At 32.3% G+C, this 126,216-nt stretch overlaps 5 protein-coding genes across 5 annotated transcripts; 2 read left to right on the top strand and 3 right to left on the bottom strand.

The window, feature by feature from the left end:
• The first annotated feature begins 17,341 nt into the window (after positions 1 to 17,341).
• LOC126774539 (BAI1-associated protein 3) lies at positions 17,342 to 95,346 on the top strand. The gene is made up of 24 exons (XM_050496103.1): positions 17,342 to 17,495; positions 29,263 to 29,467; positions 38,326 to 38,518; positions 44,111 to 44,330; positions 49,405 to 49,630; positions 53,251 to 53,429; positions 56,931 to 57,094; positions 64,907 to 65,145; positions 65,653 to 65,874; positions 66,234 to 66,317; positions 66,846 to 67,010; positions 68,202 to 68,253; positions 70,730 to 70,826; positions 72,087 to 72,225; positions 74,648 to 74,730; positions 76,097 to 76,160; positions 82,214 to 82,374; positions 89,034 to 89,124; positions 90,780 to 90,942; positions 91,592 to 91,817; positions 92,033 to 92,198; positions 93,120 to 93,279; positions 93,568 to 93,802; positions 95,252 to 95,346. Exons 1-24 carry the CDS (start codon positions 17,342 to 17,344, stop codon positions 95,344 to 95,346), a joined length of 3,783 nt encoding a protein of 1,260 aa, XP_050352060.1.
• LOC126774572 (pupal cuticle protein G1A-like) lies at positions 17,869 to 18,631 on the top strand. The gene has a single exon (XM_050496145.1). The coding sequence runs from the start codon at positions 17,875 to 17,877 to the stop codon at positions 18,604 to 18,606; it is 732 nt and encodes a 243-aa protein (XP_050352102.1). The 5' UTR covers positions 17,869 to 17,874; the 3' UTR covers positions 18,607 to 18,631.
• On the bottom strand, positions 27,560 to 28,375 carry LOC126774568 (pupal cuticle protein G1A-like). Its single transcript, XM_050496142.1, has one exon. It carries the CDS (start codon positions 28,351 to 28,353, stop codon positions 27,580 to 27,582), a length of 774 nt encoding a protein of 257 aa, XP_050352099.1. The 5' UTR covers positions 28,354 to 28,375; the 3' UTR covers positions 27,560 to 27,579.
• A 10,845-nt stretch (positions 95,347 to 106,191) lies between the features above and the next one.
• On the bottom strand, positions 106,192 to 107,074 carry LOC126774571 (ommochrome-binding protein-like). The gene has a single exon (XM_050496144.1). It carries the CDS (start codon positions 107,062 to 107,064, stop codon positions 106,315 to 106,317), a length of 750 nt encoding a protein of 249 aa, XP_050352101.1. The 5' UTR covers positions 107,065 to 107,074; the 3' UTR covers positions 106,192 to 106,314.
• An 11,972-nt stretch (positions 107,075 to 119,046) lies between these two features.
• LOC126774525 (lipase 3-like) lies at positions 119,047 to 121,513 on the bottom strand. Its single transcript, XM_050496089.1, has 5 exons — positions 121,367 to 121,513; positions 120,833 to 121,034; positions 120,132 to 120,502; positions 119,892 to 120,050; positions 119,047 to 119,427 (listed from the first exon to the last, which is right to left on the bottom strand). Exons 1-5 carry the CDS (start codon positions 121,511 to 121,513, stop codon positions 119,047 to 119,049), a joined length of 1,260 nt encoding a protein of 419 aa, XP_050352046.1.
• Between the last annotated feature and the right edge of the window lie 4,703 nt (positions 121,514 to 126,216).

The raw sequence follows: 126,216 nt of genomic DNA, 5'->3' as shown, positions 1-126,216 counted from the left end.
ATGCTAAACGCACTAAAATGTACCCAATTATTTAATTCAGTTTAAAATTTATGACATATTGTATATTATATTGAGTGAAATTTATATACCGTTATTGTACAGTAACAGTACAGTAACAGTAACAGCCTGTTAATGTCCCACTGCTGGGCTAAGGCCTCCTCTCCCTTTTGAGGAGAAGGTTTGGAGCTTATTCCACCACGCTGCTCCAATGCGGGTTGGTGGAATACACATGTGGCAGAATTTCAGTGAAATTAGACACATACAGGTTTCCTCACGATGTTTTCCTTCACCGTAAAGCACGAGATGAATTATAATCACAAATTAAGCACATGGAAATTTATTGTTATATATTGTATATTATATATCTATTTAATTTTAACTAAGTATAACACATTTTACTGATTTTTATATATAGAATTGGTTATTATTGCAATAAGGTCAAAATTTAACATGTCCTAAGTCTGATTACAAATTCAGTATTCCGGTCCTCTATGTAAAATACAATCAACAGCTTTAATACTGAAATTTCAAACAATTCTTTGGCCGAAGCTCTCCTCGTTAAATTAGAAACGGACGGAATTGTCTCTTGATGTTTGAACTATTTCTCACAGTCGTGTCACTTCATTTTCGGAAATAGTTGAATACTTGATGCATTATTTGCAACTCCTTTTTCGTTAATAACGAGATCGATTTTTTTTCTACCACATTAAAGTTATTAAAAAAATTAAAAATCGTAGTTTTTGAATCGCAGTTAATAAGATTACATTAAATATAAAGCCATAGTGGCTTGGATTGTAGATTTAATCAAAAAGAAAAGTAGCTACTCTTTTTCGCTTATCAAATGACGTATATTAATTTTGTATTTAATTTAATTTATGTATACTGTATATACAAATTGTTTATTTATTTGTATTCTCATTTTCTTGTTTACAGTATAATTATTGATATTGTTTCTTCTATCTATATAACATACTACAGAAAACTTTATTTCATAAATGGAAACAATATTCTTTATCTCCAGTACGCATGAGCAATAATATAAAAACCTTTACTTTTGAAACCGTAATGTTTATGCCTACACAAAAGCGTTTCGTGTCAACAATCAATAACAATAATGAATGGTTTTGATAAATCATAGAATACGTGAGTTGAATTTTGTGATTTTTCTCATGTGTCGTTTATATGTGTGTAGCGATTCGTTTTAAACAATATAGCTCACCATGAAATCTACATTAATATTGAAGACGATGATAAGGATGGAAACGGTTATTGTTATTTTAGAAGCCGCGTGATGGTAGAGTATGTGTGATTTATATAATATAAAGCAATAGAATCACGAAGTAATGTGTAAAATAATGGGAAATCTATACTAAAATAACCATCCACATTGTTCAATTTTAGATTTCTAAAGGGGTCAGTTTTTATTTTTCCAGTGTTCGTCTAGTTGTTGAAATTCGACCATAATCATTCTTGCAAAGAAATGTGCAACCGGTCTATATAAACCGGGCCTGGTATGGACATATTTCGATCCACCGTATATTTTTTTTCATGCTAAAAGTTCGGATTTCAGTCATATAAAATACTGAAATGTTTCCTACATTTCCTTTCCGTGAAAAATCTCATCCCCTGTCGCATGTCACCCATAATTCAAACATACATTTATTTCTTAAATAAGTCGCTGCGACGGTACTGAGGCGAGAGGACTACGGAAGAAACCTTGACAGCGTATTTATTATCATATTAAAGTAAAAATAACTGTATTATACTTAATGAAATTATTCAGAATAATTTTTAAAATACGCGCCCGTGCAATTACGAAAAATAATTAAATACAATACTACCGGATGTTGTATATAGAAAAAACATAGAAACGAGATCACGCGCCGAGAACCTGGTTTTGCTGACTTTAGATGCGCTTGAGCTTTTTCCAATAGTGCTGGATTTACCGTCCCATTGTATGATTATAGTGAGGAAAAAGATAGTGCACTTACGCTTGCAGACACACTGAATTATGTCTTGCGAAGATTTTCTTGGCTAGTCTTTCTTGAGAATAAATGCAAAGGCCGAAATTGGTCATTATATTGGGATCAAAATGCGCCGTCACCTCTGAAAGGGTTTCCATTATTCCATTATGCAGTCTATATCTTTCGAGAGCAGAAATTCGACGACTATTCTCGAGTGTCTTCTTCGTTTGCTTTACTCGAATAGAGGAAAGTAGATACTTGCAACGCACGGATAATTGTAATAAAACAATGACAACGAGTGTATTAAATATTGATTTTATCTACATTGTGGGTAGCTCTTTTGTTAAGCTTCCCAAGTTTCCTTAATGCTTAATACCATTTATAGAATAATGTATTTCTTTACATTTAGCTTTCCAGTGATTTTATCACATATTTTATCGGATGAATTGCAGTTAGCACTTTTCCTTTAAAATTATAATGTGTTTTTAAAAACGCCATAATGCCATATATTCAATGCCCCATCGGCATTTTTTACATTGGGACTATAACAGCATATATAAAATTAAAGGCTTAAAGTTCGCTTAATCGATAAATTCCATTGAAGTCTTGCGGTTTTTATATTAAATACATGAAGGCTGAACTTTATTCTAAAATACGTATATCAAATGATGTATCAATTTATATTATATACTTATATAAGTTAATATGCTAGTCTTATATATATTTTTAAAGTTTACATCAATATGATTTATAAACCAAACGATATCTAAAAATAAAGTAAGTAAAAGTTTAATTAAAGAATATTAAGAAATTATTGAAAACTAGTTTCCGGCCGCGGCTTCGCCCGCGTGTGAGATAGGCAGGGGATTGTGTACCCTATATTCTATTTGTATCCCTGACAATGTGTATGCAAAGATGAACACTTGAGTAGTTAAGACGTGAAAACGTATTAAATGAGTAACATTAGTAAGAATTAATAATTGATAATTTTAGCCCTCTGAATTAGAATTCGGACGAGTAAGTATTATCTGTTTTTTTTTCTAAATAAAGCGAAACTTTATATGTTTTTTAAATAAATAAAATATTTTTGTAATCTTTATCAAGCATAAAATTGTAATTTATAATACTTAATTCGTTAAGTAGAAGGGTTTTCATTTTGAGGTTAAAATTAATAGTAACTTCTTTATCTTGGGCGCAAAAGTGTGCAAACTTTGCTAATCATTATAATGGCTACTCATTATGATTTGAAATATTATTAAGAACTTTGAGCGAAAGTTATATTTCAAGAATATTTCAAGTATGTATAGAATATCTGTCCGAGTTATAAATAATTAAAAAATAAATAAACTTAAGTAGTATTGTAGGCAAATTATTATTAATATGTAATGATTATATAATCATTTAAAATACATATGCCGATAGATATTATAAATTGTTATAATATCCGTGTTCTTAATTAAATAAGTTAACAAACTCGGGCACTAGATCTCTAGAAGTTGGACAAATTGAACAAGCAAATGCGCTGCTTGAGAGTTATACATAATATTGGGAACGTAAATGAGTTTCCTTATGTTTCACAAAGTCACAATTTTGTACTATATAATATACAAATCATTATATGTGTATAGATCATCAACAAAAATACGTATGTTTTTGTAACTTTTGAAAAATTCGACCGATTTTGATGAAATAAAGACTAGGTCAGTACTTTAAAATACCTCTTTTAATAATTAAGTTATTTCAGTTTGTAATTTTTAGGTGTTACAAAGATTATCCTGGACAAACAGACATACAGACATACAAAAAATATAAAAATGCTTAAACCGTTAAGACCGCTACAAACAATGGGATCTAAAATATATCTCTATAAATACTGGCTCAACACCCTACAAACCAAATCACATCAATACTTTATTATTTTATTTATTTTGGATCAATAATATATAATCTATTTAATATTAAAACATTTGGCGGTGAAATAAATAATAGGTGGGAACAACTTAGTCTACACAGAGCATTACCACTGGTATTTTTCGCTGATGTATTTTATATCTTTGTACCCAACTAAATACAAATATATGATTAAAACATACGATACAGGTCTCCTAGTATCTCCATGTTAGGAGATCTGTATCTTAGGTTTTTATCCGTCGTTAATCTTATTTGTCAAATCGATAACACAATAATGCAGCTAATTATTGTACTTACGTACTTACCATTTCTCTTTGACCTTTGTGTAATGGTGAGACGGCATATTTGTGATTAGAGCTTATAATTTATTTATCTGTGTATACATATTAGAAAACTTCCCTGTTCTATAATATATATCTGAACGTAAAGGTTATGAACTTTAGAAATAGCAAAATTCAATTCAATTTGAAATCTTTATGCACACAACTCAGTGTCATTAACTCGTCATCGATTCAATATTTCTTTTAAAAAAAGAACATCAATATCATCATACTTGAAATATTAATATAATAATATGGTTACAGTTGTAAATATCTTTATTCTATATATTGACCTACTAAATTTATGATGCAATCGGGTGCTGAAATGTACTGACAATTATAATCGATCGGTTATAGCATATACAGTGGTTCGTAATTAAAAGCGAGTCGGGATCACCTGTCGCGTACATGATCAACAGGAAGATATCCGGGCGAGGTTCGAAGGAGCACGCAGCCTGCGGGGAAGGCAGTCGCCGCCCAACCGCCCAAGCGTCGGCTGTCTCGCGCCCTGCGTCACGCGTTGTTCCATAACAGCACTGATAACTCATAGTTCCATAACAGCACTGATAACTCATTGCTACATTGGTTCTCAACTAATAAATACGTATTTGTTAAAACAAATGAAGTGAATAACTATATTAAAGTATTCTGAGACTCGTCAGATCTTTCTGCTGTTAGCGTCTTGCTCGCGGCGAGGTAAGTTTTGAAAATATATTTAAATGTATTCCAGAATGGCAATAGATTGGAATTTTCTCGCAGTATACTTATGAAATTGATTTTATAATAATATTTATTTTATAATTTTAAATGTTGTTATTTAAAGAACGAATTATTTTATATCGTGTTTGATAGACGTGTTTTGTAAGGTTTGTATTTATTTTGATAAGCTCGTGATGTGCTTGTATCTTAATTGTCAACTCTTTTGTGATACTTTATACATTCGTTATGTTATTTGTTAATATATATAGGATGATTGTATCCCTTTATTGCGTAATAATTATAAAAATCTTTAAATTAGCACATTTTTAGGCTCTTTGTTAGTGTGCTAGATAATTAATTGTTAATAAAAACAATCTATAAAATTTCGATAAAAGGTTAAAACAGATAACCAGAAACAGAGGTATATAACCTATTTTATATAAACGTTAAGATCAGGGTTAAAATAAAAGATCTACGTAGAAACTATTTTAATAAGAACCTAGTGGTTCTTATCGATTACCCTTGATATGTTTTCAGTTTTTACTAAAGAAAGTATAAATGAAAATAAATACCTTAACTACAAAAGCAATTCTATTTTTATTTATCAACAACGTCAACAGCCGTCGCGTCTATCAGTTACGTTTAAGTCAGTTAAATTTACTACGAGGTCTTAATTGTCCAATCTGTATAATCCATCTGCGAAAGCCGTGAAAATTAAATATTTGAGTCTTCATTACGTCGTACGACTGAATTTCTTTAACTAGAATTTTGGTAAAAAACTTTTAAGATATAAGACATTGTTTTATATGCTACTTAAACGTGAAAGAAATAAAAATCAAAAGGCTATTTTATATATTCATTAAATTTAATAAATAAAATTTACTTAATCGAAGGTCACATTCAATTTAACTTTTTTATGTATATTTTAAAAATACAAATTAAAAATGTAATAAAATACAAAAATAGAACTTTTAATTTTAAGATAAGGCAAATATTCAAGCTATATGTTAAATAAATTTAGATTGTGGTACCCTTCATTGTTAAGATTTCTTGGTGCATGGTACGACAAGGTATCATCGTCATCTACAAAGATGTAATCTCCAATGTATGTGCGTAGCGTCATAAAAACAGAAGAAAATGATACGTTTGAAATAACAATCTATTCTTATTAGAATGTTTATAGACGTTGTTATGTTATGTTTGGCGACGAATGGTGCATTCTTATTATCTTTATTTATGTACTTCTGAATTATTAAAAGTAATAAAGTAGAAAAAATGAAGCTCAGAAAATTGATACGAAAGTAACATTAAAGTAATCAGCGGTTATTTATTTATTAAGTAATATTAACCTAAATTTTATTAGATCGGAACGTCTTTGTAATTTACACTTTATTAATTGGGTTAAGTTTTTAGTGTTTTTAAGAATATTCATGTCATCACTAATAAAAATAAATCATGATCAGTACACATTTACATAAATACACACAAACAAATTATTAAATTTAAAAAAAAAAACTAATGATAAAATGAACATTACGAATGAAACAAATAAATAACTTCCATCAACTTAATTGCTACTAATTAAAATAGTAAATTTTTTTTAACATGATATTGCTATGTTAATTTTAGCGATACAAATACAAAAGTTAATAATTATATTACCTTCTCCTAGCTCATTAGTCCCTACTTACACTATATATCTTTAATATTTACGTCATGCGGCGACAGACTGACAATTACGGGTATACTTTGATCAATTAGGCGTGCGGGGTCAAACACTTACAAAGGCAACAAACATGAAACAAAATTACCAGTTGTTTGTTTGTGTGAAGTAATCTACCGATTTATCAGCATCGTTAGTCTTATGGCTTGTAAGTCTGCCGATCCCTTGGCCCTAAGTTCAAATACTGGATCCACCCAGTGAAAAGTTTTTGGATTTTTCTGCTGAGACATTCATCAGTAGGTGCCTCGGAAAGCACGTTAATCCTATGATACTGCACGTCAACACGCGGTCTTGACAGATTTGCCGTCTCATCGGATTCTGCACTTTACTATGTAATTAAAAGAAAGTGGACATATGTTCGCACACACGTGTTCACTATGCTATGTGTACTCTTTGCAATTGGGTGGTCGCAATTGAGAATGGTTGCCGTGGCGAAATTAGTCAGAAGGACATTAATTAGTTTTTTTTTTAATTCTAATTCTCACAAATTTATTAGATAAAGCCGAAGCTATGCTAAAATAATAGGCATTATCTGAAAATCTTTCAGAGCGATTCCGTTTATTATTAGTGCGAGATCTGCGTAAGGTTTTAATTTCCTACGCTAATTTGAATTAAATACTGTTTATATATTTTTACTAACTAAATCTTCACCACCGTGGAATTCAGTTTGTCATGAAGATCCTTCAAAATCTGGGTTTTTAATGTACATAATTTATTTTTATGGTCTATTTTAATTGAAGGTATAAAATATATAAATGATTACTTAACAGCGGTAGTCCAAAATAAAGAAGAGGGATGTTGTTGTTTTGGTAACTGATATATAGCCATAATAACTTAAAAACAGTCAGTTATTTAAAAATTATTAATAATTATTGTCATACACTTCATTTTTTTTATTTGTAAAGATCATCCTAAAACAGTGGATCATAAAAATACGTATGTTAAATTGTTGTAATTTTTGATAGACTTTATTGGATTGATTTTATTGATATATTATTAATTAACTATTCCTTGGAACTATTCCTTGGAATACTTATTATAATAATTCAGCTATTTGCATTTGTAATTTTTTGGGATTTTGAAGAACATTTAAAAGCAACTTAAAAAACTTTAACTTAAAAAAGCAGCACTTATATATAATAAGGCAGACATCTCAATTTTATTTATTTGTATAGATTTATGTAGAAAGAAAGTAAAGAAAATAAAAATTGTTTAAATTTACTATATATATAGTAGTAGCATGTAAAGTATAGTATATTAATAATATAATATAATATAATATAACGTCGTAAAAAAATAATATAATATAACGTCGTGTATTTTTAAACTTAAGGTAACAAACTTAAACGAAGCTGAATGTGATGAATTGGTGTTGGAGAAAAACTTTTGAAAATTTTTCTTTATTGGTCTTGATTGTTGAAGAAAACTTTGTACAAGTTGAGATCAGTGTCTTTAAATTGTTTGTGGGCGTGTTTTCGAATGTATGTGTCTCTTTTTAATAACAATATAGCGTTTGAGACAAATTCATTACGAAATGTTTTTATTTTATTAGTGTACATCCGTTTTTTTATGTGTACTTCTTAACATTGCCATTGCAGGCATGGAATAAAACTTTGTAAGCAGCTTAAAGCAAACTATTCTCACAGCGACATCAGAAATAGTGGCGTGCTCGCTTTCGGACCTGATGCGATTAGTTGTTGGCACCACCCTTGTTACGAAGTTGACTCCGTTTGAAATCTCAACTGAATATTATTTTTTATAATATTATTTTTAAATTATTTGTTACTGTTATTAATATCAACAGTGCTGTCTGCTATTTGTCTATAGCATATATATAGGTTATGTGTTTATTTGCTGTAATTTTTTTTTTATTATTGTTTTAGAAATGCTAATATTACCTTAATTGTATTTTACAGCTACAGTAGAAAATATCATTTCTGAACAAGAAACCTCTTGATAGCATAATCAATCTTCATAAAATATGCACATATCCGTCGTTTTATAATTAAGTATTTAAATATAAGTCCACCTGGAAAACTTTAAAAACGCCTGCAATAAATTCAAAACATAGTTTTAAAATTGACAAAGTTATAAAACTTATATTCTCTAAGGATTATATTTCAGTGGAATTTATTTGAAATAAAACAAAGTCGTCACGTCTGATAAACTCAAAAACTACCAAATGGACCGTATGAAAATACGGTTTTCACCAATGAACCGAGTGATTCCTGAAGAAAATTAAGGTTTTATGTAAATTGACAGAAAAAAGGCGATAATTGTTGAAGATGTCGGAAGAAGTCATGCCAACTGGAAGTTTTACTGGCGTGTGTAACGTATACCAAAAGAGTTATAATATATATAGTATATTATGATATAAACATTTTATGTAGTCCTTATTATTTCAGTGCGAAGCCGAAACGGGTAGCTAGTACGTTGCATAATTCATATTGTTCGTACTATACGAATGGTACAGTTGACGGAAGGTTTTAGTTAAGACTCTCTTGTGATCCTTGCGAGCAGCAGGTTTAAGAAGATATTATCAATATAATGAAACAAATCGCTGACCGTATGTTTCTTAGCAACCAACCTATTTGTGCAAACGTTTATTAAAACCATTGAAAATGCATTAAAGATAATTATCTAGAATGCGAAAAATAATTCCGTCCTTGAAATTTTGCTAGGTTATAGCCTAGCTAGCCTATTAAAATTCGCCACTATTATTTACTCTATGAAAAAAAATGTGAAAAATCCAAAAGTATATACAATTTTATGATTAACTATTTAACTTTTAATAGTTATATCTATCTGATATTTTTGTACTGTAATATGTTATATTTAAAGCAATCTCCTAATAGTAAAAAATAAGAAAACATCTTATTTCTCTCTGTTGACAATAGAGGCGCTTCCGCTGCATATAATCAAAACATAAAAAAGGTTATCAGTTGATCATCAGTTTTGAGCTTTATTCATGTATTCATGAACGTGATGGTTTACAATTGTGAAACTATAAAGGCTTTTAGTTTTTCGTTATTTTTTTGGTTATTTATTTTTATTTTATTCATAAACATAGACTACTAATAACTAATATTAGGGTTTTTTTTTCGGTTGTGACCGAAATCAGTCAGGAAGGAATCTATAGTATAATGGTATACTATGGTATTACTACTACTTTATGGTAGAATTAAATCTCATTCTGCTTTTATTATTTCCACCGCGGTTGAATCGTAATTGTTTTTCTGAGGATAGCAAAGCACTACGTCTCCGTTTTGGATTCCAGCTGTGCATTGCTTGTGACACATATAGCATTTTATAGTTGCATAGAACTTATCAAAGAATAACTTTTATAAAAGTGATAACTAATTAATAATTGGGTAAATTAATAACAATGAAAAATTTAAGATTTTTTTTAAACCAGAGAATGTAGTTTTAAAGACGATTTTCTTTCACACTTCGGATTATCGTAAAATTAATTAATAATGGGAGTCATATTTATAATTATATATTATTTATCGAACATGAAGAGTAGTTAGTGATTCTTAAAAAATGTTAAATATTTTGCAAGAAATTGTTTAATTATAATTTTCGTTAATTGTTTATATTATTAATATTAAATCATCATAACAAAGTTAATAACTATAATTGTCGTTGCGTCTATTAATGATTTTGCAATTTCTAATCGATAAAGATTGAGACCGATAGGAAAGATATTATAATCAGCGCTAATAGAATGGGATGATGAAATATCAAATGTAATAATAATTTGAATACACCAATTACCTTGTACAGTGTTTTTAAATATAATGAAAGATTCCAAATTATGCTATGGTATTAAAGTAAAATATTACATTCTCATGTATATAAAATACTATAAAATCCTTAATGTATGAAAAAGAAAAAATCCGTTCAAAATAGTAAAAGGTGGTAACGAACCTATTTACGTTTTAATGAATTTATAAAGCCAGTGTTGAGAGAAGAGCTTTAATTGAACGGAAAAGCGAAATGGTGTTCTCTGTTACGTATTTTATGTTTTATAAAATAAGTTAATAAATAATTATATTTATTAAAAGTAGAAATGCAAAACTACTGATAAGTGAATGTCACATGTAACGTAGCTATTTACAAAATTAAATCCTTTATTAGGAATTGTAAATACTTATATTAGTAACAGCTTGTGAATATCCCACTGCTGGTCTAAGGCCTCTCCTTTTTTGAGGAGAAGGTTTGGAGTTTATTCCACCATGCTGCTCCAATGCGGATTGGTAGAATACATGTGGCAGAATTCCAGGGTAATTAGACACATGCAGGTTTCCTCACGATGTTTTCCTTCACCGGGTTTGAACCCACGATCATCGGTTGAGATTCATGCGTTCTTACCACTGGGTCATCTCGGCCCAGCTAATATCAGATATACAAAGTGTTTAATGTTACATTTGGTTCGTAAAGCCAGTGCAGCCGCTGAAGCTAGTCGCAGGGCCTGGGTTGAAACATTAGGTCCATGGTCGTCAGATACTGGAAAAAAATTAAAAAGATCTCTCTAAGAAACTGGTCCACACTTCTGGTGACAACAGAGCTGGCGCTTATTTAGCAGAAAGGCTGAGTGTAGCGCTGCAAAGAGGGATAGTGCAAGGGTATTTTAATGTCACAGGACAATCTATTACAGGGCGTGATTATTAATTTGTAATATTTTGTTTTTATTTTAGTTTTAGTTTTTGAATATATAAATAAAAGTTATTGTAAATTGATTATAAATAATTAAATTATAATAATAAAAATGATACATTATTTCTGTATTGTAAATGTGTTATTTGCCCGATATATATATAATCTATACATCTATACAAATCAATAAAATTAAATTGAACTTATTTATTTATTTTTGTTTATTTATTAAGCTTTTATTGCACACAATTTACAAACATTATATAAAAGAATAGGTAGTACATATCTCTATAAAAGGGCAAATATTTTTATTTTTTAGCCAGGAATATTAATTAGGCGTAGTGTGCGATCAACTTATAATTAAAATTTATTAAATACTTAGAAACTTAATAAAAATATGAAACATACTCTCATATATATATATATATATATACATACATATAGAGTTATACATAGATAATACATAGAAACATATACATACTTATATAAGAAATAAATGACCATATAATATGGCTATTTAAGATTTACCAAAACCAAACAACCATTTTTTTTATTAAAAAGTACTGTTGCTACCTAATTAAAATTTATTAAGTAATTAAGTATTTTTATAGAAAAAATAGGCATTATATATATTGAAATGGTAGTTTTAAAAGGATTTTTATCAAACTGAATTCCACATTGGAGACGCAATTTTTGCTAGTAAGAAATAAAAATACGAGTCTTTGCTTTTTACTAAAATAACTTGTGTGGCAGCTACTTAACAACAGCCTTGCATTGAACACCTACCACCAGTAAGAATCTACGTAAATGCTCTTTCGTTTAAGATATAAATTAATTGTTTTATTTTTCTTTTATCTATAGGCCTTTCACAGAAATGTATTTGAAAGAATATACATATGAGGATAATTTTTAAATGATTAATTTTATTCATTCCTTTTTTACCAAACCATATAATACTAAAGAAATTAGGACCAATATCAATTCACAATAACCTTTTATGTCGCTTTATATTTTTTAATGATTTCACCAAGGCTTTTTTGTATCTGTGCAATTTTTCAAGTTTTTATTTTTTTGTTTTGTTACGCGATACGTTACGATTTGTTTGTTAATGGCTTTAATGGCGAATATCAAATTTAATATATTATATATACGCCTATTAATTATATAATTACATCAACTGTCATTCTTATTCTTGCATAGTAAAATTAATATAATATTATAATTATTTTGTCTCTTTCTATTTATAATTTAAAGTTATATGTTTGTTACACAATAAAGTGTGTTCTTGCTGCTTGATAATAATAATTCATCTTATAACAATACTTTATGACATCATTTCATGTCTGAGTAATAATATCAATGAACGTCACAATAAGGTCACCTTCTGGTATTTTAATAAGGTGTGTTCGTAGCGTTAGTTTGGGGTGTGGGTACATCAACAAAGCCTAGTTAATCAAACTACGTCCGACGGCGTCTGCCTTTCAATACGGTATAAGGATGAGGAACAGGATCAAATGAGAACATAGCCTTAATTAATTCGCTTCTAGTTTCTGTTGGAAATTAGACACCATTGCTTATTAAGGTAATAGTATTGTGGATTACTTACAATTATTTCATAGTTATTTATATACTTATAATAAAAATGTAACTAATCGCTGTCTGTATATGGAAGATATCCGAGTAAAACTATCAACGCAATAGAACCCAAAACAATGATAGTTAGTTTTTTTTTGTTTGTTGGTTTGTCTGTGCGTTTGTGCGCGCTAAGCTTAGAAACGTTTTGACGGATTTGGGTGTGATTTTCACTAATGTATTGTGGCTAGTTTCACTTAAAATTTAGTGTTTGTTTTATTACAATCATTATATCATACATTAAAATAAAGACTTAAAAGGTTTTTAGTATTGCTGAATCGTATATACTATTATTAATTTTTTATCTATTTCAATATATATTAACTTATACATTAGTCCATTTTGTTCTACTGCGAAATAGACGACTTTTTATTTCAACTCTAATAAAGGAACATCCTTTATTAGATTTGCGTCTTCCTAGGCGACGTAGATACGTAATAAAATTTTAATATGGCGGGTAATTTAACCGTGAAAATAAATAATCAAAGCCTTTGACAAAGGTAGAGTTGCATAAATATATACATTTTTGTTGCGGGGACTACGTTTATAAATAGAGTTACATGAAAAACGACTTATCTAATAAGTTACGTCGTCAACTTATGGGGTAATCCATCATGATGTTCGTCCTTCTCGGAATTTCTTTCGAAGCTTCCTTGCTTCGAAACGATTTTAAGTACCTGTCCTATCTATCACCAATAAATTATTTTGGGAAGGAAAATATTTTTTGATGTAACTGTTAATATTTGCTTATGTTCATTGCTATTTTATTTATATAATATCATTTTATAATAAATAAATATCACGATTTTGCTTCAAAACCAAAATTCAAATTTACATTGTTTTCGAAGGCTCTTAATCTCGACTGACTTATATTTATCTATACATATAATAAAATTGTAATAGGCTGATGTCTGTACATTAAAGATATTGAAAAAATAAAATTATGGGACTCAGAAGTCAAAAAAGTTTTTAGAAGGTTTGTACCCCCATCTGCCCGTATGCTTGTACCCGCATCACGCAAAAGCTATTGCACGGAATTGAATGCGGTTTTACCGATGTCTTGCCTTTAATTTAATATTACCCGGAGCTTACGTTATTTAATGAACTTAATGTTCAATTAATGGATCGTAACTATAAGTCTAGTAGCATGGAAAGATAAGTTAGTCATTATGTATAGTTTCTTATTAAAAAAAAATTGTATTTGGCGCTGTTTATGTTTTAAAGGTTGGTTTCAAATGATCTCAACCGATTACAATAGTCGCATATTACAATAATAAGAAAACAAAATAATATTTAGCTTTGTTTCACGAATAGAATAGAAAGACACATAAAGTTAACCAGAAATTACAAATGAGATCAGGGCGACCCTGATACTAGGTCCATAGCCTCCTAGTATCAGGGTCCTATTACAAAATATAATTATTTATCTATAATAATATCATAAAGTGGTAAAATTTGATTGCTACGAAAACTATGGATGCTGCTTAAAATGATGTATTTCATGTTTATAGTACTCATTATTACCTACTAAAAAGTCCACGAATGTATAGCACATTATAATTAAATCACTATAACTATTTTTTGTTCAAATTAGTAGAATAATATTCGTATCATGATATTAATCGAAAGAATATTCGTATCATAATATTAATCCTAATGCAATTAAATAGCTTTGTAATAAAGGTTGACAATATACTGTAAATTTTTAAGTTAGGACTGGTTTAAAAACGCAAAAGTAAGAAAAATACCGCGGTGTTCAATGGAAAATTGTTTGTTCCCGTTTGAAGGGCGAATGAGTGTAACTATATGACAATATCTATGAGTGGTGGTGAACTATTGTAATAAAAATATAAAGTAACAGGTCCCCTTTTTCAAGAGGTCTGTCTCATCATGTAGGAGGAATGTACCATGAGCCACCACTCACACATAGAAGCCAAAAACAGAACCAAATAATAAAAAAACGCATGAAAAAATACGCAGGACGTGTGAAAAAAATCCTTATTTTACCCGTAAGAAGTCGGGACAAGCTAATATTTATAGTGCTAATGCATATAGGTGGGGGTGACCATTTACCAATATTATAAAGAAAACAAATAACGGACCACCTTTTTCAAAACTTCTGTCTCATAATGTGGGACGAATGTACGATGAGCTCTCTCCACTCATACACAAAATCCGTAGACATAACCTAAGATAACAATAATAAATAAGCGCATGAAAAAATTCTCAGGGTGGTGCTTTATGCATGTATGTATAATGACAATCAATAAGTCGCAAGGCCAAATGATGTACGTTTGTGGCTTAGATTTGGGCACACCGTGTTTATCACGCGGACAAGCATACGTGGCATGTTCTCGGGTAGGCAAACCATCGAGCTTATTCGTGTTAGCTAAACACGGATTGACAAAAAATATCATATACTCAATTGCTTCTTTTCTTCGAAATTAATTAACTGCTTCATGATAAAAATATATTACTTTTTTCACTTTACATTTAACTTTTAATCAAACAATGAATATATCATTGAATATCATGAATATTCGATTACATTAATGAAATACATTGAATTGAGAAAATGAATGGTTGGTGGTTTTTTTGTTTTTGTCGGCGGTTATCGAATACAGCGCTCCTTTCCTTTTTCTGTCATAGATCCCAACCCCACACACTACCATACATTCGTTACTTTTTATTTAAAAACCAAAATATTCAGTAGATATAATTTATATGACAGCTACAACGTTTGCCGGGTCAGCTAGTAAACTCATAATTTATGAAAACTAAATGTCAATCATTTGATTTTCATTTAACCTTTAAAAATATATACTTTTTTGTGCGCGCTATTCCTATGTTAATTTACGGATTGGTCTTCTATCTGAGAAAATATTTTGCAGCAAAAACACTTACGACTTCCTGGTAATATTAAAACAGGTGTTTTGATGTATCGATTCAGTCGCAAGATAAAGCGAAACATTGAGTTTGACTTAGTATTATTACTCGTCATTCGTCTTACTTGATAAAATATGAATAATTGATTAATTGAAGGATTGTTTAAAAAATTTATTTTGCATAATTACAGTATTGTTTGTCCTGTTACTTATTTTTTAATGTATGTATGTATCATAAGTAAGATAAATAAATTCCTTTGTAATATTTTTTTTTATACACAATAAACTCGAAACTTGATAATAAAATATTATAAAACATCATAAAAAGCAACAAAAAGGTTTTTATGTATAGAATTTGACATTCGATACTTTTAAAATAAAAGCTTCTCGACCTAAAAGAGAACATATTTAGAAAAAAATATGTTTAATGATTCGGTTAATGGGTTAGATATCGATAGAATAAGGTTTTTATAGAATTTCCAATAATAGTGATAGAACATATTTTATAAACAACAACAATTAACAATTTGTAGGTAGACATAAAGTGTCGCGAATTTTTCTTCATAAAAGTTTATGTCTATGATGCATGTAGGAAATAATTTCTCACGATATTTTCTTTCGCCGCCGAGCACGAGATTAATTATAAACACCAATTAAGCACATGAAAATTAAGTGGTGGTTGCACTGGCTTGAATCCGCAATCTTCGGTTGTTGGCTACTATATATTTAATTATTTATTAAAATAAGACATGTTGATTACATTGTCTATTGTATCAATATGGGTATTGTTGTATGAATATCCAAACACGCTTCGCTGGAGACAATACCGCTTAATTATCTTAAAATAGAAATGTATAATCCTAACTAATATTATAAATGCGAAAGTGAATTTGTTTGTTTGTTACGCATTCACGTATTTACTACTCAACCGATCATCATTAAATTAAGCATACACGTTGATACGGGTACAAAATAGGACATAAGTTATGTAACTCGTGGGGAGTCCTCACCTCCCAAATGCTGACGCGAGTTAAATTTATTCCTAAAATATATTTAAATTAATTTTTCATCGATTAGTACACCAAAATCGACCGGTAGCAAAAACGCTGTGTAAAAACTAGCATTATTCCTATGATAAGCATTATATTAATGTTAAGAACAATAAAATTAAAAAAAAAATGTATAGAGGAATATTTTTAAAATCTAGTAAATTAAATAATAATTTAAATGATAAGTGATTGTTAAATTATAGCTTACTAAAAAGGTAGGTTGACACGTAAATATAATTTTATGAAAGAATTTACGAAATATGTATAGCATAAATAAAAAAAAATATTTTTTTTTATAAATTTTGTGATGTTAATGTTTTTTTTTCTCTTGTTTCAGATCTAATCGTTGAGGATAGTGAAATACAAATGCGCCATGCTCATTACATCGGCTTAAGAATGTTTTAAGTACTGAATAAATTCACTACTATGTGCGCCATATAACTTATTTGCAAGTGATAATTAGTAGTGGCAAATGCGTTCAGTGTTGTAAACAACAAAGATGAGTTTCCTATCATCAATAGGGCAGTATGTGGCTGATATAGCAGACAACGTGGCCGGGCTCGCTTTGTCCCCGCGACGCGCACCACCGTTTCGTCATCGTTCTGCTGAAGAGTCACAACAAAAGCCACAGACTTCAGCGGCTACAATGAGAGGTAATTCAAGATCAAACACGAGAAATAATAACTTAAGCAAATATGATTTCTAAAAAAGTTTTACCATAATAATGTCAAATCAAAAAAATTAACGAAGTATATAACATGTTTTTTTAACGTATTTAAGGCTCCTATTTGAGTGTTTAATTATTAAAAGCAGTTCGTTAAGTGCACTTATTGATAAGGGCTATTTTTATTTATGATGTTAATTGATAAGACAAAAATAGGATAAAAATTTCCCTATGGCCTTGTCAGTTTAAATATCAGTGACATTTCAGCACCGGTTTTATTACACTAGGTAACATTTATTATTCGGTATAAATACGACACTAACTTTAATTTGTCATCAGTTGTATCTCATCCACCAACAAGTAACAAGATGTTCAAGTTGACAGTTTTGTGTGCTTTCCTTGCCGCGGCGTCGGCCACGCCTGGAGCTTTTATTGCACCATTGACCTATTCCTCCAATGTATTGGCACCGGCGCCGGCCGTTATATCAAGCCACCCCAGCAACTTAGTCTACTCATCGCCCTACTACCCATCGGCACCCTTGGCTTACTCTGCACCATGGAGCTACTCTCATCTCATCAAGAAACGATCTGCTCCATTGGCTGTAAGCAGCTACATCGCGCCATCTCCGTACTTCGCCTCTACACCTTTATCCACCACTTACACCTCTCCCTTTGCAACGTCTTACGCTGTTAATACTCCTCTGACTACTACTTACACTGCGGCTGGCCCTCTGGCATCGTCTTATATTTCTCCCTACTATGCTACTACTGCCCACCTGATCAAAAAGAGGTCCGCTCTGTTTAACGTGCCTTCTCCTTACGTGGCTTCTTATGCTCCTTATACTGCAGTGACTCCATTTGTGCCTACAACCTACGCAGCTGCTGGTCCCTACGTGTCAACTCCTCTGATCTCGTCCACTCCCTTTGCCTACAATGCTCACTTAATCAAGAAACGTTCCGCTGGTCTCGCTGTAGCAGCCTACTCCGCTCCTGCTGCTTTCTCTCATCAGTCAAGATTTGACTACCGATCCAATTCTCCTGCCATCACTTATTCTTCTTACTCACCCTTCGCTTACTCCAGCCCAATTACTGTGTATTAAAAGGACTAATATTAAATTTTAACTGGGAAATACGTCAATAAATTTCAATAAAGCTCTGTCCAGAAATAAAAACATTACAAATATTGTTGCAATATAAATTTGTGAAAAAAAACTCTTTTTTATTTTATGATAATTTTATTACTTGCAAAAGTTACATTTATGAATTCAATTGTTGTGATTATTATATTATATAACAATTCTCGTGAATAGACTAATATACGTATAAATGTTAAGACCCTTACAATATAAAAAAATAAGTGAAGTCCACTCAAGTTTCATGGGGATCGATCAAACGGTCGAATTCTATTAATTTCAAACAGATACATTAACATTCAGTTTTATTTATGTTAAAAAATGTGCGTTCAGTTGCAAATCAAAACAAAAAAAAACCAATGTGTCAACAAATTTATAATATGCATATAATTGTTGTACATATCAGATGTACATAATAGAGGAAAGGTAAAACATAACGAAATTATAAATAACTGAGTTTAATTACGGAACTAAAAATGTGTCATTTTTACCTTTCGGAATATAACTTTACGAATAGTTAGAAAAATCATACATAAACTGTCAATTTTATTTTGGTACACGCACTGTGGAACAATATCATTTACTTCAATTCAAATCAGTCACAAAAGCATGTACACTATATTCCACTAACACAGAAGGAGTAAAGATAAACCAACCTCAGATTTATTTATTCAATTTGATTTGCTATGATAATGTGCAGGAGATCTATATCCTATATATTATACGCTAAAAACAGTTCTTCATAAATTATATTTATTTATAATAAAGTCCTTCCAACCGATTTCGGCCACGGCGGCTCTCAATCTCATTAGTCAGCTGCAAGCCAGCTCGGGACATATTATAATGCAAAAGTGTGTGTGCAAACACACATGTACTCTTTATTCCTTTATTCTCATAACACGAAGGCAAACCAACACGATTGGAAAGAGTTCAGGCGCAGGACGTGCTTACCGAGGCACAGGAGTGTACAAGCTTCCAACTTCTAGACTCCGGGCTGGTATTGAGAATCTTCGACAGAAAAACTCACTACACTTTTTATCGGCCCGAACTGCGGTTCGACCCTGGAATCTCGGGATCTGTGGCCTTATATTTACAAGACCACAAGATCATAGAGGCAGATAATTTTTAATTTGTTAGTGTTTAGTTATATATGTTATGAATACATCAAATACATCACTATACCATTTGACTACTTATAACCACTTTAAATTACTTTGATTTTACTTTGAAAGCTCCGATAACAACTTCGGCGACATTAAAACCGCTATTTTTACACAAATTCATAAATAGATTATTTAAGACCTTGATTAACGACGTCAAGTCAATTCGAGATCAAAGTTGTTCATTTATTTTTACTTCTAAAGTAAATATTATGATTAATAAAAAAAATGTTACTCGACAAGAAAAGTGAATAATACATAACGTGAAATTAATTTTATATTTCTTTATTTTCAGTATGTTTTTGTTTAAAATCAAAACTTTATTTAAACATTCTTGTTTGACTATCTGATATAATTACCAATTAATTAACTAATATACCCAAACGGAAGGAAGCGCATGAATGTTAATTAATTATATCATTCATCTATAAATTTTAAAAGATAAGCTGCTCCCACTTGCCTCTGTTTGTTTTTCCGCTTAGTTCTTCTACACCATGCAACGGATTTTGATAGGGTTTCAAATCAATTTTGATATTATTTATATTTCTCATTTATGGTATACATATATAAACAAATAAATAAACGTTATAAGATAAATGTATCTACTTAATATTTTCTTGCTAATCGCATTTCTCATTTTCTTTGTTAGTAAATAGCATCCATGCGTAGCATAGCATGCTAGGTTCACTAGCATATGAACGATTTTAATATAAATTACAGATAATACAAAATGTCGACAAATCTAACTGATTTACACATTACATTTAATTTTATCATCTTTTGCAAAAGCTCGCTGGACCGGAGTAGTAATAATTCCATGTCAATGAATTCAATGAAAAAATCAAGATGTGATTATACTTTATCGAATTGGCTCTATTAATAGTAGTAACAGCCTGTAAATGTCCCACTGCTGGGCTAAGGCCTCCTCTCCCTTTTGAGGAGAAGGTTTGGAGCTTATTCCACCACGCTGCTCCAATGCGGGTTGGTGGAATACACATGTGGCAGAATTTCGATGAAATTAGACACATGCAGGTTTCCTCACGATGTTTTCCTTCATCGAAAAGCACGAGATGAATTATAAACAGAAATTAAGCACATGAAAGTTCAGAGGTGCTTGCCCGGGTTTGAACCCACGTTCATCGGTTAAGATTCACGCGTTCTTACCACTGGGCCATCTCGACTTTTAATAACCATCTATTAATAACTAGGTTATATTTTTAACAAATCACTTTTTGTACAACAGTAACCGATCAGTTTTGAGTTACGACTAACGAGCTGTTAAAGTTGTTCATATACTTCACATACATTGCGACTTCGAAATGTCTGGAACGTTTTATTTTGGGATGCATATTAATTACGCCTTGTAGAGAATTCTATTATTCGTAAGCAAAATATATCGTTTATATAATATTATAACCGGACATAAAAAAAAAAAACAAAATATACATACATACATGCATACAGGCACATTTTTACAAGATTTATTATCGGATACATTCGAAATGTGTAAAACCATAAGTACAATGTACAACTTTTTAAAAATTATAATAAGTAGGCAGACTCGTAAATAGGCCAGACGATGGCAAGTGGTCACTACCGTGTAAGAAACGTTTTCATTCCTTACATAGCCAATTCGCGACCAACCTTGGGTTCCTTGTATCTGTAGTTAGTTAGCTCACTCATCCTGCGTACCGGAACACAACAATATTAAGTATTGTTGTTAGGCGGTAGAATATCTGATTAGTGGGTAATACCTACCCAGACAGACTTGCACAAAACCCCACCACCAAGTAGGAAAAAATAAATAAAATATATGTTTAATCATGTTTTATAACATACAATTAAAAATGAAATTGCTATTGCATGTGCGTGTTTGGCGCATAGGGCATGACGGCATAGGAGTTGGTCTTACCCCCAAGGAGCACCGATAAGGGTTTCACAAAAAAAAAATCCCCATTATTACTAAACAATTTAGATTAAAATACAAAATTATTTTTCTTAAAAATATATATTGCTCCTTAAAAATCTGCATTATTTTCATCCAAACAATTCCTCAGAACTTAACACGTGATATATGCGATATATCATATAGAATTTAATAACCATTCTCTATAAATGTCCTATTTAAAGCTAAAAAACATATTTATAATATTGTAAAGCTATATTTGTTATATAAGTATTATAAAGATCGACTGCCTCATCGGTCTAGTGGCTTGATGTAAGGCCCCCGGACCCGGAGGTCCTGCGTTCAATTACCAGGTTGGGCCAATAAAAAAAGTTATTGGGTTTTTCTGTCAAAAAATTCCTATTTAAGATAATTCGTAACGAGATCGACTGTACTTACTTACTTGAAAAGATATACTATCGTATTCCAAGGCGCAATGTTCGTAGTTTTCTGGGCACTTTTGATGTCAGAATATCAAAAACGAAATTAGGATGTAATGCACCAATGCCTAGATCATCACGGTTGTACAATGGTTTTTGTCAAGATCTAGATATTTTTAATGACTCTGCCATGATTTATCGTAAACGGGCGCTAGAATTGTTGAGAGATGCAAATAAATAATAAATAAATAAATAAATAATAAATAATGTTATCTTAATTTTATTTTGTATTAATTAGTATATTTTTAGTAATTTTTTTGTAACGTAAACTTTGCATGAATTTAATGAATTATTTAATTTTAATTTGTACCTATATCAATTTCAAACTATTTGTGTTATTAATTTTAATTTTATTAAGTGCATGTTTATTTTTTTATGATCTTTAATTTGTACCAATTTGGACTTTTTTTTTTTTTTAATCTTTCTACTCATGTTGCTATAATTATGTGTTAATGTATTTTTAAAACAAATATTGTAATTGTTGTGGCTACTTTAAAAAGCTTCACATGTTAGCTATTTTCACTAAATTGTTTTACATTTGTCATTAAAACATGTAGTAGCTACTAGTGGTCCTTAAAATAAATAAATAAAAAAATTCTCAGTATCAGCCTGGAGTCCGGAGTCCTGCGCCTGAACTCTTTCCGGTCGCGTCGGACTGCCGTCACACACTTGTGCACTATATGTTCTGCGTAGTTAGCTAATCACTTTTACAAGGCCGCCGTGGTTAAAATCGGTCTGGAGGACATTATTATTATTATAAATATTAAAGCTAAATACACATTTTTTAAATAATTAAATAAATGTATATTTATTTGCGTATTGACTAAATTTTTTGAAATTTATAGAAAAAAATTTTTTTTACCATGACATTTTCTTATATTTTCGCGGATATATAACGATTATTTATGTGTACTCTAAAGTAGTTTACAAAATATAAAATGTAATTGAATCAAAATTTATAATTGTAACAAAAAAGTCATGTACGTATCGCATATAGAATACACATTAATGTTCTTATTGTACTAACTTTTGATGAAGTTGTTAGGCGTTAATATTAACGTGACCTTGTGTTGGTTAAATATCAGCTTCCTTTATAGCCTTTCTATACCGGTTCGCAAAATAAAGTCACCCTTATCTCTTGATTGTTTTCTATAAATACGATAGTCGGTTTGTTCAGTTATCAGTTCGCCTTTATTCAAGCATCCGAATAATACAGATCAATATGTTCAAGTTAGCAGTGTTGTGCGCTTTCCTAGCTGCGGCTACGGCCAAGCCTAGTGCCATTATTTCACCCTTGGGATATTCAGCTAATATAGTGGCACCAGCAGCGACTGTCATCTCAAGCCATCCCAGCAATCTGTTCTACTCGTCGCCCTACTACTCATCGGCACCCTTGGCTTATACCGCGCCGTGGAGCTACTCTCATCTAATCAAGAAGCGATCTGCACCTTTCGCTCTGAACAGCTACATCACGCCCTCAGCGTACATTGCGTCTGCTCCTCTTGCCACCACATACGCCGCCGCTCCTTTGACCACTACTTATGCCGCGGCCGCTCCTTTGACTACCACTTACACCGCAGCTGCTCCACTGGCAACTACGTACACCACCGCTGGATATCTTGCGACAACCTACTCATCACCCTTCTACGGTACCGCCGCCCATCTGATCAAGAAGAGGTCCGCTCCTTTCTTCGTGCCCTCTACATACGTGGCGTCGACTCCTTATGCCGCTGCGACTCCTTACTTCACTTCACCTTACGCAGCTGCTGGCCCATACGTGTCAGCCCCTCTGATCTCTTCCGCTCCTCTTGCCTACAACACCCATTTCATTAAGAAGCGCTCTGCTGTTTTAGCTCCATACGTTGCTCCCACCTCCTACTCACACACATCTAGATTGGACTTCCAGGCTGCCTCCCCTGCCATTACTTACACATCTTATGCCGCACCTGCCCCTCTGAGCTACTCTCACCCACTTACTCTCCCCCTGCTCTAATCTTAAAGAAACTTCGATATAAAGAGTCTACAAAATGCACTTAATTGAAAAATAAAAAAAAATTCGTAATTTTTTTTTATATTTTTCTTTGTTACTTGTGCTACAAATTCCCTAATACATGTCTAGTACAACTTTTTAGTCGTTATTAATTAAAATATATGTGATTTAATTCGTTAATTTATTAAGTCAATATCAGCTTAATCTTAAACGTAACCGACAAGAATAGTAATCTGAAATAAGTTTTTAAAAAAATATGGCTATTTTTAGGTACATATAAAAATAGTAAATCCGCTTAGTAAAAATATATAAATTTACAGTAATTTAACTATTCATGTAATATACTTCACTGAATAAAATAATTGCGACATTTCACAATAAAATTATATAACGGCGGTTCCTTTTTGCGTGGCTTTCAGCTAATATGACAGCTGGCAGCAGTAAACCTTATCGCTGATGAAAAGCGACAAGATTTAGTAGCGCGGTAGAATTTATCATAAAGCAGCTTAATTTTAGCCGCGTCTTTTGTGCAGTAGTAGCGGCATATAAAAAATACATTTGAATATGTCAGTCACATGCTGCAAGACATCAGTTCTATAAGAAGCTTGAGAAAATGTCACTAGAGATAAATTAAAATTATTAACAACAAAAAAAAATTATATGCAGAATAAATTAATTGAAAATATGTCTGGTATGAATTGAGTGCGTTTTTATGTTACCTATATACAATTTAATTAAATTTTTTGCTTGTATTTTAAACTAACACCTCAGACGTGTTTTACGTGCTTTTGGTGAATTTTATTACTATTTTTATTGAGTTTATATTATATATCCAGGTAGTATCAACTTTAAATCTTTGCTAAGTGACTTTCAATTAAACCTAGGTCATTTTACTTACTGGTCCATTTGTCAGTTTGTATTTTTCATAAAAAAACAGATACACCCCACAATACGTAAGGTTAATTTCCAAAAATGAAATAGCTTTATTTTGTTAAAAAATATATTAATAAGTAAACTTACATTATTTTACATTGTCAAGTTTTATGTTTGTTATGAACTAGTGTACATATAGAACTAGTACCGTTTTAAACTAAACGTAATTAAATGGTTCTATAAAATGTGTTAAAATGATTGCTCAGATATTAAATTGTAAGCCATATATGGAGGTCTGTGTACTGTTTCGATTTATTAAAAGAAAAAAAATTGTGGTTGATAAAACAATCATAAAACTTTCTACATTTTTATTATATATCATATTAGCTTATCATGCCAGCTTTGCACGGAATATAGTGTTGTTATTGTAAGGATAGTGCAAGCCCTGAACGCATTGTCACAATGAGTGAACAAATAAATAAAAGCAGTGCGAAGCAGATAAAAGCACCAGCAGCAACAGCAGGCCACTGGACAAGCAGCCTCTCCTCCATAAAACAGCAGATCCTCCAACAGCTCCAGATCAGCAGAAATCTCCTAAAACCTCGGTTGAGTCCACCGAACAATATTATACTTTGTAATGCAACATACAAAGTATATATAAAATTAAAGAAAAATAAAAACTCCCTCAGGAGTGTTTAAATATGTAGAAATAAGACAATATATGACTTATATTGCACAGTGGCACGGTTTTGATACACTTTGTATCAAAACCGTATGTAACCGTATGTGTATATTGTATTAAATCTCTTTAGATTTGGTAACCCAAACCTCTCAAATACGTTTTACAAAGTAGATGACGTAGGTAACCCTCCGTTAATATAATTTTCTATATAATAAAACGGAATATATTTAATCGTTTAAAACTGACAGGCGTCGGTAAGCGACCGGCGCTTGCTCAACGATCCAAAGGACCCGAACATCGTAGTGCTGCCATCTCTCAAACCGCACAGACAATAAATGTCGAAACAATGAATGCCGATTCGATAACCGTAATTTATTTTATAAACCGGTTAGATCAGGTAAAATAAATACAATATTTTAATAAAAATTAAAATATTGGAAAATTAAAATGTTTAGGGTTACAATATATATATATATCAATACAAAATGCAATATGATAAAACATTAAAATAAAATTCCCATATTTTTCTTTTGTTTTCGTCCCGAAAGTATGACCGGAGAAAGAGAAATGGAGACCACTTATTAATTCATGTATGATTATTACACAAAGACATAAATATCAATCGATTTCTTGTATAAATCATCTATGTTTAATGATAATAATGTAAGCTACAGTCATACTAAAATATAATATTAAAAAATTAAAAGTAATGACAGATAAACGAATAAAAAAAATTACCAAAGCATTTTTCTCAAAATGTAATTGATATTTAATGAATACAAGTTACACTTAAAAAAATTATAGATAGGTAGGTATATCAAGATAGGTAGATAAGTGTAGCATAGGTATCTAGTTAAATACTAAACTTTAGTTAACACAACACCAAATTTAAATGGTTCAGCACTAATAAACTAAAATAAAATAGTATAAAGCTGTTTTATTAAAAAGGTTATAGATTATAAGTTAGTAGTAGGTATCTAAAACTTTTGTGAAACAAAAAAGGAAAGTATGAAAATAAAACCACTCAGTCAAATTTTTCTCACGGATCAAGTGGTCTCTAGGCGATCCGGGCCCATAGGCAGTTGCCTGTTTATATAGTTGTATCAATCAAAATTTAATCTCTCAGTAATGATGTAAGGTATAATAATGTTTTATTTTTAAAGGTTTATATTGTTGTTATAAATTTTTTAACAATACAGTAAGTAAAACCATGTGTATATGCTTTTCTTTTTTAATTTTTCATAATAACATGAAATTTGCGTATGATAAAAAGTAGCAGGTTTAGTAGTTTATATTTATATTTTCGAATATATTTTAACGATGTTTTACCCAAGGCTTCAAATAATCTCAAGACGTAGTTCTAAAACAAAAATTATATAGTCATATAAAAAAGAGTGTTTGTAGCATTGTATCAATACTATTATAAATTATAATTATAATTATTATATTAACTATTATAATTATAAATGCGAAAGTAACTCTGTCTGTCTGTTACGCTTTCACGGCTAAATCACTGAATTGGTTTTGAAAGTTTGGTAAAAAGTAAGTTTGAAACCCAATGAAGGACACAGGCTTCTTTTATCATACCTTACACCTGTTAAACACCCTTCACCGCGCTTCAAATGCGGGCAAAGCCATGAGCGTAAACTGGTAATTTATAAAATATATATCATAAAGAAACCGTTAAGAAGATTATTATGTGGTTAATAATTAGATATTATACGTGGTCTTAGTAAAGTGTTATTTATAAACATGAAATTCATAGAGAACAGAATAAAAAAAACGAACTCGAATTGTACAATTTTATTATTCAACCATGTAAATCATTTTACATGTTCACACGTCTTTATTTAGTACAAGTGAGGGTAAGCGATTGGCCTAGCGTAAGCCAGGGGAGTAGCTCCAGCGTACGAAGAATAAGTAATGGCAGGGGAGGCAGCCTGGAAGTCCAATCTAGATGTGTGTGAGTAGGAGGTGGGAGCAACGTATGGAGCTAAAACAGCAGAGCGCTTCTTAATGAAATGGGTGTTGTAGGCAAGAGGAGCGGAAGAGATCAGAGGGGCTGATACGTATGGGCCAGCAGCTGCGTAAGGTGAAGTGAAGTAAGGAGTCGCAGCGGCATAAGGAGTCGACGCCACGTATGTAGAGGGCACGAAGAAAGGAGCGGACCTCTTCTTGATCAGATGGGCGGCGGTACCGTAGAAGGGTGATGAGTAGGTTGTCGCAAGATGTCCAGCGGTGGTGTAAGTAGTTGCCAGTGGAGCAGCTGCGGTGTAAGTGGTAGTCAAAGGAGCGGCCGCGGCATATGTAGTGGTCAAAGGAGCGGCGGCGTATGTGGTGGCAAGAGGAGCAGACGCAATGTACGCTGAGGGCGTGATGTAGCTGTTCAGAGCGAAAGGTGCAGATCGCTTCTTGATGAGATGAGAGTAGCTCCACGGCGCGGTATAAGCCAAGGGTGCCGATGAGTAGTAGGGCGACGAGTAGAACAGATTGCTGGGATGGCTTGAGACGACAGTCGCTGCTGGTGCCACTATATTAGCTGAATATCCCAAGGGTGAAATAATGGCACTAGGCTCGGCCGTAGCCGCAGCTAAGAAAGCGCACAACACTGCTAACTTGAACATATTGATCTGTATTATTCGGATGCTTGAATAAAGGCGAACTGATAACTGAACAAACCGACTATCGTATTTATAGAAAACAATCAAGAGCTAAGGGCGACTTAATCTCGAACTGAAACCGGTATAGAAAGGCCGTTGAGGAATCAGGAAACTGATATTTAATCTCTACAAGGTCGACAAACGCCCGCGCTAAGCATCCAATAATACGAGTGTCGAAAGATAATTAAGAGATAGTTGTTAACAAAGATAAATTCTGTAGCTAATGGTATATTCATATGATATTCTTAGAAATAGAATACTAGAATGAATTCCAAAAATATTAATTTAAAATTGGATTGTTTATTGTTTTTAATAACTAATTATTCAAAAAAGGTTATCTACTGAGACTTTTCTGTTTTTCACGGAATAATTCATCGAGAAAAACAGGCAAGGAACAGGCGAGTCAAGGCAAATTAGTAACAGGTGATATTTACATTAGGAGCCTTACATTAAGAATTATGTAAGTGTTTATAATATTGTACTACAATGTTTGGATTTGACGAATGTGTATGGCCTGTAAGACATATTATACTGGTGGTAGGGCTTTTTTCAAGCTCGTCTGGGTAGGTACCACCCACTCATCAGATATTCTACCACAAAACAGCAGTACTTAGTATTGTTGTGTTCCGGTTTGAAGAGTGAGTGAGCCAGTGTAATTACAGGCACAAGGGACATAACATCTTAGTTCCTTAGGTTGGTGTGGCATTGGTGATGTAAGCGATGGTTAACATTTCTTACAATGCCAATGTCTAAGGGCGTTGGTGACCATTTACCATCAGGTAGCCCATATGCTCTTCTGCCTACCGACACTTTAAAAATATATATATATTGATGTGATTTTCTTGTATTATTATCGATTTTTGTTTACTGTAGGATTTCCACGAGTATTACCTACTGAGGGTGCGGCTGCGCTAAGTTCGCGTCGACGTACGCTGGATTGTCTAGCACCGTCTACGGCGCCGCGTCGAGGTGGGTCGTTACGGGTACCGAGACAACCGCAGCCTCCGGAAAAGCCAACCATGGCTTTCTGCAAAAGGCGTTTATCTTGGCCGGAAGTCGACAACTCGGTTAATTCGGGGTAAGTTTTGTTGTATGTAATATAATTTTATTTAATGGCTTTAAAGAATATGGTACTGGCACTGCAAGAAGGGTAGACCACTGCTACACTCTTATTGCGCCGCCTATCAAGTGACGGTATCTAAGATTCCTCGTGTCTATAATAACACTGGCTCATTACGAATATTTATATCACTAGAAATCGAGACGTATTCCCCTTTCTTCAAATATAAAATAAATACATTTTAGAATTATGTTTTTATGATTATAATTTGTTTACAAAGTATCAACAGTTTTACTCTTAAAAAGCTAATTAATAAAAATCCATATGTTCAGCTAACATTTTTGAAAACCTCTATAAACATGTAGATTTAGACTATTACTAGGAGTTTTTGCCATATATAACGCAATAAGTTTGTCTACTTGTTTAGCGTGAGTTTGCTGATTTAGAAATATTTTTAGTGGCAATATCTACAGTGCGATACATTAAAATTCTTGTTAGATAATATACAAAATTGTAAATATCATAAAATCCAGGAGGAATAAAATTAACAGTAAAGCTTCCTAAGAAAGGATGAACGTCCAAATAAACATAGGCAATCTTTAAAAAAGGTAACGGTTATATTTATAGTTATTGCTTGCAATGTACTTTAATTGTTACTTTTTATTGTGAGAAATCAAATAAGTATATATGTAGCAATTAAGGTAAGGAACGGCACGAACGCTTTATCCTGTTATATATTTGTTTTTATTATGAAAAATATTATAGCAAGTTTTCGTATATATTTTTTGAGATTTAGCTATTCAAACTTATACGAATAAAACTACAGCAATATAAAAATTATGAAAATACACGTCGTCCTCGCACAAAAACTCCTGAAGCCTTCTACCCACGACGCTAACGTTGACTCAGGCGATATTGCCTCTCTTTGAATGGCGAGGTCTTTGAGTTAGCACGCGAGCTCGTCAACCACCAGAATGTGCACCAATCTGGTAGATTTTTTAAATTTAAATAGCTGAATTTTACGGACAGAACGTATGAAGGTTTGAAAGCTACCAACAAAATGTTGCTTACCTATTAAATCTATACTAATATTGTAAAGAGGTAAAGTTTGTGAGGTTGTAGGGGGTAATCTCTGGATCTACTTAACCGCTTTTGAAAATTCATTTACCAATAGGAAGTTACTTCATTTGTGAGTGTCATAGTGTATTAACCCGAAAAATGAAGACTTTTTCGTCGTAGTGGGATTTCCAAAGTAATTCTGAGAAAAAACGGTCGAACGAAAACGTTTCTTACGAACACGGCCTTAACGATGAGAGATATATTGAGTTCTCGAGAAAAGTTGTAGAGCTTAATAATGCCTACAAAAAAGTCAGCGACAGCATATGTGTAATTTTTTTATTTAAGTCACAAAAAGTAGTTTTTTATATATATTTATATATATAATAAAATAATTAAAATCGTTAAGGTCATGTTTAGTTGTCACATTACAATTATGAATTCTTATAAAAATAAGTAAACCTATCGTCTCAAGTGATTAAAACAAAAATAATGGTTTCAATACCAGCAATAAAGCCAATGTTTAATTTCGGTAATGGCAGTTGATGAACAAAGCCTCGCAATACGGAGCAGGCGGTCTCCCGTTTTTAGATGAATCAATTTGTCAGCAGGGATTCATTAGACATGTATTATATTGATTAGTATTTAATTAAAGATCTTACAATTGGTAATTAGAGTACTGACACTACATCAATACAATCTCGATTATTTTGTAGAACGGTAAAACAAAAAAAGTACTAAACCTTAAAGTGCGTTTAATTAGTATTCGTTTATTATAAATAGATTATATTACATATTAATATAAAGTACATAAATAAATATCGTTAAAAACTCTCATATTGTAATAAAAACAATATAAGATAAAACAATGTTGCTGTCACGTAACGACTAGTAGATGTGACACATCGAAACAAGTGTTAGATTTTTGATTATAATTTGAGAAAACACATACATAAATATAAAAAATAATAATTACATAATTTATTTAAAAATATAAATATATATTTCTTAATATTGTAAGATGCAACGAACATAAACATATAATTATATAAAATATACGCCACGAACACACAATGTATGTGTACCATACACATCGGCGGAGATGGCCATGATAGCACAGGACGATGACCTCACGTTTACCGTCACGGCATACGAGTCGGTTTCATCGTCACTGCGAGTCAAAAATATTACACATCAAAAACAAAACAAAAATAATTTTTAGCGTTTAATTAAATCAAGATGAATTTTGCTATCATTTTCTACAAGTAAAATATTTTAAATTTCACAAGAGCCTTCGCTGTTTCCAATACAAGTTACTATTTGCTATACAGGTATTATGTCTCCCGTGCACTTCATAATTGCTTCATATCCCTAACGGGAGCAATTAAGGAGGCTGCTACGAACCCATATCCTACTCATGAGAAACTCAATTATTCTACCTTAATACAGTTTATTTATTTATTCAGGTAGCCAGTAATGCAATATGTTAGCCGTTTCTGAACATTATAGAGTCATAACCTTGTTTTAGTTTAACAACATTACATACCTCGAAGGGTAATTGAATGATACCGTGATATGATTTGCGCATCCATAAAGTTTACAAAATTGTATGCAATTTTGGAGAAAAACCATAATCAAATAACACCACGACCATTAAAATAATGTTAAAATAAAAAAAGCAAAAGAATGTGGATTACAAGCAAATCGTTATATTATAATTAGACACTTAAAATATATTGAGAAATTTTATTAATTTAGTAGCTCATTTATTCGGTTTCACCCTTTAAACGACACTGCTTTGTCTCCATGTAACATTTCTTAATAAATGACCAATCTAACGCAAAAAGTCTAGAACCCGTGATTCGCTCGTCCAAACGAAAAAAATATCTTATCTATTCTTTATCTATATCATGTAAGTATAGATTTGACAATAGGATAGTCGTTTGTAGGTATTTAATAAATGTATATAAAACAAAAGCAATGTGTAGAAATGGGAAGAGGGTGAGGAAATAAGTGCAACAGGTCGTTCCATGACCTACTCAGTACGCATATGTTTTACATAACAATGATATTATTGATGCGTCCGGGTGTCTTGCGTTATCTATTTAATATGTAAACTATTGTCAAGATATTTCAAATATAATATAATCTGTGCTACCTCTACCTGGGTTCAATTTAAATAAAATATACTAGAATTTAAATTAGTTAAGGTATTGAAAAAAGTTAAGAAAGCATATTTATGTTAAATCTTATGATATACATTTCTTACTTTGGATTATTTTTAACGCCTTTTTTTCTTTTAAAATTACTTAAAATAACGCGTTTAATTTCTTTAGCCTTTTTCTTTTTAGCTTTTGGCCGCTCAAACTAAGTTATATCGAACAGCCAATATAGATAAATTTAGATTTAAATGATAAAAATTTTTTTTCTAGACAAACTTGTAATTATAAAAAATGTTTTTAAATCCCACTCATAGTTTGTCGTGTACGGATATTAAAACTCTCCAACCTTATAATATTGGTATTGATTTATAGTCTGAAATCATAATATCAGCGCTTGATTAGTACTGTACTGAAAACCGTTGAAATACGAAAGTTTTTTAAATTATAAGATATATTAGAAATTATACCTTTGTGTAATTGTGGGTTAAATCTTAGAACTGAACTTTAAGCTAGTATCACAGAACCAATTCATGTGAAATTTTGCATAAACTTCAAAACAATGTTTTTATATTATGCATATATTATTCCTAATATAATAATATTAAACTTTATTGTAAACCACAACGTTATAAATTTTACAATATCATTGAAAACACTCTTTAAGGTATCGCTAAGTAGCGATCTCTTCCAGACAACCTTTTGGAAACCGTTTCAAACAAAGATAATATAATTTCAAAGTAAAATATAATAATAGCCTTAAAATTACTTAATTTTGACACAAACTTCAGACTTAATTGTAAATAAAGATAAGACAACGTTTCGTTCTCCTTTTTAGTGTTCCGTAATCAACAAGGAACCCTTATAGTTTCACTATGTCCATCCGTCCGTCTGTTCACAGCTTATCTCAAAGACTTTTAGTACTAGAAAACAATTATTTGGCATGGATGCATATATTAGTCACGCCGACAAAGTGGTACAATTAAATCTTCAAAAAAAAATTGTTTAACTTATCCTGCTCTACACGTAAAGTGGAGATAGTCTACTCCATAGCGTATATAATATCGTTGAATAGGTCTTTTAAAAATGTTGCGGATTTGTAGAAACAATTTCACAAGGGTTATTTTCGTTAGAGTCAAGTGTCGTGGCAGGGGACCAGCAGAATATGTAAAAAAAAGGAGTATATATATATATATATATATATATATATATCGATGTTATAACGATACAGTAACAGCTAAGTAGAAGCAGCATAAAGCCTTCTTAGTCCTTACACTGCGCGTGGCCCAACAAGCACTTGGCTTTGAACTTTTGAACTAGCAGAATATTAAGTTTCTGCCCTCAGCTATGCGTTTTAGCTTGATTGTCAATTGCCTAAAATTCGCTTCAAAATCTGAAATCTAAGTTGTAATGTAAAAAGAAATTTTTGTATCTGTAATTGTGTAAACTCGCACACTTTTAGTTAAAATGGCTAATGAAAAACGTTACAGAACTTATAAACTGAACTATTCTAATTTTTTTGTTAAATATTTAATTTATCAATCAGTTTCGACGACGCCGCTATGTCTGAAATCGCTCAGGAAGAAATGAAAACTTATTAAGATTCATTTATATTATTGTATCATATAAATCTACTTAATCTGATTTGGGTGTAATATATGTAATTGCATGAAAATATGAAATCGATATTCGTGAACTTATTATGTCTGAAGCGTTTCGTAAAGTAAAAAGTAAAAGTAAAGCTTGTGATACTAAACTAAGTACTTAATAGACCGATAATTGATACTTGTGTAGTATGTTTCTTTCACGTACATTTGAATATGTAAAAAAAAATTTGAAATTAAAAAATATGGATATTGATACGGATTAATGTCATATTTGAAATACAAACGACATCCAAAAACCAGATAAATACCAGGAAAAGTAAATCTATATATATCCGCTCGCTAGGGACAACAAAAAGCTTTTTCTGGCAACTGATGAGAAAATTTAATCAACGTGGATAGGTAAAAAAAATATATGTTTTTTTTTTTCAATTTAATTATTTTATACTTACACCTATATATAATTATATTGTTAAAAATAATACTATATATTTATATATACTGTATTATTTTTCTTTTCCTGTGTTTCCAACTCATACTAAATGAATAACATAGATGGAGCGTGTTGGTGTAGATCAAACAACTGAAGCTAAATTAACTTGTTGGTGTGCGGTAGTGAGTGTAGTAGCAGCATATATATAATGTTGTCTGTGTGAGTAGAGTTACCAATATATAATAAATACTCCCGTCATAAAGTATGCTACAAAAAAAAAACGAATTGAAATAAACCTTAAATATTAAGGCTTTTATTTTAAAAGAGATTATACAAATTTTGATAAAATCTTATTCATATTAATTAGAATCCTTATTTTTTTATAGATTTCTATTAATACTATTGTTTCGCGTATACCTACGTCTCGAACTGTAGCTTCTAAATAGCATGATCCAAATCAATTATGCGATGAATTGCTGTTTACGCACCTGATCCTATTGAACACCTATGTTTACTAGGAGCATTATAAATCTACAATAGTACTATTATACCAATATACTCATCAAAACCTTAGCATGATAATTGAAACTGAAAAGGTACACGGGCACCTGACTTACACCCAATCTAAAATTACTTTACTCATGTGTAATTATACGAGGCCTGAGGTTGCCAAGCAAACTTAAGTTTAATAAAATAAAGGTATTTTTAAAGGCTTGACAAGTTTATATTTTTTGGAATATTATTATAACTTTATATTTGATATACAAGTCAGTATGTTATGTGTTACTCTTTATTTGGGAAATCTTTTATATTATGTATTTATTTAATTAATATATATTTATTCACATTACTTCGCCAATTTAATACTTTCAACACCAAAATACAAAAAAAAATAAAGTGTACAAATAGTTTATCAAAGTTTCTGTTTCGAAAAAAGATTTTATTTTTATTTTGTAAGCATAAAAGTAGAGTGGAATATAAACAACAACAATTAATTATGTGTGAAGGACGGTGAGATATATTTATATATATATTTGAACATCCATCATGCGCGTCACAGCGATAGGGCTGCTCGTCAACTCGGTACTGTGTCCACAGATAACGCAGCACCGACCGCCATTATCCACGATTGAATGCACTGTTTAAAACGTTATTTTTAAATTTAACCTGTTTGTGTAAAATTTTACTGAATACACTATTTTTGCAATGTATAATAAAATCGTAGAAGAATGATATTTTGATCGAGTTATAGTCCACCTATCCGCAATGGACCCGCATTAAGAGAGACATTAAGTCTGTTATTTTTTTTTTACAATTATAGTTAAGTATTCTTGTAGATATTTATAACATCATATTTATGTAAAATTTTGAAGGCTTTTTATTTGTATCGGAAATATAATAACTGATAAATAAACATATTTAATACTTGAAAATCTCTCGCTACTTACTCACATGCAATAAACACCTTACGGACGTATGTTAGTACGTCACTACTTAAATAAGAGTCAGGTATACAATACACGTACGTATTATATTTTCAGACAAAAAAAAGAGGTTTCTATTTATCAATATTTTTTCCATTATTAGTGGAATAAATAAGTTTTAGGTTTTCTTCGTAATAAAAATCTTTTTTTTTTGTAATAAATTAGATAGTATAATATTTTAAAAGATAGATAGGTTTTGTTTAGTTTAGAATTTGAGTGTGACCCACACTCAAATTAAGTAATTTAAGTTTACTTAAAATACCATTGGGGTTGTGTAAGTACGGTTGATTGTGAATTCATTTCACCTGGAACATTAATCTATAGAAAATGTGTAGAAGAATAATTGACAACCGTCTCGGTACCCAGACGAGATTGCACAGAATCCTACCAAAAAAAAAAACAAGACATAATCCTAAATCTTTTGTATGTTAGTAAAATGTTGTGAAAACGCATAAAATATTGTAAGCAACTTTGATAAAATAACACATAATACGATATACAAAACGATAGCTGACTAATTTGATATCATCTTTTTATAATAAATTATATACCAAACTGAAAGATTATGAGTCATTTTGGTAATTCCATTGAATTTACTGGAACAATAACATACTTTTATATATGTACTATAGTTCTGACAGATTCGGATCACGTTATCAGAAACCACACAAATTTTAATACGTTTTTGTTGTTAAATGGTTCGTAAAAGATTTATAAATATTGTTAACTGTAGTAGTAGTAACAAAAGTATTGGTAAGTGCTATTTTGTTTTTAATTTTTTTCAAAGAAACTAAACAACGATATTATTATATAATTCGATACATAACATCAGCATAAAACAAACTTTTCTCTGCATTTTGAATTCGCTGCTTTTGACGTAAAATATATTTATTTTGTACAAAAGTGTTTAACATCATGCTAGGTATGTTTTATCTTTATTTTATATTGCAGCGAACATTCATATAACGATGTTATTGATCCTTCTAGCCGATAGCAGTTGGATTAAGGCCACTAATATTAAAACGTATACGATAAACGAGAATGGAAAGTATTAACGAATACGATCATAAATATATTATTATAATAAAAATCATTTATATCCATAAATGATTTATTTTTATATATATAGATGATGCCCTGATTGCACTTTAAATTCTGTACATTTATATTAAAAATAAAACATCATATTAACATTTATATTGTATTCCCTTCCATTTCCACTTAATAACAGTCATGAATATATTCAATTGACCATTACGCACCAAGTATCGGGGGCTGTTACTAATATCGGTTCGTATTTGAAGTTATAAACCCTTATTTCTGCGTCAATGTTCTCACTGAAATAAATATACCATATTGTTCGGAATTTATCGAAGTGAACACAGACTAAAATAAACAACAGGTCTGTACATTAATACGGAACACCGAACGTTGACATTTAAGCTGTGTAAAAAGAGAAATATTTTTAATGTAAGCAACTATAAAGTTGTAAAAAATACAAGAGTTTAATACTTTTAATGTTTTCATTATTTTTTTATTTTACCCTAATATTTCCTTATTTTATTATATTTAATTTTTGAGTTATATTTATTCAATTTATATTAATTAATTCACTTAATTGGATAAAATCGTTAATTACATATGGTATTCATAGACATACATATCGCATTAACTTATACTAACAGTATTAGCGGCTATTCCCAGAAATAATATATCATGGAGTTATGTTGCAATCAAACATCAATGTTTTTCTAATTTTTCTTAATGAACGCACATGCTATAATAATTAATTTATCTGCTTGTCTTAAAATTTAGATACTTGTTGGTAGGATTTTGTACAAGCCCATTTGGTTAGGTACCACCCACTAATTACAAATTCTACCGCTGAACAGTAATACTTAGTATTGTTGTGTTCCAGTTGGAAGGGTGAGAAAGCCAGTGTAATTACAGCAAGAAAAACATAACGTCTTAGTTGCCAAGACTATTTCTTGCAGTGCCAAAATCTATGAGCTGTAGTCACTACTTACCATTTGTCAGTCTGTCTCTCTTATATATTAAATAAAAAAAGCAAGATCATTCCATCTTTAATTTTTTAAATAAATATGTTATAAAAACTAATATATTTTACTACTTTATATAGAGTTCAAGACACCGATGGATCTTATTTCGAGAGCTTCACAGCTCTGTCATGGCGTCAAGAAAATAGGCGCTTAGCAGCTTTGCGATTAGCTGAAGCAAGGGCTGAAAGACCACCGCCGGCACCTCATGATCTCGGCCTGCCGAGTGTGTCAGCGCAGCTATCGCATAAAGAACACGAACATTTGTATACTGAGGTAACTCTTTATAAATATTTCAATCTACACTTATATTATAAATGCTAAAGGAAATCTATCAATCTATTACGCTTTTAAGGTTAAACCACTAAACTGATTTTGATAATGTTTTTTTTATGAAGTATGCTTGAACCCCAAAGACAGACAGGGACTATTTTGTTTAACTAATACTCTCTCCCTAATTCGCGGGCGAAGCGACGGTCGAATAATATTTATTTACATAGATGTTGAGTAATATAAATACACAATAAGCAATAAATAGTTATTTAGTTAAGTCTGTACATGATCCAATGTTGCGTAGGCCTCTTCGCCTCTTTAAAAAAGATTTGGTGGATTCGCTCTTATTCGCTTTGAAGGAATGTGAAAAATCATGTGGCAGAATTTCATTGCTAAGGTTTTCTTTTAACGTTTTCCTTCATCGCCAAGCACATAATATTTTTTTTCTCATATTAATCACATAAACTCGTTCTTGTCCTTATTTAGTTCTACAATTGGGCAAGAATCTCGACTCTTTTCAATAAAAATAATTATTTAATTTGTTGCAAAGCAAGTCAAAAAACATACATTTAATGTTTTTTCACTTGCTTTGCCGATAATACCGTTTGAGTGGACCTTGCATTATCAAGTATAGAAATAAAAGTTTTTGTGTATCTTCTGCGAACCCTTTTTATTCCAAGATAAATACTATACCATATATTTATAAGCGTATAAGCTTTCGTTGTATAGTAACAGCCTGTTAATGTCCCACTGCTGGGCTAAGGCCTCCTCTCCCTTTTTGAGGAGAAGGTTTGGAGCTTATTCCACCACGCTGCTCCAATGCGGGTTGGTGGAATACACATGTGGCAGAATTTCGATGAAATTAGACACATGCAGGTTTCTTCACGATGTTTTCCTTCACCGAAAAGCACGAGATGAATTATATCAGAAATTAAGCACATGAAAATTCAGAGGTGCTTGCCCGGGTTTGAACCCACGTTCATCGGTTAAGATTCACGCGTTCTTACCACTGGGCCATCTCGACTTCATTGTACTCGTGGCTTTCGTTGTACCGAGTTTCAATTACATCCAAAATATTTTATGCTTCTGAAGAGTTTAATTAAATGTATGTGTAAAATCTATACTAATAAATGAGATTTTTTTTATAATGCATAACGGAAAAAATACTTAATATATACATAAAACTTTACCAGAAGCTCCAACGGAAATCAGTAAAAAAATTTTTTTTCTTCGAATGCTCGCGAGAATCAAAGTCATGAATCATATTGATTATAACAAAAAAGGCTCAGACTAGGCGTTTGGTAATTAAAAAAAAATGTTTAATAAAAATTAAACGAGTTTAGTTACACTTTACAATACTTATTACAATATTATACTTTACAATTTATACTTACTACTACTAATTTATACTTTACAATACCTTTCAATATTTTCATTATATTTGTAATACGAATTTTATGCGATGTCTGCATAAATAAGATTTTTGTAATAAAAACAATGATTGTCATAAGTTTATATACACTATAACGTAAGAATAATGGTAACATCGAACTTTATCACCAATATTTATTATACAGTACAGTACAGTAACAGTAACAGACTGTTAATGTCCCACTGCTGGGCTAAGGCCTCCTCTCCCTTTTGAGGAGAAGGTTTGGAGCTTATTCCACCACGCTGCTCCAATGCGGGTTGGTAGAATACACATGTGGCAGAATTTCAATGAAATTAGACACATGCAGGTTTCCTCACGATGTTTTCCTTCACCGTTAAGCACGAGATGAATTATAAACACAAATTAAGCACATGAAAATTCAGTGGTGCTTGCCCGGGTTTGAACCCACGATCATCGGTTAAGATTCACGCGTTCTTACCACTAGGCCATCTCGGCTTTTTATCGGCTTTTTATAATCTACTGAAATCTTTACAATAATAAATAATCAAGAAACCATAATTAATTAATTTCTTATAACATAATCACACACTTTTTCTTATTTAAATAATTTTATTGATATTTTTTTATAATAAAATTATATTATGTTTCAATAAATGGCGAATTGATTACACTTAAGCAAAGCTACCAGTTCTTAACGGGCATGAAACACGCAAACTTGTCTTCTACTTGAACACATTATTCCACGTCAGCCCTTTCTCATTACGAGGTCCATCTTGAATACCTACATACTTTGTCTTGGAAATGGTTTGTTTACTTTGCTTTTCAAATGTTATTTTCTTAACATTGAAAAGAAAAAGATACTTTAAAGAAATTGTGATATAAATCAAGTTATTAATTTTTTTTTGCTTAAAGGTAGCTTTGCTATATGCTCTTTGTTTTTAAATTAGTCTACACTTACAGCCAAATTATCTTGGAGACGATTTTGTAGTTGTAGTTGTGCACCGTCAGCAGATATCTGATATTTCAGAAAGAATTTTCATAAGCATATAAGATTAATCGGATGAAAGCGAGGAAGTGGATAACTACGAAGAAATTAATGATTAATGATTTACCGACTTATAAAAATAAAAAGAATTAAAGAGTAATTATTATTCTGCTGACGGTGCACAACTACAACTACAAAATCGTCTCCAAGATAATTTCGATTTCATAAGCATACAACATTAAAAGTAAAAGAGATTTCAGGTGATATACAATAGTATATCACCTGAAATCTCTTTTACTTTTCAATAAACAGATAAACATTTCTCCATTCCTCTACAGTTATAGATTAAATTTTGCCGCAGCAATATAACTGTAGTTATCATATTCATTGTGACATATATTTGTACATCATAATTTTCTCATATATTTTATTATGAACTAATTAGTAAGAAAATAATAATAAACATAAAAACAGAATAATAAAAAGATGAGGCACGTAGCAGTTAGCGCAAATTCGCTTATTTTGGTTTTAGTCACTGTGTGTGTTGTAGTCACTACTACAAATAGAAAAACTTTTCCAACCTGATTTATCTGCATACAATAAAAAAAATAATCTAATCTAAAACTCTTTGCATAAAGCTTCTTTAATGCTACTAGTTTATTGTAGTACTAGTTTTTTGTATGTTATATGTTTTGTTAAGATTATGCGACTTCTTAGCGGGATGATAATTTCTCGAATCCAGTTCCTCTGAATATTTTCATAAATTTCGCCGTGGATAAGGCACCGGTACGTAATATGCATATATAGTGTCCCCATAATATGTTACAGTGAAGTGAAATGTTTTATGCATTCAGATTTTTCTTAGTAATAAAAACATATTAAAAATATGATATTCTTTTGAATAATACAAACTTAGTACATTAAAATGAGTTGTTATTGACTATAATTTTGCTATCTAGTCATCGTGAATTACAAAAGAGACTAATGATACCTAATAGAAGCGTATAATATCAAAATGTATGCAGACAAAGTTTGTTTTGAATTACAGTGGACTGGTTTTATACATTAAGCAGACCATTGGTGTGAGATGAATCCTACATATGTATAAAAAAATATATTTCTTTACATATTATAAACTATATACAGTTTTTTTATAGAATTGGTAGGCGAACTAGCGTATGGCCACCTGATGGTAAGTGGTCACCAACGCCCATAGACATTAGCATTGTAAGAAATGTTAACCATCGTATACATCGCCAATACGCCACCAATCTTGGGAACTAGGATGTTATGTCCTTTGTACCTGTAATTACACTGGCTCACTCACCCTTTAAACCTTCCTGTTTTGCGGTAAAAAACCTGATGATTTATATGGCTATAGGTCTGTGTCATCTACGTATTTTTTATATTTATGACTGTTTAATTCTCCCGGAGTTTTGTGAGGCTGTTGTGTCTCTTGACGGGCTGTTATTGATGGAATTATCATGTTAAAGAACCTCTTACACTAAAATGTATCAAACTGGCTATAAAATTGGAAAGCTATTGCTATGAAAATTGAGATAACAAAATTTGTCAGTGTTAGCTCGTATACGTTAAATAAATTTTACAATTCAGCACCTTCGGACGTTAAGCTACCATCAGCATAACATTTTACAATTAAATACATATAAAGTTAAATTCGAAACTATTTTCCATTGAAACTTTATGTACCACATCTCATTTAATGCTGAATTATTAAACGCTATACAAAACCGCTGCAAACTATTTAATATTAATGTTGTGAATTTAATAAATAAGATATATTATTCAATAACAGATTAAATGATAAAAATATAATAGCATAAGCACATGAATATTCAGTGGTGCTTGTCCAGGCTTGAACCCACGATCATCGGTTAAGATACACGCGTTCTAACCACTAGGTCATCTCGGCTTACTGGCAATTTACTTTAGCTTATCAGTTAAGTTTAGCTCTTAGTAGAGTGTAAGTCGACGACATTGCAATTTGTAATTTAGAACTAAGTTACATTACAGACCAACATGATGATCTATCCGTATGTACTTTGTTAAATTCAGCAGACTCATGTGGATTCTTCTTATATGTTTATTCAATTTCTTGTAAATATACAAGTCTAAGTATATATAAACATACTTATGTTTATTTAATGGTAGGAACCAACAGAAATACATTTTTATATATACTGAGACACTTATGTATTCATATCATCTTTCACAAATACATAATATGTAAGTCCTTTATCGTTTATGTTTATAAGTTTTTTGAAACACCGTTTAACTTGATTACTCATTTAACGAACTTTGTGCAAGGCTACCTGGGTAGGTAACATCTGTTCATCGGATATTCTACCGCTAAAGAGCACTTAGTATTGTTTTTTCTATTACAAGTAAGTAAGTAAGTAAGTAAGTGAGCCAGTTTAATTACAAGCGCAACGACCATTACTTATTTTCCAAAGATGGTGATATCGACATTACTAGTTCCAAGTTTTAAATTGTCAACGGAATTTTTATTTGCAGAAAACTTTTTAAATGAATATGTTATATATTTTGATAAGGCTTAATATGTTTTAGTAAATTGGGGTTAAGTAACTTGAACTAAAGTTATACGCAAGTGGGTGAACATCGGTAAATGAGCGAGAATGAAAATTTCTGAATTTCTAAGTTGTTCTCGATAGAATCTACCATCCGAACTAATTCATGGTAGTTATTCATATCGTTTTATCGTATAGTATAAAACATAATATAATCTAGTATAAAACACATGTATTTATATATATCCCCCCCCCCAAACAAACCATTATATATATATATATGTTCCGTACCTCTAAAGGAAAAAAGGAACCCTTATAAGATCACTTCGTTCTACGTTAGCCCGTCTGTCTGTCTGTCTATCTTTCCGTCAAGAACATCAGCGTAAAGGTATAAAGTTAAAATTAATAATACTGAGGTTTGCGGTCTCTAGGTACTGTGAAATAAAATTAAAGAAATCGTTTAGTTAGTGAACTAAACAAAACAAGTTTTATACAAAACGAAATGAAAAACCACCAAACGTATGGTTGAGTATATTCCAAATATTTTCTTAACTGAAAATGAGGCCTTTGCCAAGCAGTGGTTCACTTACACTGTGGTAATAGTTTTAGGAAGATTGACATTATATGACAAAAAAAACATATTAATAATCTTTAAATGTATTTCATAGGTTTTATACTGCATCGAAAACGCAGTAGGTGCACCAGCACCGGACGGACAATTTGCCTCATATAAAGAAGAGGTAATCGAATACGCACGGCGAGCGTTCAAGATACTGCCTGAAATACATGCCCGTGCTCTACGTGCTGCAGGCAGCGAGAGACCTCCAACTGTTGTGTTGGGCTGCGCTGTCATTGAAGCTGATGGACTCGAAGCTAAAGATGCTAATGGTATGTATTTACATTTGAAACCTTTATAATATTGCATTTAGAAGGATAGATAGCACACTAGAATTTTTTACATTGATCACTAAGGTGACCTCATGATCTGTCTATTGAACGCGTAGATTAACAGTACCAATCAGAACTACAATTTACCATGGCATACTTAGAATTTCAATTGTTGTTCGCGTAGTTGCTTGAATAAACCTAAAGTCCTGGCCCCACGGTGCGTGATTCTACGAATTTTGTCATTCCAAAAGCAGTGGGATATACGGATGCTTTTTTTTTTTGCTGGAGCCGTAGAAGTTACTGCTATGAAGTGCAATCACTCCATAGCATCATTCTCATTAATCGAACACTATGACAATCACGATCTTTACTCATCACTACTACATACATCTTCACACATCATTATTACAATTCACACACACAAACACACACGCAAATATCGCTCAACCTACTTTCCACTTAAGAACAACTTCAACCATTAAATTAATATTTATTGTTTTAGAACTTTAATTACATTGAAAACAAGACTTAATTAAAAGGTATGATAAAATTTTAAGGAGCAACGTTTGTATTATTTGTTGTTATAGTTATTAAAATGAGTAAGGAAATCACCTTTCATTTTAATTTAGATTCAATAAGTGTATACAATATTTATAATTTTTCTTTTATTTAATTTGTATATTTAATGTCAACAGTAAACATTTCCGTGTTGATATTATAATGAACAAAAAGGAACAATCCCTGTTTTTTCTGTTGGGCCATTAAATTCGTTCTTCTCCACTGTTTCAAGCGGGTTCGTTGTTTCTACATATGTCACAATTTCACCGCGGGCATGAGATGAATTAAAAACAAATATTAAGCAAATGAAAACTCAGTGTTTTCCCAGATTATAATCTTAATTGACCTTCGATTAAGATCGATGTGTTTCATCCAATAGGCCGCCTCGCTTATAATGAAAACACTTATATATAACCATATTTAAAAAAAACTAAGAACCGCAATGACAATTTTACGTTAGTAACAAAAAAATATGTATTATGTATCATTTCAACAAAAAAAAATGAAAATTTTAATTAATTGTACTACCATTTAAAATAAAATTTCTAAATTATATCGATATTTACTGTTTTGTACGTCTCTGCTATGTTAGGTCACATACATTTGAAAGACCCTGTCAGTTATAAAGTGTCTTTAACAGTAAATATCTACTGATGAAAGGTTTTGGCGAGCCCGTATTGAATTACTGAACAAGGGCGATACCACGCTTGGAGATGATACGTAAACGTCTGACAAGCTTTTGTGCTGAGATTGTATCTGACGACGACAACATGACAGTCGAATAGATATTGTTACGAAAACCTCTACTACATCATTCTACATATTTGACATATTTTCATTATACCAAATCTTGAAAAACTTATCTAGTATTTAACTGGATTTTATATTATTAAAATAAATATTATATCAAATCAAATCTACTCTTACGAAACATCTAGTTTATCATTCTACGTCTTTAATAAAATATCTTGATTGTCTTAAAACTTACAAAAGATCGAAAACTTACCTGTAAGTATATTTTATGAAATCAAAATACATATTATATATTCTTATCCGTTTATCAATGATCTGATTTTTTTTTGATATTTTTTTTTTTTCAGAAATAGGTCTACTATTACACTTATTACACACTACTATACATGACATATTATTAATTGTAAACATATATTTGCTATTTTAAATCGTTATTGGCAGAGACTATCAACAAGGGAAGAAAAGTTTGCGTTCCTTTTGCTCAACGTGACGTGACGATGCATTGTCTACTCGATTAAGTAAACAGAAGTCTCAATACAGAGAATCAATCTAAGAGGAAAGGCAGTTTTACGCAAAAACAATTCCGAAGCGTTGCTGTTGATTATAGAATAGTATAAATTATTAAGCTAAAGTGTCAATTTAATGTATAAGTCTCATTTAAAAAAAAATTAACAAAACCAAGGTAGGGGAAATATTAAGTAAAAGTAAAATCTTGAAATCGACGATCTGCTTTCATACTGACTGTTAGTTACATATGTTCAAGTTAAGCTATGAAACTCGAAAACGAATCGAACCCCACATTTGTTTAATTCTGACTTTCATAATATTTATATAATATGTTATATATGGAACGGCGACTGTGTAATTATGAAATATTTATGTAAATATACATTTTTATTTTATATAGCAAAAACAAGGACTGCAAAAAACTTTATCGGTACGCGGAGCGTTTTCAATAAGATAAAAATCCTTATTCGATTATAAAGTGTGATAAAGATTTTATTTTTTATTTAAATAAATCCTAAGTAATATTATTGTAGATGTCCAAGAGAGCAATCCATTATATCGGAACTAAACGACGCACATCGTTACTGTGGGGAATAATGCACTTGGTCACATAGGATCCTTCTAGAGACGCGAGCCTGAGTTGTACAATATATTAAGCTTTCGAAAGCTATTTAATCAAATGGAATTCATTATCTGACCACGTGATATTCTATTAGCTTTAATATTACAAATCTAATTATTATTATTACACACAGTATTTTTTCCCTTAAGTGATAGGTAGTTGTAGTTATGTGTCCAATTGTCCAAAATTCAATAGATTTTTTTAAGTTCCTCTGATACCTAAGCGTGTTATATTGCAGTCTGTAGTATTTATTAAATAGAGTATTGTTAAAAAAAAATTGTTATTGGAGGCTAACGTAACTATTAATGCTGTATATACCTATTAAGTGTTTGAAATTGTATCTGTCATTTTATCGTATTCTTGTTTTAAGTGCCATATTTCAAATACTGTGGTGTATCGATTAAATAAATAAATAAATAAATAAATAAGATACGAATCTCGTTTGAAAAAATATGTCTGTGTGTTTATTTAGGTTTTTACTAGGTGAGGTTGTGTTGTTATTTGTTTTATCTTAAGTACAAATTATGATATCAACGGAACGGTTTCATTAATTGCATAATTATGAAACTCACGTTAGTTAATAAGTTTCTACGGAAAATTTATTGCAGTTTTTTGTGCTAAGTAAAAATTTGAAAAAATGACAAAATAGCCGAATATTATCATTATTATTATCCCGTCTTATATTATCGATGTTGTTTAAAAAAAGCCGCCTGATGGTCATTGACAATGCAAAAAGTATAAACTACGTGTAAGTAACACGATATATGCGTCGGTACCCAAGGATCTAAGCTGCTATGTCTCTTGCCTCTAATAACACCGGTTTAGTCACACTTTAAGCAAAAAAGCTTCAAAACAATGTATTGCTCCCAAGATACCAAGGTACCTGCAGAAAATGCTAAAACGGTACAAAGACCCGCAACTAGTAATAGGCCTTACCCTTGAAGTCAGTACCACCCCAGAGTTAACCATAAATAAAACATATATCAGTTTAACAATAGAAGTTACAACGCCGGCATTACGGACGGACGTCGCACGCCGTAACAATTCACGTAACTTTCCACGTATGGCTTATAACTTAATCGCTACAAACTTTATACAAATGTCAAAGTGTAGTTCAAATCGAATTGCTAGTTGAACTTTGGGCAGAGAGTTATTCTGTTGTTTAACAAGTAAACAAAACACAACACAATGCGATTATAATTCTGTTAGTCTTGGACAATGGGCATGTTTCTGCGTTGTCTAAACGTGACGAGTTATTCTACAACTTATTGTTATTCTAAAAACAAAGTTTTTGCGTATTACAGCAATTTTAAATTACATTACAAACAAACATGTAAATGACAATGCGAGAAACGTAATAGAATATTGAACCAACTAAGAAAAGCCGATTTACATTCAGGCCAGATGTAAAATTTTGTTACTATTTTATCGCTGATAAGTAAATATATTTTTGTGATAACTAAGAACAAATATAATGTTTTTGTTTGTATGATGTGTATACATTTAAAGTAATTATATGTATGAATATGTTTCCAGTAATTGACCAAAATATTTTATTTTATTATGTTTATCGCATCGTTCGTCTTTAATTTTTTTATAGTATGGTAGGCGGGCGAGCTTATAGGCCACCTGATGGTAAGTGATCACCAACGCCCATTGACATTGTAAAAAATGTTAACCATCGCTTACATCACCAATGCGTGACCAACCTTGGGAACTAGGATGTTATGTCGTTTGTACCTGTTATTACACTGGCTGACTCACCCTTCAAACCGGAACACAACAATACAAAGTATTACTGATTTGCGGTAGAATATCTGATGAGTGGGTGGTACCTACTCAGACGAGCTTGCACAAAGCCACCACCAGTGATAGGTTACAATAGTACTATGTTCACTAAATAAATTACTATATAATATCCATTGCAACTATTTCCATTTTGTGAGAAGAGTTAACATTGTTCACTGTAATGAAAACACAGCATGTCTTAGCATCCTGTTAAAGCACAGGTGACAAATTATGTACCTCAACATCATTAACCAGACGCAAACAATGATCAATATTCATCTCAAATACGAGTAACAATGATTCAGAGTATGTATTAAAAGGATTTGCTGTCTGCCATTAAGGTAAAACTTTCTTAATAAAAATCGAGCGTAAAAAGTTATTACCAATTATTACAATTTCCACAAAATGACAACTTGTCAAGTATGTTTTGGTACATATACGGCACAAAAAAGAATGATTGATTGTTAAATGATACACATAATTATTTGTATAAAGTCGTTATTTTAAATGTATTCCATTTTTTATTTAGTTTCATCACAAAAAAGTCATACATTGAAATCCGTAAATAGTATAAAATAAAACCTCAGCATCAGCTCATCAGATTGTATGTAATGTATCAGCATTTCTCCGAAAAACGGGAGACGGGTCATTGGTTGAATAGATTCCTTTCTTCAGTAACCATTTATGCGAGCGTATTAAGGAACTACAATTTTTACCGAAGAATCCTATTTGCATAAGACATTTTATTTTTATTATTTTTAATGATCTGTAAAAATATAATTTTAATTATTAAATTTGAAACAAGATATATAAAATTATATAAATCAATATATAATTTGTGTGTAGGATTCAGCGATCCCTATTGCATGCTGGGAATACAGCCGGCATCTCTGCCTGCTTCGCCTCGCGCTTCGGAAGATGAAGGTCGTAAACATGGCTTCAGACTGAGCTTCAAGCGTCGTGATGGTCGACAGCAGCGTGACAGTCTCGGCAGACTCCCAGCACGATATATTCGGGCAACGAGCGTCCGACCTCATACACTGTCGCCCAAATGGAACGAGACATTTAAATTGTAAGTTCTTTAAGACTTTTGTTCTTTACAAGCTTTCATTCCATTTAAGCCTCTTAGGTGATGAATATTCACACACATACGCCTCGCGTAATTAGTTTAAAATAATTATCTTATTTCTGACTTCAAAAATGGCGAATATTTAAGTCTCTTAGAGGATGAAATTTATAAGCTCTTTTAATATTTAAATATTAATGTAATCTGTTGCGGCTCAATGAAATGAATGAAAAGCTAAATGAATATGGAGACAAGTAAAAATTATTTTGTTTTTATTTCTTTATTTCATTAAGTTAACCCATCATGATTTATTAAGTAAAAATATTCACTATATTAGTTATAATGGCGGTCATTCTTCTATTTTACTTCAATAGATATTTCAACTATTATAATCATTTACAATTTCCTTTTGAGGACCGTATTGATATTTTTGGATCCGTACCGATATTTATCAATCGATCATTGGTAAAGACTGATGAACATAACTACCTGATGATAAAGAATTTATAAGTCAACTTTACTCATTTGCCTTTTAAATTAGCAATAATGTTACAACGCTATTTAGGGATATAATAACTGATGATTGAGTTATATCTACCCAGACAGTTATATCATTTTATTTAACATATACATATATAAACAACGAGTCGTTCCATGGAGTGTTCATTTCGAACAATGTGTCCGAAGTATTTGAAAATTCGTGTTTGCACAGTCGACAATAGTCTTTTTTGATTTTTATTTCCTCCAAGATCGAGATATTAGTCCGAAATGCTGTCCAAGGGATCCACAGCAGTCGCCGTCAACTCCACATTCGATCACCACATCGAGTGCGTCAATTTTGCGTCGGTCTTTCTGCCGAACCGTCCATGTTTCTGCGCCATAAAGAAATATAGGGAAGACCAGGCTTCTCATCAGGCGGACTTTGGTAGCTTTTGTTATATTGCGGTTGCACCAGACTCTTTTTAGCATATCAACAGCAGACCTTGTGATAGCACATCTCCTTTGAATCTCGTCCTCACATCTACCAGTGTTCGTGATCGTGAAGCCGAGGTACACGTAGCTTTGGACTACTTCACAGTTGCCAATCATAGAAATATCTGGGTGATTCAGTTCAGCACGGTCCACGATCATCATCTTGGTTTTGACTCTATTGATCGCAAGTCCGAAGAAGAGGCTTATTGTCTCCAAGCCTTAACACAAGTACCTAATTTGATTTATGATATTAGTCAAAATTGACATAATTATACAGTTATTGGTTAGAAACACAACAGTCATTTTCAAGAAGAATGGAAATATATTCACAATAACGTTACATATATTATTTGTTATCGTAATTATTTTTTTCTAATATGCACCGGCATGGCAAATGACTTTACTCCACCTGATGGTAAGTGGTAGTAGAGTCCAAACGCGACGACGGCCAGTACAGTCGGGAAGAATGTTCTGTACTAGCCGTCCCCGCCTTGCCGGCCCGCAAGATGCCTCTTCACGCCTCGTTTGAAGGAACCCGGGTTGTAAGAGGAGGGGAACACGTGAGCTGGTAAGTAATTCCATTTTTTGGAAGTGCGACAAAGAAAGGAGTTGCCAAATTTCTTTGTGCGCGATGGAATTGATGTCACAGTTAGGCGGTGACATCGAGAACCAGCTCGCGTGGACTTAAGAAGGAAGGGGGAAGCAGGAATTAGAGAGAATAATCCCTCAGAGCACTCGCCGTGATACAGTCGATAGAAAGCGCTCAGTGCTGCTATCTCTCAACGCAATTGTAAAGGTTCAAGGGTGTTTGTGACCTTTACGTCGCCAATAATGCGCACTGCACGTCGCTGCAACCGATCCAAGGCTTCCAGTAGGTACTTAGCGGAGCCATCCCAAAGGTGCGAGCAATATTCAATGCAAGACCGTACCTGTGTTTTGTATAACAGGCACAGTTGTTGTGGCGTGAAAATTATTAAGTTAGGATAAATATATAAAAGTAGTCATTAGGTGCGAGACTCTTTATTTTACTTATTTATATATTAATCAATATATCTTTATGTATAAATAAATGTATAATAATAAAATTTATGTATAAATGTACTCGTGTAAATTATGACGATTAGATTTTTCAATTAATTATTATTATATACTTATGCCGATTTATTTTATCAGGACGCTACACCATTTAATTATACGCGATGGCTATTTAAGACCCAGATTTTATACAATGTCACAAAAAGCCACCCGTTACAATGATAACCATAATACACAATAATTAATATAATTTAACACGTTGTTATAATGGCGAGCCTCAAACTGATGAAACATTTTCCTAGTATTTCTAGCAACTAAAATTCTCGTGAAATAAGCCATCGTGGTCAAAACTGGCCAATCGGACGTCATGATCAAAATAACTGTTATTTTGTGGCAACTAAAAAAATGCAACTTAATCGTTGTTGTAGTTGTAAAAAATTTAAAAGGTGATTCTTGCGTATATGACGTATATGTTCTATCTCTTATTCCTATTTAAAAAATGTAATATTCCTTTCTAGATTAACATATTTTTCCAAATCCAAGTTTTGAAGACACCAGGTTTGGATTCTGAATTCTCAATTTTTTTTTACGTATAAGTAGTTTCCCTTCTTGTTTATGTAGGTACTCGTATATATAAACATATATTGTATGTACGTATATTTAAATGTTTCTTGGTATATAAAAATTTAATGTTTTCGTACTTTGATTGCACATAGTAAAAAAATATTCGATTTTCAATATTGTACATTACCGTACAACGAGAAATAAGTTCTAGCAACAATCTACAAAAATTTAGTTAATTTGCATTTAGTTTAATCAATAGATTATGAAACACTGTAATGTAACAATCTTAAATAAGTTTAGTCAAAGTAAAGCAATAGGAATAATGCCGAAGTATCCGCTGTGGTTTTGGACAGAAGCGTCCATTAAATAGTCGATCGATCAGTAGATTTGACGTTGCACTGCGCCGCTTCATGCCTCGCTGTTCATTCCATGGCTTACGTTCTACATAAAAATAGACTGTGATCGAACTTCAATAACATTTTCATACAACGGTATGGCTTAGCGCTTTGTGTTCGATTCTTATACGTTGAGTCATATATGAATCTGAATTTCATTTAAAACTTAATTTGATATGAGTTTTTGTATAAGCCATTATTGGTTTTTGGAGTTTTGACACTATATTAATATCGACATAATTAAGCAAATTTTAGAAAGGAAGCCTCGTACGTCTTATCTTTAAAATATGCAATTTCTTAAAATATTAATAATGAAAGAACTCAGTTATATTACAATAAAGGCTTTAAGCTTCTCAAAGTATGATGTTTCTTTATAAATAAATAAATGAAAACTGTTGGTTTGGATGATTAGTGTCCATACCATATTTTATACATAAATTATTACACAATATAGGCTTAAGTATAATTGTGCGACTAGTGTTTACCCGACTACGGTAAGGTAGGCAAATCATTTCAGTAGGCTATGTTTGTATGTATGTCCTCGTAATTTCTTCCGAGTTCTACTCTTTAATCTTATTTATCATTATATGATTATTCTTTATAATAAATTCAGAATGTTGTTTAGTATTGTAAAAATAATCGAATAAGTTATTTAACCAGTGACATCGACGATATATCGTCGGATGTACTGCACCTAGACATCTGGGATCATGATGACGAGAGCTCTGTACTGGATGCGGTGTCACGCCTCAATGAAGTACGTGGAGTTCGAGGACTCGGGCGCTTTTTCAAGCAAGTATGCCAGAGCGCAAGACAAGGGAGCCAGGATGATTTCCTAGGTAAGATCATAAATGTAAAGTTATTTTTTATTTATTATATAATAAATATACTAATAATAATTTACATTAATAGCTTCCATTATTCATTTCATATTTACACTTTAATTATTTTTATAATTTTGAAGAGTTAAAATTGACAACGTAATGGTTAGTTTTCACCTCCGCCCATAGACACAAGTACTGCTAGTATAAATCACTCTGTAACGTAATTGTGACGTCAACCATGAGATCTTAGATGTGATGTCTATATGTCTGAAATTACAATGACACACGTACCTGTAAACTATAATACAGCCTTACAAACTGATAAGTGAGATAACCCACCCAGATCCAAACTAAAACCTGCTACATCTTTATTATAAAGTGAATAATATTTACTATTAAAAAAATATATTGCCTTACATAGCTTTCTTTCAAAATTAGGTAATTTATAATAGAGACTAGTTAATAGTCTCTATATAGCTATCATGTTTTAGATGTCATTTAAATATAGCACTTTGTATTATATCTATTTAAGTAAATTAAAATTCATCGACTTTAAATCTCAATCGCATACAAAATTAAAATAAACAAAACTGAACTACGCGATTCGTATTCAAATGAAATCGATAGGGAAAATGAAACTTAAACAAAGTAAGACATTAAATCCGAAAATAATAAAGCACTTGAAATTAAGTGTTTTAATTATCTGACTGAATAAAAATATAATTTCTTGATATTGTTTGCTCTCCAATGCTTTAATAATGTGCTTATAACAGAGCGAATTATATTAAGGTTATTGTTTCATTATCTTCTGATTTTATTACAGTTGTGGCATTTCTATAATTTCATACATGAATAATAAAAGTCTTGTGGCGTATCTATACATTGCCGAACACTAGCCGAGACATTTTTTTTTATAGAATAGGGGTAGACGGGATTGTAAATGGGACTGATTTTTTTTTTGGTACGAGGTTAGCGTTAACCTTGGGCAAGGATGTTTAAGATACTTCTAAATAAACGACCTATTCCAACCACAATAGGAGTAAACCCAAATAAACAACCTTGACACCGAATTGACGCAATAATATATGATATGTGAATATGTATTCCCGAAAAAATGGCGTTTTCACTGTCCGCAAATTTGTAGTCGGAACTTGAAAATTAAATTAATATGTTTATAACTAGTTAAGTGGAATCGAGTTGTATTATAAATACAGGTAAATTAATCAACAACTGTTTGTAGTGCATAATACAGCAGCACAATTAGCAAATCGCTTGCAATTTGTAAATCTACGGTTTGTTTACCCTAATTTCTATACCGATTGGAATAGGCATAGAGAGACTTTACCTATTACAAATAAAAGAAAAAATAATTGCGGAATTAAAAAAACACGATAATTATAAGGATTTAAGGAAAATAAGTAAAGTGATAGCGTCATAGATTGAAGTATCTAAATCTTTAGAAACCCCGTTTAAAGGTGCAAGAACATTTCTGAACGAAGTTTTAGCAGTTTGAAATACGTACGACTAATCTTATTTTTCTCCAAAAAGTGGACTGTAAATGAAATATTAAATGAACGATGTCGAAAGATCGTCATCTAGTTGATAATTAATTATCATTATGCTGATAACTAAAAGACTAGCATGAGATTGTAATTGCGGTTAATACCAATATTGTTTTTTAATAAACATTATGAAGACATTAAGGTCATAGTTTCTTTGTTCATGAAAACAATAAATTGAAGTGAAACTGGATATTTTGGGTATGTTTTAATTAAGCTTCAAGCGGGTTAGAAGAACGAAACAATTAGTTTGCCCGCCCATTAGCTCATTAGAAATAGTATTTTGTTACCTACATTCAAATGTTACGAGTCCGTTTTATAATAATGTATATACATAGTCAAAATAATCACGTTTCCCATAATGAAAATAAAACAACTTCACAGCAATATCGGTATTTACATACAGATGTTACTTTCCTAATTTATATTACGGTCGTTTTTTGTTTCATTTTTCCTTTCAAATTTCCCAAGACTTTCGTAATCCCTTTTAAAATTACTTGGTATCTGACTGTTACGCAATTCCTAAATTCATTAAATTTTTGTTGCCCGCTTTTACTTGCAGGAATACCTATATTATGAATTTTCAAATTCCAACGTTATAATAAATCTTAACAGGTACCTGATTAATAGAATAGCGTTATTATTTATAGATTACTGGTGGTAGAGCTTTGTGCAAGCTCGTCTGGGTAGGTACCACTCACTCATCAGATATTCTGCCGTAAAACAGCAGGACATGGTATTGTTGTGTTCCGGTTTGAAGGGTGAGTGAGCCAGTGTAAATACAGGCACAAGAGCATAACATCTGAGTTCCCAAAATTGGTGATGTAAGCGATGGTTAACATTTCTTACAATATCAATGTCTATGGACGTTGGTGACCACTTAGCATCAGGTGGCCCATATGGTCGTCCGCCTTCCAATTCAATAAAAAAAGAAGATTCATACAAGCCCTTTTATAAAACTCACTGTGCCGAATAGAGTGCAAAAACGATGAAAAATTGAAAATAAGATTGCTGGTTGAAACGAAATCCAATATTTATTTAGCGAGCCAAATCTACTGTACGAATTTTAATTCATACAGAAAGGAAACGATTTGGTTACGATCACCGATAAGAAAGTCTTACAGCCGGCTGAGCTTAGAACATAAATACGTGTCTATTGTTGAAATATTAACTTTTACATATAAAAAAATATAATAATAAAATAATTTTCTTCATTGTTTTTACTATGTAATGAGACGAATATTAGTAGTATATAAATTACAACGAATAACTTAATATTGAAATTTTTTTAACTATCATCAATTTAACGTTGAAAAACACTTTTTTTAGAAATTTAAAAATATAAGGTTAGTATACTTTCGTCCTGAGCATAATTGTGCTGTCATGAAGTTAGTTATTAAATTAATTAATTATTAAAAGTATAAGGATATAAACGTATAAGGTTAACAAAATATGGCACATTTGCAACATACTTACAAATTACTGATAACAACCGATTAGGAATGGTTAATAAATAGATTTTGAAACAGCTTCTGACTGTAGAGGCTTCTACATTTAACTGTAACATATTTCACAATAAGTTAACTGGCTTCCTTCTTCCTTGTATATGTGTCGGTAGAGTAAACGAGTTGAAGACTTTTTATCACTGTTTCCTGTAACTTTTAGTTTTTGTTGTGTATTTATCAAATCTTTCATCTGATATTACATTGTATATTATATTGTATATTATATGTATGCAAATCTGGAAAATCACTCTTTTACTAAAATTACTAATTTATCTAAAAACATTCCACTCAATAAAAAAAACGTAGTAACAAGTGCCGAGTAATCAAAAAGTACTGAGTTTTAATATTATTTTTTTTAACTTTAACATAGTTAGCTTTATAAAGGTTTGATGTTCCTGTATATGATATACATCATATTATATACATTTATTTATGGTGGTATTGTCTGATAGGATCTGTTAACATCCCACTACGAGAGATCCCGTCGACGGGTGTTGAAGCTTGGTACAAGTTGGAGGCACGCTCTCAACGCTCCTCAGTTCAGGGGCGCATCAGATTGAGGCTCTGGCTATCAGCGAGGGAAGCTGGCAGACACGATGATGATAATTGGCAGCAGGTAAGGAGACATGAACATTTCATTTAAACCATTTTATTAAGCTATTGTATATATGATGTAGATGATGTGTATATATATTGTTTTTTAATCAAATGCAGGCCTAAATATTAGTGTCAGTTTAGTGTAAATCCGATTGCCGTTCCATTGGATTATGAGAGATAAATAATAGAATTCCTTCTATCGAGTATTTATATTTATGCGCAGTCTATAGTACATTAATAATTAATATATGATGCGCAATAAGCCAATCTTCGGTGAGATTGGCTGAGTTGACCAAAATATTATACGTTAAAAAGAAGAAATTAACATTTATAATTCCTATGTTTTTAAGTTAAATTAAAGCAATATAGTAAAATTTGCTTGATAATCATTATTAGTAAGTTACAATTTTAATTTTTCCTTTTGTTTATAAATTGCATTTTCTTTAGATATCATATCGTCCTCTTTTTTTTAAATCTATGTTATGTTTCACACTTTCAATATATATCTAACATTCGTTTTCTGTATAAAAATATCATACGAACCTTAGGCAAACAAAAACATAACTCATTTATTCGTTCATCACAATTGATTTCAAAGGGCAACCGTTAATTTGGTTTCCTGTATTACAATTTAAATAATGTGGTAAAAAATATTGACCTTGATTCTCTTTTGAAGAATGTATTTGCACAAACAAACTGTCAAGAGTAGATCGAAATATCAAGTGTGAACGACACAGCTGGGTTGACATTTATAATGTAGTGTATATCAAACATTGTAATGAGAACCCGCAAGAAGCTCACCTTGGAACTTATATTAATTACTAGTTAGCAACTGCATGTTTTTGCTTGCAATTGTCATAAGTATACGTTGGTTGTATTGTGTTTTTTAACTATAATTAAATAAAAATTGAAGCGATTTCAATGGAGAAATTGAATTATGTTAATAATATATCTAGATATAAACATTCGAATACATTTATTTCCTTTTTATAAAGTTTTAATGATAGCAAGCTTGTCCTTAATGCTCTTTGAAGTTTCTTATTTGTATCTTGGCATCGGTTGCCTTTGTATATGTGTTATCGTTCAGACTGTTCAACTTCCTCATAATATATATCACTTGAATTTCATAAGGCAACTGGTATTAAATGTATCGTGTGAAAGCAATTATAATCGATCATATCATAAATCAGCAATGAAAATGACTTAGAAATTTACGTACAGTATTCTAGGCAGTTAGAATTTTGAAACATATTTATTGCTTTAGTTACATATTCATCATATCTGACGAGCCGGTTGGCGTGGTTAGTAGAACATTTGCCTTTCACGCCGAAGGTTGTGGGTTTGATTCCCACCCAGGACAGACATTTGTGTGCACGAACATGTATGTTTGTCCTGAGTCTGGGTGTAATTATCTATATAAGTATGTATTTACAAAAAAAAAAAAGTAGTATATGTATCAGTTGTCTGGTTTCCATAGCACAAGCTTTGTACAAGCTTAATTTGGGATCAGATGGCCGTGTGTGAAAAATGTCCCAGGATATTATTATTATTATATTAATTAATTTAGTTGACAAATAAAAAAGTCACAACTACCATATAAATAAAAACTTTTTATAACATTATAATGTCTCAGGATCATAATGTAATTCATATGACATAAATATTATGTTAAAATGTCAATTATAAATATATTACACAACACAAGATAAAAATAAAGATTACAATTGATTTACAAATTTAAAATATATACATATCCATAATTGATTATGTGATTCCATTTCTAAAAATATTCCATCACTTCGTTAGTAGCTTTACATTTAATTTAAACCTGTAAAATGACGATACAGACGTGCTTACGAGCTTACTTGAATAAATCATATAATTTTGTTTGATGTGAATTATTAATGGCTGTAATTGTACTTGAGGTTAAAAACTTGAGCGCAAAAAACGAGGCGACGTTAGAACTAATTTGACTTGGCCACATCGATTTGTATTAATCTTATTATTAATTCTCTATCGATGTAAAAATTTAAACAATTATAAAATACGGTGAAATCAATTCCTTAGCCGTTTGTTAAAAGCATATTTTTTTATAACCACAAAAGAAAAACTTACGACAAAAATCCCATTGTGATAACTCTCTGAAGTAGTAAGCCGGGCATTAAATTTTTATTAGTTTTCCACTGAGATCCATTAGTCTATACATTCATGACGTAATAACATCAGCTATTATAGTTGATGTCCACCGACCATTATGTAGTAATTAATCTCCAAGCGACATACCTTGCTATATTCCTACTCTTGAAATTCAATTAGATAATTCATGACGCTCTTTTGTTCCAATGATTAATTAATATGGAAATCAGATTAGTTTTACAACTAAATTGCATCTTAAGTGTAATAATATTATTTTTTAATTCGGTTTTACTTACGTTATTTATCGAGGATTCCTTTACATGTTACAGGATGATACAATCCAAGTAAAATTAAATAAACTTTCAAAAAGGTTCAAAATTAAGTATAATGACAATTTTCAGCTGAATAATATAAGTGCAACTGATTTAAAAATTTCATTGCAAGATTTAATACTAAATAACCAACGGGTATATAAAATTTGTAAGAAAATTCTAATAGTACATTGTGTACAAAACATTCTTTCGTATTCATACAATTATACTAAAAAAAAAAAGTTTTTATCTTAAAATATTAAAGCAGTAAAATAAGTACGATGTCATTATTCAAGGTAATAAATAACGATAAAAAAGATAGAGAAGCATAGTTGTTTGCGAAAATCGATAAAAAAATGCAGTGGTTAAAATATTGAAGAGTTAGTGACAACTGAGTAACTGTATTATGCCTTGTTGTACGTCACTGCAATTTAAAGCGACAAAAAATAAATGTTCTTTTTTTTTATTCCTCACATGTTCACAAATGGTCACAAATAAAAAAATCATGAAACATAAAAAAATGTATTAGGAATTAAAATTTATATTAATAGACAGCTATAACGGCGGAAACGAAACCATGAATCCACTCAACTAATCCTCATAATTGACCATAAATAGGTCGCAATGATGACGATAACCATATTTGTTTACATAGTTTGCATTATGTAACCAAACTATATAATATGACTCTACATTTTTAGCAAATAAATACTTTTAATTTTTTTTTTTGAATAGTAGATAATTATTTGAATGTCTACAAGCTGAAGATTAATGCAAATTTATCGTTAATTGATCATTCCTTTATAATTTTAAATAAAAGAAAATAAACGGAATAAACTTTATTGAATTTCATTTAAAATAAAAATGTTGTTTTCGTGTAATATATTCCCTGGTTGAACTTTAGCTTTAGCATTATAAGTGATTGAGTCAGCGAGTGAAGCGAAATTGCGATTACACGATAAATCTAATTCATTCCTTGAGAGTCCTTCTTCAATACGACTCCGGACTCAGTATTATTTGGCCCACGATTTATACATTCCAATTACATTTTTAAAAATCAATAAGTAACCGTAGATTGTTTGTTCAATATTTATATGTAGCTTGATTTTTCTCATTGTTAAAGGTGCTACTTTAAATGTTTAATAAACATTGAAAAAAAAGAAATAGTATATTTTTCATGACACTGCATTTAAATACTTATGATTTTAATCGGTTAATTGTAAAAAGTTAATATTTGAGCGTAAATAAATTTAAAACAAAGATTTAGACCAGTGTTTCCCAACGTTGGGTCCACGCCCCAAAGGGTGGCAACTTGATAGTTAAGGGGGGCAATTTAAAAATAGACTCGAACCAACTTTAACCCTTTCGCTTTGGGTTATTTAAGTGCAATGCTAGATATCGGTGACAAATTTAACAAAAAAGACAAATTCTTAAAAAAAATGCTGTAAATAATTATAAGGTATAATTTCGTTTGACGTTACCAAAATATCAACTGGGTAATTAGAGTTGTCAAGTAAACTTCGTCGGGGATTCAATACAGTTTCATAGTGATTTCTTCCTAAATCTTATCATTTATATTTCTTAAGGGAACAAAACAATTTTTAAAGGTTAAAAATTATGTATGGGGGGCATAAAAATTTTAAAAATATTAAGGTGGGGTATGGGCTAAAAAAGGTTGGGAAACACTGATTTAGACACTAGTTTATCGTAGAGTGAATAATGAACATACAATGCCATGATTTTTTCCGACATCTTCAAATACCATCCGACATATTTCATCCAATATACACAAAATCTTAATAAATTATAAAACTAAGCTTTTCTTACGAATCATGAAAGCTATTGGTTAATATCGTATGAAATCCTAAAAAATATATGTATAATTTTAGAGTTTATGGCGTTCGGACAGACAGGCAGACTGACGTGGCGGGGGGAACATTGTTTTATAATATATATATTGTAATGTAATTGAATGTAATTGGATTGGAAAAAGCTGAGATGGCCTAGTGGTAAGAACGCGTGAATCTTAACCGATGATCGTGGGTTCAAACCTGGGCAAGCACCACTGAATTTTCATGTGCTTAATTTGTGATTATAATTCATCTCGTGCTTGACGGTGAAGGAAAACATCGTGAGGAAACCTGCATGTGTCTAGTTTCACTGAAATTCTGCCACATGTGTATTCCACCAACCCGCATTGGAGCAGCGTGGTGGAATAAGCTCCAAACCTTCTCCTCAAAAAGAGGTGCGGAGGCCTTTAGCCCAGCAGTGGGACATTCACAGGCTGTTACGGTTACGGGGATTGGAACTTAATTACTAAAATAAAGTTATTTTTTTTATTTGTATTTTAAGAATTATATACCTTAAAAATGTTTATAAAAGCAAATTTATTCAATAAACACGCGATTTCAGGCAGTTTTTTTCCTAATGACACTGGTATATCCTTAGATTAGCACGACAAACATACAAAAAACTCTTCATCTATATATTTTTGTATAGATTTGAGTTTAAAGCATGTCCTAATAATATCATTTGAAGGTTAAAATTAAAAACATTTTAAATGGCAAGCGTTTTTATTCTGAGAAAATTTCCATTCAGTCTGTTAATCGCCAATCACGAGTAGACGTGAAGTGATATGCAGCATACGAGTTATTAAAGAGGTAATTGCTACCTGCAAATGTATGACATTATACACTGATATTTCAACCTATCTCTCGGCTACTAAGTTGGGAACGAGTTTCAATTCGAATTAATTGACTAAATAAAAAATATTTGTGTTATTTCATACCGTTACCTTACGAAGTTCTTTTTTCACAAATTATGTGAAAAAAAAAACTTATTACTTATTTTGTTCTGGCATTTGTAGTGTACGAACGGCAATTTAATTTTATTTCAAAAATAGAATAATTGCGGTAAATCACTTTAAAATGTCATTCTCCGTGAGTCGGCTGATATATGAGCGGATAATATAAAGTAATACAATTATATTTTAATTGTATAGATAATACCATTAAACATTTATTTATTTACTTTTTGTGTATTCTGTGATACAAACAAGACAAATAGTACCAATTGAATTTTACGATAAGGTCGGTCGGATAAATTGAAAATACTCATGATTCTTTCGAGGGAAATGTAAGTAGATGCTTGAGAATCACTACGAGTAATTTTGCTAAATCGACGACCGTGCACGAAGTTCACGACGTACAGGCCATTATTCCAATTGAAACGGCTAATTTAAATAGAAACATTACATTTTCTTTTATTTAATATAAATTGATACTAAAGATACTTTAGTGTCGGTATGTAATATTTAAAATATTGAACTGAGGATTGAATATTGTCCATATTATCAGAACAAAGTCAAAACATAATACTTAAAATATTTCTTTACCCTCATCATCATCAGAAAACTAAAATATTAATGTTATTTGGCAACTAATATATCCAAAAAAACGTTTCACGGTTGTTTTTAAAAATCCGCCTACATAATCCACACCCAATCAAACTACACAGACACACAGCACTTCGTTATCCATAAAATTTTATTCAATAAGTTATCTTCGTCTATAAATGGTGTGTCGAGAGTACTGCTTACTTAATCAGCGATAATGCAGCGGTATTATATGTGATCATACCAGTTTGGCTGTAGTTAATTCATTACACTGCCATTCGCAACGAAAAACATTTTGTAGAAACTGCTATTAGATGGCTACTATTGGATATAAAGCTTAATATTTGGTTAATAACATATTGCAAAATGAAATTATAATTATTAATGTCAATCTAAGGCAGTTATATTGACATTTGGACGTTGGTCTAGTGGCTTGATGTAAGGCCGCAGACCAGACAGGCAGACAGGTCCCAGGTCGGGCCAATAAAAAATTATTTGGTTTTTCTATCCGAAATTCTCAGTAGCAGTCCGGAGTCTAGAAGTTGAAAGTGTGTACACTCCCGTGCCTAGGAAAACACGTAAAGTCGTTGTTCCTGCGCCTGAACTCTTTTCGGTCGGTGCACTATAATATCTCCTGCGTAGTTGGCTAATCTCTCTTGAGATTGGCCGCCGTGGCCGCAATCGGTCTGGAGGCCATTATTATAATGTAAAAATTTAGCCCGCATTTCTCTATTCTCCTATGAGGATGGCCACCGTGATCGAAATTGGTCGTTGTTGGTGTCTGGCAACACCGTAACTGATGTTTGATGAAATTTTATGACAGATTGTCATTACTGTTCTTTGCGGTGAATGAGACTCAAAATTTTTTAGAGGAAAATAAATACGCTTATAAATTTTTACTCTGCAATTACACAATTAAAGAGATGAGAGATAATCATATTATTATTTACGAATAAACGAGTTTCTTAATCAATATATTTTTGACTAACATTTTTATATCAGAAAACGTGCAACATGAAAAATACAGCGCGAATATATAATTAAATGATAATGATCTTCTAAGGCTGGTTTCACGTGCACGTTACTCCTACGTGTTGACGTTTTATCTTTACGGGAATAGATCACAGCACGACTCAAAGGGAATTATCTACTGCGAGGGCCTATTACTGTCACATGCGAATATTACTTTCCTACTTCCATCGGTAACCATAAATCGCTTATAAAGCGAAGGTAATAAAGACGTCGCATTTTTATAATTTTCTTCAGGTAACTTTTAGGTCAAAGTTATTTCAAAATCAATAGTCTGTAGCTTAAAGTTTATTTCATCGTTGAAACTGCATATTTGGTATTGTTGTTTTAATACAGATCATGTAATCTGATAGTAAATAAATTAATATAGCACCATCTACTTATTTCAATTTTAGTAAATGCGCCGCCAACAATGAGATCTATGATGTTAAGGCACTTGTGCCTGTAATTAAACTGGCTTACTTACCCTTCAAATCAGGAGACAAATTCTACTAAAAATTTGTCATATTATCGCAATCGAATCAAAACAATCGCTGCCGTTTAGCCGTTTTCCTATTCTACTAACACAGCTATCCAGTTCAGGTTCGATCGTAGTTGGATCCAACTAGAATCGGAAATGTATCGTAACCGTTATACGAACGCAGGAATACAGCGTACCTATTGATTTTTGCAATAGAATTATTTGTTGAGTGGGTGGTATCCACCCAGATTGGCCTGCACTGAGCTCTACCCCATCACCGGGTAAAGTACGTAGCATTTTTCTTCATATATATATATACATATACAATACAACCACAGATACATATTTCACACATGCACAACACATGCACACATCTGCCGTGGTAACGTGTTAATAGTTAGTAACGTTACTAATAACCGGTATTAATTACAAATTAATTTTATCGAAATCTTAGATTGTTGTTACCCGATAAGGATTGTTTTAACAAAGTCTTGAATAAAGGTGCGGCAACACGAGCGTCTGTTTGGCGTTCTTTTGGCTCACGAGGTTGAAACGGCTGCGAGTACATCTACGGGCGGAGCGGAATGCGAGAGCGGTGAATGGGAGGGCGAGTTGTGTGGTGCGGCGCAAACGCTTTTGCACCAACACGCAGTGCAAGGGGATATGAGCTCGCTTCAAGCAGCAATTGCGCGTTTTGCCGCCGCGTGCAAGCTCAACAGTGAAGCACCTCTTGACCCGAAGTATGTATTGTTTTATGATGTAATAAGCTTTTTGTTATTTCACTCTTAGTTATTCAGCACATATCGAAAAAAACGTTAAATTAAAACATATGTTTTATAATGAGAATCGTACAAACACTTTTAATCTGAAGTAATATTTATTTTACAACGTTTATGTAATGAATTATATAATAAGAGCTTATTATAGAACTTTATTTATCCTTTACATGTTATACATAAATGTTAAACAAATTCTTGAAATAAACAGCGTACCTAATTTTAATTAAAACGAAATATCCTACACAATCATTTAACCGTGTATTTGATTGAACGCCCACAGCTAATATCCGCCTCTATGTTTTTTACACGAGTATATTGAATAATGAATAAACTATATTATTAATTCCACATATATATGTCTTTTATAGTAAGTTTCAGCATAGTTTTAAAATGTAAAGTTCGATAAAGAAATGTCAGTTATTAAATAGACAGATTGATACGGAGGAAGATAATTTTTCAACATAACAGGTACATGTATAAGCTACTGACCGAGTTGGAGCGGGCGTGGTGCGCGAGTGAGAGTCTTAGCTTAGAGAGCGGGAGCGGGAGCGGGGATTCAGGATCGGGCGTGACACGAGACGAAGAAAGGTGGCTCGCGGTCTGCTTCTGCGAGTTCGTGGAGCGAGCACTTCATCAAATGCGTTTGCATCGAGACTTATACCCCGTACTGCATCACTTGAGTCTCAATAAGTAAGGAGATTTAGTCTTGTTTTATTGTAAAAAAAAATCAAATAACACCAGAAATTAAAAGATTAAATTTGACTAATAGTCCTTTATATAACCAAAACAAAAAAATTAAGACTGTTAGCTACTTGGTAATAAAAACATGGAGGGACGTAAAAATACACCAAAGGCGCAGATAATATTTAAGGTGCTTTTTTGCTTATAATTAACAAAATTAAAATTAAAACTCAGTATAATTGTTTTACTAATTCTTCATAATCAACTGCATCAAATTTTTAAAACTGATATACATTTTAAAACTAGTATTCTTATACTAGTTTTAAAATGTATATCAGTAGATAATATAGCAATATTTTTTCTTTCAGATTGGAATTCCTCTTACGTTGTCTTAATCAGCTCTCGCAAATGAAAGCATTTTGGCGCTGCTGTCCTTTTAATAATGAAATTAGGTTAGTGAACTTTGTCTTTATCTTAATACGAAATGAACTTGAACTTCTTAAAACCAAACATAAACATCTAAATCCTCATTATTTATGTCAGAATACATCTTAGGCGATACCAAAGAGACGCAAATATTATTTTCGATATTGCTCATCTTATTAAAATCATTTTAGTAAAAGTTTTATTATTATTCATATATATTGAATATTTCTCCCAAAATTAAACTTACAAATTTGAAATACACTAAGTTACTGTACATTGGATTTATATAAAACAGACGTTTAAAAAAGATTGAAACTTCAGAAAATTTAAATCAACTTTGGTTTGTTTGGAAAGTTTCTAAACTGAGCTTCACCATTTATTCTAAAAGCGTTTTTATAAGGCTTGCAAAACTGAAAACACATACATTTGTAATGCAAACGAAAAAAGTGTACTTTTTACAACATGCTTTAATAAAAAGTAACTAAGAGTGGCGTTTATTAATAAAAACAATAATCAATAAAAACATAGCTAATTGAACGCTCACCTCACAACAGGAGTGAGATAGTATGTGCGCTGCGCAAGGGCACTGCGGAGTGGTACGAGGCGCTGTGCGCGCAAGACACTGACTCCGAGCGCGGGGAAGATCTCATCAACCTCATCACCCTCGTGCAGATTGACCTGCAGCAGGGGCTCACATACTATCACCCCCTTTTCGAGACGTAAGCTAATGACTATTTACATTATGTCGCAGTCTATTCATTCTAATCTATTTTTTAAAAAGGAATTAAAAAACATTCTACTCATGCTTATAAAAGGTATTTGCCATAGAAAAAGTGTAGACATAATTTTTTATCATGTATTAACTTATATTTGTATTATGAATTAACTATTACGCACACAAAGACAGAATCACAAGTTACAATACGTGCACATTCCCATGTATATGAGATAAATGGCTATATCACTTTGAGTACAGCAACTCTACGAGACAAAAAGTAATCCCGACCTACAATTACTGTTACTAAACTAATCTCAACCCTCATGCTTACATAGCCTCAGTATTAAGCCATTTACAATGAGTATATTGTCTGTTATTAGAATGATAACGCTTTGTGTTAATAAAATTAAGATGTTTAAAATTTTCGTTTTATCGTTTCAATATAATAATCGTTTTAGGTATATCGTTCAGTAAACGTAAGAGCCTGTAAATGTCCTAATGCTGGGTAAAGTTTGGAGATTTTTCCACTACACTGCTCCAATGCAGGCTTAAAATCTGCATTATAATTACATATATACATTATTCATATATACATATAGCAGATTTTATCGCTTTTCACGAGACGAATTTAGAAACACCAATTAAGTATATACAAATTCAGTGGTATTTGTTCAACTGTGAACCGCAATTGTCACTATTTGTCATCTCGGCTTTATATTTAATATACATATTATATATAAACTTAAATCTATATTATATTATGTTGTATCTTCTTTTTTCAGTAATTAAAACTAATGTTTCATTTATTTAAGTTATAAAGAACTGAAAAATATTTCATAGAAATATTTACAATAAAATATTCCAATAAGCATGCTTATAAAATCCAATTAATTATTATTAGGTCAACTTTGATTTTTCACTTTTACAAGTGGAAACACATTCACCAAACTATTAAAACTCACTAATAAGCAAGCGTTGTGTTAACTTAATCATATATACATTTGTAAACAGAATACTATAATATGGAAACATTTTGCAATTCCCATTCGTATTGTCGAATTTTGCGAGTATACTCGCTTTATCATCCAATCGAGTTAGCGTAAGCTTTTCTCTTGTGATTCGAGGCATTGTTTGTTATTTTAGAATTTATTTGAAAATGAATATTATTTTATTGCTATACATTTTGTTTCAGGACAAACAGTGTCCCATACTTCAGCGTCGTCTTTACGCAAATTGACAAAATGGTAAGTCATTTTATTATACACAGAGGATAGATAGATGAGTAGATAGAATATACTTTATTCTACATCACAAAGATTTAAAAATACATAACACATGAATACAACCTAATTAGCATACAACTTTGGCAACTTATTGCTATATAGCGATCTCTTCCAGACCAAAGCATATATAAAATCTAAATGAAATATCATTTGTAAAATAGGTCTTTTAAAAATAATTTTACAGAATATTAAGTAATTGTTAAATTACCACCGGTTCAGAATGTAGATTCTAAAAATGTATACTAATACCTAAAGCTGTGTCTTCTTCTTCTATTGATTATAAAATAATGATGACAGAAAGAGAGAAATCAATATTTAACCAAACAACCGCTAAACAACGTTTATAAGCAAGTATATTCTATATAATTAGATTTTTTTAATCGACTAAGGATTTTTTTATAGGTATGTACGAGCAAATATGCCACCTAGAAAGATATGATACCCATAGCCTACATGGCCAATGTGCCACCAACCTGGGGAACTAAGATGTTATTTCCCTTGTGCCTGTAATTATTACAAATGCAATTATTGCAAATAATATTACATATGCACCAATATAATGGACATAGTATACTTTTAATTTATTCCATTATCATAAACAACAGTTATTGGTACAAATTAGAGAGTTTATAAAATTATTAACAGTTAATAGCCGATTATTACGACTAAAAAGTATATATAGCGCGTATTATTCGTGTAAGCTACACGAAACAAAGGCAATTTGCTACACGCTCACAATAATTATAAATTATATAATCGCTGATATTTAACGTACATGATTGGTAATCTTGATTTCACGCTTAAAATTAAATTTTATATTGCTTTCTATCAGTATAGTATAGTATAGTACAGAAGTTTGATGTATGACAAGTGTATTTCAAACTCTTCTATGTTAACATATCTGTTGATTTGATCGTATGTCATCAATCAACAATCAATCAATCATAAATCATCAGTATCCGCGTGCCTTTATTCCATTTCTTTTTGGTGCACTGTTTTATCGTTTTCGTGCATCTCTATCTGTATCTATATTTTTTCAATAAATATCTTATTAAGGTGGCGTTTCACGTCGCGACAAAGACAAGCCACGGGACGGGAGACGGAAGACCGTGACCGTTACTTGACTTTAGGCAGTGTATAAGTATCAGTTCGCGAGCGAGAGAGAGACGGGACACAAAGACGCGAGACAAGAGACTGCGCGACAATTGCCGCTTCTGACTCATGTCTCGTGTCGCGCCGAAAATACTTCCTGAATATATTGTCATCAAACAATAGGTGCTTCTTCACTAATAGCGAAAATTATCCTTCTTAGCCTATAGTTAAATATAATTCGTTAATAGGTAATCTCTTTTTAAATTTGTATTTGTGATAATTATATAAGAGCAAGTCATCGTCTTCTTCTTCCTCCAATATAAGTTTAACTTGGCTTTCTATTACAGTGTAAATTAATGACATATTACAACACAACTGACTTCATCGACACTCTCCGATATTGAATGATTTTTTTGGTTGCGGTCTCGGTCTCGACCCACAGTACATGCAGAAGAGACCGAGACACTTGTCACAGTCTCCCGTCTCTGTCTCCTGTCTCTGTCTCCTGTCTTTATCGCGACGCGAACCGCCACATTTAAGCTGTTAGAATAACATCACTTCTGGCACATGTCACCTCGGGTGTAGTCGAACCATATTTTTTTGTTTGTTTTGGTTTGTCAGACCTAACACGTCTTGTTAAGAATTAGATATGAATGTTAGACAAAATTGGAATCAGGTTATAAAAATGCTTCTAATATTACATAATCATGCATTTAAAGTTTTTATCAAGTGTTAAGCAACATGTCAGTACAATCTGTTCGTATATAGGTTTAAACTAACATTAAGTTAGAGGCGAAAATAAACTAGTTTCAGGAGAATTTAAATTATCTTATTTGTCAGCTGAACATTAATGACTTAATTGCAGTTCACTCAGTCGAGAACAGAAGATCGATAATGACCCATCAAAGTGGCTAAACTCGATAGTGGTAAGACCGAATAATTCACTTTGACAAACCAAAATTGGAATGATTTCGACAACTAAATTTCCAATGTATAATGTGGTTTACTTGCAATTGAAATTTGTTTAATATGTGATAAAGGAAAATTGATTCTTGAATCTCGACTGAGGGAAAACAATTGCGCTTTAATTTCGCTTTAAAATTGCGCTTTAAAAATATATTTTTTAAATAATGCAACGAACATGTATTAGTAAAAATATTTATAAAATAATGTCACATTATGCTTAGTAATGAAAGTAAAAAAAAGCATATTTCCATTTCAAATACCGATTTCATATGAAACTAGTTTATTTAAAAATGTTTTGGAATTAAAAAACGACAACGAAATTAGCTTAATGTAAGACTAATATAAATTAGGTAAAAACGATCAACATTCATTTTCTAAGGTATCGGATGACGTGAAAGAGTGCGTCGAGCTCTGGGTGACTGAGGGCTGGTGCGGAGTTGCCGAGGAAATTATTTACGATGAACATGGGAATGGAAGTAAATAATCCACTTACCTTTTTTATCAGTGTACACTCTGAACAAAGAGATTAGATTTGAAACTAACTGCCACTATTTACCATGGGAACACTTTATAGATGTTTATAGGTTAAGGTTAAGATAGTTATAAGCAGTTAAAAAGTAATATATGAATATATTCATTAGAATACATAAATATTATTCCGAGATAAGACACCCTTGCGTGCTGGCTGCATGCCTCGGCAGATAGCGCCTTTGAATAACAAATGAGGTTCAGGCGAAAGTTCCGGAAACTTGAGTGGCAACACTGTGATGCTATTTAGCAACGCTACAACTTTAATATACGTCATAGTTTGTTTACTACATACAAGTAGACTTAAATGTTATGGATTTTTTTTAATTTTACTTATTAATAAAAAACAGATTCTTACTACTCCAGTTGAAAACATAGGTATTAATATTAATTTAATAGTCTTATGTATTAATGAGGGCTAATATTTTAAATATTAATTTTCATTTAAATGTAATGACCACCCAGTGGTAAGGGGTGACCATAGTCTATAGACATTGGCACTGCAAGAAATATTCAAATATTTAAATTAGGCTTTTCACTGCTAATACGCCATCAAACAGGATGATATAAAGATGGAAAACAGATACTATGTGATCGTGATGGCTCTTCCAACCAGAACACAGCAAAAATTGTTGACGTTAGAATAATCACCAAATTCATGATGTGGGTACCACCCTTACCAGGGGCTACACAAAACTATCCATTTTATTTACCATATTTGTATATATATCAGCTGAGGGAAAATATTTAAAAAAAAAAACAACTCATTCAGATTAAGATTAAAAATTATCTGCGCAAATTGATGCAGTGTAGCTCCAATAAATAAATATGTTTTTAATATCAATTAAACATGTAATACCTTTGACTGAAGGTCGTATTGGGGCTATTATTGGCGTAAACTAGAATTTAATATTATTTCAAACTATGCGGCTGATTGCGATTAAGTTTGCAACTGACAGTTGTAATTATTAATATTTAAAACAAATATGAATTGCAACGCTGAACATTAAAGCTCTCTTAATGCATAAACATAAGAACAAAGATTCAGTGTAGCATTAGATGGTCAATAAAATTAAATATGTATTGTAAAAATATGTGCAACGTGTTTTTGCAATCAAAAACATTTCACACATCGACATTGAAATTACTTCCATCATGCTTCAATAGTTTTTACTTGAGAAATATATCAATTACGTGTATCCTGACAGTCTGCGTGGTGTCAGCAAAAACTCTTCCGTTTGAGTTGTTGGCGGCCGTACGCGAGCTGTGCAGCGCCGCCGCGCCTTCCACGCAACACACAGCGCACTCCGCACACGATCTGCCGCCGCAGCTACTTGATGCCTACCAGTAAGTTCACTTAAATGCACAAACTAAAAAAATTATAACAATTTTTAAAAAACTGTCTCTTAACTTTGATTAAAGTTTTAATACGTATTTTATACTTTAGTTTTTTTCACGTTATTCTAATAATTAAGAAAAATAATTTCAGCATTATACCCAATAATACAAGTATTAATAGAGACAACACCTTACCCTATATGTTTGCTACCAGATTTTAAAAACAAATGTATATAATATATAATTTTTTTAAAAATATACATTATAAACTTTTATTTAAGTTTCACCTTGTGTAACCTGTAGATCAATTCTTGCAACTGAATTTTGAAATAATTCCACCCGATCGATTGAGTTAAAATTTTGTGCTGGTGACACTACAGATTAGTATTCTAGACTTTATATATATAGTGTACACTATGGAGATAAAATAAAAGCTGGCGTTAGAAATTATAATATTGACTTTTTAGAAATACTATTTTTCGTACCTTTTATTACATTCAATTTTTACTAAAATGTTTTTATAAAACATTACTTGATTTAAATTTTAATTAATAATGCAAACTGAAACCTTATTTAGTTAAAACCTAGTAAAAGATTATTAAATCATCCCAAGCGCTTCACATTCAAATATATGAATTTGCATAACACATAAAAATGGCAAATTCTCGCGATCTCAATCAAAAATGTAATTTAGAACGATTTTCGACCTCGAAATATTTTCGAGCATAGATTATATTACGGTGTCAATAGCATTCCGAATTACAAATTTATTTATATTGACATTAGACGAGTCCGAATTCGCTCAGAATGTAATTATTGTTTAAGTTTTTTAATAATTAGTAAATAATATTAAAGTATAAATCGCTTTTATCCTTTTATACTATATGTATAAAATCATTATCGAACGGGTCCGATAGATTTTATCTTATGACTTATTTGAAACATAAATATTAATAAAAAAACTTGTACAGAAAATTCACGACGATTTTTTGTAAGCGTTTTAGATACTTTTTCTTCAAAGTCGTTTCAAAGTTTTATTACATAATTGATTTGTGATGAGATCCGTATAGTTTTTACATTTTTTTATGTACAATGTACAAATTTATTTATTTTACTCTTCACAAGGTTTAAATATTTATATCTCTTTAGGCATACATTTAAGCTATCATAATATTCAAGAGTGCCTATTTTTAATGATCTTCCCCGAAGTATTTGTAATTTGAATTTTGTATCTTATCTATAAGCTTGTTTCAAATGAAAGTTTAAATATTTTAATTCTGTCAGAATTTATTAAATATTGCAATTTATTAATAATTGCAAGCATCATTACCTGGATAAATAGTATATTATTTATTTTGATACATATACAGTTGTAATCCGAACTTGCGAAATTGTTTTTTGTATGTATAATTTCGCCGTTGAGTGTCTTTGACTACCCTGGTCGAAATTTGTTCGCTCCATAGTGTGAAAGTGTCTGTCTGTATCAAACAGACTTTCTACTTAACCGACAAATGCGATTAAATAATACAATTATCGAGTCATCGCCACTTTATCAGTGCATTGTGATCGCTCTGATTAGATGCAATCAGCGTAATGCATGCAATCGGTAAAATTATCAACGTATATGAAGCAGACGCCAGAACCGAGAAGGGTTACATCAATATGATCATTAAATGCAATTATTTTTTAAGCGAATGTTGTTATATAAACAAAATATAGACGAATATAGTCAATAATCGAATTAATCGAATCTTAATCGATGTTTGCAAGATCAAATTAGGGCATCGCCGGTGAGATTTCCACATAAATTAAATGAAATTGGTGTTTAGTATTCATCTCTTGCTCGGTGATGATGGAAAACGTCGTGCAGACAGCTATATGTGTCGGAAGAAGATTTTGACATTTTGATATCTCCCAATGCAATGGGCCAACTTTGTAGAATAGACTCTATATCAATTTGACAAAACCTTTAAGCTTTTTTTACGGGCCGCTAGTATATATTTATTAGTTTAATCTTTATATTTCATAGTCTGAAACTAATTAAATATTTCGCTAAAGCTAAATACATTCCCAACATACTTAATAAAAGTAATTACTTCGAAAACAATGCAATTTCAATTCTTTTGTTATAAACGTGAAACATCTTACGTTGAAAATATGAAACGTTTATTTTAGATTTCCGTTGAAGCGTTATTAAATTCTCGACAATTCCTTTTTGCGATCATCCGTATCAAATTAACAATTTCTATATTTTTTATCATTCTTTCATCGCTCTTGTTTGATGAATTTTTAATTAGCCAAAAATTATGTTACCAAATCTTTATTATCGCCGTAATTATTAAATATTATAAGCAAATATTATCGTCTTGTCTAGCGATGCACTTTAAATATGCTACAACCGAAATATGTATACATAAGTGTACTTTAACAGATGGTTCGAGCCGCTGATCGATCGATGGCTAGCAGTTACTAAAACCATGGCGTTACAACGAGTACGTGCAGCGGTGGAGCTAGGTATGTTTGAGACACACATAACACATGCAACTCATTCTTACATCAGTTATTAGTTGATAATATATAACTTCGACTTTATGTGAATGAATAAATGAATAATAATAGGTGAATAAAAAACGTATTAAAGTTTCATTAATTATATTTAGGTAAAAAAGAAATTTTGATTTTGAATTTTCTTCTGTTCTGTTTTTCTGTCTGTTTCTAAATGTGCTTTTGAGACAGTTGTTTCAAAATATTGGAAGCCCTCGGTGTACAAGTTAGTCAGGCACTTAATCTACATCTGGAAGGATCGTTGCATTTGTAGAACGTAATAATTACTTTTACTGTATAAATAAAGTAATATTGTAGCGTTAATTTAATAACGCTAAGCTTAGTTATAAAATAAAGCAACTTTTACTTTATTACAAATGTCCTAATATAATATTTATACACATAAAATATGTGTTGGCATATTGTAAATATACTAGAGAGGCGGGGGATTATCTTAAGCTTAGTTAAAACGCTAAAATAAAAGTAGATATTTTGGCGTTACAATATATTGTATATTTCTACCTTATTACCTACATAAAGTCACCCGGGATATTAATATTTATCGGGAACATTGTATACGAAATATGTTATTAGCTATCGTCTAGAACCCAAAACTATTAATGAAATTACTAAAAATATTAATGTTGGATAAATCAACATTCTTTTAATAAATTTATATTATTTTTTCTCTTAAATCAGCTGGCATATAATATGACATATAACTTATTCTTTCATTTTATGTAGTCTTCAACGTCGATTAATACGAAATTTATGAGAATTTTTACGGTAAAACTTATAAATGATTTTATTAATTAAAATACATATAAGCTAGATATGTATAAATGTGTATGAAAGGGCAATAGGGCATGCCTAATTGTCGAGGGCAAAGGCAAAGGTTCACACTCGAGGCTCGCCACCATTTAGATAAGCATCGGATTCTAAACGGTGGCGTAACACGAATGCTTTTATTGGTCGGGACAAATAAAAGATTACGTTCAGATGTTTGTTATGGTTACTTAGTTAGCACACGATGATTTTTTGTTCCCTTGTATTTCATTACATTTATAAATGAATTAACAAATTCAATATGCTTTTTACACATATAAAATAATGTCCTTCTTATTTCTTGTTCAATCTGAAATTTATTATTTCAGATTGAACAATTATTATAAACAGGTTGTAATGTTTTAATTTAATTAATAAAATGTAAAATTGAGTGTTAAGTCATGTAATGTTTTGTTGTATTTACATTTATTATTTGTATATTGTAGAGATGTTTCTCTTTTCAAAAAGTTATCAGTTTTTAAAAATATTCAATTGTTACTTTTGTTCTTAGATCGCTCAGTCGAAGGGGAGCAAATTGTTAAACACAGCACCTCTTCAGTCGATACAGCGGCATGGTGAGTTTATCTTATACTTTAGCATTCGAAATACAAATAGATTGAACAATATAATTATTCAATTTCTTTGCTACATTATAGGTGTGAAAAGATTTTAAGGAATATGTATTACACCTGGGGGATTAAACTGCGCGACATTGAAAAGTCATTCCTACACACGCAGTAACGTGATTTTACGCCAATATCTTTAGGTTTGCTTTGAAATTTGTAGGGCTTGTTTTAAAGTCGATTAGTAACTTATATACATTTACGCCCGATTACTTTATTCAATAAACGATCCGTTTTGCTTGCGGATAGTATAATTGATTACGAGGGATAATTCAGAAGCTACGATTGCCTTGCTACTTCCATATCATTAAACTAAGAGTAAGGGATAGTATCGTAAATGTGTAATGGTTGGAGATATTCGTGTTTCAATAAGCATTTGTAAACGTCTATTAAACAATACTACTATCCGTAAGCAAAACGAATCGTTTGAATATGGTAATTGGGCTTTAGTAAGTAAAATCATTAGTTTATCATTACATTTACAATATCAGTTTGTAATCTGTAGATTTGCTAGACCAAAATACATTCAACAATTTTTTGAATCAATAATACACATATTTGACTCACAGAGAAAGCTTTTTAGTATATACTAGCGCTTTGCCCGCGGCTTCGCCCGCGTCATAATCGAAAATCCAGTTAAACGGAATGAAAACACCAAAATATGTTAATTATGTTATATTTTAGCTGTGAAAAAACTTGAGGAAGTTACAAATAATCACAAATTTTCGTAGTTATGATAAAAGTGCTATCAGTGCAATTATTATTATTCTAGTAATTAAAGAAAAATAGATATACAGAATTATTGTAATACCTCCTTATATACTATATTAGGTGTAGTATGTCCATTTGCTATGGCGGAAGTTCACTTTACTCTAGAAAATTATACTCAGAAATTGACGTATTAAGCACACACCGTATATAAGCCATCTAGAGCTAATGGCCGCAACAGATAATATAACGACAAAAATTCGTACGTTTTTATAACCTTTGATAGACTCAACCGATTATGATGAAATAAAGACTAAAAAGAAAAACATCTTATAATAATCCAGTTATTTCAATTGGTAATTTTTAGCCATTTCAAAGATACCGTACAAACAGACAGTCAGACAAACAAAATTAAAAAAAATGTTTTGTTTTTGGTGAATATTAACGCAAATAGCTAAATATATATATATATTAAAAGAGGTAGTTATTTGGAAATCACAGACAGCTACTTCAATTTTATTTATTTGTATATAAAAGCAATATTTAATGATAATAACTATACAGCTGCTAATCGGATAGTTTTTTTATTTGGTTTCCTGGTTAAAATAAGAATAATCAACCAACATAAAATGACAAAATCATTTCATGTTGGTTGATTATTCTTATTATAGCTATCACTTGAATAATATTTTTTAGATGTAGCTGTTAATTGGTCCGATAATAGTAGATCTGATTGTTAAAAAATCAATAACATGTAAAATAAAAATCATCACGTTATTTCAATCTATCTCAATTTTACCGATGATTGTTTAAATTATAACCAAGCATCAATAATGGTAGATTGTTCGTAAAATACGATACCAATCGAAGAAGCAGTAAAGATAAACAAACCTTACATTTACATATTCCATGCGATTTTCTACTAGCTTTCCTGTATTATGCACTTAAAACAGTTATTGATGAATTTGCACTTAACTAGTTATAACTTTAATTTAACTCCCAAAGTTCCAATTACAACTTTGCGGACGTGAAAACCCTCATTTTGTCGCAAATCCATAGTGAATATCATAGATTATTCAAGATTTCAACCAATTATATCGCGTCAATTCGATGTTGCTTATTTGTTTTTACCGCTGTTGTAATTGTAATAGGCTATAACTGAAAATATGATTTGTAAACTAATTTCATATTTCGTGAAATTTAAACTTCATACTCATAAAAAAATATTTAATATGATACAAAAATGATGATTAGATGAAATTATTTGAATGATCCAACTGACGATCTATACGTTTTTATTACCTGGTGGTAGGGCTTTGTGCAAGCTCCTCTGAGTAGGTACCACCCACTCGTCAGATATTCTACCGCAAAACAGCAGTACTTGGTATTGTTGTGTTCCGGTTTGAAGGGTGAGTGAGCCAGTGTACAGGCACAAGGGACGTAACATTTTAGTTACCAAGGTTGGTGGCGCATTGGCGGTTTAAGCGATGGTTAACATTTCTTACAATGCCAATGTCTATGGGCGTTGGTGACTCGTCCGCCTACTTATATTATTAATAAAAATAAATATTTTTATTTATCCTGACTACTATTTTATAAAATGTATTAAAACTGCAATTATAATAACTTTTTAGTGATTTATATAATATGTCGGTACCATATGGCGCATAAATACATTATGCGCCATAAAAGTGGAATAGACCCACGAAATTTCAACATAATGTCGTAACAGATATTTTGTTTATATTGATGGTTTCTTATTTTGTGTTAAAGGTTTGCTCCGATTTTAAAATTACAAAATCTAAACAATTTTTATGTCATACTCATGTACATCGAACTTATATATTTATTTTAATTAGATTTTAGATTCAATTCTAGAAACTCATAAACTACAACTATATAACAACATAACATAACATTTGTTAAGCGCAGTCAACAATTAAACATATATATAAGCGCATAAACTACACACGCATACTGACAGGAACTTAAAAAAATCAAAACTTATCCCAAGCACTTGTATCCGATAATGACATGAAGTTCCAGATTAATTAATGAAATGATTATTAAATGTCATATTGTAATCTAGGAATTTGCAGTAAAACAACAACTGATTAAAAGAAAAAGTAAGAAGTTGTTATTTGTTTTGCACAGTTTTAAAGCGGTTAAATACAGTAGAAAATCCAAGTAGAAATGGAGTTTGCATTAAAAAAAGTACATTAATTTTCATTATGCATATTTATAAATCGTTGCTCGATAGTTTTGTACTGGGTTAAATACATCATTAAATTACCTGCTTATATTTAAATATTTACGTACTTTATTTACTATATATACATATTGACCTAACAGTATAAACATTGGACTAAAAAATGTAACCAATAACCAGAGTAATATATATATATATATATATATATATATATATATATATATATATATATATATGCATGGTTCTAAAAAAGGGAATAAGCATGCCTTTTACATTTTCTAATAGTTTTATTTCTGGTAATCTGGTCTGGTAATAATAGAGATTTATTTAGCATTAAAAAACATATTATTTTTGCAGTAAAATGTAGATCATTTGTAAAAGCCATCATTCTTTTATGGAAATACTCGTATAAATTCATAAGTACAAATACAAAGGGATGCAGGTATCATTCAGTAACATATTCTTGTAAACGCTCCGGATAATAAAATACCAACATTTCATCACGGACAGGTATTCATTCACTTTTATTACATATTCTATCATCATAAAATTTGTCTGAATAGAATTGTTTATTTTTTTTTCAAATGATAATATAAATGTAATACTTATTAATTAATACATAAAACCGGTTATGGTAACTTGACTTGATAGTAAATATTTACAATATTACGTGTAAAATATATTGTTGCACGGTAAAACTAATTATGTAATTAAACTTTAGTAGTAATTTTTAAATAAAAAAACTTTTGATTATCATGATAGAGCGGTGATTTTAAAAACTTTTTTGCGTCAATGATATCATTACAACGATCAATTTTGTATTTATTGACATATTATTCCACTCGTTTAAAAATTAATAGAAGATAAAGATTACGAAGTGAGTAATAAATAAACAAAATAACTCACGGTCGCGTCGTTATGTCACGTTACTGCTCATAAGATACAAACGTCAAACGTGTCGACGCACGTGACCCGCTTTTGCAGTCGAAACAGCTAATAAATTTTCATATTCCAATATTCACTTCATAATTTACCGACTTAGCTTATTGAACAACGAGCAAAATTCAGAATAAAGTAGTATAATCACTAAGAGTTACCGAAAGTCGGCTTTCAATGCGAATCGTAGTTAGAATAGCGACTTCCCTTTGATTTTCTAGGTGGCCCTAGGCAATGTAGGTTTTGTTTGCTGCAAGGGTTACATGATTCTTGAAATGTATTTTATGTAATATTTGTTATTGTTTTTTATTATTACATATAAAAGAGTAATTTATATTTTATTTTAAAAATTATTACTGAATTTTTTTTCTTCAAAACTATAGCTTTTGCCTTGCGTTATTTTAATTCAAATTGAATTGGCATGGTGTGATTATTGCTTAAGATCAATGGCAATTACTTTGAAATAATCCATCATGAGTATAATCTTTATAAGTATCGAAGTTTAAGGTTATGAAATACAAAATGAGCCATACCACGTACCTCAAAACGAATTACATCTCACTTGTGTGCGTCAAATGGTGACACATGGCGATTTGTTTTAGTGCAAAAAGATCGGTACCTATTATTTCGTCATCTCACTACACTGGGGACTTATTGTAATGATAATGGACTCCCGTTAATATATATAATATATAGTTAATGAATACACTATTCTTATTATTTTATTCGTTAAATCGTACTCTATCGTTCTATGTTATCAAGTTGCCATTTTTTATTTATTTTTTATCGCTGGAAAAACGCGTTATGCGTTTCCCCCACAGGAACAGTGGGGGAGGGGGTATGTGGGGCTCGCCGGTTACCAAGACACCGAGTGCCCAGAACCCAGAACATCGGAATACCCAGTAAAAAACCAGCGGTACCCTTTCCGTCTTAACGAGGAGCGCCATGGGATCGCTTGCGCATCCTACCGTGACGCTCTGACGATGTTACAAGTTGCCATTTTTATCAACGTTTAAAATCCATTAAACAAACTGACACATAAAAAAATGAAATTAATAAATAAATTCGCTAAAATACTTTCGAAAGTCATCAATAAAAATGTTTTCATAGGTCATCTCCATAGTCAGCTGTTAAAGTTAATTTTCAAGTTTCAAAGTGCAACTGATCTTAGACTTGGTACTAACATCAAGTTCAAATAGAATAATTTTAATTAATTTATAATTTTATTTTTATTCTCTCCCACAGACAATAATGTTTACATTTTCTTTTTTTATAATATATATAAATATTAAAGTTAAAGTTAATTTTCAAGTTTCAAAGTGCAACTGATCTTAGACTTGGTACTAACATCAAGTTCAAATAGAATAGTGCCAAAATGTAATTCTAATACAATACAATATTTCGTATGTGTAGCGATTCGTGTTATGTAACGAAACAAGTTGCTCTTACATGAGATTGTAACTGTTAACAGTTTTAATATGTTCCGTTTAAATTTACTCCGTAATTATAAACAGTATAAACTAATATAGATGGAGCCAACACGCAAACTATCACAAACTAATTAGATCCATGAATTTTCAAACAATACCCGGCCTTAGAACAGTGTTTCTCTCAGGATTACAAGACATTTAATTGATACACCAAATACCCATTATCATTTTTTAAATTAACTGTCAAATAATATTAATAATTTTATTAAACGATATAAATTTTACACACAGAAGTCTCTTACTAATTATTACATTTAGATATATATTTGTATACCATTTGTACCTTAGTAATATTAATTGTTATTAGAATAGTACATTTTTAGTTAATCATAAACTCATAAAGTATATTCTTTGTTTCAAATTAAAGACAAAATAACATCATTTTCATTTGTTGTTCGATTAAAATTTTGGGTTCACTTTGATTATATCTTATTTGCCATAGAGGATAATTTCTTAGTTAAACTATTTATATTTTAATTTCATAACAAATTTAAACAAGCTTCAATATATATTATTGTTTAGTTTTGTTTTGTACAATAAATTACTACATAAATACACTTACAAAAATATGAACAGGGATACATAATATAATATTTTTTTATATCAATTGCTTATTTCTAAAGCATATTGTCACTTGAAATGTATAAAACTTTCCTGTCTAGCTTATACCACATGCGAATGGTATGGCGCGCTATCGGCGGTGCTGAAGAGGGAACTATTGGGGGAGGCGTGAGGCTCCTAGAGGCAGCATGTGCCACCGCACTTCATTATGCGGACCTCATACACGGCGCTCTCGCCGATCAGGGTTTTTATGAAAACCACGGTAAGTTCATTCTATAAACAGATACCATAGTTAATTTGTGATAAACATAGATGTCTAAATTGTCTAAGTTGGCTATGAAAATAAAATATGCAATAATGTGAATATTATTGTGAATAAACTTTTAGTAACGTTTTTGTGGTATAAAATATAAGAACAAAATAACGTGTTGCATAAAGTTGGCTTAAAGTAATATAAAATGTATGCATTTATTTATTTTAGCGATAATTGTAGCTACTATTACGGTACAACGAACGCTAATGAACACTTCAGCAGCTCTGTTCACTTGACGATTGAAACGTGTGTTTCAGTGTAGTACACTCAACATACTATTATAGGAATCAAACTATAAAGTTAAGGAATTATTTTTCTGTAATACTTAAAACTACTAATTTCATAAAGCTAAAGAATTTAAGTATTATGTATAGACATACATAATAACATAAAACTACGATCCACGGGAATGGAGTAGTAACTTTTAACGCATTTAAAACCGCGCGTAACAACTAGTTTAATAATATGTTTATTTTATTAGAATGCTATGTTACACATAATTAAAACACATCATTTCGTAGCTCTACCCATATTTTCTGATTAATTTGTAATGTTTTATAAACGTAATGGTTGTTATGAGTTGAGCGCTAATTATCTTTATAGCGGCCGCACTCCTTAGCACACTCGGGACACTTGTTAGTGTAGTATGCTCGTCACTGCTTAAAGCGCGCTCGAGGGATAATTATCATTTTACTTTAATTTAACTTAACTTAACTTTTCTTTAACAAACTATTTTTTGCGTTAATTTTGACTCAATTTTATAATTGGATTATTGGATTTAGCTACCCGTGCCTGCGTCGCATGGACAAAATAATGGTCTGCTTACTTTTATTTCGTAAAAGATGTAACTCTAATGATTTACGCGGCACACGTCCATTAAACTCCGTCGTTATCATTTTTTCTTCAACATTTTGTTATGTGTATTTATAGATTTACAGAGAATGATATATTGTTTTAATAATAGTTTATCACATAAGTCCTATATAAAACAAGTAACTAACATAACTAACGCGTCAAATGCTAATGATCACTTCATCGGCCGAGTTCACTTAACGCGGTTACCACACATGTGTCACTTTAGTACACTCGTATCCACTTCTCACTTAAGAGATAGTCAATGACGTGACTAAGTGATGTCTGTGATCAATATTATATCAATTTTATATACATATATACAATATGTAATTTATACCTTAATAATTTTATAAAGGGTTGTTGATATAGTTAGTATAATAATATGCATTGGTATATATGAACGTATGCATATAGCATTTGACACGCTTACAATAGGTACTACGAAACGTAATCATGCAGCATGTGTTAGGTCTCACGATTCGCAGCTAATTTCCAATATCGTATACTTAAGTGTACATTTATTATTGAAAATTTCATCACGTAATCCACAATGTACTGTGCATAAATGTAAAAGTAATTTACTTTACATTTGATAAAGCGAATAATGAATGTCCCACTGCTGGAATAAGGCCTCCTCTCCCTTTGAGGAAGAGGTGAAGTTTATTCCACTACGCTGCTTTAACAGCGTAATGTTTCTTGACGATGTTTTTCTTCACCGCTGATCACGAGATGAATTACAAACACTTAAAAATACAGTGATTAAGCTCATGAAAATACAGTGATGCTTGCCTGGGTTTGAGCCCGCGATGATCAATTAGGATTCACACGTTCTACCTACTGGGCAATCTCGGGCAAATAATTTTTTTAATTTTCTACAAAAATCTTAGAAGGTTCTTGTATACACAAGACAAATGTAAAAAAAGAGTAATAATTCAGATCACACTCGAGTAGCAGCCCAACGCGCGTATCGTGTAGGTAATACGAGACAAAATATATATTCATATTTTAAATTTAACTCATTTTTTTCTCAAGCGTGGTTCGTAAAAATGTCTGAATATAAACTTAACATGTATTATGTAGACGTACAAATATCTCTTCGTCGAATCTAATAAAACTCCTTCGTTTTCATATGATAGGAATTTCTATTATATATTTTTTTTATATATATATTTTTTTTTATATGCCCCGGGGTGGCAAATGACTCTACTCCACCTGATGGTAAGTGGTAGTAGAGTCCAAACGCGACGACGGCCGGTACAGTCGGGAAGAATGTTCTGTACTAGCCGCCCCCGCCTTGCCAGCCCGCAAGATGCCTTTTCACGCCTAGTTTGGAGGAACCCGGGTTGTAAGAGGAGGGGAACACGTGAGCTGGTAAGGAATTACATTTTTTGGTAGTGCGACAAAGAAAGGAGTTGCCAAATTTCTTTGTGCGTGATGGAATTGATGTCACAGTTAGGCGGTGACATCGAGAACCAGCTCGCGTGGACTTAAGAAGGAAGGGGGAAGCAGGAATTAGAGAGAATAATTCCTCAGAGTACTCGCCGTGATACAGTCGATAGAAAGCGCTCAGTGCTGCTATCTCACGACGCAATTGTAAAGGTTCAAGGGTGTTTGTGACCTTTACGTCGCCAATAATGCGTACTGCACGTCGCTGCAACCGGTCCAAGGCCTCCAGTAGGTACTTAGCGGAGCCATCCCAAAGGTGCGAGCAATATTCAACGCAAGACCGTACCTGTGTTTTGTATAACAGGCACAGTTGTTGTGGCGCGAAAAAGCGCCACACCTTGTTCAGAACTCCGAGTTTCCGTGAAGCTGTTTTTATAATAGCCTCGATGTAATACCTTGGACTAAGGTCGCAGCGAACGTCCATCCCCAGCATGGCGATTTTGCTTTGTATCATCAGCGGTGTGCCACAGAGGGAGGGATGAGGGTAAAATGGTGACTTTTTCGCTGTGTGAGCGCATACCTGTGTTTTCTTGGCATTAAACTCAACAAGATTATCAGAACCCCATTTGGCGATGAGCTCTAACGTCCTATCGAGATCAATGACAAGATTCTCCCGCCTCTCCTCAGTTTCCGCCCGCCCAGCCACTGCGCGTTCGTGGTATGCACTGTACTATCATCTGCATAGCAATGTATGTTCCCAAGAGAGAGCATATCATTGATATGCAAAAGAAAGAGAGTGGGAGATAGCACAGATCCCTGGGGACCCCAGCATTCACTACATAGAATTGTGAAGCGCAACCATCTACTAAAACACGAAGGCTACACTTGTGTAGGAAGCTGGCAATCCAGGTGCATAGCTGAGCAGGCAGACCATATGCCGGTAGCTTGGAGAGAAGACTTCTGTGCCAGACCCTGTCGAAAGCCTTGGAGATATCGAGGCTGACAGCCAACGATTCTCCATGCTTGTCGATAGCTTCACCCCAGAGGTGTGTTACGTACGCTAGAAGATCACCTGTGGACCGTTTTGGTTGAAACCCGTACTGACGATCATTAATTAGACAGTGATCTTCTAAGTAAATCCATTACCTATCCATTACCAGTTGGTTGTTTAGAATCCGTTCCATCACCTTACAAAGTACTGAGGTGATAGCTATTGGTCGATAATTTGCCGGGTCAGACCGATCCCCTTTTTTGGGAACCGCTTGCACATTAGCTCTTCTCCAAGACTCCGGCACACATCCTGAAGAGAGAGAAAGTTGGAACAGGCGCGTTAACACAGGAGACAGCTCCGCCGCGCACTTCTTCAGCACAATGGCTGGTATTCCATCGGGACCGCTAGCTTTCCGTATATCAAGTGATTGCAGCTCCGCACGCACATCACGTTGCCTGATTTTGATGTCATATCGATATGCAATCATCGATCACAGAGTTGTCGGCAAAGAGTTTAGCCAGGAGGTCGGCTTTCTCCTGCGAACTGTGAGCTAGCGATCCGTCCGGATTTCTGAGCGGTGGCTGCGTAGGTTGGCAGAAATTGTTTTGCACAGACTTGGTCAGACGCCAGAAGCTACGGGAGCCCCTAGGATGCGAAACAAGGTCATGACCAATCTGTACAATTCGCTGTGCATCCGCTCTCGTGTATGCCTTTCTACAGGACTTGGAATTTTTATTGTAGTTTGCTTTCAGTGAGTCAATGTTAGATGCCCCGCTAATGCAGCCGTTAATCCACGCGCGATATGCCGCCTGCTTAGATGATACAGCGTCGGCACATTCACGAGTGAACCAACGGTTACGCGTACCCCTATTGATGAGATCTGACCTAGGAATGTAGTATTCCATTCCTAACATGATCTCATCAGCAACAGCAGTGGCACTAGCTGTCGGGTCATTCCCACTGAAGCAACGTTCCTTCCAAGGGACCGACGCATAGTAATCGCGCATACCGCCCCAATCTGTCGACTTATAGTGCCATACGCGACGTTTGCATACCGCTGATGGCGGCAGCATGGCCTGTGGCACTTTGGTAGATATAAGGCCGTGATCCGAAGAACCAACTGGAGCTTGAACCACAACCTGATATTCCACCGGGTGAGAAGTCAGCAGAAGATCCAGTAGAGAAGGCGCTTGTCCTTTATCTAGTAGAGTGGCGATAAATGTCTGGGATCCTGGTGGGCTGATCAACCAGTTGGGTCAAGTCGTGTGTGAGAGCAAAAGCATGAGCAGTTCTTCCAGCATGGTCAGTTTTGAGGGATTTCAACCATGATTCATGGTGAGCATTAAAATCCCCCAAAAACACCAATTCCGCGTTAGGAAACTGCTCTTGCGCAGCATCTGCCACCCGACTAAGATGGTTAAATAATCGGCTTGTCTCCAAGTCACCATTGTGGGATTTGTAGAGGCACACGTAGACTCGACTCTGACGAACCAGGTCCACACGTACCACCAACATGGAGAAGGAGGGGTCCTCCAAGCAGCGCAATCGGTGACAACAAACATCCGCCCTGACGAACAAGCATACTCCGGCTTTCGCTTTAAAAGATTCTTCAAGCATGTAGCCGGGATAGTTAAGGTAGCTGGTGTCGGCAGGGCGGAGTATTTGCGTCTCCGTAAGAAACAACATTGCTGGCCGTGCTGTCTCGAGATGGTGGTGAACAGCGTTGAGGTTAGTGTGGAGTCCTCGGATGTTAGAGAACTCGACCTCAAACAGCGTGGGTATGGTGGGGGTGTGCACCGCTGAACGACCGTTATTTCTTAGTTGCGCTACCATTTGGAAAAATAAGAAAAAGAGACGTAAAGCGAGCGACGTATTGTCACGATAGGGATGGGCAAAGTATGGAGGCGTGTTTTCCCAAATGGTTGCCAAAAGGGAAAATATACTGATCCGCCGAACGGAAGAGCCCCCGAACCCCCCCGGAAGTGGCCGCCGGGACCCCACCTTCCGGTCACCAACCGGCACGACGGTCCACCCCGAGATTATGCGTGGCCTGGTGGGGCAGCCTCGTGAGCTGGTTAGGCACGCTCGGGCCCCTGTACTATGCCACGGGCGGCCAGCGGAACAGCCGTTTCTTCAGGTCTCCCTGTTCGGCAGGTCAATACAGTTTCCCCCGGCATTGATTCAACAGCCGTCTCCACTGGACCAACACCCATCGCGGCAATACTCGCTCGGGCACTGGCTGTACGCTGGCTGACCTCGAAACGCGGCTGCAAGCCACTTCACGAGTTTTTCACCATGCGTACGGTGGTAACAAGCCAGGCGGATGTTAGCATCCTACCACCAGATGAACAGATGGTCGCTCAGATATCCCTTAGTCGCCTCTTACTACACCCATGGGAAAGAGAGGGGCAGTGAATAGTATATATAATATACATGTATACAGTATATATATTATCTAATATTTTCTTAAAGATTATATATATTTATGTATTCTTGGAGACAAAATCAATGATTTTTTTTTAAAAACCTTTTTTATTTTAAGCCTATTCCCTCTGTCGTCAATAATTGAATGACATTGGACAAAGTCAATTCTGAAAAGTAATATTTTATCTTGGTAACTAAATAAAAAAATAATTTAAAGAAAGTTGAAAGAAATAATGCAGTATGATTAAAAAAACTAAATAAATTTTAATTTTATCCTGGCGTGTAGGTTTTTTACTTATGGTATATATTTAGTTATATTGAGCGTCAAGCAAACAGACCTTTGTTTGGCGATTTTAGTGTTCCAAAACTTGGGTGGTAAATTAAAAAAGATTCCGCTAATATATATAATAGAATCAGTGGCGTAGCTAACATATGGCAAAATGGTGTGGTGCACCAAGAACTCAAAGCTGTGATCAAATGAACCTCCACAGCTGAGTTATTAAGTTCTAGGGGCGAAATATAAAAAAAAACAGCATAGTTCTTTATTCATATTTTTATATTCATATTCTTTTGCTAAACTTACATTTTTAAATCACAGTTTTTTTATTCCCTTTTATCAGTTTTATAGTTGATATAAGTTTGAACCACTTGGAAATTGGGGGTGGGGCTCGGAATTTTACTCAAGTCACCATCGCACCGGGGTCCTTATCCACCTAGCTATGCCACTGGATACAGTAACCCGAAATAAAAATTTTAAACTGCTTCAAAGTATACCCACAGTCTCTCATATTTTGTATTTGTTCTACAATAACCACAAATATTTGTGCAAAATTGTATGCCCACATAAATACAAACAAAATCCACCTCTTAGACATCTAGAGTCAAGGCATCTCAACAATTTCTCTATTGAAAATAGCGGACGTAATCCTAATATGTACGAGTATTCTCGCAGGACAAAATAAAACTACGGAGGAGATATGCACAATTGTGAACAATTTGGAGTATGTGCGCCGCTCGCTCTCCGAGTACGACGATGAACACATGTGAGTAGATAATCTCTTGACCACGAATGTCATACAATAAATCCGTGGTTTATTTTCATTCATTTTCATTCGAAGAATCGAAATTACGGCTCAACGGGTAAATGCTGCTTGCATTAATGCCACATGAAGTTAAAATTTTTTGATTTTTTTAAAAAGATATTTTCTTTCGTTTTCATCAATTAACTAAAGCAGGTATGTTTCATGAAAACGTTATTTATGAATATTATTTATTTATATAACGAAATAATTTCTAGAATCAACTATATATTTAAGCACAATCATCTAGTCGTGTTGCATTCTAGTAATTTCCTGACATAGTAACACGGAAAAGTGAGTATTCGATTTTAATATTTAGTATATATTATTTTTATCGAGTTGTTATTATTACAAACATTATTTATGAAATAATTACAAATATTATGTATGAAATAATCTTTAATCATCATTTAAAATATATAATTAGTTAATCTGATTATTTGTTATCGCTGGCCATAATTTGCCTTTATTTTTCAATCGGTTACGTACGCAATTTGTTGATAATAATAATTAGTAATTATCTGTATGATTCGTTTAATTAGTTATCCGACGTTATCAATATAACTTTAAAAATATACGATAATAATATTATAATCTAAAGTACTCTTAACAACAAACAAATATATATATTTTTACAATATTGTTTTTTATTATTACAAAGGATTCATTTAAAAGCGGCTATTTACATACTAAATACTACATACCTTTATATACTAGAGCTAATCTGAAAGATCAGTCTGATCGAAGCGATTGGTTTTCAAATGGTAATGGTAACAACTACCCTAAAATAAACGGAGGAAAGATTTCATTCAGGCGAAACCGCAACAAAAAGCAAAAGTGTTAATTCTGAAATATATATTTTTGTTTATTATCATTTTACAACAACAAAAATGTTTCATAAAAGTGTAGTTGGTCTTGTTTACTGGTTACGTAAATATTACGTACCTAGTTCGGACATGCAAAGCTTACGTGTATGTGAAACGTGCTTAGATTTACTTTCGCCTCTGAATAAACCATTTGAACACGTCTTTGCTGTAGTTAAATAAATTTTAGGGTTAAAATGCATATTTTTAAATTTACAAAATCTTTGTCGCATTTAATTTATAAATATACAATTTTGCTTTATCACATTTGTCCGTTGAACAAGTTTCAAAGAAATAAACTGACCAATTGTTATCGCGACAGACCACCCCACAAGTATTGAAATTTAAGCTCGCCGAGAGTTCTAACGATAAATAATACTCTATAGATGTTATTTTATCAGCTAGTGCATGTTTCATTCGACTTAATAACATTCGCTCTAAATTGGGCTTCCATTTAAATAACTGAAACTAAATATTTTGTAATAATGTAAATAATACAATTCTAAAAGGAGTAATATATGTTTAAAAGACGAAGTTGAATAAATGAAATAATACATAGTATAAAGTATGTCATTTTTGATTATATAAGCAAATATGTCTGATTCTTGGAAATTATTATTTACTATTTCATATAAAGATTACAACCTAAATTAATAAGTATTTTACAATTATTTAAATGAAAAATATATTTTAATAACATGTATGTATTATGCCTGCTATCAATTACAAGTGTTATAAGATCAAACGTGTTGTCAGTGCTAGCGATGAAAACGCTCGTCAGCTAGTCCGCGGCGCGATTGCAACGCTGGAGTCCCGCTCGAACCGCGCCGCGGGGCCGCTCGCCGCACGAGCTCGGCCACCACTACGTAAGGCGGTATTCCATCTTGCCTGGTCCCCTGACACATTACCTACGCCACAGGTAAGCGCTGTACTGACTAAATTTTAACACACATATATAACAACATTTTACACTTATAACGCGTCCATATCTATAACCCCTACGTAGAGACAATGACATCACATTCTATGTCATACCATGATTTCCAAAAGAAAACGTGTAAATAAATTAATGACCTACATTTTATTAAAGAGATCGAAACAAGTAGCTTACAGATTCTCGATCATAAACAAAGTATTATTGCCTGGAGACAGTATAATCCATATTCATATGCTATTATAACTTTATAAAACTGATAAATAAAGCAGGAGTTCGATATGCTATTTTAGGACGTTGTTATTAGTCTTGCTTGTCTCTTGGGCTATGCAGTTTATGTTATGAACGATATTGCGAGACAATCTAAAAGTTATTCATAATTTCAGCGGTACATTTCATCTCAATTCCACTTTAACTTTAGAATGAAGTGAATGTTAATTTCCTTCTGTGTTATAAATGATGATGATTTCCTCCTGACCTATTTCCGTTAAGATGGTTATTCTTAACGGAATATAGCGTATAGTATACCTTTCCAAGAAATAGACGTGTAAACTCTGCCTAACCCTAAATTTTAGGTTCGTTAATTATTGGCAGTACTTTTAGATCTGCTACCTTATAAGCTTCTTTTATTTAGGCTATAACTCCACTACTGGAGTACTTGGATCAACATTTATCATCATTGAACACATGGCTACTCCCGAGAGCATTCGTCCGAGCTTTAGCCGGTATTTGGAGCGCAGTGCTAAAGGAGGTGTCTACCCAAGCTGATGCTGGTGGTGCGGAGAAGCCAAGAGTTTACCACCACAGATTAAGAGAAGCTCTGGATTTATTGGCGGAATTCTTTCATGCCGAAGGAAAAGGTACGAATATAAATAAGGCTTTGTGAGTTAATTCCAGTAATAATGAAAATTATAATAATCCTGGTTTAACTTTGTTATTATATTTTTATTGTTGTTATAATTTTATTGTTAGTAAGCTCCGAACTAAATCCAATAATCAAATAATGCAAAAGCAGAGGGATCTCAGCTTATACTCTTAACGAGCAAATTATAATAATAAAATCACTCGCATGCAGGATTGCCAATGCCAGAGGTACAGAGTCCGGAGTGGGCCCGCTTAGAGCAGCGCATGCAGTACCACCAGGCGCCAAGCGAGGAGCTGCTCGAGCTGTGGCTGGCGGACCGGCTTCAAGAACAGATGCGCACGCCACTCCCCTCGCCCTATGGCTCCATAATGATCAGGTAACGAAAAAAAAAATAGATACACAACCTAAATACTTGAATGGTCTACTATCTAATATGACTGCAGATCATTTCCGGTCAGGATAATAAAAGCTATTCCGTTTTTTTGTCAAGAAATCGTCAGTAGTAAATCGATTTGTTAATGTTATACTTGTTTCAAAACCACGTTAAGCCGTGGATCTGATCTTGCTCTAGGTGTGCCGAATATCGTCTCATTTTACTAACCATCCATCATCCATCATGAGAACCATCGTGGTTAATTGAGTTATGAAGAAGATATATTGAAAACAGGGCTTAAAACAAGTTAAGTTATTAAATAGAATGACTTACTTAATTATGAGTGACATAACACAAGTGGCGCTAATGTGTTGGACTTGTCAACTTAATACCTTACTCCTTCCCTTGTATAATAACACATAATCTCTAATATGATTCTGTAATATATTCATATAAAACAGTACGCTATATTTTTATTACAATTAAATCGACATTACAAATCATATATCTATAAATATAAGTATTTCGTTTTTAGAAATAATACCAAATATTGATACAGATTTTTATCGGCTTAAAATAACTGGTAGCTTTTATTACTTTGTCAATAGTGAAATATTTCTTTTCAAGCAACTCTCTTTTCCAATCCGTTGAGTATTCTTTTCTAGTTTGTACAACATTCTACGTTATCGCTTTTTTGAAATCCCCAGTGTTGCTTCGTTTTTATTTCGGCGCGGATTTTTATCAGACCTCATTGTATTAGCAAGATTTAAAAACCATATATTAGCAAATTACAAGCAAACCAATTTATTCCAAAATGGAGTAAAAAATATTGATATGCCAAAAATAAGGCCAGTAAACCCATATAGACTACAACGCTATTGATTTAAGACTTCAGTTTGAATACAAATATTCTAACTCTGTCAGAGTGTACTACAACCACGACTCGCTGTGTGTGGAGGTGTTGTCTGCCCGGGACGTGATCCCGCTCGATCCAAACGGCTTGAGTGATCCCTTCGTTGTGCTAGAGCTGCTCCCGAAACGACTTTTCCGGAAAACTCCGGAACAGAGCACAAACGTGCAGAAGGTATTTCTTAGGAACATCGTATCAAAAAAATACGAAATGTGTTTTTATAAAATAAAATGTAATTCTTAGCTCATTTTACATACTTATTCGTTTTATGTATTTTGACATTCTCCATTTCAACAATATATTGGTCATTGTTTTGATATTTTTTTATGATTTTTGAATAAAACAAACTAGTTCCTATAAAATTTTCGTCCGCCACGTGCCAATAACTTTTATTCAGTATTTTGATATCAAAGACATAACAAGCCAAGCTTACATCACTAAGCGTCCTTCGTTACGATATAGAAAACCCTGAACCCGGTGTGGGACGAGTGCTTCGAATTTGGCGTGTCGCTAGAGGCGTGCAAGTCCCCGCAAGCGACGCTGGCGCTGTCCGTGTGGGACCGCGACGTGCTGACAGCGGACGACTTCGCCGGCGAAGCCTTTGTTTCGCTATCACGCGTGCCCGGCGTCAACTGTCACTCGCCTCCCGACCCGCTGCGACCTATTGAATTACCGCTCATGCAGCTGCACGACCGATGTGAGTAATCTCGTCAATCGCCGAATACGATCAATCCTTAACTCCATTTTCACACAAATCATAGTACAAATTCGTTGATATAATTTGATTAGATAAATGACGTTTTACAGAATCTTTATATTCCTCCCGTACAAAACGCTAATTTCATATGTAAGGACCTAATATTTTGAGAACTGTGTTATTTTTTCAGGCTTATGTATTCAAAATTGAATTGATGTAGTATTCGTTCCAATAACGAATACAAAAAAAGCCCGAATACGGAATAAGGGTTACTTATTTGTCTCATCTCCAGTAAAAGATTTTTATATAAAGAATTATTAACATATATAATGCATTCATAAAAAACAACTCAAATAATTTTATATTTGTATATATAAATAGTGATACGGAGTGCAGTACAGATATTGAAATGAAATAGGTTTTATTTATTTTCCGACGTAGAAATGTATTGCTTGTTACATATTGAGAAATAAAACAAGAAATGTAAACGATTTAACAAGAAAACTTTTTAATAGATAGCTAGTAAGTGACTCGATGGAAAAGACTCGTACATAAAGGTTTTATCAATATATCGTCTACTGAACTAGAACTAGAAAGTGTTCACTGGCATTTAAAAGGACGCCAATAGTTATATAACTTTTCTTAGTAACATTAGCAAACTCTTCTTCTACTTTAGTCCTATAACTCGACATTTATGAAAGTTTGTAGAAGAAAGCTTTTAGTGCGATGAACTGTGAGAGAACTTATATAAATTAAAACGCGGAACTAACTACCGTTATTTATTTAAAAAAATTGCATGTTCATCCACTAGATGTTATTTTCATTTTAATTAATTCATTTTTCTATTATATATTTCTATATTATTTATTAATAAGTATTAGGATGGACTTTTCTAAAGGTAACGTTGAAAAACAGACTAAACGTCGATAATTAATATTTCTAATTTGAGAAAAAACAATTTAAACTAGAAGTTTAATTATGAAGTCTTTTGTAATATAATATTACTATAGATTTACTTACAGTAATAAACTAATAAAATGATGCGTAATGATGATGATGAAAGCCTGTGACGTGCACCAATAACGACCTGTGACTGTACGATTTCTCCCACTAATCCGCTTTTATCCAGCAGGGACAGGAACACTCAGTCTATTCTTTATATCTGTGCAAATGACTAACAATCATTTGTGAACCATAATTGTTGCGTAGCACCTGCCTCCCCTCAAACGCGGGATAAGCGAAACTCAATAATGTTATAAATGCGAAAGTGAGTTTTTTATTTGTTACGCTTTGCGTCGTAACTACTTGACATCATCATAAAATTTTGCATACACGTTGTCTGATACAGAAAAAGACATAGAAAAGTGGTCACTCTTTAAGAATGCACGTTATACTCGTGTATGCATTTCCACAAATGGCTGTTAATAAAATTAACACGATTGTTCGCAGCTCACCCCATCCTGCAGATCTTGGAATCGCGAACGACGGACAAACTGGCGCTTGATTTCGTTAAGAAACAAAAATTACGTTTTGCCGAACAGTAAATTATACTGCCTTATTTATGACTTCATTTAGGTTTCAATGTTTCTTTACTTCTAAGCACACGTCCATTTTGAATATCGACAATATATAAATTATATACTTTTAAAAATATTTCGATATGTATATTTAAAATCAAAATATTTAGTTTATACAAAAGTTCGGATTATTAATATTAAAAATGTTTGTTAAGATGCGTCGACATCAGTATTAATGATAATTATACTACAAAGACTGTGCTGCTCTTCTATTCACGAGAGAATATTGCGTAATCTGTCAGATTGTCTTTAACTATGTGTAGCTGCACCTCGGAGCTTATGTCCCTAGTTGTTAGACTCTAGTAGAAATTCCCGACCAAATACTTTAAGACTTGTTATTGATTATTATTTTGTATTTATTACTGTGTATAGCTTCTATTTCTCTGATAATCGCATTCCTTCGAATGCTATTCAGTGTAATTATTTTATGAAATATAGCTTAAGGCTGTTCCCACACGGTGCGTCACTGCGACGTGGTTAACTCCGCTGAGCGAATGCGTACCTGAAGTCGATCAGTTGACCATGACTAGTTAAAAAATAAACAATTCAGATAATAGCGTAGCATGGATTTTTAAAAATATTGTTTTCTTATTTGAAATTAAATTAAGCGCAAAATTAAAATATGAATTGTTGTTAGTTAACATTATTGTTAGTACGACAAATAAACGATGACAATATTTTTATCGTAAATTCTTCATCACGCAAGTTTATTCGATCATGGACCAGGAATACATTCTCTCAAGGGACATATTTAAACAAATGTTTGATTTGTGAGAATTACGGTAACGCTCGCCGCTACTACCGCGGTATCAAAATTCGTCGCGTATACAAATACAAAGGTCAAAAGAAAGTCGGCAATTTTCGGTCGATACAACAGGACCCTAAGTGTGAGCAGCCTTAACTTTCAGTTACAATTACAAGTTTACTTGCTTACTTTTACTTTATAACGCACAGTTAATATCCGTTTGACTGCACCGCTGGCCTGAGGCCTCTACTATTAAGATATTGTATGAATTTGTTATCAATTTACTATGAGACCCTGGTGTGTTATCTTCGTTATAATTGTATATCTAAATGTATGAATAGACAACATTTTCTCTAACGGTTGCATAGTAGGATTGCCAGGTGGTCTTGAAAAAATATAAATGCTGTTTTTTATGGTATAATAATATTTTCTCTCTATTTAATATGTTGCTTCTATGATATCGTTTGCCGTTCAGCATAACATGAACAGTGAATGAGTTTTTGACTAAAAACACTTTGTAAAGTCACGAGCCAATTTGTAAAGCGACTCCCGCTTGTTGAACCAACGCGTTCAGCTGAACATTGCATTATATAAAATATTTTGTCAGTGGGTATTGATTTATCAGAGGCGTTAAAATAATAAAATGAATACTAGGATTAAACATAATTTCTACTATGAATGTTTAACGTATTATAGTTCTTTGTTATTACATAATACGAATTGCATGTGAAATCTTTTATGGTTAAAAAATCCCCAAAGCACGAGGACGTTAGAAACGTGCCTGGGGGACCACTGTTGTACCGTAGGTTACTCGTCGTCACAGCACGAACGAACATTAATATGTAATTATTATCTTGCATTATCAAGTACATAATTTGTGGAAGATAAGTGTTTGCGAAAATAAGATTTTGTATATTAAATTTACATTTAAATTAAAAAGTCGAAACAAATATTATTATGCTTGCATTTACATCGCACTTAAAGATACCATCTATAAAATTTGTAAACGCTGATAATGTTGTTGATGAATATTTTCTTCAACAGACTAAAGTAGTTTTTTTATTTTTCCACCTGGCAACCCTAGTCACAAAGAACCTTTGTGCCGTAACATCAAAGCTTTAAAACGAGCTTTCTCCCTCACCAACACTTATCATATGTGTATCATATACCTTGTCTGTGACGACTGATTTTCATCGTTAGTTTTAATTAATATTATTGATGTAAATTATGAAAATTTAAAAATTTTATAAATGTACGTGAAAGAGATCAATGTGTATACAAGTTTATTATTATAGATGTATTGATGTTTATTATGTAGCGAAGAAATATTTATAAAATTATATCATATTATATAAATGTGTATTAAATTTAAGGTGGCTTGGATTTGTGCAAAGAACTGGGCTTACTTTCATATTTTATTATCTTTTTAAAAATTAATGTTTATTGAAATTTTTATTATACAAAAGTATATTTTACAGCAAAATTATGATAGGCCTCATTCAGCACAAAACTTTATTGACAAGAACTTATTAATACTATTCGGGTTTTCAATTTATACATGAACATGAAATAGTTATTATTTTTATAGTCATATTTAAAATAACAAGAATTTTCGATACTTTCATATCTTTGAAATAAACCGCATTATCAGTACCATATAAATTTTTAATATATACTATTTTGTATGAATGAGGGCTAATTTAATGATTTAAATTTTTGAATATAAAACATATGTATTTACATATCTATATATATAATACAGAATGGAATCCAAGATTTGAAAAGTATTTTATCTTTACTGTATTGCGTAAGAAACGCATCAAGTTTAGCTTTTTGATACTCGTGTGAATTTTTCTGCAATACATTTTAATAGATTTTAAATGTAGAAGTATTGTACTGGCTTTTTTCCGTGTAAATTTGAAAACCGAAACCATATCCTACAGAAAACTATACGTATCGCTGAGCTCTCTTTATGTATATTATTCAATCAGAAAAACAACCTGTCAAAATTAGAACAAGACCATTCCAAACGTCAATTACTTGAATTAGGCTATATACATACGATTATAAAGCATTTAAAAATATATATATCTTATACATGCATTTAAAGAATATATATTTGAAGATATTGCAACTTAATTTTTATACTGCTTACATTTTATAATAGCTACTGCTCTACAGAACAGAGTTATACATATATATATATAAAACATGAGTCCTACCTAATATATATTTTTTTCGCAACAAATTTATTATGCAAATTTTATCTCCTTTTAATAGTTGCAAGTGTTGCTTTGTTTAGATATGATAATAATTGTACATTTTGACCTAGTTCTCTGAAAACGCAAACAATAATTAAATCTACATGTGGAATAAAGATCGATGTTTGTTTAGAAGGTTTTTTCTGCATGCGGTATGTCCGTCATTTTAATAGTAAATTAAAGAGTGTCCCTTTAGAGCAGTGCCGTAGTATTTCAATGATGTGTCTGTATTATTTGTTAAAAGAGATTGATGTATAATGCAATCAAAATTACGTACATGTTCCTAGCTTTTAATTCTATAGATTAAAGACTATCCTTTGTTTTGCTGTGGCCAATTAATAAACGAACAATAAAATACATATAAATGTGTATTTGTTTTTTATTTCAATTCTCTTAAATCGATAAGCTTACTTTAATAATTATAAAATTTTAAGTAAAGTCTGAGAACTTTTTATTTACTTTGATTATATTTCAATAAAAATACAAATATATAAATCTATTTAAACTTATTATTTTAAATATTTTTAAAATGTGTAGGTATAACTTTTTTATGCCTAGATTTTAAACGTCACACAGCTGGATTCAGGCCTACTCTCCATATAAGTATAACAGTAATAGTAACAGCCTGTAAATGTCCTACAGCTGGGCTAAGGCCTCTTCTCCCTTTTTGAGGAGGAGGTATGGAGCTTATTCCACCATGCTGCTCCAATGCGGGTTGGTGGACTACACACGTGGCAGAATTTCAGTGAAATTAGACACATGCAGGTTTCCTCACGATGTTTTCCTTCACCGTATAGCACGAGATGAATTAAAATCACAAATTAAGCACATGGAAATTCAGTGGTGCTTGGCCGGGTTTAAACCCACGATCATCGTTTAAGATTCACGCGTTTTACTACTGTGCCATCTCGGCTATATAAGTAAAACGTTTTGATAGTATTCCACCAGGCTACTTGAATGCTAATGACGTATTTATACCCTAATCACACCCATCCGGATTTTACCCGATAAATTTAGCATTCCATACCATGCCACGATGCAAGATGTATTATAATTCACGTATTGCGACTATTTTATTATAATATTATATAACTGCATATGTTGCGTTTGTTATAAATTTTGCTCATTAGCGAATTTCTATTCGAAATTTCGATTTAGTTTCTACATTTGAACAAAACATTGAAGATAATTTATATTAAAATACTAAGCGGAAAAGGTAGAAAGCTAAACATGCTTATGTAATAATAATGAAAAGAATATTTTTGCTCACAATCACAAATTAGTACGTAGTCCGTAGGATGAATAACCTTAAAATATTTTTTATTATTAAAAACGCAAATTACGTAAATACAAATTATTAATGATTTTTTAAATATAACTCTATGGATAATATATCATGAAAATGTAAAAAGTATTAAGTAAACAAAGAAACAATCAATTTTAGCTACGTGAAGTAAATTTCTTAGCGTATTCAGAGCTCGTGAGCTTCAATCTAAATTGCACATCAAACGAAGGCTTTGTGGTAAACTTAATCACTAATGAAGTGTGTTGGTAGAACCTGTCTACTCTACTTGCGTGAGATTTAGAACCCGACCAACCACAAAGTAAACAGGATGTATTATAATGTGAAAACGTTATCCTTTTGGAGATTGAAGTTGGTCTAATGTTAGCCATAAATCTATTTATGTAACAGTAGGAGGAATGGAATATCATAAACTTTTAAATATTTAACAATTTACTAAATTTACTTAAAAAAATTGTAACATGGTTTTGAAATAAGCGTTACTCTTATATCTTTATTACATTTTGATATCATCAGAAGATCACGTTGTAATAAAGTTTATAAAATAACGAATACAAAGAACAAGTAATATTCGTTTTATAAAATTATAGAAGATTATTTATATACTACCAAGACTGGAATTGTAATTAAACTTCAAAGTTTAAGGCTTCTCGGCCGTGCAATTTTAGTGACTTCTTTTTCAAATATCTTGACGACAATAGTAATGGAAATAAGAAGATTCGCCAGTAGCAGTAGGGTTCAGCTAGCTTGTGTCAGTTGTCAGTTTCTCATAAGGAATATAGCCAAAGTAACTAACATTATTTGCTAAGCGAAAAAATTATGCTTATAATTGAAACTGATATTTTAAAAAGTCAAGGTACGATATTTTATATTTTTTGAGTTTAATAAATGAATTTAGTGAAATGCTCTTAAGGTAAATATAGAGAAAAGCCATGCGCAACTTTAAAGGAAATTGCGTTACGCTGCGTCTTACTCTGTTGATGTAACATCAGATACTTTATTTAAAAGCTTATCTTGACGTGTAATATTTAAATTATTTAAACCTGTCATCATTATAATCTATAAAACACAAACACTTAAGTCTTTGACATATCTTCAATAGAATGTCAATACATAATTTTTTACATAAATATACCTTGATAATTAGTGAAACAGTAATGAAATAAAAGTCTAAAAGAGAACAATATTTGTGTTTCATTTTTGAAACAATGTAATTGGTTGTTTATATAAAGCTATGTAATCAATAGGCTTCCGTTATTCACCCTCTTCACTTAAGATTAATATATAGACTAAAATTAAATGTAAATAGTTTGAAAAGTGATTTGAACTTATTTAAGATTATTGGTATGGTGTAGCTTTAAACTAATATTATATTATATTATTTAGTAATGTTAAGGCAGACTGGAAAATAATTATGGAAAATATGTAGTTGTTGAATCTAAAACAACTAACAGGCCAACGAAGTATTCAGAGACCCAGATCTAATTGAAGACCATTTCCTCGATGTGCCGGGCGGTGTGTCGCCGTAATTCGAAACTTATTTTTTATAATTTTTATTTTTGAAAATGAGTGCAGTTCGACGTCATCAAAAATAAAAAAACTACTATAGTCAGTTATTTAATAATTTAATTTTATTTTATTTCTTAGTCTCGACAATAATTCGAACTGAACTTCCAAAGCTATAGCCAAGTACTGTTCCATTCTGTTGTTCAAATCTTTTTTCTTTTATAAATTATTATTTTTTGATAAATTAACATTTATGATAATGAATTGAAGTGAACAAATATGGATAAATAGTTTATAATATTTAATCAAATAAAATAAAATAATTCTTTATTCAAGCATGCTTATAAGGGCACTTTTGAATCGTAATGTTACAGTATTGAATTAAAAGAAAACCTACCACAGATATTAGTGAATCAATGAATTAAAAGTTATGCTGGAACAGATGAACATACATACTTATATCGGCTGAAGTCATATATATATGCCTCTGCATCTTTGACAGATGATTTAAGCAGCATCCAAGGCACTTGTGCTCATGACTAAAAAGACCAATGCGAGAGAGGATCCTTCGGCCGCACTCTCGACAAGTTTATGCGCCCCCAGGTGGACGGGGTTTTAAAGCCCGCTTATGACGCCTAGTCTGTTTTTCTTTTAATAATTCAAACCAGGCATCGTAATGCTTCGATTGACCTTCGTTAATAAGGCGTCGCTACTTGGCACGGTCCTCGGCCAGTTCCTCTCATTGGTTGCTTGGGATGTTAAGCTTGGACTGAAATCATATACCGTCCGTTATTTAATCGGGTAAAAAATGTTAACATTCATTGATGTTAATTGAAATTCTCGTATCCGTTATATAAGCATAAAGAATTTATTCAATACAATAACAAAGTTTGAATTTAAAAAAAAATTCAATAAGCGACTTCTTAATCGAGAAAATATTTGAATGTTAAATCCTCATCTAAAACATAAAGTTTTATGTCCGTATTGTAATACATTTAATAGGCTGCACTCGTTCGTTCTTTTTATAGCACTTAAATATACCTTAAAGAGCCAAGGTGGTTAGAACGCGTGAATCTTAACCGACAATCGCGGGTTAAAACCCAGGCTCCACGTTATTTTCATGTGCTTAATTTGTGTTAATAATTAGTCTCGTAGGAAAACGCATGTGTCTAATTTCACATTAAAAGACTATCACATGGCGGATAGACATCCGCCAACCCGCATTGCAGCGTGGTGGAATAAACTCCAAGCCTTCTCCCCAAAGCTAAAGGAGACCAGTAGTAGGACATGCACAGTTATATAAGAAACCTTAAGTTTTCATGAATTATATTTGTATTTATATTTCATCTCGTTATCGGAGGGTCCCTCTCCTGATGCGCTGCTAGTGTACCTTATAAAATTCTTTAGGGACATTGAATATTCACGATATTCTTTTTGTTCTATAATGTAATCAATACGCAAATTAAGTAACAAAATAATACTGAAAACCAGAAAAATATAAGAAATAGAAAATATAATATGTTACTATTGCCAATATAAAATTAATAATTATATTTATATTATTATAAACTTTAACGACAAATAAAAATGATAAATTTCATTACATTTATCATAGCATAATAAACGGCAATATATTTATCATGTGTAATCAATTTATACTTCGATAAATTGAGATCGTAGATTTTGTTGTTAATTTATTATTTACTGTGATACGACTAATTGTATATCCGTATTATTTAACGCGTTTAACTGACACGATAAAAGGAACGATAGATAGACGAGACCCAAACCATGTAAAAATAACGAACTACAATATCATAATAATTTTAGCTATTAGTACAGTCCTTAGGCCTAAAAAGGGGTTCAACCTCGGAATCTTCCATATGAAGCTGAAAATTTTTACAAACCTTTTAAACCTCAAAAGACAATAAATTTTATGTATGCGTCTTAATACATTCAAAGTCAAAGTTCGCAAAAATCAGTTTTATTGTAAATATCTCACTTTGCTCGGTTTAAACCGTATTTGCATGTATTGCAAAATATGTAGACCCTTAAATTTTCTAGAAAATTTGTTTCAAGCAATATTTTATAGGTTTAACCATTTTGAGATGGATCGCGAAAAGTGCGGATCGCTCAGCCATACATATCGTAGCACCAGGTCAATCACGAATCCTACTTTAAAATACGATTTATAAATTCAATTACTGGTTTTAATATATTATTTTCTATTTCATATACGATAATTAGATATCGTTTTTATATACGATATGTTTGATGTAAACCCTTAAGACATTAATAAATTAATTAGTTCTATCTCTGCGAACTACGAAGCTGCGACGTGTAGCTGGTAGTAAATAATACCTAATTAAAATCGTTCATTGGAGTATACTGTTATAGTTAATGTTTTATAGTTAATGAACTTTATTATTATATAAATAAAGCTTATAATTGTTAGAAATAATTGAAATGGATCTAGATTTTTATTTTCTGGTAGAAGTACGACTCCACTTCGCATTCAAGGTTCGCAATATGCTTACAAAAACTAAATCTAGCCTTATCCTTTTGTTACGTCCCATTAAACTTAAAACGATTGTTCTACGAAGAACGAAGTTTTACTGTTAGAAATCTTCTTGCGGATAATTCCTATTAAAATATTACTTCACTACTTGTGGAATCATACATAAGAAATTTAATATATTTTTATAAAAAAGTAATAATAATAATACCAAAATTAATATAATGTAATACTTTTGACGGGTCTACCTATACATTTACTAATATTTTAAGTTTTGAGAATAAAGTCTATACAAGTAGTGTACACAAAACATAAAAGTTAATTTTATGTAATAACAAGTAAAAACTTGAAATTATTTTTGTGGATATAACTTTTATATCAGTACAGTACAGGAACAGCCTGTTAATGTCCCACTGCTGGGCTAAGGCCTCCTCTCCACGCTGCTCCAATGCGGGTTGGTAGAATACATATGTGGCGTAATTTCAATGAAATCAAACACATGCAGGTTTCCTCACGATGTTTTCCTTCTCTGTCAAGCACGAGATGAATTATAAACATTATAAACACAAATTAAGCACATGAAAATTCAGTGGCGCTTGCCCGGGTTTGAACCCACGATCATCGGTTAAGTTTCATGCGTTCTAACCACTAGGCCATCTCAGCTTTTGTATATGCGAAACAATTTTATATATGCGGAAGTAACTCTGTCTGTTTATAACACTTCACGCCTAAACCACTTAGTCGAGTTTGATGAAATATGCTATGAAGCAAGCTTGAGTCCCGAGGAAGGACATGGGCTACTTTCTCATACCTAGTACCAGCACCAGCAACCTAAAACGCGAGCAAAGCCGGGGGCGAAAACTAGTTATAACTAGTTATAAATATAAATTTATTTCTTGTATGTGTTTCTTGTGTTGTATGCAATATTTTTGGGTAACAGTGGACTTCTAATGTACAACTTTCAGTCACACTTCTATTATTAATGTTAAGAAAATATTTTAATAACTAAAATACTCTGTAAATTGTTAGAAAAAATTATTAATAAGTAGTTGAATGTTTTTTTTCTTTTCACTTCTTTTTTCTCATTTGCTTACATATATTTATAAGTATATTAATGTCGAAACTTAATTGGAAAATGTTTTATTTTCTTTTTATATAAAAGATGGTGGTGAGTGGTGGTGGTGATATTGCAAGAAATATTAACTAACCCTTAAGCCAGTGCGCCACTAATATTGGGAACTAAGATGTTATGGCCCTTGTGCCTTTAAACTACAGGCCCAAGGGCCACTGGCTCACTCGTCCTTAAAACCGGAACACAACAACCTAAAACCAACTAAGTAAAGTCTGATGAGTGGATGGTGTCTACCCAGACGACCTTGAACAAAGCCCAAGCCTGCCACCAGATTAATTTGTTTCTTCTATGTTTGTGTATCAATTTATAGTTTTTGTGAATAAAATAATAGTTTATTTTATATAAAAACAAACTCTAGGGTCTACCTCGAATCTCTTATTTATAGTCTGTTGACGCTTGTCAGGCGTCCTTACGCACCAAGGAACGTGGCACTTCATCGCGATGTCGTCGACTAACTGTTCTGAATGCTAAAAAGCTTTCAGCAATGCTGTATTGTATGATTTACATGATGAATATTTTAATTTTATTCATTTCATTATTATTATAACATTTTTCTACATTGTAAATTTCAATATATAAAAAATACAAAAAGAATTTATTTTTAATGTAGATTAAAAATTTTGTTTTGAATAAATCAACATTATTACAAAATTAAATCTACGTATTTCAGTTGTTTTAGTAATAAAATAATCAATTATAATGTGCTAATACTATTTCTCCTAATGACATTTAAAAGTTTACATATTACTTTTTAGAACATCTCATTTTTATTTATATACGAAACATCTTCAAAAATGGCTAACGGTTATGGAACTAAATATTTTATGTTTTGACATAAAAATTCTATTTATAAATACAAGTATTAATAGATATTTGAATTTATAAATAGTACCCAGATTGTTTTTACATATGTAATTATGAATCTCCAATAACCCTGATCGCAAGGGTCACAAGATTTATCTCTATTCGGTAAATTTTATTTTTGATGATATACAAGTGTATTATACTTTATTTTAGTAAAAATATAATATTTGCCTGAACAACGCCAGATTTTGTGACAAAGATATTTTTAAGGCCGACTAAAAAAAGACTAATGTAGAAAATCCGTTCAACTATTCAATAGATAAAAAACCCTTTGTATTCTGTTAGCCATTTTATATAGAAAATATAATTTGTTTAATATTTTAATAATTAATTAGTATTAATACGCATACATAGTTTGTATAATTATTGTTTTAAACGTTGCTTATTATTATGGTCACAATGAACATGACATCTTATATATTCGTATGATACTGTGTAGTAGACTATTATCAAAGGTGATTATTCATCACCTACACATTAGTTCTATGTTTCTAAAATAAAAAACAGAGTAACGAAAACCCTAAAAAAAATAAAAAACATTGTCCTTAAAAAGAAAAAAGAAAAAAAGGTTAATATTTTTCTATTTTTATATGTTTTCACTACAAGGCATTAATTACATGGAATTAATTTTATCACGGACCTTTGGTCACTGTACACTATATTATTATTTTTATCGAATGCAAGTCCATAACCATCAGTTAATGACAAAATTTTAATTAGTTGTAAGTTCTTCTGATCTATTACATAAATTCCATTCTTGGCTATCAAATAGGGTTTCCCTTCCGTATCTGTTGTGACTCCGCGAATGTTTCTAATACTATCACTAAACATTGTCGGTGATTTAGCTTTCTTAGATAGAAAGAAAATACCATTTGGATTTGCCAGTATTGCGTTATCGTCGCTATCTACCGCAAAATGATAAATTCCGTATTCTTCAACGTTATAAACAATTGTTTTTTTGTTATTTTTTAGCACATATAGATCAAGATTAGTTGTTTCTACAAAGTATAAGTAATCTTTGAAATGCATATCGAATACATCGACTCCGTTTACAATGGCTGGTCTGACAATTTCCTGGGTTGTATAGTTATACTGATATATTCCATCGCTACCACCAAGGTATACTGTTCCAGTATTCTGATCAACAGCACTCGCGAATCCGTTACGTATATTAGGCACAATCTTGACCAATCCTGAATTTAAATCTACAACAACAGACTGAAAACTTTGGTCGGAAAACTCATCAGCATTTATACAAAAAAATAATTTATTCTTGTTCCTGTCTATAGAAAATTTGTATGGAATATTAACATCAGCTAAAATAATATGTTTTCTATAAGGTTTCCCTTTCAACAGCATAATTTTTGTTTTATCGTTTTCAGACATGAAGATTTTTGTGATTGTAAAAAAAATTGGAAAAAAATATGCTTTTTATAATTATTATGACATGACGTTTACAAGTGGCTATGGACTTCAGTTTAAAAATTATTTAATGTGATTATATGTCAAATTCATTCCGATAATTTGCTGTTGTCACAACAAACATCGATGTTGTGTAAGTTTGAAGGTTGCGACACATTCGTCAATGTAGAACTTTTCATTATAAAATTGTAATTATGATGTCCTCCTGACTGATATTTAGGAAAGTTTAGCAGATAACTGTTATATAACTTTTTTTTTCTTAGTTCAACATCAGAAATTAATCTTTATTTATTTCTAATGTATCTACGCTCGAAATTGTAAGGACAAAAAACTATTTATTAGCAAAAACAGCCTGTCCTAACAATCAATGTACGTATTTGCAGTAGGTGACTACTTTCTAGAAAATATATATTAAATTTTCGACTGCAATATTCCGATATATGCCGAAAGATATTTCAATCTTTTCCATTTCCATTAACAAACAATCTAGCAGTTTATTAAACAATGACGTTTTGAAACGTTCTGAAATTGTTCGGTCGACTGAATAATTTACTTCGTTCGAAAATTTAAAAACACGGTTAGACTAACATTTAATATACACAGTTAACTCCATATGAATATTATTACAAATTCGCAATGTAAAATATTTTAACTATCGTTACATAAAAAGTCACTGGATACTACATATTAAGCTATTTATAACACAAAGTGAAGCTTGTGTATCAATTTTTGTAGCTTTATTTTTAAAAAAATCTATAAAAATCCTCCTGCCCATCGCCATCCTCCTGCCCATCCTTGATTACGCTGACACCTGCTATCTTGACCTAAGAAAGGAGCAATTAAATAAGTTCGAGCGTATTCAAAATCTCTTTATTCGGCTTACATTCGGACTCCGCAAATTTGACCACATTTCTGAACTTCGCAAAAAACTCGAGTGGCTGCCAATCCGTCTTCGTAGGTATACTCATATTCTTTCTCTTCTTTACTGTATACTTTTTCATCCAAATTCTCCTTACTATCTTAAACACCGTTTTGAATTAAAATAATCTAATTCTTAAAATTCCTTCTCACTCTTCTGCTTTTTATACCAATTTTTTCTCTGTTCAAGCAGTTCGCCTATGGAATTCTTTACCACTCCACTTAAGACGATCTCAAAGTATTAACACATTCAAAATCCGACTCAAGGCGTATTATTTATCCATAATTATCAGGGAGTGTTGTTTTGTTAAATGCCGCACTTTGTTGCTATTTATTATTATAATTTTTTTTTTTTATATATTACATATGTATGTATTATTTATTTATATGTATATTTATGTACTATGTATGTTTAGCTATAGTTCTATTTATTTATTTAAAAAATAAAAATTAGTGATTAGTACACCTCCTTACCGCTTTATTTATTTATTTCATTTTCTTCACCAAAAGGTTGTCTGGAACAGATCGCTCTTTTAGCGATAAGACCGCCTTTTGTACAAATAAGCTTTCGTTTTTTGTGTTTGTGTTTAAAATGGTTCTGTAACTCTTTTTGGTGTACAATAAAGCATATTCTATTCTAATCTATTCTAAAAAAGAATGTCAGCTTCCTATGAAACATTTAAATAGAAAATAATTATCTGCATAATTTTGGATAAATAATGTCATACACACAACGTGGTTTGTTATTTATTTATATTAAATTACATATGATTCAAGCGTTTTTACCACTGATCTGTCTCGGCTTTCACCTACACTTAAATAAATGTTCAATTCCTAAACGAAATTTCTTATGAATTGTGTTTTAAAAGTGAGAAAGAGTGAGACTTTCTTGGATGAACTCTTAAAGTTTGTGACCGAGAATAAATTAATGAATACAAATGTAGATTAAAAATACGAGTCAGAGTGCTTTATGATTTCTGTTTAAAAGAAAAAGTATAGATATAAAATTCGGAATCACCTTAAAAATTGTTTAATACATACGACTTTTTTTTTATAGAATAGGAAGGTGGACGAGCATATGGGCAACCTGATGGTAAGTGGTCACCAAACGCCCTTAGACATTGGCATTCTAAGAAATGTCAACCATCGCTTATAGCCAATGCGCCACCAACCTTGGGAACTAAGATTTTATGTCCCTTGTGCCTGTAATTACACTGACTCACTCACCCTTCAAACCGGAACACAACAATATTAAGTATTGCTGTTTTGCGGTAGAATATCTGATGAGTGGGTGGTACCTACCCAGACGAGCTTGCACAAAGCCCTACCACCAGTATTGTTTTACTGGGGTATTTTTACAGTATAATATTAGTTAGTTTGGTTAAAAAATTATTTTACAAGGTAACGAAGCTTACAAAGAAAAAAAAAACAAAAATGCTTAAAAATTTAATATTACAACAAATACATAAGTAAACTCAAAGATCACACAACAAATCCTCCATCAATTTATAAGATCCATAAATCGCATGAAATTTATAACTCTGTCGTATACCATTTTTTTCGCATCAATACCCCACATGAAATCCACGTGACTGAACGTCGACTGTGACACTTTAAATTTTCCCATCGGTTTTCCTAATTCTTTAAATAATCTGTCCACATCAGCAACAACAGCCAGTGGATCTCCTTCTGAATAATGTAGGAAGACGGGAGCAGTAACTTTGGATAAGTCGTAACTGGGTGGCATTGGGGTGCCATATTTTCGCAAATTTTGCAGAATACCAAAATCGTATCTACGAAATTCTTTATCCGTAATACTTTGCCCAAAGTGGGCCATTTGTTTCACTGAACATCCAGCTGGTGTGTGTCCTAATATGATTGGTAATGTTGACTGTAAATATTAAAATATGTAAACTTTATTCAAATAGACTCTTAAAAGCACTATTAGATCTTCAATTTACAAGCTAAACTTTAATGTCACCATAGGTTCATAAAACAGTACCAAGAAGAACCAACAAGAATACATAATATTACAGTACAGTACAGTACAGTAACAGCCTGTAAATGTCCCACTACTGGGCTAAGGCCTCTTCTCAGTTTTGAGGAGAAGGTTTGGAGCCTTCTCGAAATTCAACTAATACTTTGCATCAACAACATAATATTTTGTTGAGTAATATAAATGTAATAATATAACACTGATAACGATCATTGATGTAATATAGAGATAAACAATTTAATTAACACAACAATTTTGTTTAGTGTTTATTTATCTATCTATCCACTTCGTGAAAATGTTAACAACTTTATTTTAATAATTAATTGAGAATTGCCAATGTCATCATTTCACTAAATCACAATACTTAAATTATATAAAGGGTAAAACAGTAATGTAAATACCGAGGTCCGTTTGCCTCCGAGATTATCAATTCGGCTTTTTTAATATAATTAATAGGTGGACGAGCAACGGGTATGGGATGTCAACCTGATGGTATTAACTAATTCTTACATCGCCAATGCGCTTCCAACTTTGGCTACTGAGTTGTTATGTCCCTCGTGCCTGTAATGGCTGGCTTCCTGACTCTTCAAGCCGATTTACAACAATAATAAGTATTGCTGTTTTGTAGTAGAATATCTGATGAGTAAGCCCTACCACCAAGTAAATTAGATTTTAATTAAAATTTCAGCTATAAGGTTGAAATAACGGTGGTAAAGTAGATGATTATTCAATTAATAGGTTTTATTTAATATGATTGCTGGTTGTAAGCCGCAATGATGCTGCAATTATACCTACCTAAAATAAAATTATAAAAATGTAATTATAATGATGAAGAAAAGTTTGCACCAACATAGGAATTGTTATTGAATTTTAAATATTAACAATAATTGTATATATTGTCCTTATTTTTTTTTATTTGAATATTACTGCTGACTGCACTTCTGTAAATGTAAACTAAATTACTTTTGCGTTTATTTAGATTAATAAAAGAAAACATACCGCATTGTGTTGATTCTCATTCCATCCAGCTATCAAAAATATCAAACCACTACAAAAAGGCTGAGTTTTCGCTCCATCGACACAAAGAAGACGGCCTATTAATGTGTAAATCTCATGATGTGACAAAATTTCTCCGATGCCTAATAACGAAGCTAATGCCTAAAAAATAAAGTTAACATGCATGTTAACATTTGTTTCAAATAGGATCGAGCGAATAGACAAAATAATAATAATAATAATGGTAAAAAAATACCGTCAAGTCTCTTCCGTGTGGTGCTATCACCGAAAATATATGGTCCTTGACATGTTCCATATATGCCACAGGTGCCATTGCATGCATTGATATAATTTTCTTATTATACTCTGGTCTAAGTGATCCCATTACAAAGAATACAGTTGTTCCCTGAGAGAAACCAATATAATGTAATGCAGTTCTTCCTGTATATTGTAGAGCATAGTCAATCATTGCCGGCAAATCCTTTTCTCCGATTTCATCCCAAGAGAATTCCCAAAAAGCGCCGGGAACATCTGGGTTTAGTCTTGTATGTTTGCGTGAAAAGGAATTTCCGCGAGAGTTACCCATCCAGACGTCATAACCTTCTTCAGCTAAAATGTAGGCTGAAAGAATGTCCGAAGATTTTTTATGATAGAAAAAATATTATTATTATTACATAGCAGTTTTTTTAGAAATTATAATGTAAAACTTTGTATGGAGGCATATCACAGATACAATACAAGCAATTTTCAAAAGCTACGTAGAAAATATTAACCAATCATTATTCAATGACTTCTTTCTTTACACTTTAAGAGGTTGTTATGAAATAATATAATAAATAATAATATTTTTCAGTAATAATAAAAAATTACCTATTCCTGATCCAGGTCCCATAATCACGTGATCAGAAGAAGACGTCGGCCAACCATGCATAAGAAAAACAACCGGTCTATCTCGGGAAATGTTGTACGAATCTCGTCCATGAGGAATTCGCTGCATTCCCAAAATATAGCCATCTTCAGTTGTGACAAAGTGCTCTTCAAATGGATAGTTATATTTTTTTACTAAATCTGGCTAAAATAATAAATTTAAATTCCTTTTTTATTGCTGTAAAATACTTAACAAAAAAACATTAATAACTTTATTAGTACAACGCAAATAAAAAAAAACTTGCATGTTAACTAACCAAATCGAGGGTTGCATCTTCTAAAATATTATCTGAGATGCGACCTCCGAATGCATTGGTTCTGACCAAGTCCTCGATATAGTCAGCATGCGGTGAGGGACCACCGGCTACGAGCACGATCACACTCAAAAACACTACAATTACTGACATATTGTTGTACTAATTACTCCCTATTAAATCAAAGTTTTATAGTAACATTTATCTTTGATCTACATATATAATAAAAAAATAATCGACTGTGCCTGTATGTACTGTACTTTTGAAGAAATATAATACAATAGTAGTTTTCAATTTATTGTATTGCACAAGTGTGTAGGCACGCACAAATGCAATCTCTATTCAATCATTCTCACAATTCGATGGAAAGGGAAATCCTACACGACCGTAAAAGTTCCAGACCATCGGCTTTAAAATGAGGATTTGGAATATGCAGTCTTAAATGGTAGATACTAGACCAATGCAATCAATGTTTCTATTAATAACATATATATCTAGTCTGAACCAACATATTTTATTTTTAATTCCGTAAATTTAAGGATTACCAGAACGTAATAATTACAGTGTACCTCGATATTCGACATACAGCAGTACTTGTACTTTGTTTGTACTTGTATTGTTGTGTTCCGGTTTGAAGGGTGAGTAAACCAGTATAATTACATTACAGTTAACATTTCTTACAAATCATTATACGTATTCTTTGTAATGGGATCATTGGTGACCACTTACCATCAGGTGGCCCATATGCTCGTCGGCCAACCTTTACTATAAAAAAAATACACTTAAACAGAGTTGCGGCCGTATCGACACTTAATGATAAAGATTCGTATCAGACAATTAATCAATGGACGTCCTACGCGCATTGTTTACACAATATTCTATATTTTTCATATCGCAAAGACCTTCAAATCCCTTATACAAAGTTTAGATCTAATTATTATAGTTAAGTTAACGCTCGCTCTTAAATAAAGTGTCGAAACTGACGATTTAACATTAACTTATGAACAAACGCTATCCTAGGTCCTACCTGAATCTATAAATAATTTAATTTATTTTCCCCAAACAAAAAATATAATAATCCAATTACCCAAATCGCTTAAAAACACTCCAGAGATTATGCTATATAATTCGCCATCCAGATAAATAATATCCGCTAGCACTTTCAAGTGTGAACTGTGTTCGATAACAAACCTCTCTTTATTTTATACTGGTTTAATAAAAGAGTTAAATTTCCTGAATGTTTGTAAAAATTAAATAAATAAAATAAAAATAGCATTCCTTAAATAGATTTATTCTATTAAAGTCAATTAAGCCTACGTGCGAAACTAAGCTTTAACTCTTTACTGATAGTAATCATTTTGGCGTGTATACAAATCGAACTACCTTGTAATTTTAGTTGAAGACTTAAAGGAGAAGTGTATGTAGTGTATTTGTGTATGTACCCTAAAACATACAATACACAATCTATGAGCATATATGACATTGTTGTTTATGCATATTTGGAGGTCAATAATGATGTCAACATAACACCAACTTCATCTCCTGCATAATCACAAATTGAATACATAATTAGGTTTTCATTTATTTCAATTAAATATTATTTACCTATAAAACAAATAGACCAGTATTAGCAGCTAATTAAATAAACACTTCTTGATCGATATCGTAAGTTATTTATTTATTTATTGAAGGTTTGCTAGCGGATGTTATATAAAAAAAATATCTTAAAAAATTATGTACTAAAACTAAAAACATTTTATGTACACCCATTTGAAAGCAAACACTGCATGCATAGTGTTCTTGCGCCGATTACAATTTTTTAAAAGTATTAAAGTGCTTGACTAATAAGTAACAATAACAGAAGGATTAAAAATAAAAAAGTTAATATTAATAATAATTTAATTTTATGTATCACATTTTAATCTAACGGAAATAAGAAATATGATGACTATCTTCAGAATATTAGATATTATCAGGAACAGTATTCTACTTCTGAATCAGAGACATCTGTTTAAGATTATGAACGCAGGTGGTCCGAAACTACGTTAACAATCTCAATATCGCTATAATATTACGTATATTTAAAATATAGACACTTTGTAATAAGAATTTTGTCGTTTTTTAAATGTTTAATGATTTTTCACAGTATCCTTATTTGTTTTGTCTCATTTCCGGATAAAACTAGCTTTAGCAGAAGAGTATTACACGTATAGACAATTACAACAAATAATGAGCACATAGTATAAGACAGATTGTGAAGCCATTTCTTCGAACGTTGAAAGTCCAGGACTATTAACTTTATACAACTGCTTAAAACTAAGAATCCTGAGAGATGAAGCGGTCTTGTGAGAATGTTGAGTATGTCGTTGGTTAAAACACTATGAAAGTGCCGTTGGCTACCAAAAAGCAATAGTCTTAGAAATTTAACTGCAGTGTGTCTCCGAGCTCATTTCGATCACTTACGTTTTGTCTATAAGAAATCTTTGCACCGGTATAAGGATATTATAATTACGTTATTATATATATATGCAAAATATTTTTTTATTCATATTTCTATTTCAAACAGCCTGTGGACGTTCGTTTCATTCCCAAGTGTGTGTTATCATCTAAGAAGTTAGTTTTCCAATAACCAAATCATTCAAAAACCAGTCAAAAAAACAGTATCAAATCATTCAAAAATACAGTAGAGTTTATAATAATAATAATAATATCCTGGGACATTGTTGACACACGGCCATCTGATCCCAAATTAAGCTTGTACAGAGCTTGTACAACCAGACACCAGACAACTGATATACTACATATACTATTTTTCTTTTGTAAATACATACTTATATAGATAATCTTATATTGGGTCCAGTCGCTAATTCATTAATAATAAGGACGAAATAGATTAATAATATTTATGATTTTGCGCACACGACCCGAAAGAGATATTATATGAACTTACTTTAAATTTTTACATTGAATGTGGAATGTAATAGCATTGCTTAGACCTTTTCAAATAATTCCTGCCACAGGAATAAACCATTAAGGGGCCCCCATACTTACTAGATCCCTTGCCGTTCACATTAACCCTCTAAATTCGATTGCTTAGTTGCAGGTACAGATTAATTGCAGCGCCTCTGATGCCGTGGTGACATTTCTGTGGTGGTCATATTGCACACTATCGAAAGCCTTAGATAAGTCACAGAATATTCCTAACTCAACCTGTGACTCCATCTAGACCTCCAAATATTTTTGATGAGCTCGACACCAGCATCGGTAATCGAGCGATCCCTAGTAAAACCAGACTGTTTAATGTGCAACAACATTTTAGCTTAATTTGATTTGCAAATTTGATTTAATATGTGTTTTTTTTAAATATATTTAGGCCATAGAGAAGAGTCAGTCCATAATTGTTGGGAATTTAACTGATTTAAAAATCGAAATAATCTTACTTTTATATTTCATTTGGTTAAGAAAAACGCCGCTTAGGATATAATTATCATATACATTTTTTAGGACTAAAGTGAAATATCAATTAAAAAGAAATAATTAATCACAAAGTTACCAATTAACGGACATTTTATCAAGGCGCGAACGGAAAAATTCAATCTAGGTAATAATGCGATAAAAATCATATCGATATCTTAAACTGAGAGATAACAACTAGCGGTCGTAAAGGAATAGCAAAACCAAAAAATAAAGACTTGACAGTTACGACGAGTATGCTACCAGAGCGTAGACAGAGAAACAAATAGACCAAAGGGCCGTGAAACCGCGATTGAGACAGAGATAGTTTGTCAATGTGTGCGTATAATGTGGTCATAGTAACTGCATTTCCTGTTTTGGGAGATAAATAATTTTCAGGATTTAATTAAAACAAAATAAGTTTATTAAATTTTACTTTTTGATATTTATTATACTTTTTTTTAATTAAAATATTATTTGTTTTTCCAACTACACCCAAAAACTGTTGCATTGTTTGTTTTTGTTTCTGTTATCAATAGTACTTCAGCATCTTTATATGGTACTGGATTAGCATTCTCCTCAGAAGTTGAAATCTAAAACACTTAATTAAATTGTTAATAAAGAATGGTTACCACATATATTTCTATGTTAACCTCTTGACTCGGAATGTAATAATATTACAAATTCAAGAAGAATGTTAAATAATATTGTCGTTAGGAAATTGTAAAAAGAAGAACGAATAAATTAAAATAACATATTTACATATAACGAAGCACTTTAGGTTATTATTGGACTCCATATTTATCTGTTTACACTGTCGACGAGTCAATGTTTTTTATCGAAAATTGGGACATTTTTTTAGCAGACGCTGGCAGCACTGACATGATAAATAGTTATAGGTTATGAATGATAAAAACTGGATAATCCTATTATCTTCAGGATTTTAATGCAATATAAGATTCCGTAATGCTATGGCATAAATAAAAATCAGTGAAAAATTATATTTATGGACAAAATAGTCGTACTTACGCGTAAAAATACCCACTGCTCCTCGCGCAGGGGCAGGTAAGGCGCGAGTCTCCGCAGCAACAGACGCTCGAACAGCTTGGCGATGTGCGAGAGTAGCGTGATAGGCCGATAGCTTGCCGGGAAGCGACGATCCTTCCCGGGTTTAGGGAGGACGATGACCTTCCCTATCTTCCACGCCTCGGGGAAGTGTCCGGTCCGGAGTATCCCGTTGAATGCACTCGTGAACGCTACGAGGCAGTTGTTGGGTAGCTGCATCAGCGCGGCGTTGGTAATTCCGTCGGGGCCTGGCGCCTTCCTCTTCGGTAGTCGGAAGACGGCCTTCCGCAACTCGGACAGAGAGATGAAATCGTCTCCCTGGAGCGGCGGGATTGGGGCCGACAGGAATACCTCCACTTGTTTCTGGATCGCCGCGTGATGATGGATGACATCGGTTTTAGTTAAGTCCGGTGGGTTGGGGGTGAATTGGCCCTCCAAATGTTCCGCCAGGATCTCTGCTCTGTCGCTGGCGGAATATCTTTTGTTACCCGCTCGATCTAGGAGCGGATAGACAGGCGAGTCTTGTCCAGTGAGTTGTTTGCAGAGGTGGTACAGCGTCGTGTCATGCTCGGATGCTTGATCGATGGTGGCCTCCCAGTAGTCATCCTCGAGAGCCACGAGTGCACGCGACACTTCCTCTGCAATCTTGTTGAGGTCACTCTTCACCCTCGGGCAGCGCGTTCGCGCCCAGAGTCGGCGAAGATCCCGTTTCTTCCTCAGTTTCGCTCGGAGCGAGCTTGGCAGGTGGCCCTGCCGACTTCTTGGCGTGCTTCCTTGAGAGGTGGCTGCTTCTTTGGCTTTCTGGATCGCCTCAGAAATTTTAGAAGCAGCTCCTTCTACATCTTCAGTCGTCGCGATCGGGACCGTGAGCTCAAACTCCGAGAGCTCTGAGGAGTAGCGCCCCCAGTCAACCCGCAAACGTGGGGAACGGGGCACTATAAAGTCACGCTGGAGGGCGATTGTGACCACTATTGGCAGGTGTTGTGTGTTGAGGTCGTAATTTACCTCAACATCAATAGGTGCGTCTAGTCCGTGATGCAGCACGATGTCCAGTACGTCCGGCTGGTACGTAGGGTTAGTCGGTATGTGGGTCGGCGCTCCTGGATCCAACACACCGTAACCCTGTCGTTCGCTATCCTCGAGCAGGTGCCTACCCGCGCGTGATGACGCGCGAGCCCTAAGCGTGGTGCTTCGCGTTCAGATCAACCACGATCAGTGTAGGCAGCGGCGAGTCGATAAGCGTTTGGACATCAGTGCTGCAAAAAGTCTTTCCGGGTGGTTCGTAGGCGGCATACAGCAGAAGCTCCGTCTCACCAGCATGCACACGCACCCCCTGCGTACGTAGACTCACAAACGGTGCATGTGCAAGTTCTTTGTGTATGATGTCCCTCCTCACCAGGGCTGCAGTTCCTCTGAATGGGTAGCCCCGGGGAGAGACTTCATCTCGCCGATACACGAAGAAGTTCGGGATTCGGAGCTCAATTTCGGCCGAGAGCTTCGTCTCGCCCAGGAGGATTACATGTATATCCTGCGACTGGGCGAGTAGGGTCAGCTCCCGGACATAGCCTCGAATTCCGCCTGGGTTCCAATATAAAATTCTCAGCTGGAATTAAGTTTCACAAGCGCGGCGATTCCAGCTGAGATGGCAGGAATAATGTCCTGGCCTTGTGTATAAGCGACCAGGATCGCTGTCAGTGCCTCCATGAAGACCCGGACGATGATGGTAGTTTCCGGGCCTTATATATATAATAAATATAAATAAATATGTAATAAAACAAATACGAAATATAGACAATTTGACAGCCTTGCTGGTCTAGTGGCTACATGTAGAGCCGCAGACCCGGAGGTCTGGGTTCAAATCCCAGGTCCGGCCGATAAAAAGTTATTGAATTTTTCTGTCGAAAATTCGCAGTTGCAGCCCGGTGTCTGGGAGTTGGAAGTATTACACACTCCGGGCTCCGGTATTTACACTCAAGAGGCACATAAAGCCGTTGGTCCTGCGCCTGAACTTGTTCCGGTCGTGTCGGATTGCCGTTAGGAAATAGAGAATGCATCTGTGTTTGCGCACACACTTGTGCACTATAATATCTCCTGCGCAGTTAGCTAATCTCTCTTGAGATTGGCCGCCGTGGCCGAAAACGGTCTGGAGGACATTATTATTATTATTATTATCATTTTTAACTACATAACATATTTTAGTTTTCGTTATTTTTTTTATTTTTTACGGGTTTTGATATCATGTTAATAAGCAAAACAATAAATAAGCTTGTTAAACATATTTATTAATATTTTATGGTCACACAGTTTTATCTAGTCCATCATTCTTAATAAATTGATTAGTCTGTCGTACACCAAATCTTTAGCATCAATACCCCAAAGAAAGTCTAGGTGACTAAATTTTGAATGTGACACCCTGAACTTGGCCATCGGCCTTCCTAATTCTTGAAACAACCTATCCACATCCTCCACTTCAGCTAAAGGATCGCTTTCAGAATAATGAAAGAAAGCGGGTGCTGTAACCTTAGACAAGTTATATCTGGGTGGGACAGTCGTGCCATATTTTAGTAAATTTTGTAATGTACCAAAATCAAATCGTCTGAACTCTTTGTCGGCTACGCTTTGTCCGAAATGGGCAAACTGCAGCACTGATGATCCCGCAGGTACGTGTCCAAATATAACCGGCAACATTGTCTGTAAAAACACTTCAAATTATATAACAAATAGAGAAAACCTTACTGATCCAGGGGCGCACTAGAATCTTAACCGAAAATTACGAGATCAAAACCTCTGAGTTATTATGTGTTTTTTTGATGTTTATAATTCATCTCGTGTGAGGCTTTGCATGTAATAGATATAATTTTGCCAATTTTGTATCCACCAACCAGCTTTGAAGCAGGCTTGATAGAATAAGATACATATCTTCTAAAAAGAAGAAGATAGAAGAACTTTGTACAGTGAGACATTTACAAAATATTTCAAGACTTGATATCCATATATGTACATGGATATATTTTGTTTAAATGAAATCACTAACTACGCTAATCCTACATGCGCACTAATCCAAACTACTGGATTTAATTTAATTCCATTGCGATTTATTTTTTATTAATACAAAAACCATGTAGGTATTATTGTTTAAAATCTAAAATACATACTGCATTATGTTGATCCTCGTTCCATCCACCTATTAAAAACAGAATACTGCTGCAGACAGGCTGGAGTATCATACCATCCATACATAAAGCTTGACCTGCCCACGTGTAAATCTCTCTGTTGGGTAAAAATTCTCCAATTCCAATTAGTGAAGCTAAATCCTAGATAAAACAAGATTAAAATCGTTAACTTTTAAGTTAAGACAAACTATAAAAATTATAGATGTAGAAACTATAAAATACCGCTATATTCTTAGAATGGGGTGCCAGAGCCAATAATAAAGGATTTTTGTTATGAGCCATGTATGCCACAGGTGCTAATGCATGCATCGAAATTATTTTTTCATTATATTGTGGCCGAAGAGAGCACATAACGAAAAAAACTGTAGTTCCTTGCGAGAATCCGATGTAATGCAAAGCTGATCTTCCTGTATGCTTAAGAACATAGTCAATCATAGCTGGCAAATCCTTATTTCCTATTTCATCAAATGAGAATTGCCAAAAGTCGGTATTAAAGTGAGCGTCTGGATTTAAATTAGTATGCCTGCGTGAAAAGTAGTTTCCACGAGCGTTGCCCATCCAGACATCATAGCCTTCTTCGGCTAAGATGTAAGCTAAAAAATATAACATTTGTATTTATTATGCAATCAAAATAAAATGTTGTGTACAGGAGTAAATTAATCACCAAAGAAGAAGTACTCTATTATAGAAACAAATGTAAAATAGAAAAACCTAAATTATAATTCACAATAAACAGTCTTATCAAATGGCTCTACTTATATATTGCCTATGTTTTCATACTATAGTTTTCATACAGTTGCCCATACATAATTAGGCGAATTAAAACTTAATTAATAATTAAATAACTTTTTAAATTTAATTTATTTAAATATTGATTTTTAAAAGATTAATTTAAAAACATTGAAAGGGGTTAAACAATTTACCAAGTCCAGTTCCGGGTCCTGTTATGACGTGTTCAGCTGATGATGACAATAATCCGTGCATGAAGAACACAACCGGTCTTTCCCCGGGAATATTGTTCGAATCGCGTCCACGGGGAATTCTATGTACTCCCAAGATATAGCCATCTTCAGTCGTTACAAAGTGCTCTTCAAAGGGGTAGTTATATTTTCTTACTAACTCCGGCTAAAAAAATTAACTTAGAATAATAATTTTCGTTTATCAATAATTTATATCATTAATTGAAATAAAATATTTTATCCCCCACGTTTTGTGAAATCGTATTGAATAGTGCTTGTGAAGGTAGATATTTGATTTTTAACTAACTCCCTGCTGAATTAGATACATAAAATTTCCATTTAAACATATGCTAAGGATTAGATGAGAATGAAAATGACATGAGGAAATGAAAAAGGGGTATAATATTACATTTTTTTATATGAATTAATTATTTTTGATGATTATATGTTCATTAATATTTTAGTATATTTTTTAAATAATTTTAATAGTTTACTAACCAAATCAAGAGTTGCATCTTCTATAATGTTATCTGAAACGCGACCACCGAATACATTGGTCTGGACCAACTCCTCAATATAGTCAGCATGTGGAGATCGACCACCCGTAACAACTACTACACAGCTCAATAGCACTATACCTAACATTTTTCAATCATAAGTGATTACTGCGATTTAAATTAGACTTTTATAATACACCTGGCTTTGATAAAATCACTATCGTATCAAACGATCAGGTCATTCAGGAAAACATCATCACATATCACACATGATATCTTTAATTTAGTCTATAGCCTATTTCATATTGCAAAAAATATTGATTGTAAAATAAAATAATATAGAGTAACATCGATGGTGTTAATAGTCGGAAAATAATTGTACAGGTACACGAAGTGACAAAAGATTTTAGACAAGCTCTTTTTAGACAAATTCTCCAATTATATTTATTTTCCATACAATAATGTATAAGTATTATGAAGATGAACCAATTGTTGTACATACTTGGTCCCTAAATAGAACAAAAAAGCTATTTTATCTTCTAGGATTTGTGTTTAATTAAGATACGATTGAAAAATATTAAACTATATTAGAACAGCCTGACTTACTTACTAGATCTTTCTTATACAAACAGTAACAGTAACAGCCTGTTAATGTCCCACTGCTGGGCTAAAGCCTCCTCTCCCTTTTTGAGGAGAAGGTTTGGACCTTATTCCACCACGCTGCTCCAATGCGGGTTGGTTGAATACACATGTGGCAGAATTTCAGCGAAATTAGACACATGCAGGTTTCCTTACGATGTTTTCCTTCACTGTAAAGCACGAGATGAATTATAAACACAAATTAAGCACATGAAAATTCGTGGTGCTTGCCCGGGCTTGAACCCATGATCATCGGTTAAGATTCACGCGTTTTAACCACTGGGCCATCTCGGCTTATACAAAATATTTTGACTTTTTTTTAGTAACAGCCTGTGAATGTTCCAGTGCTGGGCTGAAGCCTCCTCTCCTTTATTTGAGGAGAACCACTTTGCCATCTCGGCTAGTCATTTTGACTTACTCTGGCATAATTTTTGGAAATTTAACTAATTATTTCATAAAGATAATCTATTCAATTTCATGAATTTCATGAATCTTTTTCATTATTTTTCATTATAAGCTATATATTCATTATGCTCTGTTATAATATTGTATTTTTTTTATTTACAATGGTGAACTGATTTTGTTTAAGGTAAAGCTATTTTCAATTTACTTATATTTTTACAGTACAGTATGTTTCCAAAATATTGAATAAAATAAGAAAAAAATATTAATGCTGTCTAGTATTAGGTATATGATCTGTGATACTGTAATTTATCCTACGCAGATCTGAGAAACTGCTCAAGAATGGTCGACGTGACCGATGTCAGGCAGGAAAACAACATTAATTAGGATAAAGATTTCTCTAATACTATATATGTAGTTACAAGAGGTGCTTATATAATTAATAACAATTTCATTATCAACGTGTTCAGATTAAAATCAGTTCAATCAATTAGTATTTCATTATCAACGACAACTAGCAAGGGCTTTTTTTCAAATTTAAACATTAGATCTTTATCTTCCCTATTACGCTTGATATACCTATCTTGCGATTTATAAGTGGTCATTTCGTGTAACTTATTTTATCGATACTTATCTTGCAGTTGTTAAATTATTTTCTTTACTATACTATCAAATCTTATTTCAAGCGATCTTTATAAAGTTCAAATAAAAATAACCACCAGTATATTTGTTAGTCAGTCAATAGGAAATATATTTATTGGAAATATGTTTATTGACGAGCCGGTTGGCGTGGTTGGTAGAACACTTGCCTTTCACGCCGAAGGTTGTGGGTTCGATTCCCACCCAGGACAGACATTTGTGTGCATGAACATGTCTGTTTGTCCTTAGTCTGGGTGTAATTATCTATATAAGTATGTATTTACAAAAGAAAAGTAGTATATGTAGTATATCAGTTGTCTGGTTTCCATAGCACAAGCTTTGTACAAGCTTAATTTGGGATCAGATGGCCGTGTGTGAAAAATGTCCTAGGATAAACATAAACATAAACATTTATAATATACATTTAATCGATTTTTTTTTACCTTACAAACTGACTTGTCTGACTGTGTCCTTTCAGCTGGCTATCCTTACCCTAAGGATTTTTTTATAAGAGTTATAAAATCTCAATTTAAACAAAACAGAAACATGTTGTTAACAAGAGACAGTTTTCGAAGCCACGTACGTTCTTCTAGTGACAAAGCGAATATAAGTTTTGTATTCGGTATATGATCGGCTGGCTTTTCAAACATTCGCCTTCAACGCCTTAAATGCCATTTTTTTATTGTCTTAAAAGAGTTTTTGATACGGTATTTTTTTTTTTTTTATCTGGGAGTTTAGTCATCAGATTGACTATGTCACCCCCGTACAAGCAGAACACACAGTAATTATACTAAATTAAAACAACTTAACATCTAATTAAGTTAAAATTACGTCAATAATATTATACATCAATAATCTGTTCTTTTGTATATAAGGTATTTTTGAAAACGAGCAACTATTCTATAAATACATTTTCAATAATAGCTTAGCTTCGTTTGATGATGGTACCGCAAGCAAACTATTACATATACACCCACATTATATGATTTTAATAAACGGGGCCAAAACGATGCTTTCTACGCGCATTCCATTAATCGGTGATAAATATCCATGCAGTTACATTCATAGGTATTTGTTTTGACCATCATAAAATTAAATTTGTTTGACGGAATATGAACGGAATGAAGTCTCATAAATCTCACAATATTTTTTCTGCTACTTTTATTTTTTTGAAACCATGGGCAATGAGGAAGTTCACATACAATAGTCTTGTATCATATACCTTTATGTCGCGACCATTCATCAAAATATTCCTGCCATTTTTGTTTACAACTTGAACTTATTTAAAATTTCACTACGTAGAGGTACGCAATGATAAATAATTCCATCGTAAACAGCTTATTTGGCTGCTTTGTCACCTGCCTCGTTGCCCATGATTCCAATATGTGAAGGCATCCACTGGATAATTATTGTTTTATTTGCACTTTGACTATTGCATATGGACTCTAAAATATTCTATCCTAAATGCTATCGGGTATCCTTGAAAGGTCGAGGTTAACCGAGCCAAGTGGAAAAGGGCGCTCTTTGAATCAGACAGTATAACAACCTGACTTCCAGCACAGGATAACGCATATGACAGTGATTCCGAAATTGCAATCAGCTCACTATGCATTATGGATATATTTTAAATTTGATTCTAATATCTGCCTGAGGGTCAAAGATTACTGCACCTGAACCAAATTTATCTTTAGATCCGTCACTAAAAAGTTTTTAAAACGACTTATAATTGGTATCCAGAAGTGTCCGAAAGCTATTTAACATGTCTGATTTCTTACACAGTGTTTATCGCTATTCCTTCTACAACTGGTAATATATTTTTAGATAAATCTATACCACTAACCCATGATAAGGTAATTTTATGACGTTCAATGCATGTTATAGATAGTTATAATTAATTATGTTGTGTAAACTGATTGCATGGAATTGATTTTATGACCTGCCTGAAGCTGCTGCTGGTGGAGTATGATCAGAAAAAATGTCGTATTTCTTTATTAAGACGTTTATTTACATGCTGTTGTAGATTTTTGTGAAGAAATTTGGTGATCTTATATGAGGGGCATATTATTTAGCATTCGGTTAGCAAGTTCGAACCTTCTCCTCAAAATGAGGAGAGGAGGCCTTTAGCCCAGCAGTGGGACATTCACAGGCTGTTTCGGTAGCAAGTTCAATCTATCATTATCAATCGAATAAGTAGTTTTTGTACGAATCAGAAAAACAAATTAAGAAAATTTACTTTTTCAAAATGTTATGTAATAAGTGACAATCGTGGAATCAGTAAGGGAAAGGATAATTTGAAAACTGTTTTACTATATCACTGATAGCTTGTAAATATAATCTTATTATTACTTAAACTAAAATATGAGTAAAAAAAACATTTGGGTAATAATAGATGAAAACGTTGCTTCAAGCGGTTGACTGCGTGATAATATTATGATTACGTTGTTTTTTCGAATATAAAATAATAAAAAATCGCCGTTTAACATTGCTATTAGCAACAGATGTTTTGCAAATATTTAAATGTTTAAATAAATTTTTAATGGCAAGGCGGCCAGGAACCTGCGATATATATATAAATACTACTCATCACGAGATCTCCTAAACTATACGCCCGATTGGCTTGAAATTTGTCAAAGTTACTCCTTCCACGACGTAGACGCTCATTAAGAACGGATTTTACCCAAATTCTGTCCAAAATATATTTATATACCCGTGCGAAACCGGGACGATAAGCTAGTATTTACATATATGTAAGATTTGTTAGACATGCGATTGCTAGTCGCTGCAGCTATATGCACTACAAGCAGATTGATATATCTTGATTTATAATAGGTCGAACTACTCCCCTTAAGTTCTTACGTCCACTTTAATTTGACTTCCTAAGTTGCAAAAACAACTTTGATGTCATTCAAGATGCAATTTCACGAATTCACAATAAATACCATAATTTATTTTTGGATCTCAACCAATTATGTAACGTCACAATTGTTTATCGGCATTAGAATACAATATTACAAATATATGTCTATTTAGTTTTGCATGGGAAGATCAAAAACTTACAATAAAATAGCAAGGCAAGTCGGTAATATCTAGTAATATCACTTAAAACTTCTTATTATTGTATCTTGTTAAATAATAATAACCATCTTTTATATAAACTTTATTTATAAATGC

This window comes from Nymphalis io, chromosome 16 (genome assembly GCF_905147045.1).
Source record: "Nymphalis io chromosome 16, ilAglIoxx1.1, whole genome shotgun sequence".
Classification (NCBI taxonomy): Eukaryota; Metazoa; Arthropoda; class Insecta; order Lepidoptera; family Nymphalidae; genus Nymphalis; species Nymphalis io.
This window is presented reverse-complemented; position numbering and strand designations above follow the sequence as displayed.

Bases quoted from the DNA above. Each gene is read 5' to 3' on its own strand.
- LOC126774539 (XM_050496103.1), top strand. From the start codon at position 17,342: ATGAGTTTCCTATCATCAATAGGGCAGTATGTGGCTGATATAGCAGAC. The intron at 65,146-65,652 runs GTATGTATTGTT...TCAACATAACAG, and splicing joins GAAGCACCTCTTGACCCGAA to GTACATGTATAAGCTACTGA. The intron at 89,125-90,779 runs GTGAGTAGATAA...ACGTGTTGTCAG, and splicing joins GAGTACGACGATGAACACAT to TGCTAGCGATGAAAACGCTC.
- LOC126774572 (XM_050496145.1), top strand. From the start codon at position 17,875: ATGTTCAAGTTGACAGTTTTGTGTGCTTTCCTTGCCGCGGCGTCGGCC.
- LOC126774568 (XM_050496142.1), bottom strand. From the start codon at position 28,353: ATGTTCAAGTTAGCAGTGTTGTGCGCTTTCTTAGCTGCGGCTACGGCC.
- LOC126774571 (XM_050496144.1), bottom strand. From the start codon at position 107,064: ATGCTGTTGAAAGGGAAACCTTATAGAAAACATATTATTTTAGCTGAT.
- LOC126774525 (XM_050496089.1), bottom strand. From the start codon at position 121,513: ATGTTAGGTATAGTGCTATTGAGCTGTGTAGTAGTTGTTACGGGTGGT. The intron at 121,035-121,366 runs GTTAGTAAACTA...TAATTTTTTTAG, and splicing joins AAGATGCAACTCTTGATTTG to CCGGAGTTAGTAAGAAAATA. The intron at 120,051-120,131 runs GTATTTTATAGT...TGTTTTATCTAG, and splicing joins CCCATTCTAAGAATATAGCG to GATTTAGCTTCACTAATTGG.